This window comes from Dermacentor albipictus, chromosome 1 (assembly GCF_038994185.2).
Source record: "Dermacentor albipictus isolate Rhodes 1998 colony chromosome 1, USDA_Dalb.pri_finalv2, whole genome shotgun sequence".
Taxonomy (NCBI): Eukaryota; Metazoa; Arthropoda; class Arachnida; order Ixodida; family Ixodidae; genus Dermacentor; species Dermacentor albipictus.
The window spans coordinates 105,189,956-105,334,134 of NC_091821.1; the positions used below are offsets into that span (position 1 = coordinate 105,189,956).

The 144,179-nt window shown below is 43.8% G+C and overlaps 2 protein-coding genes across 6 annotated transcripts; one reads left to right on the top strand and one right to left on the bottom strand.

The window, feature by feature from the left end:
- Positions 1–35,839: 35,839 nt before the first annotated feature.
- Positions 35,840–118,645, bottom strand: Pcl (polycomb protein Pcl). Of its 3 annotated transcripts, none has more exons than XM_065446935.1 (17): positions 118,391–118,645; positions 108,426–108,572; positions 102,713–102,757; positions 98,064–98,102; positions 96,750–96,879; positions 96,439–96,582; positions 95,907–96,007; positions 95,708–95,732; positions 87,993–88,033; positions 75,000–75,076; positions 74,443–74,495; positions 71,518–71,629; positions 70,850–70,976; positions 70,688–70,755; positions 70,088–70,243; positions 45,784–45,892; positions 35,840–37,847 (listed from the first exon to the last, which is right to left on the bottom strand). In XM_065446935.1, the coding sequence occupies exons 1-17, from the start codon at positions 118,397–118,399 to the stop codon at positions 37,200–37,202; spliced, it is 2,031 nt and encodes a 676-aa protein (XP_065303007.1). In that variant the 5' UTR covers positions 118,400–118,645; the 3' UTR covers positions 35,840–37,199. The 3 variants fall into 3 exon arrangements, with proteins under 3 accessions (XP_065303007.1, XP_065303008.1, XP_065303009.1); XM_065446936.1 differs by lacking the exon at positions 118,391–118,645 and adding an exon at positions 118,109–118,316; XM_065446937.1 differs by lacking the exon at positions 108,426–108,572.
- A 2,521-nt stretch (positions 118,646–121,166) lies between these two features.
- Positions 121,167–138,409, top strand: Urm1 (Ubiquitin-related modifier 1). Of its 3 annotated transcripts, none has more exons than XM_070524253.1 (7): positions 121,167–121,386; positions 121,474–121,544; positions 121,874–121,955; positions 133,328–133,351; positions 135,767–135,815; positions 137,873–137,978; positions 138,306–138,409. In XM_070524253.1, the coding sequence occupies exons 1-6, from the start codon at positions 121,190–121,192 to the stop codon at positions 137,939–137,941; spliced, it is 492 nt and encodes a 163-aa protein (XP_070380354.1). In that variant the 5' UTR covers positions 121,167–121,189; the 3' UTR covers positions 137,942–137,978; positions 138,306–138,409. The 3 variants fall into 3 exon arrangements, with proteins under 3 accessions (XP_070380354.1, XP_070380350.1, XP_065303005.1); XM_070524249.1 differs by having other exon boundaries at positions 121,169–121,386; positions 137,873–137,974; XM_065446933.2 differs by lacking the exons at positions 133,328–133,351; positions 138,306–138,409 and having other exon boundaries at positions 121,176–121,386; positions 137,873–138,276.
- The last annotated feature ends 5,770 nt before the right edge of the window (positions 138,410–144,179 follow it).

Here is a 144,179-nt window from a genome sequence, read left to right on the forward strand (position 1 = left end):
GCTCAAGTATGTCTCGTGGTCAGAAGGGGTTTTCGTCAGAGTGGTCGGCCGCTCAGTTGACAAAAGCACAAGCTGCGCCGTCCGCTCTCTCATTGCACTCGAGTCCTGCGTGACTCGGGCACCAGATGATCATGTGTTTCTGCGTTAGGTTGGATCCTAATAGGTGAGTGGTGCTGTGTGGTAGCCTCCCGGTGAGGAAGAGTCTACATGCGACTTGGGAATCTGTAAGAGTTGTCGACGATTGTCCCAGAGCGTCCTTAGTTTTAATAGCTAGCGCGATGGCCGAAGCTTCTGCGGTATTCGCAGATGCAACTCTAGCCGTGGCGCAAGTCGCAAGCCCTTGATCTGCGGCCGCTCATACTACTGCGAGGGCGTACTTGTAAGCACCACATCGAGCGACATCTATGTAGACTGTATCCTGGTTTCCACCAAATTGCTGCATTAACTTTCGAGCTCGAGCACTTCTACGACCCCGGTGGTCTTTCGGACTCATGTTCTTAGGGATTGGGGCTACTATGATCTTTTCACGAAGGGCTTTGGGCAGAGATTCGAGTTCTCGCGCATACTGTGGATGAGTAAAGTAACCTACGCAGCAAAGTAATTTTCTGCCAGATGAGGTTAAGCTAAGCCTCCCCCGTTGAGATATGAGCGTCGCTGCCTGTAGCTCCTCGTAGTTATTGTGAATCCCGAGGGCCAGCAGGCGTTCATTAGATGTTCCCTGTGGTAGGCCGAGAGCCGCTTTGCACGACGTTCTCATCAACGCATCTAGGGCCTTTAGTTCTGTTTTCGTGGGGTCCTGGAAAGTGAGGCTATATGTGAGACGACTTAGCACAAAAGCCTGAACGAGCCGGATCGTCTTTGTTCCCTTGAAACCTTTTCGGTGATAAGTTACTCTACGAATCATACGGGAGATCTGTTTCACCGTAGTCCTAAGGGTTTTAATGGTGTGGTCTACTCGTTTGTTGCTTTGCAGCCATAGTTCGAGGACTCGCATTTTCTGGACCTCCCTTATCTGGCTGTCTCCTAGAAAGAGGTTGACCGGCTCGTGAGTTTGAAGGCCTCGACCTCGGATCCCGATAAATTCTGATTTATCGGGAGCGCAGCTCATTCCGCTGCTGCGAGCGAAGGTTTCAACAACGGTCGCTGCTTCTTGCAGGATTTGTTCTTTTTGTCCAAACAAGCCGCTGGTTGCCCATAGGGTAATATCGTCTGCATATAACGCGTACCCCAGCGCGGGTATGACGTCGAGTGTTTTGGCTAAGCGTCTCATGCCGATATTGAAAAGAAGGGGGAAGAGTATCGCCCCTTGCGATGTACCTCTATTGGGCATGGGAAAAGGGTCTGAGCGTGTAGTGCCGATGCCTATTGTCGCGATGCGAGAGGTCAGGGAAGAGCGGGCGTAGTCATAGATTCTTTGTCCACAACCGATGTCATTTAGCTCAGATAAGATAAGTTCATGTGAAGTAGTGTCGAATGCGCTTTACAAATCAAGAGCTAGGACGAGATGTTCTCCACCAACCGTGGTGTTGCAAAGAACTTCTTCGCGATGTAACAGGAAAACATGTTGTGTCGACAAATAATAATAATAATAATAATAATAATAATAATAATAATAATGCCTTTATTTGTGTCACATGTAGGGTCCACGACACTGGAGGCTAGCAGTAAAAGCTGACAGCTTGCCGAAGCCGCAGGCCCCCATGCACATGACAGCGGTATAGCGGCATTGCTTACATCAGAAAAAAAAACAGAAAAAACACAATACACAGTACAGTGCACAATACGCGCTGATAAATTAATTCCATTATCCGGAAATAGAAAAGAAATGATCGTGATAGAAGGCACAAAGTAATGACAGAACAAATGTCTTGAAGCAATTAAAAAAGACAAATATTCATACGAATTTGTAGCTTACTAAGGTAAATGTTGGCGAAAGCCGAATATGTAAGTGGTAAATAGGTTGCGGTCTTCAATGTAAGACGTGAGACACGTGTGGATCACCTTCTCAAATAATTTTCCAAGACAGGAGGTTTGTGATATCGGTCTGAGATGTTGTAGATCATGAGGTTTTCCTGCTTTCGGAATAAGCACGACTTTGGCCTCCTTCCACTGTTGTGGAACCACGCCCCTCTCCCATATCTGTTCATTAAAATACCAAGTACGCTGTTCTAGGTGCTCGTCACTCAGGATCCGGATCACAGCATTTGTGAGCCGATCTGGTCCTGGAGCAATATTTCTCTTCGCAGTTTGCGCTGCCGCGAAGAGTTCTGCCTTAGTTATCGGGGCTTCTAGCACCGCGTTTTCTTGCCCTTGGTATGGAAAGGTGCATGGGGGAGTGATTACTGCTCCTACGTACTTCTCTTTAAGTTTAGTGAGGAGTGCCTGATCTGCTCCTGAAAATTCTCCGGCAAGTTTTTGAAGGATGCGGTTATTGGCCGTTTTGGTTTTTCTTGGTTCCATTATGCTGCGCCCATGTCTTGGAGGTGTGTAAAGTTTCGCGATGTGAGTAGCAATAACTCGCCCAACTCGCTGCCTCTAACTGCTGTGCGTGAGCGTTTGCCTGCTCGGATATTTCAGCGATTCTGTGGCGCAGTTTGCGATTAAGTCGCTGTTTTTTCCATCGTTTAGTTAGCCCCCTTCTGGCTTCCCAGATACGTAGCAGATGGTTGTCAACTACCGGCGTTTCTGCTGTGAGAGCTAGCCGCTTAGATGTTGCTTTATGAGCGTCTCGTCCCGTATGTGCGTTGCCCACTCTTCAGCGTTCTCAATTGATATCTCCGGCATGGGAATTTTGCGATAATTTACCGAGTTCGTGATTACAACCTGGCCACAGGGCCGCCGAATTTTCGGGGAACATACCGACACGATGATGAAATGGTCACTGCCTAGCTTATCTCCTAGATTGGTCCAGAATACCTCGTCGACATTATTTGTGAATGTGAGATCTGGAAAGGTGTCTGCACTGACGCCGTTACCTAATCTCGTCGGGTTTTGAGGGAGAATGATGAGTTAGAGACAGTGGCGTGGCAAGGTCGTCTGGCACCCGGGGCCCATAGGTCTTCCGTCACGCCGCTCCCCTCCCCCCCCCCCCCCCCCCGCTGTAGCCGGCGGAAAGAGGGGTGCCTTCAGACGTATATCAGACGGGAGGATGCCGGGGGGCCCACGGCCCCCTGGCATCCTCCCCTCCCCCCTCTTCCCCGTTGCTATGCCACTGGTTGGAGATCATATGCTTCGGCCGCTCGCTCGAGCTCCCGGCCTTTGGGGGTGTCTGTTCGGTAACCCCAGCTGGTGTGAGGGGCATTGAAGTCCCCAAGAAGCAGTAGTCTATCTTCGGTGTCCGAGTGACACATGACGTACCGAATGAGGGCCTTCCGCGGTAGTATTGTTACGATTTGGTGGTTTATGCTGCTAGTCGCCAGATAATCTATACTGGTTGCTATGTCCTTGAGCACCATCGTCGTGACCTTAGGGTAGTCTGGGTGGGATATCGTGTAGTAGCCAGTCAATCTGACCGGCTTGTTACCGATCTCTTGCAAACAAATGACATCAGGTTTGACTGGCACCGTGTTAATGTATTGCTGTGGAGCTGCCGCCCGTTTGTGGAAGGTGCGGCAGTTCCATCGCCAAATTTTGAAATATTCATGATGTGCTCGCGTTCTACTTGCCGTGAATAGTGCTTTCGCTGTCCGAGGTCGGTATGGGTCGCGGACGGCGGTTAGATTGAGCACTGGTAGGGTGTCTAGCCACCCTAGCACTGGGGCTAATGCTGGCTCGCTTACGACTTACGAACCGCGCTCTTTACACTGGCCACGGATTCGTCGACGTAAGCTTTTAGGCTTTGAAATTCTGCGTACATCTGCTGCTGAAAATTTTGGATAGTTTGTAATTGATGCACAACTTGTTGGAGTGTGACCTCCATGGAATTCGGCGTCGTTATAACCTCGAGAGGCGTGCCTGCTGCTTTAGTATGTGCTGTTTTGTTCGGTTCGGTACAGCGACTAGCTTTGCGGGAGGCCAACTCTCGCGTAATTTCTGCCAAGCTTTCGCGGAGAAGCTTGCTTTCGTTAATGATTTTTTGATATTCGGGATTTTCTGTTACAGGAGCAGCAACAGAAACGACTCGTGCCCAGCTTACCATGTTATCTTGTGGCGCTTGCTTGGTCACAGTACCGAGAGCCCCCCGATTTAGGCGACTTTGGTGATTGGGAATCACGTGGGTTTTTTGGCATTGGAGATCTTTCGGGTGCGCGATCTTGACCTAGATCGACGGCGAGTCCTAGATACCTCCGGCGAGGGATCCGATGCGGATTCTCCATCATCGAAACTGAACCAACGTAGGCGTTGAGGTGGCTTCACTGAGCTGTCCTTCCGGATAGTCCGTTGAACGCCAGTCCTCGGCGTTCTTTTGCTTTGGGGTTTGAGACGTTTCTTACAACTTAGGTCTCCTGTCATGTGACCCTCCCCACAGACTGCATACTTGGGAGCGCACTCGTGTCCGGCTGCAGGGTCCCGTTGTCCACATGTACGACATACTGGAGTGTCCGGCTGGGGACAGACGTCCGATCGGTGACCCATTTGGTGACACACTTTGCACACCAGGGTGGTAATTTTGTAGGGATAGCAAGCAAGTTCTCCGCCGTTGTAGTAGACGTGTACCGCGACGTAATACCTCTAAAAAAGGTGATAGCGGCCGTTTTAGTGTTACGGAACAGGCGTCGTGTGCGGGTCCAAGCCGTGAATGACACACTTGGTTGTCCCGTCACTTGTCGGTATAAGTAAGTGTTGACCGAGTGAGGCCGGCCGTTGATGTTTAGCATTGTAGTACGTCTAACGCAGTCCGCCACTGTCTGGTGCGGCGTGGACACGATAAAGATGTTGGAGCCCGGCTTGATTCTGAGCAGAAATTGCTCACCTGATATTTGCCCGTTGCATGCAGCAATCACGGCATGCGCCAGTAGTGAACTATTCAGGTTCTTAACCGGTAACCCTTGATGCGGTCGAACTACTATCTTGAAATCGTCCATCGGCAGGGGGGGGGGGGGGGGAGGGTAACCGCCTGTATGCTGGTTTGTGTTTATATTTTCCGGTTTCTTTCCCAGCGGAAACTTGTTGATTCTCCAAGGTCCCCGAATATGTCAGTGCTCTGGTCTTCTTCTCTTTCGCATTTTTTTTTTCTGCCGAAGCGTGAGGACCGTCTGCCAATCCCCATCTGTTTGACTTTGGCTCTCTGTCCCGGCGTTCTGGTCGCTGGGTCTTTTTGATGTCGTGAGGTTGTGAGCAGCGGAGTCTTGAAAATCCATGTTGTCAGGGTCCTGGCGGCGCGTGTCCGTCAACCGCGAGGGTCCGGTACGCGCAGTTGTGTCGGGGAGTTGATTTCTACGCTGACGGCCGCAAACGCGCAAATCCTGGCGCCGATCGGATAGCGGGAGTCCGACGCGCTGCAGCCAGTCCGCTCGTCTGCTGTCCTGCAGAGAGACACGATGTCGCAGCGTGACATATTGCCAGTCGCTACGTTTGCAGTCCACAACGCGTCAAAGTCGAATCATAGTGCTCGCGAAAAGACTGCAGAGACCGACTCTGACAGCGGAGCTCTCGTCAAAATGGAGCACGTTTAACATAAGCAGACGAATCTTGCTGTGTGCCGGGAGTGCCTAAGCGTAGTGAGAAATTGTTCTTGTGCATTCTCTTTCTGTTGCTTTCTTTTTATAGAAATAAATTAACTAACATTACAACTATTACGAACATCATTTGTTCACCATAAATGTGGGAAAATTATCATTGACGCACCCTGGGCAGCCAATCGGATAGCTCGCGCTACTGACATCAATTGGATGATTTACGTCATATGGGTATGGGCGGATGAAAATTCTGTTGAGCAGTGTGCTGCGATCGGCAGCGATGTACATTTTAAAACCATATAATAAATTACGCGCCTTACGCGGAGTACTTAGATGCGTCAATTAATGATCAGAAGAACTTACGCTAACGACTAAGTACGTTTGTACAAAATCGTCGAAATTTTTTCTGGGTCCCTTTAATTCAGACTTGAAAACACGTACACATGGCACTACTCCATGTTTAGAAACTAGCTACCAGTCAACGTCCAATTTCTCGGACTCCCTAAGGGCCACGGAAAGGAGGAGGAGGAGGAATGAACGTTTATTGTAAGAAACAGCGAGAAAGTGTCCTTTCTTCGCCCTAGGTGGGCGGCTCTCTCAGTCCAGAAAGCCGTTGGCTAATGCTGCAGCCCGGGCCCGGTCCACCAGACTTCGCTGATCTTCCAGGCTCTGTGCCTTTAACATTGCCTCCCACGTTTCTTCGATCGCTTGTAGCGGTTCTGAGGCATCATCTTCACTGTTTTTCTCGCGGTGCGGGCACACCAACACCATGTGTGGGAGCTTGTCTGGAACGTCACAATACCGGCATAGGTATGAGAATTTGGTGGGGTGCATTCGGTGCATGATAATTCCATGTACATACGTATTTGTTTGTAGTCTGCGGAGGGCGGTGGCTTCTTCCTTGCTTAATTTTGGATGAGGTGGAGGATATTGTCTTTTTTCCAGTCGGTAATGTTGCAATAGTACGGCGTAGTTGATGGGAATGTCCTTCACCCTCATCGCTTTCCGGAGACCGTGCGGCAGGAAATCCCGGCTGGTATGCTCTCGGGCAACAGCATGTGCTGCTTCGTTTCCTGCCAGGTGTTCGTGGCCTGGGGTCCATGCGACGTAGGTGTCGGGTAGTTCATGGCGTCTTGTTATTTCTTTTAGAATCTTCACTGCTGCGGCAGAAATTCGGCCTTTTCGTAGGTTTCTACATGCCGTTTGCGAGTCGCTCAAGATGATTGCTGTGTCTTTGCATGTGGCGATGCCGAGGACGATGCCCACTTCCTCCGCCGTTTCTGGATTTCTGGCCGGTATGGTGGCAGCGATTAGCTCCTTCCCTTGATTGTTGGTCACGGTAATTGCGTATGCTCTTCTACCTGGGTATTTTGCCGCATCTGTATATCTCGTGTTCGGGTTCTTTGAGTATTTCGTGCTCAGCGCTCTCACTCTTGCTTGTCTTCTGTCTTTGTGGTATGTTGCATGCATGTTGCGAGGTATTGGAGCGACTGAGATAGAGTCACGAAGAAGTGGCGGCAATCGGGCTTTCGCGTCTGAGTCTGCTATGAAGTTTTCGCTGTATGCGAGCTTGCGAAGTACTGCTCTGCCTGTTTGAGTCAGCTTAAGGCGTTCCAGCTGGCTGGCTCTGTGCGCTTCGCTCATTTCTTCCCAGGTGTTATGGAGGCCATGTTTGAGGAGTGTCGTGGTTGAGGTCGTACTGGGGAGTCCTAGTGCGCTCTTGATTGCTTTTCTGATAATGATGTTGAGTTTTTCAATTTCAGCTTTCTTGAGGAGTAGATACGGGGTGCCATATGTGATCCGGCTTATAAGGAGTGCTTGGATTAATTGGACGGTTTCTTGCTCTTTAAGTCCTCTTCTTTGGGTGGTTATACGCCGAATGAGATGGGTTACTTCTGTTAGGGTCTTTTGAAGCTTCGGAAGTGTAGCTGCCCCAGAACCGTCTTTATGTATTGTGAGGCCAAGGACGCGGAGGGAGCCAACTTGAGGGATATCGATTCCATTGAGTCTGACGTTGGGATCTGGAGCGACGTAGCCTGGTGGTCTTCCCCGGGTCCTTGCCTTGAGTATAAGTAGCTCCGATTTTTCGGGGGCGCACTGGAGACCGCATTTTGAGAGGTATTGTTCTATCTGATCGATTGCCTCTTGGAGGGTAGTTTGCTGTTGGCCGGTTGTGGACGCTTTTGTCCATAACGTTATATCGTCGGCATATATTGCATGGCTTAAATCTTCGATGCCATCGAGTTGTTGTGGGAGCTTAATCAGTGCGAGATTGAACAGCAAAGGTGAAATGACTGACCCTTGTGGAGTTTCTTTGTTGGGCATTTCGAACTTGTCGCTTCGGATGTTGCCTATACCCACCGTAGCCGTGCGATCTTTGAGAAAGTCGTGTACGCATTGGTAGGTCCGGATTCCGCAGTTTGTGTCTTGGAGATTTTGGAGGATTGCTTCATGCTTCACATTATCGAAGGCTCCTTTTACGTCTATTGTCAAAATAGAGAACTTTTTGCGGCGTTCTAGGTGGTCCAAGAGGTCTTCCTTGAGCTGTAGTAGTATATCTTGTGCTGAGAGGAGCTGTCGGAAGCCAAACATTGTGTCGGGCATGAGTCCTGAGTCTTCGAGGTATGTGGTGAGGCGATCGTGAACCATGTGTTCGAGCAGCTTTCCAGCGCAGGAAGTAAGGGAGATGGGCCTTAGGTTGCTGATTTGTAGTGGCTTGTTGTGTTTTGGGATCATAATTACTTTTGCGTGCTTCCATTCTGCTGGGAGCACACCTTTTTCCCAGCAGTTATTCATGTAGTCGAGGAGTCCATTTAGGGCCTTGTCTGGGAGGTTTCGTAGGATCTTGTTGGTCACCTTGTCATTTCCTGGTGATGTGTTACGGGTCAATTTGGCAAGGGCGGCATGGAGTTCAGGAAGCGTGAAAGGGCTGTCGAGGGTGAGATTTGGTTCGCCTTTGTACGGTCGGGGATTGGTAACCTTGGGGGCATTGTCTCCGACAAGTTTACGCTTGATTTCTTCCAGGATTTGTTTGTCTGTTCCTGGATGGGAGTTAATGATTTTCTTGAGGTCATGTCTTTGCTGGGTCTTGGTTCTGGTGGTAGCTAGAAGGGCTCGCAGTATATGCCAGGTCTTCTTCGTGCTTAGTGTGCCTTGAAGTTGGTCGCACAGTTTATGCCAATTCTGCCTGTTGAGTTGATCTCCGTATTCTTCCGCTTGCTTTGTTATGTGAGCGATCCGTCTCTGCAGTTTGCGGTTAAGTTTCATCTTTTTCCACCGCCTCAGTAGTCCTCTTCTGGCATCCCAAAGATGTAGGAGGTGAGAGTCTACGGCCGGCGTGTCCATCGTGAGTTGGATGACTTTAGTGTGCTTCTCCGCCGTATTGACCACTTCGGTGAGCCACTCTTCAATGTTTTCGATGTTTTCTTCTATGTCATGTTCTCGGAAGGCCTTCCAATCCGTCAGCTTTGCCGTTCCTGTTCTACTCGGCTTCTTATGGTGCAGGATTTCAAGCTGAAGGATGTGGTGGTCGCTGCCGAGATTTTCTTCCAGTCGGGTCCATTCCGCCTTGGATATTCCTACTGTAAAGGTGAGGTCGGGATTTGTATCCCTGGACACACTGTTGCCTATTCGAGTGGGTAGTTTAGGATCATTCCAGAGGGTGAGGTGATTTTGTTGCGCCGAATCGCGCACTCGCGCTCCTTTCTTGGTCGTGTGCTGGTAACCCCATGCTGTTTGGGGGGCATTAAAATCCCCCATTATTACGAGTTTATGTCCTTGAGATAGTTTTCTGGCTTGCGTGATGATGTTTACAAAGTCGGATAACGGATCCCTGGGTGGGCTATATAAGCATAGTACGAATAGTCTTTGGTGTGTCTTCTTTTCAGGTAGCACTTCCACTAGGGTGTGTTCCACGGTTGTTCCCTGAATTGTGTGATCCTGCGTGGTGAGATTTTTCTTCGTCAGGATGGCTGTTCTCTGAGATCCGGTGTGTGTATCATATCCCTGTATGCGCACATTGGTGTAATAAGTTTCTTGGATAGCGATGATATCTGGTTCTTCCAGTTTGGTCAGTTCTTGGAGGTTTGTTCTTTTGGTTCGAATAGAGCGACAGTTCCATTGCCACAGCTTCATTGGGAGTTGTGGTAATCTCTTCTTAGTATTACTCGCCATCTTGTTCGATATCGTTCTCTTCGCCCCGGGCCATGGATTCCGGTCTGGCTGCATTGTGGAGGTCTTTACTTGCTTTCTTGGGAGCCGTGTCGGTGTTGTTGAGTAGCTTTTCTACTGTGGCTTTCGTTACGTGGTTCTGCTTGGCATAGGACATGAAGTTGCTGAGGTCTTGGAGGGTAGCATGGATAGGGGCCAGCTGAGCGGTGATGTGTTCCAGGAGCTGTTGTGTTATCTCCTTGGCAAAAGTGGCCATGGCCTCCTGTATCTGCTTCCTTACCTCCATTGTTACGATTTCCTTGATTCTTTCTTCCGTAAGGGGCGGTGGGATGTTTGGCATTCCTTGAGGTTTCGAGGCTTGATTGGCGGTGTTTTGTTCTTTGCACCTTTGTATGAGCTTGTCAATGAGGGCTTGCTGATTTTGGAGTTGTGCTCGCAGGTCTCGTTCGGTGTCCGTGGGTTCTTGTGCTCGTGTGTTTCCTCCTGCAGCGTCTGCATACGTGACTCGCTTTTGTGGGTTGCGTGTACGGGATCCAGATCGTGATCTTGACCGGGGTCCATCGTTTGCTTGACCACTTGTTGATTTGGAGTCACTTCTGGATCTGCGTGCACTCCGTAGTGAGGTACTGCTCGATTCGGATAGTGCCGGAAAGTCTGAATCTGAATTTGAGTTCCATCTGCGTTGCTGCTCTTGGATCTTGTTTTCCCATTGCAGTGTGATCTTGTACGGTGGTGGATTTGGCTTCAGTTTATGTCGGCACCCCTTCCCTGCTGTCTCATGGGGTTGTTGACAGATTTTACAGCTGGGTTGGCAGTCATGTTCTTCCGGTTGATTTTCCATCCCGCACATGTAGCAGAAGTTGATAAGTGGTTTCGGGCAGATATCCTGCCGGTGCCCTAGTTCTCCGCAGGTTCTGCCGTACTGCACAGATTTCCTGTATGGTTTGCAGCGGTAGTCACAGCATTTATATATGATGTTGTATGGGACGTGCGGACCGTCGAAGTAGATGAGTGCTGTTGACGATCTTCCCAGCATGCGTGCTGCGAGAACCGTGTATCTTGCGGATACTCGTAGTCCTTGTAGTAGTTCTTCTTCGCTCGTGCCTGGCGGGATGTTGTAGACTACGCCTTTGCTGATGCCCTCTGGGGTCCTGACGTGCTTTGACTTCGTAAATGGACCCTCCAAGCTGGATGCTGGTGATCTTGAGGAGCATGTCGTACGCTATGTCTTTGTTTGGTGTACTTGCGATTATTATATTCTCGGCATGTTGCACTTGAATCCGGATGTTGTCGTAGAAGTCTTTCTGGGACAACTTGCTAGCTCGGCCGATGGCATGTGTCACTGCCACCAATGTCCATTTGGAGAGTTGTAATCCCGCCTTAGGTCTGTAGATTATCTTCGTGTCGTCCACTGGCAAAGGCGGAAGTCTCGGTTTTCTATAATGTGGCATGTTTCCCGCAATAGGTGTTGTTGCTCCGGCTTGCTGCGTTCGTAGTTGGTCTGCTTCCTCGGCTGTGGGTTTTGTATGCACCTGGGTCTTCTTGCCTCTCCTCTCCCATGTGTGCCATTTTTCCTGGATGTTTATCGCCTTTCCGCTGTTCACGTCATACGTCCACCCTGCTTCCAGTTGTTGCTGCCCTTGTATCGTCTCCACCTGCATTTCAATGCTGTTGTTTTCCTGGCTCAGTTCTCGTGCACTTGCTGCGTCGGATGCGTCAGTCATTGGTACACAGCAGCAGCGCCGAGTCGCTCTCGAAGAGAGCGAGCGGCGACTCACGAGCGCTCACGAGCCACGGGATAAGCTCCGCGGGTCACGCGCGTTCGGCTGGCCGCTTGCCCTTGTAGGGTTAGCTCCGTTAGCGTGGCGTGAAACCTTCAAACGGCAAAAAATGACGAGAATTCCACGTACCGCTCATAAACTTGATATCCTCCGGTACCGCTTCCCGTGCCGCTTCCGTCGATGCCACAGTGTCGATGAATAAAAGCAGGTGTCCGGAAAATTGCCGAAAAATGCAGGAGCCCATGCGAAGTGCGTCAGCAATGCTTGGCCCCCTAGCGGGCATTCAGGGCCACGGAAACATTAGAAAAAATGAATGCACGCGCTTTACTACCCCGAAAGCTCAAATCGTCACAAGCACGCCTGAAATAGCTCTGAAGGCCTGCCATCGTAGCTCGTACTTCAACAGGAGATGGCGAGTGCCTGCGTGTATAATTAAGGTATACATACCATGTCCCGTGACAGTTGCCCCTTTACACGCATCATGCTTCACTGATATACGTTGTGTATGCTTGACCGCGTAACAAAGCTGATTCCGAAGCTGACTTTCGGAAATCGGCATTATATGCAACGTGGCGAGCTCTCTGCGCTTCGAAGCCATCGGTCAGGATTACAAAGGTGGAGTCGGCGCCATTGCTGACAGCGGCAGATGCTTTCAATGAAAAAAAATTCAATAATATTCAAAGGTCCCTGACTGCTTCTCATCTTTCCCGGCAATTGGAGCGTATGCAACCGTTATGTTTTGGCGGCGAGGAGTTACGGAGTCGCCATCCTCGCCCGCGTGGAAACGCCTCGCTGGCGTAATATGAGGGATCACGCGGCCCGCTCCTCTTAGGTTTTGATGTCAGCGCTCACTGAAAACGCCACGCGGGAACTCTTCCGGACATTTCTCTAAGTACTTTCGAAACGAGAGAAGTTTTTACTGTCTAAATAATAATCTTGGGCAAACTGAAAGCACGGAATCGTTCACAGACGCTATCTCTTTACCGAATACGTACAGTGAACGCCACTGCGCGCGGTCGCCGCGATGGAGTGTCCCGAACCGGCTTCTTGCGTGAAAGGTAGGTAAACGCTGAAACGCTGAACTTAGTATGTGGCATATGTTCTTATAGTGTTTGTATAACTAAAGGGAGCGTAATAGAATGAAGCCTCAATGCAGCATCGCACAGGTTCGCAGCGACCAACTGCGCGTCTGCATGCTTGTCCGCGCACTGTTTTGCTTTCGCCGCGTGCGCGTTTTCGCACCGTGCCATCAGCTTTAGGCCTCAGAAAATGAGAATTTGACAGTATACAAGCAAACATTGTTGCGTGGACGCTATCAGAGGTGTTCAAAAATAATTTCATTGTAGAGACTTCGACGCCTACGGGGATTGTGATGTGCCGTCGCGACGATTCAATGTTTTTTTTTCTCTAAATTCTTGGACGTTCCAATATTATTTCTCGAGTTGCGTCGCACTGTATGTTTTTCGGTGTTCTCAGCGTGCGATTTCCCACTGCTTCTTTTTGGAATCCAGTGCATTAATTCATAACACAAACATGACTATATGCCATGCTTTTTTTTTAATATGCTTCTTACCGCTCCCTTTCCACTCAAGTGAACTTGCCAGTATCTATAGCATCGACACGTTCATAGGCCAAACCGTGAGGACATTACTCGGGCAGCGGACCTCGGGCGAGCGTCTCAGTGCACGTTTTCCGAACAGAACATCGCAGACCCGGCGCCGTAGCAGAAATATCTCGCGTCTGTGCTCGCTGTATGCCCGAGTTGTAGCCGATGACTGTTTGCCGGTTTTATGTTTCGCGCGCCAAGCTTCACGCAGCTTCTTGTCCTGCGGCTACGTGTGAATAAGGCTGACACCGGGCTCCGTTGCGTACATCCGGCACTGCGGCACCGAGCAGTAGCCTACCATGTTGCGCGCCTTCAAAGGCAGCCACTACCTATTGTAGTGCTTTCAGGCGTTGTAAAGGAGACACTCGAAGCGGGAAAATCTCGCCACTAAATGAGGACCGCAGCGTACGAGGGAATTTAAACTCTCGTTTTCAGCTCGCTTCGGCGCTCCCGAAGCAGCCGACGCGGCCGCTATGTCCACGTGATCCCTCATAGCACGTCAGGCCGACGGTGGCGCCCGCTTTTCCAGTGGTGGAGCTCGAGGGCGGCGAGGAGTTACGGAGTCGCCCTCTATCGGAAGCGCCTCGCTGGCGTAGTATGAGGGATCACGTGGCGCGCTCCTCGTAGGTTTTGCTGTCAGCGCTCACTGAAAACACCACGCGCGAGCTCTCCCGGACATTTCTGTAAGTACTTTCGAAACGAGAGAAGTTTCTTACTGTCTAAATAATAATCTTTGGCAAACTGAAAGCACACAATCGTTTACAGCCGCTATCTCTTTACCGAATACGTACAGTGAACGCCACTGCGCGCGGTCGCCTCGATGGAGTCGCCCGAACCGGCTTCTTGCGTGAAAGGTAGGTAAACGTTGAGCGCAAACTATGTGAAATATGTTCTTATAGTGTTTGCATAACTAAATGGAGCGTAATAGAATGAAGCCTCAATGCAGCGATCGCGCAGATTCGCCGCGACCGACTGCGCGTCTGCATGCTTGTCCGCGCACTGTTTCGCTTTCTCCGCGCGCGCGTTTTCGCACCGTGCCATGAGCTTAAGGCCGCAGAATATGAGCATTTGACAGTATACAAGCAACCATTGTTGCGTAGGCGCTATCAAAGCTGTTCAAAAATAATTTCATTGTAGAGACTTGACGCCTACGGGACTGTGATGTGCCGTCGCGACGATTCAATATTTTTTTTCTAAATTCTTTGACCTTACAACACTATTTCTCGAGTTGCGTCGCACTGTATGTTTATCGGCGTTCTCAGCGTGCAATTTCCCGCTGCTCCTTTTTTGTAATCCAGTGCATTAATTCATAACACAAACATGACCATATGCCATGCTTTCTTTAAATGTGCTTCTTACCGCTGCCTTTCCACTCCACTAAACTTGCCAGCATCTATAGTATCACAAGTTCATAGACTAAACCGTCATGACATTAGTCGGGCAGCGGACTCGCGCGAGCGTCTCCGTGCGCGTTTTCCGAACATCGCAGACCGGGCGCCGTAGCAGAAATCTTCCTCGCGTCTGTGCTTGCTGCATACCCGAGTTGTAGCCGATGACTGTTTGCCGGTTTTATGTTTCGCGAGCCAAGCTTCACGCAGCTTCTTGTCCTGCGGCTACGTGCGAATAAGGCTGACACCGGCCTCCGTTACGTGCGTCCGGCCCTGCGGCACCGAGCAGTAGCCTACCATGTCGCGCGCCTTCAAAGGCAGCCACTACCTATTGTAGTGCTTTCAAGCGTTGTAAAGGAGACACTCGAAGCGGGAAAATTTCGCCACTAAATGAAAACCGCAGCGTACGAGGGAATTTAAGCTCGTTTTCAGCTCGCTTCGGCGCGCCCGAAGCAGCCGACGCGGCCGCTATGTCCACGTGATCCCTCCTAGCACGTCACGCCGACGGTGGCGCCAGCTTTTCCAGTGGTGGAGCTCGAGGCCACTACCGTCGAAACCTGCCCGGCCCACTGCGGCGACTCGCTTTGTAAGGAAGACAATGCGCCGCGTCCCCAGCCGAACGGTGCCGGGATGTCTAGACGCAGTCGGCGGACCAAGTATTGTTAGTGGATTCACCGTCACCGTCACGGTTTGTTTGGAGCGGGGGAACTCTTGGAACAAGATGTTTTGCGGCGCCATCTCAATGGACAGATGCGGCGGCCACTGTCTGCGGAGTCAACTCGGGGATCAAGAGTCGCCTGCTCAGGGCAAGACCCGTGTCTGCGAAAACCCTCACTTCTTGGTGTGGTCAGTGAAACATGTGCGGAAGTGAGTGTGTAACCGCCCCCCCCCCTCAAAGGCGGGTCAGCTACAATGGCTTTGGACGCTCCGAATTGGTCGAATGTTGAACGGCCGTTTTTCCTCACCTAGGGATCTAGGGAGGGCAGAGTGTTTATAAGCAGCTGTTGCGCGGCTGCTGAAGGTGCATTCTCTTTCAGTCATGTTACACTCTAAGAAAAGTTTACACCCTTTGGAGTGCCCCTTCTGCCACACAACGATATTCGTCATCTGCCTTGATGCGTTTCCTTTCTTGCAAACGCCGCGCCCGCTACTTTCCTGTCGGGAATGCTATCATGCTGATAACGCGCATGCCGTTCGTTACTGGAATGTACCGTGCTCGCAGCGTTAAAGAAAGGAAATGCATCAAGGTAGATGACGATTATTGTTGTGGCAGAAGGGGCACTCCAAAGGGTGTAAACTTTTCTTAGAGTGTAGACCCATGAGCTTCTCATGTAGATACTGTAAATAAATCCCATATTCCTAGATCTCGGTGAGAACAAGTCTCTCCCTTCAACAACGTCCTCAGCGTGGACGAGTTGGACGACGGCATGGGCCAGCTACCATCTATTTCATGCCCGACCCCAACTCTTCCAAGCTGCACCGTCTCCGGCACGGTTGACTATACACTCTAAGAAAAGTTTACACCCTTTGAGTCTTATCTTGCCACACAACAATAAACGTCATCTGTCTTGCCCGCATTTTCTTTCTTAAACGCTGCGAGCCCGGTACTTCCTAGTAACGAACGGCATGCGCGTTATCAGCATGACCTAGCACTGTCGACAGGAAAGTAGCGGGCACGGCGTTTTCAAGAAAGGAAACGCAAGCAAGGCAGATGACGATTGTTGTTGTGTGGCACATTTGCACCCCAAAGGGTGTAAACTTTTTTTAGAGTGTAGTCCTCGTGCTACGGAGTGTGCAACTATAGCCTTCTAGAACACCATAGTGCAACCTCGTTGAGGTTGGTGAGGTGCGGGTTGATATCGCCGGCGTGTGCTAGGATCCAGACGAGGGTGATTTGATTTTCAGACGAATGCGGGGCGTGTTGTAAGATACGGAGTGATTGTTGAGAAATACGACCCTTGATGTAGTAGTTGATTGCTGTGCGAGAATCGCACAGTATGGTGTGACAGGCTGGGTCAAGAGCGGCCAGGGCGATGGCCACTTCCTCGGCCGTCTCGGCATTTTGGGTAACGATGCTGGCAGCATGTCGATCGGAGCAAACCGCCTGCTGTGGTAACCGCCGCAGAGCGACGTCCATCTTGGTATTCAGCTGCGTCGACGAAGGTGACGCCCGCGGTGTTGGCATAAGCTTGATAAAGAGAGGTAGCTTGTGCCTTCCTGCATTCTTTGTTGTGGTCTGAATGGGTGCATGTTTTAGGGAATAAGGTCGGTGTGTATCCATTCTGAATGTCGCGTGGGATTGGGTGTTTGTCTCCATATTGACGGTGGTAGGTGGTATCAAGCTTGGTTAGAATGCTGCGGCCCGTTTCCGTGAGGGTAAGCCGCTCCAGTTGGGATCAACGTTGCGCTTCGATTAACTCGTCTATAGTGTTGTGGATAACTAATTGTAGTAGAAGTTCCGTGCTGGTGTGGTCGGGTAGTCCTAAGGCCTGCTTATATATGTTCCTCTGATGATGATGTCCAGTTTAGTATTTTCAGCTTTGTGCCAGTTGAGAAATGGCGCAACGTACGTGATGTGACAGATGATAAAAGATTGGAAAAAGCGGATGAGGCTTTCTTCCTTCATACCCCCTCGTCGGTTGGTCACTTGTTTCAGCAGTCTGGATGTATTAGTGGTCTGTCGAATGATATTGGAGATAGCCGTAGAGTTGGCTCCATTTGCTTCTATGGTCATACCAAGAACGCGGATGCTATAGGGGCCACGGGTATGGGTCTACCATCCCTCAGGTGGAGTTTGATTTCCTCGTGGCGTTTATTCGTGGAGCCCCGTTGGGGACGTCCACAGAGTGCGGGGCGGTATAGGAGAAGCTCCGACTTTTCAGGGAAACAGCGTGGGCGCCCTGGCACAGGGCCTTGAAGATAATTTTCTACTACGTCAATGGCGTCACGTATGGCTGTTTGGATTGGACCGTCACTGCCCTTTGCAGCCCAAATTGTAATGTCGTCGGCGTATGTGGTGTGTTCAGTGCCGTCGAGTTTTTGTAGTTCTTGTGCTAATCCGAACATAACCAGATTAAACAGTACTGGGGAAATGACAGAGCCTTGCGGTGCGCCCGTGCTGCCGAGGGAGAGTTCCTCCGATCGAATGTCTCTGACCGACAGGAAGGCCTTCCGATTGGATAGAAAGTCTCTTACGTTGTTGTAAGTGCGTTCTCCAAGGTTGAGCAAGGAGATGCGTTCGAGGATGGTGGAGTGCCTTATGTTATCGAAGGCGCGCTCGAGGCCCAAGATCGCCTTCGTGTGACGGGATTTGCCATCTAGGATTTGACGCTGAAGTTGGAGCATAGCGTCTTGGGTTGAAAGATGCTGTCTAAAGCCAATTATCGAGTGGGGGTAAGCAGATGTGTCTTCGAGGCGAGTGTTTACCCGGGTTAGGGGTGCGTGCCCCAAGACCTTGACTACACATGAAGTTAGCGATATGGGCCGGAGATTGGCGAGGCTAGATGGCTTACCGGGTTTGGGGATGAGAATTACTTTGCCCGTTTTCCATGTCGGAGGAACGGATCCTTGGCGCCAGCAGTTGTTGATGCATTCAGTAGTGAGTTCTTGCACCGAGGGGCCATCTAGATTTCTTAGTGTTTTATTCGTAACACCATCTGGGCCTGGCGCCGAACGGCTGTTCAGCTTGTGCAGGGCAGAATGAATCTCTGCCACGCTGAAATCTTCATCAAGGGCAGGGTTGGAGGCAGTGGCGTAGCTAGGTCGTCTGGCACCCGGGGCCCTTAGCTCATCTGTCACCCCCCCCCCCCCCCCCGGGTGTAGTCGAGGAAGGCGGGGATATCGACAATTTTCGGGTGTCTTCAGACGTATATGACACCCCCCCCCCCTACTGGCCCCGTGCACCCGGGGCCCACGGCCCCCCGCCCCCCCCCCTTCCCCCCTGTTGCTACGCCACTGGTTGGAGGTCCCTGTGTATGGCCCTTGAGGTTGAGTGGGTCCAGATGGAATGTACTTTTGACATAGGCTATTCTTAACGTGGTCCTGGCCATGCGTCTTGCTTTCTGTGAATAAAAGCTTGGCGAGGCGATCTTGTTGATATGAGCAGCTGGTGGTACTATCAATCAAATGTTTGAGGATTTTCCACGAGCGGGGGTGGTGGAGTTGCCCGTCTAGAGAGTTACAGAGCTCTGTCCATTGCTGTTCACTTAGAATGCGGCAGTGTGCTTCCATTTCCTTGTTGAGAAGTGCGACCTTGCGCCTGAGTCTTCTATTGAGCCGTTGTCCCTTCCACCTAGAAAGGATGGATATTTTGGCTTCGATAAGGTGGGCGAGTTTGCTGTCCATGCGCTCAGTCGGGGCATCTGTTGTAATAGTGCGGGTGGCCGATTTAGTATCAGACTGTAGATCGCATGACCATGATTCTATGTCGGTAATGGGAGCGTCCGTTGTTGCTGTTACAAGACGTTTACGGAACGCATCTCAGTCCGTCCAAGTAAAGTCCCTTGTTCTCATGGTAACGGCTGTTAGGTGTGGGAGAGTAATTACGATGACAGAGCGATAAGGCTGCCGTCCACACATCCGATGAGGCCGGGAATGGCACCGCGCCATTGTGTGCGACGCCACGTGTCGCACACACTTGCTGACCGTAGGCTGGGTCACGCCGATCGTCTCCTCGCTCCCTACCGAAGCTTGAAAGCTGCCCGTAGCGAAGAATCGCAACGCGCACAACACTTGTCGCTCCACCGATAGCGCGTTTGTTTTCGCGCCTCCGAGTTCCTCCGCCACATCGCCGCACAGCCACCGCACAGTTTCTTTCTTCAGGCGATCGAAAGTGCCGCCTAAACAGGTCGTCTGGCATGTCAAACGCATTCTCAAGCTCCCTCCTCCCGCGCCCGGGCTGACGAGCCGTCGCCGCCAACGCTATCAAAAAGGCAGCCATTTTCGATTCCAAACGGAACGGGACAGTCGCCAGTTATTCCACTATTTTGCCAGGTTTGTTCGGCATAACTAAGCATAATTAGTGCGTAAACGTCACTTTGATGTGTCGGTTTTTGTGCATTCCTGATGACGTCGCTTGACAGGCAGGCAAAATGGGCATGGCCTGAAAAATTTGGGTCAATGAGCGAAGGGACATGGTGGATTTGGAATAAAAACAGATTGGAATAGTTTTATATTATACCGGCCCAGGCTGCAGCTCTAGAAATGTGTAGAAAGGCGCGCTCGTAAGGTTCACCTGTTGAATTACACCCCTCTCATACGTGCTTTTTGGTTTGTCGAAGTTTGTCTCAATTTGGTGTAACGGGTAGCTTCATCGCTTTTTAACCTGTTCAGTCAAAAGTACTGAATTACGACCGCCCGATAATTGTTTAGTTGTTTTCATGTGACTGTGCTGGCCGACGGGATCCGATGATAGGATCAGCACTCTACACCTAAAGCTTTCGTCGGCCTCCAAAGAAAGTATGTTCTGTGCAGGGGTGCGATTTCGACAACTGTACGGCTGGCCTTTCCCTGCATCGCTTTCCGCGCTGAAAGCTCGAAATGCCCATCAAGTTGAACGGTGAGGCATTTGAATATATAGCTCTAAAGGCAGGCCTACAAAACAAATTTCGCGCCTGGGAAAACAAAATGACGTTACTTCTGTTTTTAACGGATATGGCGTCATATTATTTTTTCTTCCGCCAGAAGTGTTCCCTCCACATACAGATGGCGCTCAGCCCCATGAACCGTCGATGAACCGCCATGTTTTGGATATATGGGCTCCTATAGAAGTTTTGATACCAGGTATATTTACCTTGCCGAAGCCGTTCTGGCGCAGCATGGCGCAATTTCGGTCAACTTTCTGTGTTTGGCGCAGTGGTGCAGGAATCAGCGTTTGTATCAATATGACGCAATTGGCGCAGCATTCCCACCCCTGCAGGTACTCTCCGAGACTGAATGCATAGCAGACAAGCACAAGCCACAGAATCATGTTCACGTTTGTGCAGTGCTCACAGTTGGACAAAACACAAAGTACACAAGATATGCACTAACTCCCAACTCAGTTAAGAGTCGACGCTTGTTCAGTGTACTTTCTTTGTCCTCGTGCTGCACATATTTCAACATGAATGCCTACCAACTCGCTCAGTTTTCCATCTTAACAAATCTATACTTTAGGTTGTGCACGAAACACTCAGACAAAAGGACTACACGACACGAGCACAATTTCTGAACTGGTAATATTGCTACGGCACAATATGTGCGATCACGAAAGGCCAGCAGTGTGAAGACGACGACGACGATTTAGGAGCTAGCGCGGGCTGTTGCCTCTTGGCCAAGCGCAGCGTATTTTCCTTGTAAATATATTTGTACATAGCTTGTCGTCTGCGTCTTCCTACTTAACATATTTGGTGGAGGTGGACGTTCCCTGTACCTCGTCACGGAGCTTCGCAGTGGACGGTACGTCGAGCCTACCTTCATGGCTCCCGGCGACGCCAACCCGACTCCACCGGCTCCGACACCTGCTGGCACTTCGACGACCTCCATCACCCTCTCCGCTCCCCGTGATCCTGGCGTATTCTCGGCAAAAGATGGGGAAGACGTCGAGGACTGGATCAGCCTTTACGAACACGTCAGCCGCAATAACCGGTGGGACCCAACTATCATGCTCGCCAACGTCGTCTTTTACCTCGGTGGCACACCTCGAGTTTGGTATCGGACGCACGAAGATGAGCTGACCAGTTGGGATTCGCTTAAGCAAAAGCTTCGAGACTTGTTCGGCAACCCCTACGGACACCAACTTGCCGCGCAGAAGGCGCTTTCCGGTCGTGTGCAGACGTCAACGGAGCCCTACGTCACGTACATTCAGGACGTCTTGGCTCTGTGCCGCAAAATTGACACCCACATGACTGAGTCAGACAAGGTTTCCCACATCCTCAAAGGCATTGCCGATGACGCCTTCAACTTGCTCGTTTGCAACAACGTAGCCACGGTGGATGCTGTTATAAAAGAGTGCCGCCGCCTGGAACTCGCCAAAAGCCGACGTATTGACCAGCAGTTTGCCCGTCTGCCCAACACCCCAGCGACATCTTCCTGTGCCGACGCTCCTCGTCCCAACAACACTGCCGATGTTACCAGGATCGCCCGGCGTGAGATCGAGGCCGCCTATCCGGCTGCCTTCGACTCCAGTCCCACCACCACATCTGCAGTCACGGTCTCACTGATCCAGGCAGTTGTCCGCCAGGAGTTTGAAAACATGGGTCTTCACACCATCTGCTCGGCCCATCGCCCTGATACCCGCCCGGCTTCTTCGATTTCGCCCCGTCCCGCATCTTCTTACCCACCACGTTTCCGCAACCCATCTGAATGGCGCACTGCTGACGACAAGCCTATTTGTTTCCACTGCCATCGCATCGGGCACATTTCTCGGCACTGTCGTAGTCGCTGGAGTTCCCCGATCCGGTCTACTTATACTGCCTACTCTCGCCCCTCAGGTGGCCCTTCTCGCCCCTATGCCGCACGCTCCGATAATGCCGCCACTGATTCTCCTGCAACGAACCGCCCCTATTCTCGTTCGCCTTCGCCCCAACGACGACAATCTCGCTCTCCCCAGCCCCGTCGCTCCTATTCGCCGACTCCTTTCGGACGCCGCTCCCAGCCGGAAAACTAGACGATGCAGCGCCTCGAGGTGACGCTGCATTGCCCCCTACGCCGCCAAATCCTCTACTGACTTTGCCCACTCATCTGAACCTTCTTGCCGTGCAAGTCGACGGTGTTTCTGTGTCTGCTCTCATAGACACTGGGGCGCATTTGTCCGTAATGAGCGCTGACCTTCGTAACCGGCTCAGGAAAATTATCACGCCCGCCACGACGCCTGTTGTCCGTGTCGCCGATGGCGGAACAGCCCCCGTCATTGGTATGTGTACCGCCCGCGTCTCCTTCGCCGATCGCTCAACAATCGTGCTATTCACAGTCATCGCCCACTGTCCCCACGACATCATCCTCGGCTTAGACTTCCTCTCCGCACATTCTGCTCTCATCGATTGTTCCGCCAGTACTCTCCGCCTTGACCTGCCTGTTCTGGATCCTGCTGAACCACACCCCAGTCGCCTCAGTTCCGCCGACTTCGTTCGCTTGCCACCTTCGGCACTGACCTACGTTGACCTAGTGTCATCCCCACCAGTCCCCGACGGTCACTACATCGCGGCTCCTATGCCAGACGTCCTCCTTACACACGGGATCACAGTACCCCATACAGTTTTATCTATTACGGCGAATTGCGTCTGCCTGCCAGTGGTCAACTTTGGCTTGACGACACAAGTGCTGCCACGTGGAATGTCTTTGGCCCAGCTTTGTTCATTCGAGGATCACTCAGTAGCATCCATTGCAGTAGACGACACTTCATCCGATACTCCTCTCCCATCGCAGTTGACAAATTGTATCCATCGCTGACTTACGGAAAATGATTGCCCCCGACTTGCCCTCCGAGCACGCTCGTGAACTCTACCGCGTTCTGTTTTCCTACCACGATATTTTTGACTTTAACGATCGTCCTTTAGCCCAAACTACAGCTGTCAAACATCGCATTAATACCGGCGATGCCCCTCCTATTCATCGCCGCCCGTATCGAGTGTCACCAGCTGAGCGTCAAGTTATTCACGCAGAAGTTCGCAAAATGCTTGCCAAGAACATTATTGAACCGTCATGTAGTCCTTGGGCGTCACCGGTTGTGCTGGTAAAAAAGAAGGATGGCTCATGGCGCTTTTGCGTGGATTATCGGCACCTTAACAGGGTTACCAAAAAGGACGTGTATCCCCTACCTCGGATTGATGACGCCCTTGACTGCCTCCACGGTGCTCGCTATTTCTCCTCTATTGACCTTCGCTCCGGCTATTGGCAGATTGCCGTGGACGATCTCGACCGCGAGAAGACTGCCTTTGTAACACCCGACGGTCTTTATCAATTCAAGGTGATGCCGTTCGGCCTATGTAACGCTCCTGCCACTTTTGAACGCATGATGGACTCCCTTCTTCACGGTTTCAAATGGTCCACGTGCTTGTGCTACTTGGACGACGTTATCGTATTCTCCCCAACGTTCGCTACGCACCTCGAGCGCCTCTCAGCAGTCCTGGGGTTTTTTTCGGCGAGCCGGTCTGCAACTCAACGCATCGAAGTGCCAATTCGGCCGTCGCCAGATTACCGTCCTTGGACATCTCGTTGACGCGAACGGAGTGCAACCGGACCCAGGCAAGATCCATGCTGTTACGCACTTCCCTGTTCCGAAGTGTGTCAAGGATGTGCGCAGCTTCATCGGCCTTTGTTCGTACTTCCGCCGTTTCGTGAAGAATTTCGCCGCCATAGCACGGCCAATAACCGACCTTTTGAAAAAAGACGCTCCTTTCCAGTGGGGCGATAACGAGGCCTCTGCATTCTTTCATCTAATCGACATTCTCACAACGCCTCCCGTTCTGGCCCATTTCGATCCTTCTGCGCCTACCGAAGTCCGTACTGATGCCAGCGGTCACGGAATTGGAGCAGTACTGGCACAACGCCAGCGTGGCTACGACCGTGTTATCGCTTACGCTAGCAGGCTCCTCTCACCCGCGGAGCGCAACTATTCCATCACTGAGCGTGAGTGTCTGGCCCTAGTTTGGGCGGTTGCGAAATTCCGCCCATACTTATATGGCCGATCCTTTTCCGTTGTCACAGACCACCACGCGCTTTGTTGGTTATGCTCATTGAAAGACCCTTCAGGAAGACTTGGTCGCTGGGCCTTACGCCTCCAAGAATATTCGTTCTCTGTCACCTACAAATCTGGCCGACTACACAAGGACGCTGACTGCCTGTCTCGCTACCCGGTAGACGAGCCTGACGACGCCGACAGTAGTACCGCCGACGGCATTTTCTCTGTGTCTGCCTTCGCTAACATCGCCGATGAGCAGTACCGAGACCTATCGCTGCGAGTACTCATCGAGCGTCTGCGCTCTACACCTACCGACGCATCCGTTCGCCGATATGTCCTCCAGGGCGGCATTCTGTACCGAAGGAGCTTCCTCCCTGATGGCCCTGATCTTCTTCTTGTCGTGCCAAAACATCTACGACAGACTGTGCTCTTTGAGATGCATGACGCACCCACTGCAGGACATCTTGGGGTAACCCGCACGTACGACCGCGTCCGCCGCCGCTTCTATTGGCCTGGTCTCGCTCGCTCCGTTCGACGCTATGTTGCTGCCTGTGATCCTTGCCAGCGTCGGAAGACACCTCAGGTGCTACCTGCCGGTCATCTCCAGGCGATCACCGTCCCTGTGGAACCGTTCTTTCGTGTTGGATTAGACCTGCTCGGTCCCTTTCCCACGTCATCCTCTGGGAACAAATGGGTAGCCGTCGCGACTGATTACGCCTCCCGATACGCTATCACTCGGGCTCTCCCTACCAGCTGCGCCACTGACGTCGCGGACTTTCTCTTGCGTGACATTATCTTGCTTCATGGCGCCCCGCGACAGCTGCTTACTGACCGTGGTCGAAACTTCCTCACGAAAGTTATCGCTGACATTGTGCATTCCTGCTCCATTCAACACAAACTGACTACTTCATACCATCCTCAAACCAATGGCCTGACAGAGCGGTTAAACCGTACTCTTACCGATATGCTGGCCAAGTACGTTTCCAAGGACCACCACGACTGGGACATTGCCCTTCCTTACGTAACATTTGCCTACAAATTCTTCCCGGCACGACACCGCCGGATTTTCTCCCTTCTATCTACTGTACGGTCGCGAACCTACCTTGCCCCTAGACACGGCACTTCTTCCTGCTGCGGTCTCAACAAGCGAGTATGCGCGCGACGCCATCGCCCTCGCCGACCATGCACGCCAGCTTGCCCGTGCTCGACTTACGGCCTCACAGACCACTCAGCAGTGTCAGTACAACGCCCGCCATCGTGACGTACAGTTTTCACCTGGTGCGCTCGTGCTCCTGTGGTCGCCCTCTCGTCACGTCGGACTTTCCGAGAAGCTTCTTTCGCGATACACAGGGCCCTACCGCGTGCTGCGCCAGGTGACGCCTGTGACTTACGAAATTGCTCCTGTGGGCTCAAGCTCGTCCTCTCCTGTGGCATCTAGTGATGTCGTACACGTCAGTAGGCTCAAGGCCTACTACACTGCTTCCGAGTCCGATCTTTAGTCGCTCCGGGACGGCGCTTTTGCAGCCGGGGGTAGTGCTACGGCACAATATGTGCGATCACGAAAGGCCAGCAGTGTGAAGACGACGACGACGATTTAGGAGCTAGCGCGGGCTGTTGCCTCTTGGCCAAGCGCAGCGTATTTTCCTTGTAAATATATTTGTACATAGCTTGTCGTCTGCGTCTTCCTACGTAACAATATTATCGAACAAACATTTCACGTGATGTTCATTGAAATGCCCTTTGAAATGGGGCAGAAAAAATATACACCTAGCCTGACTGATTTAATCAGGTTTCACTACATCTATCGCTATTTAGCCTTTTGTCTATTAGATAGACAAAGGCACACCAAAAAATCAGTGCTGGTAAGGTTCATTAATAAAATTACCAGTCGAGAGATTGTGCTGATGTCTAGTCCTTTCCTTCACACATGTGTTTCTTGCACAACAAAAAGCATCAATATGAATAGGTACCAACTCGCCCAGGAAGAAGGCACCGACTAGTGCGGACGTGGAAAGATCGGCTCCCGCTTTCGTAAATATTTTCGGTCTGCTTTTTGTGTCACTTACCGCGGAAATGCACGCCATTTGACACGGTTTCTTCTGAGGACTTCCTTCGGTGAGTGGCCTTTGCGCGGAAATTGTGAAACTTTTTGTGTCGACCACGCCGCGGCGACGCTAGGCGCGGGTAGGCTTAGGCCTAACCCGACAAAGAGGGGCATTATGCCCGAAGTATAAATCGTGGTAGGAGAGGAAATCTCCTCCGAAGAAGCCAACAGCCCAGGCTGGACGACAGCGTTGGGCAAGAACAAAAAAGCCCCGCAAAAAACAACAGTTTCAACGAGCAAGAAAGCCCGGCAAGAAACACCAGTTTCAACGAGCAAGAAAACCCACGTGGGCTCGAAGGGTGGCTGCCGCACGGCTGCCCCACAAGGCGTGTTGCAACGTCTCGCAGCCTCGTCGAGACTCCCCGGACTACCTAGGGAGCACATACGAATTATTGTCCGCCCAAGGGGCGGGCTGGACGTCAAGAAGATAAGCCAAATCAAGCTGGCTCAAGCGTTGGCCATGGCGGCTGCACTAGCCCCCACAGAAACTGAGGGCGACGTAATCTGCCCTAATTTCACTCAGAACGTTCTCGTCGTCTCCACCCCGGAGAAGAAGAACGCCGCCGCTTATGCAAGAATCCAGCAAATCCGCATAAGCGAAGGACTGTACAAAAATGGCCGCATACATTGCGGCCCCAGACAACACCTGCAAAGGGGTCATACGAGGGGTCGACGCAGACATCAGTGAGGCCCAACTCCAGCGCATGATCGTCAACCATCGTAACCCGAAGGCTCTGGAAGTCAAACGAATTAAGAACACCACCACAGTGGTCGTCCTCTTCGACGGCATGAAAGTGCCTATGTCATGTGCGGCGTCAACCTTCTGCGCTGCACGCTCTACAAACGCCAAACCGAGGTGTGCTACGCGTGTGGCGGCTTTGGACGTCGCGCGGACGTCTGCCCCAACCTCACCAATGAGGATTGCCGGGGCTGCGGACTAACCTCACCATCCGATGACCACCAGTGTTCGCCGAAGTGCGCCCTTTGCGGAGGCCCGCATCTTACGGCGGACAAAACGTGTAAGCAGCGCTTTCAAGTCCCATACGTCGTACGCAGACGCCGACGGCGCTGTAAGTGCGCCAAGAACAAGCACCAGCAGCAACAGCTGGCCAAGGAGAACGGGCCACGTGGCTCCAGCGCGGCGGGAGCCCAGGAGGGAGTAAAGCCCCTTGATAGGAGGGAGCGCTCCGTCAGGCCCTCTGGTCGACAACGCAGCCTCTCCAGAGGGCGCTCTCGTTCTCGAGGGCGCTCTACCTCCCGGGTTCGGATACAGGAAACGCCAACCTGGGCCGATCGTGTGAAGTCGAAGCAGACGACGCCGGCTTCAAAGGTAACGCAGGTAACATTGCCGGAGCATAAAGTTGATCCCAGAGTCGCTCAACTCATGCAAGAGAACGCTCGACTCAAAGCTGAAATGCAGCAGATGAGGGCCGACTTTGAGTCTTTCCGTAAGTCATACCCCTCGCGCAAGTCGAGAAGCAAGAGGTGCCCACCTCAGGGGAGCCACAGGCGCGCTCGGGTAAACGCAGGGCCGCGCCCCCAGAGGGGGACGTTGACTTTATGAAGACCGAGTCCAATGACAAAGACTTAGAAAGCATGCAGCGGGCAATTCAGCAGCTCGCTGAAAGCATGACTGCCCTCCTTAAAAGGATGGCGTCCCTGGAAAGTGCACAGGCCGCGTTAGCTACGGCTAGACAGCCTTCAAGGGAGCCCCGTCGGGCACCTTTACCCACAAGCGCCGCCCCCGTCAACAAGACGGTGGAATGGCCAATCCAAGGAAATCACCATGGCAGTCAATCCCAATAAGTTGGCTGTGTGGCAGTGGAACTGTGCCAATTTCCAACGGCGCAAAGCTCCGCTGCAGCAATTCGTTTCGGCACAGGCGGTCAAACCGCACGCAATTCTTTTACAAGAAACTCTCGATGACGCGCCCACCTTCCCGGGATGCCGGGCTGTATCGATACGGGAGGAAGGAAAGCGGGGTTTAGCAACCTTGGTCGCACGGAAGTGCTCCTTTCAAGTAGACAAATTACCAATTGGCAAAACTAGGGCGGAAATCATGGTCGAAATTATCCCTAACAATTGGCTTAAGAGCAGTGTCTTCCTTTTAAACATATACAGCTCGCCGTCGGATCAACGGCAGGCATTCACCACGATCATGACAAAGGCGGTGGCCCTGAGCAAGGGGGCCCCCATAGTGATAGCGGGTGACTTCAATGCCCCCCACAATGCCTGGGGATACCCCCTCCAATCCACCAAGGGCAATCTCCTTGTCCAGGCAGTTGCTGACTGTTCACTGGAATTGATTACAGATGCTCAATACCCGACGCGAACCGGCACGTCGGTAGTCCGAGACACCACCCGGACCTAGCGTTCGTCAAGAACGCCCCCGGAGCAGGATGGCAAAATTTGCAAGAGAACCTGGGCACCGACCACTTCATTGTGGAGATTACCCTAACAATTAGCACAGCCCCTACCAGGGAACTTAAAGTGACGGATTGGGATGCCTTCCGGAAAATACGGAAGGCGGACCAGACCGACTACGATAATCTCGATAGTCTGTTCACAAGACTACAGAAGGACATACAAGCTGCGACCAAGGTGGTTAAGACCGACCTAAAGGTAGATTGTATGGACGCGCGTCTTGCGCACCTCCTAGAAGCCAAAAACTCCATCCTGTGCCGCTGGAGAATGCACAGACTCCACCGCCGACTTCATAAGAAAATTGCGGAGCTCAATCGTACAACAGAAACTAATTCTATCGAACTGTCCAAACAACAATGGAATGAAGTGTGCTCCTCAGCTGATGGGCAGATGAGAACGGGGGGCAAATGGAACCTGCTCAAACACTTACTCGACGATTCGCAAAGCAAAAGCAATCAGAGACTAGCCATCGATCGCATAGTTCATAATCAAAAGGCGGCGGGCGTATTTGAACACGTCCTCCTGCTAGAGTTGGCCGAAAAGTATCTTCCGCTGGGCCACTCCGGTGACGGGGATTATCCTCGTTATCAGGGGGGAGCGGTGGGGGAGCTAGACGCCCCCTTCACAGAATCAGAAATCTGGGAGGTGCTCCAAACCCTCTGCACCGGGCCCGGATGGCATCTCCAAGAAGCGCCTCCGCAACTTGGACGAACAATCAGTTGCGCTGCTCACTGGGGAGGTCAATAAAATTTGGGAAATGGGCCTCGTTCCCGACTCCTTGAAGACAGCCTCAGTGGTGCTCATCCCGAAACCAGGCAAACCTCTTGCGCCGGAGAACATGCGGCCCATCTCGCTCATGTCCTGCGTGGGTAAGGTGGCCAAACATGTCATTCACAACCGTATATCTAGGCATATCGGAAATAATGAGTTATTCCCTCACAACATGGTCGGCTTTTGGCCAGCACTCTCCACACAGGACATCATGTTACTTATAAAGAGGCAAATCATTGATGTCGACACTAAAGACACTCGGGGCATCATTGCTCTAGACTTGTCCAAGGCTTTTGATAACATCTCGCACCGGTTCGTGCTAGACGCCACCTCGGATCTGGGCATGGGGCCATGATTCCATGCGTACGTTAGCTCCTTCCTCAGGGATCGCAAGGCCACTGTCAAAATAGGGCAAATCAAATCGAAGAAATTTAGATTGGGAGCGAGAGGCACCCCGCAAGGGGCGGTCATCTCTCCCCTACTGTTTAACATCGCCATGAAGGGCCTCTCGGACAGACTGGCCACAGTAAAAGGAACGGGTCACGCCCTCTACGTGGATGATATTACCGTGTGGTGCATGGGAGGGTCTGACGCTGCAGTTGAGAGTGCGCTCCAAGAGGCACTCGACATCACAGAACACTTCCTACTAGACACAGGCCTGAGTCTGTCACCAACCAAGTCCGAACTTCTATTGTATAGGCCCACCCAACGGGAGGTTACGTGCTCCACAACCTTAGATCAAGTTCCCATAGCCCTCTATACGAGGGACGGACAACAAATCCACAGAGTAGATACCATCAGGGTCCTCGGACTCTTGCTGGAATCTCGTGGGGGCAACTCACAGACTATAGCCCGCATTACTTCCAAAACGGAGAATATGCTTCGGCTTATCCTCAGGGTCTCGAACCGCAGAGGGGGTTTAAGCAAGAGCAATCTACTCAGACTCTACCACACGTTTCTGATGAGCCACGTTAACTATGTAGCCTCCACGTTGCGCTGGTCTAAACGGGATGAGGCCAACATCGATGCCCTCATGCGCAAAAGCATCAAGCGCGTGCTGGGTTTACCACTCACTACCAGCACCGCGCGTCTCATGCAACTAGGCATGCACAACACCCTATCAGAGGTGATCAAGGCCCAACGAGTGGCCCAAATAATACAACTCTCATCATCGCGAGCGGGTAGACGCATCCTCGAATCTGTTGGATGCGGTCACCAGGAAATCACAGAGCGCAACATGACCCTATCACCCATGGTCCGAGATACGTTCAAGGTAGATCCCATGCCACGTAATGTCCACCCTCAATACAATGTAGGGCGCCGGGTAGCCAGGGCTCGTTCCCTGTTAAAAGCGGCTGCGGCCACTCCGAATCTGGCATGTTTCGTTGACGCTGCCCAGCACGAGCGCTCTGATCACTATGCCGTAGTTTCGGTTGACTCCAATGGCACTCTCATTAACTCAGCATCCATGCGGAAGGTTTCTGCAACAGTAGCCAAGCAGGTTGCTATAGCTATAGCACTGAAGGACCCTCTACGTCCCAATATCTTTACAGACTCCACATCTGCAGCCCGAGCTTTCGCCTCCGGCTCGATCTCAAAGGAGGCGGCAGCCATCCTCGGCAGCGAGGGGGGCTGCTCTGAGGTTGTTAACGCCAATAAGTTGGCTGAGGTTGTTAACGCCAATGAGTTGGCCCATGACTGTGCGTGAGGTCTTGCACACCGCGGCGGTTCAGGTGGACTCACGGGTGGTGACTTAGGACTGTACAGGGATTCGCTTCTCACCTTCCATGAAATCTTGGCACATTATCAACTTGCTCGGCGGGCCTTTCCGCTACCACACCCTAAACTTAATAGACCACAATCGTCGGCGTTTCGCATGCTTCAAACGGGGTCATTTCCCTCCAGGGGCCGATTCAGTCACTTCGCGCCTAATGTAGAACCCCACTGTCCAGACTGTGGGGAGGCGTACTGCACCTTATCCCATATGCTCTGGCAATGCCCTGCGTTACACAGCTCATCGCTAACCACTCTAACCGACTGGGAGGCAGCCCTTAAGAGCGGCGACCTCTCAGAGCAACTACGGGCTGTCCAGAGGGCCTGCGACAGGGCGGAGGACCACGATCTTCCGACCACGATGTGGGTGCGGCCCGGGACGGCTACGGGGACTCCCTGAAAAGGGAGGTACCCTAACGCCAGTTCCTCAGGACCATTAATAAAGTTCTTTGCCTGTCTGTTTGTCAACTCGCCCAGCTTTCAGTGCTTCTGTTCCATCTTAACCACACAATCACCACAGTAGTGATTACCGCCACAAATATATACTCATGAGGTCTGCCCTTCACACTGGCCACAGAAGCATACCTTGCAGCATTAGAGGAAATTATATTAAGCCACTTTAACAAATTTGAAGCGAAACACAAGATAATAACTAACTCTCAGTATAGCTTTCAGCGAGGGCTAAGTCCAAAATTTGCCCTTGTAACACTAAAGGAACATATTTTAACGCATTTTGAGCAAGGTAATTTCGTACTTGCATTATTTCTCGACTTTTCCAAGGCGTCCGACCTCGTGAGTCTCGAAATATTATTTCAACAATTTGAGCGGTATTGTTATCGTGGCAAAGCACCAAGTTTAATACAGTTTTACTTGGAACATCAGAAACAAATTTTTAAAATAGCCGACTCCATCTTCGAACTACGGGTTTCTAGCAGCGTACCTCAGGGCAGTATTTTAGGCCCATTTCTGTTCAATATGTATATAAACATTACAAACATTTCTCCTATAGCACAATTTATTATATATGCTGATGACACGAGCAGTTTCCCAACAGGAAAAGATATTGAAGAATTATTTAACTCCGCAGAATCCACACTGCTTGCTTTAGAAGAATGGACTGGAAAAAACTACCAGACGATCAATGTGTCCAAGACGAAATGCATATTGTTCAGGGCAAAAGGAAGAAATAAAACCGTAAATAGAAATATAACCTCACTCTATTCCGATCGAAATTTTTTCTACGTTTAAAACATTAGGAGTAATGTTTCATCAAACTTTATCCTGGGATCATCATATCAACCATCTAGCAACAAAACTCTCAAGTTTTAGGCCTCACATATCGCAACTGTAGTATTCTGTCACGGGAGGTTATGCTGGTCATCTAAACACCCTGTTTTCCTCAAGGTTAAACTACCGTCAATTAGTGCGGGCATCTACAACGAAGGGAAATATACAAAAGCTCCATATACTTCAAAAAAGATTTCTTTGTACAGTAGAAAATGTGCACAGTCGTTTTCACACATGAAATATTTTCAAAATACATTATGCCTAGTATGACGATATACAATTACCGACTAAGTAAACTTTACAAACAGGAAATAAAAAATCATGGTACATTCTTAAAACAGTTAGCGAACCTACATGGTGACGCCCCTAGCCATGTCACCCTTTACAACGAATACTGGAATGTAAAAACATACCGCACAACATGTGGCCTTCAAACACTGGAAATTCATTTGCTGAGATTATTAAATAAACTGAATAGAGAAAATATACCGCTGGAAATATATAGATTTAAAGAACTGTGAAAATATTACATGTCCGAATGATCATGTCTTTGACTATCACTGACAATCTGCAATTACGCTACTCTTTTTTTTTTTTAATCCTTATTCCGCTATTCTTGTTCTCAACCTACCTCTGTTTTAATTAAGTCCTTCCTCCTTATTCCAAGTGACCATGTTTCTATTACCCATTTTTATTGTAGATGTACGGATGTTATTTCCACGTGATGAGTGAATTGCATTTGTGACTTGTACATTCGAATTATATTGTAATTTGAATTGTACTGAATTGTCTTTTTTCTTACCTTAGTAGACTAACTTCGTATGAATTTTTTTTCTAGTTGGTTCAAAGTATTTGTTCTGTCATCGCTTTCTGCTTATATCACGATAATGTTGTTTCTATCCATTTCCGGAAAATGGAATTCATTTATCTGGGTGTATTGTGTACTGTACTGTGTACGTTTCTTTTTTCTGATGTAAGCAATACCGCTATACTGCTGTCAAGTGCATGGTGGCCTGCGGCTTTGTCAAGCTGTCATTTATGACAGCTTTTACTGCTGGCCTCCAGTCTCATGTACACTACACGTGACCCAAACAAAGGCATTATTATTATTGGAGATCACAGGGAGAGGTCTTCCTCCTGCAGTGGACATAAAATAGGCTGATGATGATGATTAAGAGCAAGTCCTTTCTTTCATACAAAATGCCACCCAAGGTGGCAAGAACCATTGCTGTGCAATGCAACTTGGCATTGAAACCAAACACTTATGGTCAAGCGCGCTATGTTATTGCAAGCATTTGGGGTTACAGAATTGCTCTTTAATGTAAGAGCTATTTACTGCATCACACTTAGCAAAATAAGATTTATGTGCACCAGATGTGCCGTCTCCTTGCAGTACAATCGCATGCCCAGCCTTTCAAAAGCGTCGTATTTGATGTTCAATATCCTCTGCCCCAGCTATATTATGCAATGTGTTTATGGTGATTGTGAAGTCGGGCACTGCCCAACATGTGGGCGGTCTTAGGCTTTTTCGATAATTGGCTTCGAAAGTTCCCAACATTCAAGATTTTCTTGAAATTTGGATGCTTGTAGCTTATTACTTGCATAAAATGTACGATTAAAACTTGCATCAACCAATGGAGCCCTAATTTTTAATATATAGGGCAAGTTTCAAAATTCTACCTTCTTGTCATAAAATAAAAATATGCCAAGTTCGCAAAAGTTCTGCTTTGACAAAGTTTAGAATCTAAAAAAAATAAAAATAAAAGCATTTAAAACAACAGTTGTTGCAATGTGCTATGTGCATAGATTTTCTAAGAAAGTTTTCAAGGGTGCCAACAAAATATTACCAAGGTATGGGCTATCAATGTTGGCTGCAATGTGCACAAGCACTCCACTCTCTTTCTCTCATATTCACAATTCAAATTCATTTTGTTTTTCTTAGAATTTGTGTGAGCTTATCAATCCCCCATCATTAAGCAACAATTAATGAGCAAGCTTAAAAGGTCAACCAGCCACACTTTGATCTTATGTGAAATCACCCTGCTTGTGTGCCACTATATTCTCTACCATGCATAATATTGGCTTATTGGCTTCAGAAAATAAATGATGCCAAAATGATGAAAGCATGCAAATGTCTGCCAGCAAACACAGTGAGGCAGCATTTTGTTTTAGCAACGTAAACACAATGGTGTCAGCACTGGGTGGTTACTTTCTGGCTATTTTAACAAAGGCATGAGGAACCAATAACTACAAACACATTGGATTTTGTAACATCAAGTGGCAAAGCTGCGGTAAGCCGAGTATCCTAAACACAAACAAAAGGGCAAGCACTGTTCCTAGGAATATTTCCAATGGATGGCCACTGCGCCAGCTAAATTATGGTATGGTTGTGTGCTACACATAACGTTAGTGGAAATTGGAATGTGAGCAGGAAAAAAACTGATCAGAACGCCTGTTGAACATAGAGTGCGACATGCACACACTCAGCAGCTAGTTTGTAGGCATGGTGTAGTCCCAGATGTACGTTTTGGAGCCTAAATTATGCAACTAACAAATGCAGGCGAACCTGATAACCCAAGGAAACATTCTAGTTGTTTTCAACTTGTTTGCCTTTGAATTTATACTGATAGTACAGTGCTCACGGAATGAAATGCAACAAGGAAACTTTAAGAACGCTCTATATGTGCAATTACTCAAGAGTACCATGTCATGTTGCTACAAATCTGGTCACTAAACCTGATAGACTCTGATCTAAGTGAACAGCCAACAGATGAAATAGATGTATGCACATTAGCTAGCCCCAAATTGATGTGTTTCATTCCGTGAGCACTATAAATATATGTATGCTGGTACAATTGTTTGTGTTACGGCATGCACTGAATGAAACTTATTCAAAAACTAGAGAGTGAAACTTGCCAGCACAATGAAACCTGAAGACTATGTGGATACCCATGATACCAAGTCACTTGACAGCAGGTTACATGCTGAATGCCATCTACCTGCCGGAAAGATCTGCTTCCGGCAAATAGAGTCAATGTGTGCGCAAACGAAGTATTTTTAAGCTGGTAAGAAACGTCTGCACTGACAAAATTAATTATGTTCCACAATAATGTTTTGTTTATGTGGGCTTTAATGGTTCTTTCAATATAATCAAGCTGACCACACACCATAATGATCAGAGTGACAAGCCAGACAACAAGACCCTCACTAGCACAGTGAAAACAATCAAGACACCTCATGAGAATATTAGAGGCCGAGCAACTCGTAAATATAACTTTATTTCACTATAACAGCACTTTGATGCAAACACCCAGTAACATCTGATGGAGTCCATTACTCTTTGGTTCATACTTAATGTGCAGTGCTAGCAAGGCCCACTACCGAATGAAAAGCACTTAAGTACATTGTACCACAGCCAAAAACAAAAGTGCACTGTAAAATACTGAAATGCAGAGAAGGCATTTTAGGCTAAGTGCTCAAGTCTGAAGGAGGTTTTAAATCCACACTGTGAAATTCACTGAACCTTTAACTGCTACACTGTCAACAGTGTCAAATTCATCCAATTGGCATTACCCGATATGAAACTATCATAAGCAAGCATGTGCATGTGAACAAAAACATATGCAATAAAAAAAATCAATAATCACTGCAAGATAAAAATAATAAAAAGTAAGTGTTGGGAGAGCAAGTTGAAAAGAAAAAAAAAAGAAAGCTAGCCAACGACTCGTTCCCCTTCCCCTCCCCCAGAAAAGCAAATAAGACTAGGAGAAATGTATAAACCCTAGAAAGCAAAATGGCAGTGTTTCAGCAGATGTAAAACACATATGGTGCCTCAAGAGCATTAACTGATTGACATTAACGTTGCGGTTGGCTCGCGTACCAGAAAGCGTGGCAGGTCCTGTATCACACTGAGGAGAAATAAGTCTTCCCAGGTAATACGTATTAAGTTGTGCAGACATTAGAAAATTGGTAGATTCATTTGTATTTATTACAAACCTGTAATTTATCTAGGAACTAGCTGTAGAAAATGGTGTACAAAAAGTTGTTCACGTAACTATACCATAGCTGGCAGACCTTGCTTGGCGTGTCTGTTGCTAGCACTTGCAGAAACAATGCAACCTCTATTTACGTTGGCAGTTGTAGAGAGAGCCAAATTCAGTTCACATTACATTGCTGTCACCAAAGACATACTAAACACAGACAACTCTGGAATCAATATGAAGTCTTTCAAAAGGCAACATGAGTGATAAAACATGCTCAAACTCCACTTCGAATTGTTGCCATATGTTCCGAGAAATAGCAGAGGGCACCTCCTCACCAATGAGTTCTGCATATTTCAATTTTTTAAAGGTTTGTTTTCACATATATGTGCAGATCTAACAACTCATTAAAAAATGCAACATTCAAAAAGACAGAGAAGAAAAAGAAAACAAACTCAAGCAGTCCATAGCAGCTGCCTGTACAACGGTGCTTCAACAAACCAGCTCCTTGGAATTCCTGGCCAGTTTCACAATGCACCACCACGTGAAAGTATCACACACGCACACACACACACACACCAGCAAACACACAGTCAAGAAAAAGAAAGTCCTGAAGAGTGTCATGTGATCGTCCTTCCATCATGTTCTGCTCCCACAACTGTCCCAGTCTATGAGGTACTGCACTTTTCCGTCCATGGAAATGCGTCTGGCCAGTACACTGAAACGGCTCTTTTCATCACTGGCAGCCTCACTACTGCGAAGCGACTCCTTCCACCGCAGTGATCCCCGGCCTGAGATGTTGCAGTCTACATCTGAGCTGCCAGTGCTGGTTGTGGTGCTAGTGCTGCTAGTAGCAACAGAGCTGGATGAAGTGCTAGAGCTGGTTGCACTACCAGTACTGGTTGTACAGGTGCTGCTCATACTGCTACAGTCTTCCGAGTCTGTGTCAGCAGCACCAAAAATCAATCTCCGTTGGGAACCACGCAACTTGAGCTTGGTTGGCTTGAGTGGCACTGGAAGTGTGCGCTTTTTTGGGGGCCTCCCAGGCCTTGGCCTCGGCAGAGGAGGCGGTGGGAAGAGCACCTCATCACGGAATGGATGGTTGCCACCATGAAAATCTCGTAGAGGTGGTATGAAGGCGTCCAAAAAAGTGCTGCCCTCTCCAGTACTTGAACTCACAGCTTCCTCATCGCTGGCAAATGGATCATGTGGGATCTTACAATTGTGAATGTGAGCCTTGCTTCTGCCTAGGCCATTGGACAACTTGCCGGAATGGCTGGCATTGTTCTAAAAAAAAGGGCAAATAAGAACATCAGCAACAGCTGCAACGTAAAGCTTCACATGCATGAAAAACTTATCTAGAACAGTTACAACTGTGCAATGTTTTTTTGTTTGAATGCTTTATTTAGACAATACATTGTCTGGGATGTAGGGGCTAACGGCAGATGCAACTGCCTGACAAAGGCCCCCCTACCCGTACATTGCTCAGGGGGTGGAACATCATGAAACTACAGTGCAACAATGTAGAAACGAGAAAAAGGACAAAATGTATGCAGCAAGCAATCAAGCATACAAAGAGGTAAGATTGTTACACTGGAAGCACATTGTATGTGGTAATACAACGTGCTCGTAACTTAACCAAGTAAAAAATTTCAACAAAAAGTGGCAATTTATCCCTATACAGTTAAACCTCGATATAACGAAATCGGTAAAATCGACAAGGTGCTTCGTTACACTAAAATTTTGTTGAAATACAATCTTTTATGCAAATAAATACAGTCGCCTATGAATTTTTCATACATGGAAGGGGCAGTAAAATTTTCCCAATTATCAGGAAATTGGAAAGAAGATGTTATAATGAGAAAAAAAAGTCATTTTCTCGACTTTGAGAATCGACAATGAAAGACACGGTTTCTTGCTGTGTTAAAGATGTCGTCACATCTGCAGTACAAAGCAAGCCTAGCAAAGGTGTCGTGTCCACTTCGCCTGGCCAGCTGATAGTGTTGCCCACAGTGGGACGACGCTATCATGAAAATCGCCTGCGGCAGGGAGACAATTCTTCATGTGCCTCTTGCTTCAACGCATCTCCAGTTAAACGCACCTGAGGACAGCACACATTATGACACACCATCTCAGTATGCCCACTCGTTGCACACAGGTCAGATCTCTAAAATAGGGCACGCGGGCTGCACGTGCACTCAGCTGTACTGACAACAATGCACAGCTACAGCAGCGCTTGAAAAGGAGAAGCACGCTAACCTGCCCACCCCTTTCCCCCCACCTCCCCTCGCGCTTCATCACATTACCGCCAGCTTGGTCCCTTCCCCCCCTTTCCTCTTGCTTGTGCGGGAAGACCCCACTTATCAAGCCATCATCCTTCTTGGCTCACCCTCACAAGCTTTCACTATCACCCAATAGGATCTTATCACATTTGGCCTTTGTATGAAACATGACGCTGCTCCGCTTCAGCCGTCCTCTTGGTCATGCGTGTGATTGGAGAGGTGCATTCACAAGCAGCCGCTCATAATTCAATAGCTTGAGTATCTGTGTCCTGGGTAGTTTCCATTTATTGTCTCGATAACCCTTCAGGACGGAAGTGAAATTTTGTTATACTGAAATCGTGTATAAATACACTTCGCTGTACGGTCAAATGCCTCTACAATGCATAAGCTGCATAACGAAAGTTATGTCCCGCCTGAATCCCTCTCTCTCATGTATATTGTGAACGCCTTTACGACGAAGACCACAACAACAAATTTGCCTGCACAATGAAGGAACTTAGGTGTCTCCAATGGCTGACTTCTTTATTCACAATGAACACTACATAGTAGTGCCACCAATGCCCTCGGCATGCACATGCCGCTGGGCTGTGCTTTGCACTGAAGCTAATGGTAGAACTAGTGGCACACTTGAGGTGCATGCTGATGTCAGCAAGTGTTACGTTTCTGCTGCATTTTTCCATGAATCACTCAAGTCATACGCTGCTTGCAACTCCACAGTGGGTGCGACGGCTGATGACTAAGTTCCATTTGACCCCAATATGATGATGCAATTGTAACTAGCAACTGACAATGTCTTCAAAGCCATCTGGGGCAAAAAGGACATCACTGTCAATGAAAGCAATAGTGATCAAGAGCCAATAAATGAACCAAGAATTTTGACAGCAAGGGAGGTCGGAGCAGGATTTGATACTATGCAGCTTTACCTTGCGTCATGACCACATTTAACCGCAGAGCATGCCGTAAATGTTCAGGCAATATGTTTGGCTTCAGTTGCACATTCCGCCAGACCAAGTGTCACAAAAAATTAATGACTTATTTCACTTAGTCGCCCTTGAATTCATGTTAAATAAAGCCTTCTGTTGTTAAATATGCTTCACCAGCTCTATTGTGTATCTCAAAAAAATTTAGTTGTGTAAATACAGCTTTTGCAGAACCCTCGTACACAATGTAACAAATTCACGTAATACATAAACTGACATGTAGAATTTGTCCGCTTTGAGTAATCTAATGGATGTCGTTTACAGAACCACAATATCTGTTCTTGACAGAGAGCTATTAATTTGTAAACTTCGTGTTTAATTTTTTTCGAACTTTCAAATTTCTGAAAATTCTTTCAACAAAATTCAGGCCCTAAATCGAAATTCCACTTCCAGCAGTCACTAGAATTTAACTTTCTCTCTCAAATGCAACAAACTTCATTAAATCGGTCCAGAGGTTATTTCAGAAAAGCATCTTTGTGTTTTACATGTATTTGAATAGGCTGCGTCGAAGTTGAGCCCGAGCTAAAGCTTCGTCTTAAAGGCGTTTGACTGTATTGAGGTTCTAAATACATGGTGTTCTATGGAAAAGGAGCTGAAGAAAGTTAAAATAGTTTGTTATATCTCCGTTTAACTGTAGTATGTACTAAAGTAATTTTCTGACCAAATTAAGTAGGGGCTACTCGTCTGCAAGACTAGACAGGAGCCTAGCCCACTGATACAAAACTGTAATACAGCCCATAGGAAACATGCTACTATCTACAGTTACAAAATACACACAACAGAAAATGCTTAAAACATCGAAGCCCTACAGACGCTACAGTGCAGTCCCACTTGCTGTTTGTTACAGCAACATAGTACAGACATGAAACTACAAATAATTTGAATGACTTTATCAAATTCTTAATGAACTTATTTTCTTTAATTTCTTTTTTAAAATAGAAACCAGTGGCAAAGTGTCATTAAAGGCTCAATTGAAAATGAGAAGAATTCAGTTGAAGGTGGATTTGTGAATTTAGCCCCCTATAAGAAATGTCATGCACTTGCACAGTATAGAATACCGAAAATAGAGAGTTATGACAGACCAAGAATCCCATTCCAATGTACTGCATAGCCATGACACTACAATGCATTTGCACACAGCTGGTTTTAACTCAGTGATACCAAACCTATACAAGGCACTGTGCTAGGACTAGACTCATGGTCCGATATAAATATCTCATATTTAAGATCTAACAAAATGACCAGTATCAGACATGAAAAATAGAAAGAAAAACAATAGGAGTTTTGTCTTAATTTTAGTGACCCCCATCCTAATCAGTCTGCATGCAATCTTTTTGGTAGCCAGCAAAGAGATAAGTAAGAAAAGTAAAACACTCTAGCAAATAATTCTAAGTTGTTCACTGAAAACAGCAGTCTGAAACTCATAATAACTATGCATGTAGAAGCCATAGTCATTTGTCACAACTGAAGATATGTAAAGTCCCAAGGCTACATGAAAATACTGCTATCATTTATCCTCTTATACTCAGGATGGCCACATTGAGTCCATTCTTTATCTCAACAGTTGTTTTCCCGACACCCTGCAACAGTGCCATCTTCTACCTGGAATTATTAAAGAGGGTGCGTTCACTCCCAGGCTGGTCCTTGCAAGAAAAGACGTACCATGCCCAAGTCCTCCTTTAGCAAATGTGCATCATTCTGCACATATGGGCACTGCTACATGGGCACTGCTATGTGGGCACTGCTACGTGGACAGCTTCAATGGCTGCCAATTCAATCAGTTGATGGAGCTGAGCAGAATGTTAATTCAAGGAGCCTTTGAGCAACGAGGAAAGGCTCCACTGGTTTGTCATAAACAACAGCTTTGAAGAAAACTAATAGCACAAAACTAGTTATCTTGCAAAAATTATTTTTCCATCCACAGCCCCCCAAGCACAAGTCCAAAGCTAAGCTTCATGCATACAGATCACTCATTAGGCCGAAAATGGAATACACGGCCACCGTCTGGGGTCCACATAACAAACACAATATTAATGCACGGGTAATGATTCAGCGGAAAGCAGTTAGGTTTATTTTTTTCCAAGTACCGCATAATTGACTCACCAACAACTATCAAGATCATCGTATACAGACATTACAATTACAGCAGAAAATTCTAAGAATGGAATTTCTTTTTCTGCTCAAAAATAAACTCTCAATCCATCCTGCTCCATATGCCGGACCATTACCACAAGACGACCCAGACATCATCACTCTGTATCCTTAACTCCTTAACAGGAACTAATGCCTTCAAATTTCCCTTTTCCCCCCATACAAGTGAAGAATGGAATGCACTACCATTATCATTGTTAAACAGCACTGACTGAATTGATCTGATTAATTTTTTATCTGTTAATTTTGCAACAGAGTTGTGAGTGTTTTGTTTTTCTTCTGAATGCATGTATGATTATCTTTTGTAATTTTACCACTCCTGCTTGGGCCCACATGGACCTGCAATATTTTGTAAATAAATAAATAAATGACAAAAACACAGGAAACAACAGTTCCAATGCGCCAGAGTGCTCAAATAGATCCAAGCAATCAAAAGTCATAGAACATCCCCACAGCACCGCTGGGACAATTGAAAGGTGGCGATGATAAAGGAAGCCACAAAAAAGCATAAGTGATCGTCACTGTGACATTTTGAATTTCCTGTTACATGCAAATTAGTAATATTTCGTTCAGGTGTTCCTCACAGCATTCTGTTGTACGTGGTATGGTATGACTTATTCACCAAAGGTCTGTACGATTCAAGCATGATTCATGATACGAATGCTAGAAAAATTGAGTCAGTGCCAACAGTGCCAGCACAGCTCATTGCATGCACTTTTTAATCAAATGCCAACATACAGGCTGCATCACCTGCTTAACCTAATGGTGCAGGTGGCAATGTTTCCAACAATACGGTTATCACCCTTCAAGCAAAGTCTTCATTTGAGTGCTCTGTAGTGTCACAGGGCCCTTCTTGATACAGATGTAGATCTTCTTGAAGTTTTTTTTTTTCCAATGTCAAGAAAATAATGGCTTTGAGAATGTACCACAAAACATCAATCTTGGACAATACTTTCCTTTCACAACTAAATGTAGCAATCGAACTGGAATAGATGTTGTCTAAATGGCTCAGACATTCCTGCAATTAATGACAACAAAATGCTGTTACATCTGTGATCCACACGAGTCTTCTGTTATTCTTGTTGCGAACAATAGTATTCTGCCGCAACCAATACAGATATTAATGTGAATGTAAAAACACAATCCAGAATAAATATTTCAGATGCCACATAAGGACAAAGCAGTGCCACTGGTTCTAAATTTTCATTTACAAATATTTCTCAAAATTAAATTATTAATTTCAATATATTTTTGCAGCTGTGTGTAACTCAAAAAATCAATGCCCCCCTATTGAATAGACTGAATTTGTTCCCATGGAAAGATAATTTAATCAGCACATTTTGATATTTTGTGCTGTATTGTTCCCTTTCATGGCAAAAGAGCTTGCACAGTAATGTAGGTGAACTAAATTTGGTGTAAGGTCAAACATTGGGTAAAATTAAATGCCACATGGGGTCACAAAGGTTTTTCTTGGAAAAAAAAAAGGAAAATGGTTTGCAACACTGCTGTGCAGCCAATTTTTCTATTAAAAACTTTTTAGTTTGTGTATAAACGCGTGTGAACATGTGCGTGCATGTCTGTGTGTGTATGCTATGACTGCTCCCAAATGATACACACTTTATGTCTCCATACTGTCATAACACCAGCTGCAAAGCATCCTGATGGGATGTTCCAGACTATTCCAGTTACAATATAGAAACACTGTGCAAGAAAGCAGGGAGCTTTTACATATCCTCGGGGAACTTCCAATATGTACCAGCAAACATCACCCTAGCAAGTGTCATCTGCAAGATGATGTGCACCTTGGCAGCACCACCTTGTCCCACCAGTAGGCACTGATGTTCCCTGCGCCGTACCATCTAGCCTACACTACGCTGCAATGGAGGATCATTGTGTGGGGTGCACTTTAGCATCACAGAATCTTTAGCTGAGGTGTGGTGAACCACACACGAATGTAGAGACCCCATGTTAAAGGAGTTTTCCAGAATCCCTTTAAACAAGCACCAATTTCTCATGGTAACAAACAGATGTGTCAGCATCAGGTATATTAATACATACAGGGTATTTTTTTTTTAGCTGGACCAAATTTTTAAAAATTGCTTGTGGCTGATAGCACATTTCTAACCCTTGATCTATATTACTCAATGAGGGGGCCATTACTTCGAGAAATCAAAATGCTTAATTAAATAATTAGCAAAACTCTGTTGATTAACTTTTTATTAATTAATTTATAGCATGTATTCCAATCAACAAATTATAGCCGTTAAGTTTGCAAGGCACATCAACTTGAAATTAATTCTGAGGACTACACCAGTTTGAAGATTTTAATCTTTAATATGTCTGACAAAAAGCATTGGTATTCCGGTTACTTTTGTGCTGCAATGCATAAAACAGTGTTTTCATTAAAAAGTAAGTAGAACAACAGTGCATTTTTATTGCAAGTTTCACAGCACATATCTCAAAACTGGTGCCATCCTCAGAATTCGTTCTAAGTCTATATGACTTGCATACTTACTAGCTACGCAATTTGCAGGTTGAAATATGTGCCATACAGTAATTGGTTAAAAATTTAGATAGCTTAATATGTTAATTATTCAATTAAGCATTTTCATTTTTTGTAGAAGTTATGCCTCATTGAATAATTTAGATCAAGGGTTAGAATTGTGCTATCTGCCGCAGGCAATTTTTAAAAATTTGGTGCAGCTAAAAAAAAAAGAACACGCTATATAATTATAGCAGCTACAACGATGCAGATACCCAGTGGCAGCATCTTGGAAAAGGCGGACTGAAGTGCGATGCACCACAGTGCAACTCAAACTGATGCAACATGGAAGCAAGTTAGCAAACATAGTGTGCACGTTGCTTGCAGTGAATGCTGGACACTGTATTGATAACTGCATAAGCAGTTACTGGACAAGCATAAAATCACAGTTTTGCAGTGATTTACGTGCATGCTATAGCACTAATAACATGCTAATGATAAATACCTTGTGATGTAAATCAACAAGACCATCCTTGTATTCAGCACACTTATTCCAATGTAGATTATATTATTTGCATACCTAGTGCAGCTGCTGCATGGGATAATAGCTGTAACCATGACTTTTATCCTTTTTACTACAGTATCAATTGGTCAGAAATTTAGGTTTCCACTCACATTCTCAACAGTACTGCCTTATAACAGTTTTGATTTCTTGTAGAGATGAATAACCAATCAATGAAAGAATTGTTCATTCTTTTTAGCAATATTTCTGTATTTTACATATTTAAGCACCACAAGAATTTCAAAATGACAATCTAGTTACCTATATCAAATAATGACATGACGATCCCACTGTCTTGCACAGGTTAACATTTACAATGCGACTACATAGCTGTAAAGCCATAACCACAAAGATTAGTAGAATGTATTTGACATATACAGCTGCTAGAAGACAAAATCTCCAAGTTATTCAGTTGGTGAGATAGTAGCTAAACTGGGGTGATGTTGTGGTACTGTAAACTTATACAAAAACAAATCTGTCAACATTTTCATGACAATTGAAGCATGGAATACAACAAAAGAAAGTATGGTACAACACTGCCAGCATATCCACAATACTTGGAAGGTGCAACAACCAAACATTCCCTTAAAATTCAAATACTCAATAGTAAGTTTCTATACATGATGCTGCATACTGTGTTTCACTGCGGCTTCTAGCAATCTAGGACAGTATAAATTGCTGCATAAGTGGTATATAAGTACAAAGCACCACTTATCTCGGCAGTGCACCTGCTGTGCTTGGCCACTGGACACAAAAAGCAACTTACCTTCATGCGACTGCTCTGAAGCCTTTTCCTCCTTGCTTTCTTCTGGTCATTTTCTCGACCTCGCATTCCAACCATGTTCTTTACAACACCACGCCTGAATACACGGACACTGCAAAAAATTTTAAAATAGAAAGCATATCTAGCACACAAGGACCAAAACTGGCAAAGCAAAGAAATAAAAGAAATGTCACAAAGTTTAGCCTCTTAAAGGTTACCCTCAGTTGTGAAAGTTGAGCAAAATCTTGTTACTTGGTCCTCTATATTAAAGAGATACATCTGGTCCTGGCAAAAATGAATTATTCAGTAGCATCAAATGCTCGTAAATTTGCATGGACAGTCCACACCCACTACAACTGATCTGCATAAATATATTTTTGGATATAATAGACCATTCCTCTCACTTAGTTTGGTCTACTTGTATTATACATACTATGTCCACTTTTAATGGGCACTGCTATAACTGACCATCAGCTACAACAAACAAAATTTTGGGCATATAGACCCACTTCAAATTTACCAACAAAGTGGTGCTGGCATATGTCTGGGGAGAGCTGGGGTGTTCGTGCCGCCATCACCTGCTACTCTTCAGTTCAGCAATCAGGTCTTGTTTGGTATTTTCCCATTACCCATAATACAGAAAGCATACCAGGCTAGCACCAAATGTAGACACTTCCAAACATACCTATTTTTCATTACCTACATGCTTTTTTACAGCAAACATTTTGGTGAAAAAGAAAAGGTACAGTAACATATGAGAAGCCATTTTCGAGGGCGTCAGCTAAAACTAAGAAAAAAAAGAAAGCATTTGGAGCCCCCTTCTGGCGATAAGAAAGACTGTTTATATTCTTTACTAAAATCACACAGGGATGCAACATATGAAAAGTAGTTTCCTTCAAATGCCGTTGGGCAGCATTCATCGAAATAGCTGGTGGAAGCATTGGAGCGACGGCTGCATTTCGCTACCCCTCTCCGCTCACGACGGCAGCAAGGAACAACACAACGAGTACATGATATGCTTTGCTCTCGGCCCTTTCTAATTTTAGACCACTTCCAAGGAGCACGGGGAAGAAACGGGACACCTTTGCACCGACAAACTTTTTTTGTTGCCACAGTAACCATGCGAGAGTGAAAGTGAAAGTCAGTGGTTCACTCTCACAATGCCTTGTGACTGACTACAGCCAATGATGAGAGACGCCACGCCACCTTGGTTGAAACGCTTGAAGTGCTTGGAGCCAGTGGCGTAGCCAGAAATTTCGTTCGTGGGGGGCTCACTTTGCAGCTCGGCCTCCCCTTATAATTTAGTCGAGGGATAAAAAAGATATATATATATATATCTGTCATTCAACAACCTTGTTTACATTTTCGTACATATGCAACGACCAGGGGAAAATCTCAATGACGCTTTCCTTTGTTAGAATGTATTGAGCAGGAGCAGCTGTCACCAGTTGTGTATTGCGAGTAATTGCTCGGAAATTATAGTCGCAACAGAGAGCACATATAAAAAGCAGGAGTTCTGCAAAATATACGAGGGCGAGTCAGATTAAAGTGAGCCAATGCGAATATATGACAAACGGGGTACTTTATTACTTTAAAAGTAGTGTGTGTGTGTGTGAAAACGTTTATTGTACTGAGGTCCGGAGGCTCGACTTCTCAAGCCAAGGCGGGCCGCTCCCACGTTGGCACTGTCAGGCCAAGCCTTTCAGCGACATCATGGGCCCTCTGGACTGCTCTTAGTTGGTCCTGAAACAATGGGCTTTGAATCCTTTTCTCCCACTGTGTCCATTCTTCAACGAGGTTGGGGAGAGTCGCGGGACACCCCGCCAGCATATGTCTGATTCCAATGATGCCATTACAATCATTGCATTCCATCTTAATCTCCCTCTCTGGATATATTTTATTAATGGTGTACGGTGTGGGATATGTACCCGTTTGCAATAAGCGCAGTGAGACTGCCTGAGCCCTGTTCAGTTTTGAATGTGGCAATGGGAATTGTCTGCGTCCTAAATAGTAATGTTTGGTAACATCATTGTATGTTAACAAATGATCTCTGGATTCCCTCGCTTGATGGTGAACGGCTCAGTTGTGACTGTCACGGTTAGCAAGTCCTCGTGCCAAGTCATGAGCAACCTCATTGAGGTTTACCCGAGTCTCGTCCACTTTCCCCATATGCGCAGGAAACCATCGGATTTCAGTTGTCATAATCACAATGTTTTCAAAAAGTTTAGCTGCAACTCCAGCTACGTAGCCTTTATCAAAACACTTTACAGCGGTTTTCGAATCACTGTAAATGAAGGCCCACTTATTACTCCTGATGGCTAGAGCAATTGCCGCTTGTTCCGCCACCGTGGGGTCCTTGGTAAAAATTGTGAGAGCGTCTTGCACCTTCCCTTGATAATTTGATACAATGGCCGTATAGGCTTCTTTACCGTTCACCCAGGCGGCATCAACTATAGCTGCCAGTTGGTTCTGCTGCTCTATTTCCTTCAAGAGTGCTTTAGCTCTTGCCATTCTCCTTTCGACATTATATTCTGGATGCATGTTTCTGGGGAGAGGGTTGGTTCTGATCTTGCTCCTAACTTCAGTCATTAATTCTACTTCAGCCTCTATTGGACTCCTCGATGTATTCAGTTCTGCACCTATTGCCTGTAATATGTTCCTGCCAGCTCGTGACTTTGTCAATCTTTCGTGTTGCGCTAGCTGTTGGGCCTCCGCAATTTCTTGCATTGTATTGTGCACCCCTAGACTCATGAGTTTGTCGGTTGCAGCGTTACTGGGTATACCTAGGGCTACTTTAACGAGCTTCCTGAGCATCATATTAAGTTTGTTAAGTTCTGCCTGCTTCCATTTGAATAATCCAGCCACATAAGTGAAGTGACAGAGAGCAAAGGCATGTATTATCCTCAAAGCGCTGTCTTCTCCCAGGCCTCTGTGTCTATTGGTAATTCTCCTTAGTAACCTAATGATCTCATCTGTTTTATTCGAGATATGTTGTATTGTTCTGTAGTTAGTATTGTTTCCATCTATGTGATACCCAAGAACCTTGATTTTTTCAACTAGCCTGATTGCGGATCCTTCATGAGTATATAAGCACACTCTTGGCTCATCTTCCGGAATGTAACCTCTTGGTTTACGACCTTTTCTGCAATGTTTAATGACTAAGAGTTCTGATTTGGCTGCCGAGCATTTCAACCCCATGGCTTTCAGTGCATTCTCTACAACGTATAAACTTTCCTGTAATCTGCTCTCTGTCTGTCCTATATTGCCCTTGGCACTCCATATGGTTATGTCGTCGGCATATATCACATAACGTATACCCTCAATTTTCTCCAGATTTCTTGCAACCTTGGACATTGCTAAATTGAATAGCATGGGTGAGAGCACAGCCCCTTGTGGAGTGCCCCTATTTTCCAAATTCTTAGCTTCTGATTTAAGCTCACCCAGCATGAGTTGTGCAGTTCTATTTCTAGGAAAGTCCTTAATCATGTTAAAAAGTCTCTTACCCAAACCCATCTCCGAGAGAACGTCAAGTATTGCCTTATGCTTTATACGATCAAAAGCTTTTTCCACATCCAATCCCAAAAGAGCTTTCGTATGCGCTGGGCTAGCCTGTATAAGTTGATGTAGTCACCATGAGTATTTAGACACTTGTCCTACTAACTAGTCGCGTGATTCCCGTCTCATAAAACTCCTTGAGTTGCTGCCTCAAAAATCTGTAAATGACTACACGTCATCTTCCGACACGAGTGTGGTTCCCTTGAGCAGTTTTTTCAAATTTTACCAAATGTGGAAGATGCAAGGCAACAGGTCTGGGCTGCATGAGGGATGTTGCAGCGTTTCCCACTTGAACTTTGCCAGTTTTGTATTAACCACATCAGCGACGTGGGAACGGGCAATGTCGTGAAGCAAGATGTTCCCAATGCTCAATTTTCCACGTCGTTTGTTCTTGATGGCGACACGCAGCCGATACGACCTTTCAGAATATCTGAAACGATTCAGAGTTTCTCCAGGTTTAGAAAATTCGATCAATAATGGCCCCTAACGATCTAAAAAGAAGTCAACACTTTTCCGGCAGAAATGACGTCCTTTGTTTTCCTTGGGAATGGCGAATTCAAGTGTTTCCACTGTAAGCTTTGCCGTAGTGTTTCAGGCTAGTAGTAGCGGCACCACGAGTCCTCCCCGGTCACAATCGCAGACAAAAAGTCGTCACCCTCATCTGGGGTTCTTTGACGTGCACCTAAATCTAAGTACACCGGTGCTTTCGCATTTGGCCTCCATCGAAATGCAGCTGCCGTGACCGGGATTCGATCCCGCGAACTCGTGCTCAGCAGCCCAACACAATAGCCACTGAGCAACCACGGCGTTTTCAATTGTGTTGGGGGTGATTGCACGGTGGCTTTGGTCCGGCCATGGATCTTCTTTGTTAACTGTCATGTCCTTCTTTGAACAGTTGGCTACAACGCTTCGCAGTGGCCAATGAAACGCAATGTTCAACGTATACGGCAGCCATACGGCGAATAATTTCTTTTTGGGAAACATCTTCATTTGTCAAAAACCTCACGACACCAAGCTGTTCAACTTTTGGAGTGTCCATTATGCCACGCAACCATGTTCAACCCAGTGTATGAGAGCATTAAAGAATATTTAACCTCACCTCTGCATGTCACTTGTAAATGAGATGCGTATGTACTACGCGCATGCCTCGAAAATAATGAACCGAACCATTATTGCGCGGGTCGAAGATACAGCTTGATACAGGGCAAAAAATTGTCGCTGGAAACAAAGTTCACTGCGCATATACACAAAACCTCGCAACAAGATATTTAAATATACGTATAAGTCTCCAATAAATCTACGCACCTAAGAAAAAGTCACTATATATAATTCGTCAAACAAGGCAAATAAACAGGTTGCGCAACCACAGATTCACAGATCACACCTCCCCCCTCCCTCCACTCCCAAAATGTATCGCATTCGACGGAAGGCGGAGCGCTCCCTCCCCGCTTTTCTCCCTTGCGCACACAAGACTCATCGTCGGCCAGAGAAAAAGGAATGCGCATCAAAGTGCGTAGCGCGGTTGTCGATGCAGCACGAGAAAAACGCATGCGCTCTGGCTGGATCGGCAGCCCGCCGGTTACGAGAACAAAAGAAAAAAAGAGGACGAAGGGGCTCAATGTATCCTCGCGAATAAAAGTCTAGGTAGAAAAATAAATAAGAACTTAGTTACAATGGTGGATTTAGTGTCTTGACATGGATGCTTTGGCGCAGGTGGAAAAAAAATGTTCGTATTCTTTTCTGTGACCTGACGGCACAAATGAACCACCAAAACGCTTTGTCTCATCGGACCTCGCTGCGTGCTTTGTCAACTTGTCTGATAGTATGTTGATTTGGCTTGTCTCGTTGTATGGCCCGATGTACGACTTTAGAAAAGTCGATGCACCTTTGGCGTCAAATGTTTACAACAGCATTAAACCCACCAAGTTGCGTAATTGAAAATCTAAAGCACGACTTCAGAAATGTCAATGCACATTTCGCATCAAAATGTTTTGAGAACTTTATACCCACAAAGTTTCAGAATTTAAATCCAAGCGCTCCGTAGAGTCCGCGGCCTCCGCGAGATGCCGAGACGAGCACGCTCTCCATCAAAACGCCCTTGAAATTGTGTGATCGGTGGGGCTCCTTGCGTTACGATATGTGACTCCCGATGCATGGGCGTTGCCGCGAAATACAGCCTGATTTCGCAATGTTCGCGCTTAAATGTCTTTTCGAGCGTGAATTAAGGAGATTCTAGACAAAATTGAGCATGATTTCCGGCACCGGGAGTTGTTTTGGTCGGCGGCACATGACAGCACGAAAAAATTTCGGGGGGGGGCTGAAGCCCCATAAGCCCCCCCTCTGGCTACGCCCCTGCTTGGAGCAGTACGAAGAAATCAAACAAACTCCCAGAAACGTCTGCATGGAGAAAAAGAGTTTTCCTACTGACAACGTGAACGAATGATCGCGCAAATGCGACGAAGCTATGACAGCAAGAGGGGGAAAACAAGGCAAGCAGTTGTCACTTGTGACCAGCTTTTGCTAATGCTTAATTGCTCGACTAACCGACGAAGACGTGAAATGACCCCAGAGTGCACTGAGCTTCTGTGAAACCACCATCCTCGTCCGGCAGCAACCCAGCATCTTTATACCGTATTTATTAGAATCTAGGATGATAGCTTTTCTTTAACACTCGTATACCAAACTCTAGGGTTGGCTTACATTCAAGGATTTTTTTAAAATGTGCGAGTTTTTAACAGAAAATGATGAATGTGGTACACAGCTAGCACCATCTAGAAAAATCAGTATCACAGTCGCTACTAGCAGCACCAATATCCAACTGAAGTACACGTACGATGCCGTCATTTTGACCTGTGCCGTACCGCCGTGCGGCGTCACATTATCTTAATGGCACAAAACAGGCGATGCCACTATAATGCCACTTTCAAATAAAAAGTTGTGCTAGCCGCTGAGGCATCGTCAAACGTTCAAGCCGGGCAGGACTTCAGCATCGATGAGAAAAATGTTCGTTGTTGGGGGCAATGGGAGATGCTTTTTGCGTGTGTCGCAACAAGGGAACGACAGCAGTAAGGAAGATACAGCGTGTTTATAGACCCTTTCAGTGTTTACAAACATAGGCCCTGGACGGCTTCCGGTTTTGCTCACTGACGTAGCCCACTAAATCTAGCGAGCAAGATAAGCACTGACCGCTCTATTGAGTAGCAGCAGTGCGTTAAAATCTAGGCCCGTAGATTTTCAACACTTTTCCTCTGTACATAACGACAAGTTTACAAGTCAAGATTACAGCAAGTTATACGAGAAATTTTGTGTATTAATCTTAAGGGGTAATGCGCATGTCTTTTATCTCAGAACTTAAAAACAGGCTTTCCACACAGCGGAATAACTACTAAACGAAATACTCAACGAAGTCGACGCCAAAGTACGACCGTTCTGCAAAATTTGAGCAAGAACAGTGTAGTAGTGAGCGCAAAACCTTCTTCTTTTTTTCTTTTGAACATGCGCAGCCAAATATTCAGCACCCTGTACATACTGTCGTTTCTTCCTTTCCCGCTCTGCGTTGTTTCTTTATTTATGGGCATGCAAATATTCGAATACGAATTCAATAGTTGTTGCTATGCGATTCATGTTCAATTTGAGATTTTTATATTTGAAGCTGCTGAATATTCGTTCAGTTTGAACACTATTAGGGCAACAACAGTTGCAGCAGGCTACAGGCAGAGAAATCTACACAAGTAGACATGCTTTCAAATGATGCTGCTGCAGGAGAACCACGGTTGTTGCGCAAACAAACTGATTCTTTAGCAAACCCCTGGAGATGACTTCTGCACATCAGTTTCCAGTCATTAAATAAACATGCCTCGCTTTAAAGCTGCCTCTGAATTTGCTGTCTTGATAGTGGCGAAGAAATTGTTTGGTCAATCTCCCCAAATTTCAATTCCTTCTAAACAATGCATGTTGCTGTAGCATTACCCTTATCTCTTTGAACAGGCACTGCACTTTGCAATGTGCCATTCCTTTGTTTTATTACTGCCATTGTCATGGCGCACCAGATACGATCACTTTTCCTTTATTTCTGATTTACAAGTTTCTCAGTTGAAATGACTTGGTGGTATCAAAAAATGTAAATGAGCCTTTTGTTGCAAAAGAAGTCCACGCAATTGTTTTATTTTCCTTTGTTTAGAAACTTCAAATATTCTATATTCAAAGCCACTCTTTTTCAAATATTTTTACTCGATTAAAAAATTTCACTATTCACACGCCCCTACTTTTCTTTCACATTGTGTATTTTTCTCATTGGTGAGTCAAACATGCTCAGTGTCAAGTGCATTGAACTTCCCTTGCTAGTTTTCTCCATGACTTAGCCAACATTCCCGTTGCTGTGTCTTGGCTGGTGTTCATTATTTATTTATTTATTTATTTATTTATTATCATACCCTCAGGGCCCAATGGGCATTACAGAGGGGGTGGGTACATGGTTTACAAACAAAAAGCATTCAAGCGTATAACACAAGGACAAGATAAACAGACAGTAAGAGCAGCAAAATGAAAGGAAAAAAAAAACAGCAAAATTCCAGTCATTTTAAAAGATGATCTGTCACGGCGGTCTTGAATGATGACGCATCGGCTAAGGTGGCGATAGAAAAGGGAACGCGGTTCCATTCAGAACAGGTTTTCAGCATAAAAGAATGCAGGAACATGTCAGTGCGACAAAGAGGAACAGCTACATTACTGCTATGGCTGATACGGGAGGATAAGTACACTGGCTGCGAAATGAGTTGCTGATTCAATAAATGGTGATGGAACACTTTGTGGAATAAACAAAGGTGCGAGATGTTGCGCCGAGTTTGAAGGTCAGGAAGGGTGACGATTTCATCTGCGAGACACTAGCGGTACGTGAATAGTTCGACATAATAAAATGAGCTGATTGATTTTGAAGGGATTCTATGGATTGAATGAGAGTGCGGTGTGCCGGATCCCAAACTGCACACGCGTATTCGAGTTTCGGACTTTACTTTACTTTGTCAATGCCTTGGTGTGGATTTGCGTGTTCATCCTCTGCAAAAATACCTATGTATGTATCAGCAAAGTAGGAGCTTGACATCGCTTTCAATAATATGATGCTTTCTTTAAAAAAATAAAAACAAGATTCAATAAAATTGCTTTCACAATACCCAATGTCTGCATGTAGTGCCATGCTCTGCAAATAATAAAATACCGGAAATTTGAGGTGGTTGTCCAGGTTTTGTGCAACTTGATGCTGCTAAGAGCATGCTAAGCTCCACTGCTCCCAGCAGATCATTACGATTCTATGCCACTGCCTATTGATATTTTCCCAAATCAGCTATGTTAATGGTGATATTAATTAAACGAAATGCCTTTGAAGTGCTTGTCACCTTGCACCTTAAAGGGGTGGTTGCACTAGGGGTGTTGTTTTTGTCGCAAGGAAGGTATTTTAAAGGGACCCTGAAACGATTTTGACGATTTTGTACAAACGTGCTGAGTTGTTAGAGTAGGTCCTTCTGATCATTAATTGACGCATCTAAGTGCTCCGTGTAAAGTGTGCAATTTATTATAAGCTTTTAAAAATGTACTTCGCTGCCGATCGCAGCACACTGCTCGGCAGAATTTTCAGCCGCCCCTACCCATATGACGTAAATCACCCAATTGACGTCAGTAGGGCGAGCTATCCGATTGGCTGCCCAGGGTGCGTCATCGATAATTTTTTCCACTTTAATGGCGAACAAGTGTTCATAATAGTTGCTTGTGTTACAACGTGCTTCATTTTGACGAGAGCTCCGCGATCAGAGTCAGTCTGTCTTTTCACGAGCACTATGATTCGACTTTGTTGCTTTGTGGACTGCAAACGTAGCGACTGGCAATATGTCAAGCTGTGACATCGTGTCCCTCTGTAAGGCAACAGACAAGTGGACTGGCTGCAGCGCATCGGACTGCCGCTATCCGATCAGCACCAGTATTTGCATGTTTGTGGCCGCCACTTTACATCGGAAGATTACCGTATTTACACGATTGTAAGTCGACCCATTTTTAAATTTGAAAATGTGAAGTGGGGGGGGGGGTCGACTTACAATCGAAACCAAAATATGGCACCGCCAAAAAACCGAGACCAACAGGAGCTACAACGTAGTTACAATTTTATGCTTGCTCTATGGCCCTACTCGTAGCTTTTTGCTCTCCCGCGTGTTTGCTGGGTTTTCAAAAGGGTTTTTCAACATTTTTAAGAGTTTTACAGTGCACACAACACCCACGGGGGAGTGTCAATAGTCGATGGAAGCACCGCTCTTCCATTCGTGGCAGCACCCTCAGAACGGCGGCGCTTGTGGGGAGTATCGGTAGTTCACTGAAGAGCAGATGCCACTCACGGGTTTTTCTATAGTTTGACCAAAGGCATTGGTTTGACGCGTTCGACTTGACTGCTGGCTACGTGCTAGTACTTCCATGCTTCCTCAATCGTCATGAGTGCTCCAGGCCCACTAATCATTCAGCACTAGTTCACAGCAGCATTCAGGAGGGCTGCCATTCTTTACGCCGAAGAAACAAATCACTGCGCAGCAGGCCGCAAGTTCGATCTTTCTGAACGGGTGGTGCAAGAGTGGCGACTGCAGCGCGATAAAATTTTCACCTGTGACGGCAACTGAGGAATTTCCCACGTGCCGAAGTCTGGATGCAATGCGTGATCGGTACCTGCCAGTGAAGTGTGACATGGTCATGAAACAAGCCCGGATCTTCGCCTTTTAATGACCTGCTCCGCCGTGAGTACGAGTTGCTGGCGGCTGAAGACCGTGAACTTACACCAACCAGACCTGTCAAAAGAGCCTCCCTGACGGCTGCGTGTGGTTGGGTGCATTCAGCATGGGCTGCTGTTCCACAAGATGTCGTGGTGCGGTCGTTTGCCAAATGTGGAATTTCGCTGGACGACGACGCGCTGTGGGACCTTAGCTGTGGGACCTGTGGGCAGCACTAGTGAATATGAGTAGTCCAGTGACCATGTCAGCTACTAATAAATTTTCGTTATCGAATGCGCCCTCGGGTATGCTCTTTTTATGCGAAGCATATTAACATAGGTTTCGGGCCTTCGCGCGACGCCCGGCGGTGGCCACCATTGACCCTGAAGTGGGGTCACGTGACATGACGTCACGTGATGACGTCACACAGGCTGCAGATGGGGCCTCATATCGCGCCGTCACCTCGCGGCACAGAGCTCAATCACACACAGTAGCAGTAACGAAATGTTCTTCTTTTGCTGGCGTAAATTTTTCGCATGAGTGTAATCGTTAACACGTTGTTTTTGTAAATGTTTAAAATGTTTTACACTTGGTTAGAACAATATTAGCGCTTTGTCTGGCTGGTTAAGCTCTGTGCCAACAAGTGGCTGGACCGTGCAGACCGATCTGGCTGCTCACGTATGTCTACGCTAAAGTTCCTTCATCAGCTTGAGTTTATGCCATCGAAACACCCAGCTCGCCTGTGGTTACCGGAATACCAGACATGTTCGGCGCCGTGACAGAATGCTCGCAATGCACGCTGCTTTGATAGATCTCACTTGGGGTCGACTGCCAAGCAGCTGGCGGAGAGTTTGGAGAGGCTTCGTGCGCTCACTCCTAGAGAACCAGAAGTCGACGACACGAAGTGCCATCATGACACAGAGCAGTGAAAGCGGAGCTTAGCCCCGATCCCTCGGCGAACGAGTTTAGGAGAAAATGCATGACTATGGAGGAGGGTAACTTATAGACGTCCGTAGCTCTCTTAATATCAGACATTTCACACAAATTGTGGTGCGAATGATTAACTTTAGCTGTACCCTACGCGTCTACAAAATCTGTCCGAAGCGCTTCAGGGGCCCTTTAAAGATATATACCTAGCTTGAAATGGCTGTTGCTCGGTTTTGCGAGCTCTTCCAAGGTGTAAGAGACATTTTGTAATGAAATGCGCACTTCATAACTGCACTATGTAATGAGAAATTAAATTGGAAAGTTCTTGATCCCGTTTGTTTCAATGGGCCAGGAAAAAGCAAGTAATTCCAATTGGCGATCGCTACTGTAAACAGCGCCACCACATATTGATAACATATACTGTGCTGCGCCTATGTGTGTGTGGCAGTGCACTGCATGCAACATTTTCCAGCCACCCACGGAAATGTATTCTCTAAAGAGTGAACACACCAGCTGGAAGCTTTGCAGAACAGTGACCCATTGGACATCCTTGGCTAGCACTATTTTTGAAGTCACCACGTAAGCGACTCTCCACCGCCTACTAATGTCGGCTCGATGCCACGAAGCATAGCGTGGCTTATCCAGTTTTAATATGAATCTGTGACATTGCTTCAAAAACAAGGACTAACTAATCGTAAAATGCAAGGTTTAGGGGAACACTTACTTTCTCTGTGTCATCTCACACAACAGAGCAGGCTACTAGTTGCGGCATCTATGATGCGAAGTGCATAATACGGATCAGCCATCTCAATGCAGAAGCAGTTGTAGGCACCAAGTTGAGCTTGCTTATTATCGCAGCTCCCTATCATGCTAGAGGTATAACATTTGGAGTAGCTGTCAGTTGGGCACGTTAGCAAACGTTCATGATGGAAAAGCGCTGCGAAAACGGCGACTTAGGAAGAAGGAAACTTAGGAAGTCCTTTGTCCCTGTATTCTTCCCAAGTCTCCGTTTTTGCAGCACTTTTCCATCATGAAGGTATAACAGTGGTTAAAGCTATCACAAAAGATAATAAATATTGCTACATGCACATTGCACATTGCTTTTGGACGATGCGCGCAGGCACCCCGATAAAGAAGACGAACTGCTCCGGGGTCTCGAACTGTCGATTGAATTGGCCAGCGCTGCTGTTGTTTTTGTAAATAGTATACATTGTAAATAGTCTCCAATGTTTCACCCCTCATCCACATAACAATGTTAAAATATCATTTTATTCTATCGGCTATTACCGTATTTACTCGCAAATGACCGCACTCGCATAACGATCGCACCCCTGAATTTTGTCGTCAAAATTTGCTTTCTTTTATTTACCGTGTAATGACCGCACCCCGAACTTGCCGCAGCGATATGTCACGTGCAAAGTCTAGCTAATAATGATCGCGCTTACCATCTGTCGAATGCTACGTGAACGACTCTTCAAGGCAAACCAAGTGTCCTGCACGCACCAAACATTCTTAAGCAGATGCCCCATTTCATTCCTTTCATCACTTACCGCACTTCCATGACAAAAAAAGCTACAACCAAACTTGCCTTTATCATGTGTAGACTTTATAATGGTTGTGGTCAACAACAACAAAAAAAGGCGCCTTTCAATTCTTCTCGTCTGCACTTGTGGGCACGCAACCAATCGCGAGCGGCAATGATAGCAGCCACGTTTACACTGATACGGTAGAAGTGTACCCTATTCATATGCCGACGCTTGTAACACAGCTAAGCTATTGGCCACCCTTAGCAGAAACATGCCGCATTACGACAGTAGTGAAGACAAATGCTGCAGTTTCCGCAGCCTGCTCGCGCCATGTGTTTCTATGTCACTGGCAGCTAAGTGCACCCATCTGTTTACGACATGGCTATGTTATTGCTGCAAACTTGTTGATACTAACTATATTATTCATTATTGATACGGAGGAAACTGCTTTAATGCATGTACTGTACTCATGAGAAGAAAAAAAATGCGTTCGGTGCGTTCGGCTTGCTCCGCCAGCCGCCATTTTTGTTTTGGTGTCCCACACTACATACAGCGGCAGCCGCCTATTTGTTGACCTGTTGTCATTCCGCAGCAAATGCGGGATGAAAAAAAATTTATTCTTTTTGCGGGAAATTTGACCCGCGTAGTGATCGCACCCCTGAATTTCCGTCAATTTTTTTTTTACAGAAAAGTACGATCATTATGTGAGTAAGTCGGTATTTTGTGCTAAAGACAAATTGTAGACTGTGTATCTGTGGGCGGTGGCACAGCAGAAATATCGCTTTCACCCACTACAGAGATCCAGCGTAATGTTAGTCTTACCATTACCGGCCGCCACAAATGCACATGCATGGAGTTTATTGTATACTACATTAATACTACTGTAGTACTACTAATGTATACTATATGATGAAATTGACTCACCCCAAGATCAAATCAGGCTAAATAGTGACTTTGACAAAACAGTTGCATGGGGCCATCAATGGCAAATGGCTATAACTATGAAAAAAGAAACGTCTTTATGAGGATAACACTAAGGAAAAAGCCCCTTCTCTTCCACTATTTTGCCCACAACACTTATATCTCCGAAGTATCTCACTATAAATATCTCGGTATCACATATCCCACAATCTTTCCTGGTCAAAACATACTGACACTGTAATAGCTAATTGTCTTCGCAAATTGTTCACCCTCAGACAGTCGCTAAACTACTCCACACCAGCTGTCCGCCTCCTGGCATATAATACAATAGTTCGTCCTACTTTAGAACATGCAATAATCATTTGGGACCTCTACACAAAAACAAATTTTGAAAAATTAGAAAGAATTCAAAAGAAAGCTGTCCAATTCATCTACAATTCTTACGGTTGAACTTCTATAACAGATCTCCTTAAATGTAGTGGCTTCTCTTCAATTAAAGAACAATACGAGTTTCCTGATTAAAATTATTTTTTCAGCTAATGAATGGCCACTACCATATTGATACCTCACACATCTTAACACCTGTAACTGGTTATGCTACTCGTCATAAACACTCCCTAGCAGTAACCCTTTAACACTGCACAACAACTGCTTCAAATACTCATATTTTACAAGAACAATAGTTGATTGGCATAAACTTCTTGATGAAGTCGTTACACAAAATTCTTTATCCCGTTTTCAGGCGCACCTGCATTCATGACTCGACCGCACATAGTTTATTTGCTCCTTTCTTCATGCATTTTGTCCTTTTGCCATGTTGAATTCAAGCATCAGCATGATTGCTTGAACTGTGTGTTTGTATGAATGTACTTGTATGTTTCCACCCTGGTAAGATCTTGTAAAAGATTGCAGTATCTATAAATAAATAAATAAATAAATTGGGCTCCGGTAACCTTAGCTTAGGTTACCTTAGGTTTTGCCAACGCATGTGAATCCAGCCTAACTGGCTCCTGCAGGTTAAGCTGGATTCACACATGATGGCAAAACCTGACCAGCTCTATGGGTTAAGCAGTGATCACTTGATGCAGGTGCCACAGGGCAAGATTTTCACACGGCCGGAGTACATTCTCTGAATTCGCATGCTTTCACTCAACTCCCACACTTTTGTGCAATGCCAAAGCACAGAATGTGAGAGCATTGTTCTCTGCGCCTCGTTCCAATTAACAGACTTTGACACCAACAAACCAACAAAGTAAGAATTCTCTTTTGCATCGCAAACATGATTCCACACTAGATAGCTAGCCTAGCGAGCCAGACCAATCCAGCCCACGTTAACAGACTTGAAGCTCAGTGGACTACACAGAGAACAGACGAACGCCAAATGGATGGACAGAAATATCGGCCAGCATTTTTAATCCAGCATGCAAGTGGAGAAGACAAGACTAGCTGAGGGCAGCACCTCCTGACGGTGCATGCATCACATGATATACTCTCTGTTGCGGAAATCCTTGTTTCTCTCCATCGTGTGAATCGTGCTTTACCGCAATTGTGTAAAAAAAACAAAAAAAGGCTGGCTCTCTCCTAATGGAGAGGAGATGTAAGCATGGAATGGCTACTGGCAAAGCAGACTCGTTGGAGACGATACTAGCCACAATCTTAAAATGGGCGTAGTGCATGTTCACAATGGCACACCTCCCCACATTACACCACACCACGCCATACTGTGCACTGGTCCGTATGGACGCAATAGTTTCCTGTCACAGACAGAACCTCATTGCAAGTCTCGTCTCGGTCAAGCAGCTATCCGCGGTGCGCCGAATGCCACAGGCGCTGCCGGCGCACCGGATGCGCTGTGGAACTTACAAACCAGTGGCATTAAAAAGGGCACAGGCAACTCTGTCTCAGCGCCAAAAGATGTCAATCAAGTGTATAGTGCCCTGTATCGCCTTTTTGAACGTTGCTATTGGAAATGACAAATTAAATTACAGTGTACTAAAAGTTACAGCTTGAGTAATATTGTGAACAAACAATTGGAAGAACTAAGAGGAAATATTTTTTTGCAGCTTGTTGGGAAGTAATTAGCGTATGTAATGCAGTCTTGACTGGTTGCCCGGATGATCTCGTTTTCTTCTCACAACTAGCCCAGATGTTCATGTTTGAGTGGCTGGATAACGGCTCTGGCTTTTGGCTCAAAGTCACTTGAAGGCTGCCAACAATGGAAGCTAAAAGCATTTCATGCTTAACATGGAAGTGGCCAAGCTATCTGCAGCAACGCTGCCAAAGCTAAACAAGAAGCGAGTCATAAGCCTCACTGTGTGCAATTGACAGTGTAGTTGTATTTGATCGGCAATGTTTTACGCAGAATAATTACTTCATACATTACAACTACAGCCTGTGGACTCAAGGGCATGTCAAATCACATATTATTTGGGCATCTTTATGCTTCCAATATGCGACATACTACATTTTGTTTGTAAGCGAAAGTGGTGCACTGCAGCCGCTGGTCGAAGAATTGTCTCACTCGGCTCTTTTATGCTTGCCAACAAATAGGTTCAGCCTCCAACCAGAATGGCAAAATGAGTCCGCCAATCCATTCACACTGCATTCCAGAGAAAGGAGATCCCTGTACTTCCACCCCTTTTAACTCCTCGGAATGGAGACAGTTGGACCATTCCTACTCTTAGAATGGTCAAGGCGGTCCATTCTATTCCTCTAATTCCATTAAATTAAATGCTTTCTCTATAATTATTTACTACTTTTACTTGTGTGCTAATGACAAAAATAAATAAAAACAGGTATTTTTGAAGTCTTAACAAAATACTACATACTCTTTTCTTGCACAGCTTTGCAGCCTCTTATTTCTTCATGGCATTCTCACCTGTAATCTTTTAAATTAGTATTGTAAAGCAAAGTACAAAATAATCTTGCACTTTGTCCTCGTTTTGGGTGATTTCAATTATTTCAGGGAAGATCAGGCAAGCAATATTAATACATGTCATGGAAGAATTAACACAGCAAGCTGGGCGATTCGATGACTGAACATATTCATGCCCACCCTAGGAATATGTTCACAGAAGAAACATGTTAAAATCGTGTTTTACTCTTTTAGGTAACCTGGAAAATGATATATAAACATTAATAACTTATCCTGCTAGAAGTGGAAGACTTGTTGACTAAACTGGTGGCGCTCTTAAACACATAGACTGTTCGCTGATTTGTATGAATAGGTTATTACATTGAATTGAAATACTTAGGCTGTGCTTTTCTTTTTATTAGCTTTGCTTGTAGACACTGTTATTGCTCCGGTAATGAGGTTTCTAAGTATGTTATGTGGTGCGCTTTGCGTTTTCTGTAGACTACTGTTCGCTCGCTTTCGGCACGCCTTACTCGCTCCCACATGCAAGATAGAGCTGCGTTCGCCAGCTCACCCTCACACGCTTTCACTCGCACATACAGCATGCCACGAGCGGCAATGATTTTATTACCCTTGGACTTCATACGGAACCTCACAGCGACAGCAGAAATGCACCTGGAGTGTCCATATAATTGCTATCGCAAATAAAAAGTGCTTGTGTAGTCATTTTCAGTGTATTGTTACAGCTTTGTAGCATTGCCTATAATGTATGAGACAGAGTATACAGTCGAACCCACTTACAACAAAATTCAAGTGCCGCGAAAATTCCATTATTATAACCGATAATTGTTATAACCGGGTTGCATGAAAAAATCAAAATAGGGGGATGGCAGAGGTCATATGAGAAAACTATACAGGCAGGGAGGCCAGTACTCCTCCCCGCCACCTTCCTCCGCCTGGCAGCTGATTGCGTTCACTCGTTTAACTGCTTCCTGGGTGATCCGATCACGTTATCAAGCCGCGGCTGTCGGCGTGATTGAATGGCACTGTTATAACAACTGCAAAGAGGTGCCACGGGTGGCAAGCGATATGCGAGCACCGCTAAGGCATCACTTTGGTAGTCCCAAAAGGGGCCTTTTAAAATTTGCGAGAAGGCTGCTGCGGCAGCTTGTCAGCTTGATAAATCCAGAAGAAACGCTGAGGAGAGATCGCCGGAAACATTTCAGCACATACTTCTCACTGGCTTGCACGAGAAAAGCCTATGTCCATCGGCCATGCATGCTTTATGCAAAGCTTGCCGATAGCCTTCTCCAAGGCATCCAAGAGCTCCACGTAGTGCAGTGGAAGGTTCCTCGCGAAAACGAAGCTCTGGAGGGACTGAATCACGCTGGCCCTCCTGTGAGGACAACGTTGAGACAAACCTGCCCTACTGCATCATTGCTGCTGTTGTCGCCGTCGCTATCTGATGGAAGCATGTTCGCGACAATCCTCTCATCGGTTAAAAGCACTTAGTTTCCAAATCTATAGCCGTGCGCTTTCTTTTCACCGGCAATGGCATGCATTGCCGATGATCAGCGGGCAGATCAGCCATCTTCCATTTCACCGGCGAGTCAAGCGAAGTTGAGAAACCACGTGGTCGGGAACGACTTCGACACAACCAACAACTACGAATGCGAGCGATTAAGCTGTTCGCACAACTGCACTGAATGAGGAGCCAGCGAGCAGCATGATGATGATGACAGTGATCTAAACAAAGGAAAGATGCTTGATTCTGCAACCCGTAAGGGAGAACAACATGCGAGAGAAGTGGTTCTTGCCGAGGGGTGGGGGTGAGGAGGAAAACTGCAATCTCTGCAATCCTCGTGGGAGCACCCAGCGGGAGCATGCATAGGGAGCACGGCTTAGCGCAATCTGCTTGCAGTGTAGTTCACGCGGTCCATTTGCATTTCGTAGAGTAGAGCGGCATAGAGCTATGGGCGCAGCCCATTCGTGTTCAGAGGGGTGGAAAAGCCACGGGAGAGAGCCGCGTGGAGATGGCTGTAAAATGAGCGCGTGATGGCTGTTGGAGCAACAGCCCATCATGCAGTGGCTCGAATTTCTCTTTCCTTTTTTTTCAAGGATTTCGCATTTCACTACCTTGCGGCTCAGACACCCAGCAGCCAGACTTCATTGTTATAACCGATAATGCGGTGTCCAGGCATTGTAGTAAGCGGGTCATTTCACCATGGAAAACATACAAAAGTCGACGGTTCAGCAGCTTCTCATTGTTATGAACAATATATTGTTAAAACCGGCATCGTTATAAGTGGGTTCGACTGTATATTTCACCCCTGTTACTTGCTCTCCATCATGACAGTAAGGAATAAATGGTAAAATCAGCCATCGCTTAGTCTGATGGAATGTTGGTTCTTTATGGCAGCAAACGCCACCACAGATCCCGAGGAACAGGCAAGGAGACAGACGATCACGGGGTGCTTTCGCCACTGAACGTTTAAAGCTTTATTCTGGGTTTTCGCAAATTCAATTAGCTTTTGTCTAGCATTTCGAGTTTCTAAAGAAAAATCTTCGCGAATGGAATATGATGTTCCCTTCAGTTTGTGTGCCGAAAAGAGAATGCGATCTTTGTCCTTAAAGACGGTCAGCTTGGCTATGATGGGTCTCCGCTTGTCTTCGCTATGTCTTCCCAACCGATGCACCCGCTCAAATTGTTGTTCATTTATTTTGATGCCAAGCTTATTAAAAATTCAGATGATCATCTCATTCTTCAGCAAGACCTTCAACAAATTATTAGCTGGTGCAATAAATGGCTAATGACTTTAAATACCTCAAAATGCAAAGTAATGTCATTTATCCAGAAGTCTACAACCTCCCCATATCCTTACCATATTAATAATTACACTGTTGCAACGGCTACACAATATAAGTATCTAGGAGTTCTATTCACATCGAATCTTTCTTGGACAAAGCATATCACGTCCATTTCAGCTAACGCCTCTCAATCGTTGGGGTACTTGCGACGCAACTTAAGAAATGTTCCTTCAAATGTTCGCAAGCTAGCTTACCTAACTCTCGTTCGTCCCAAGCTCGAGTATGCATCTCCAATTTGGTCCCCTCACCAGAAATACCTCATTGAAACGCTAGAACGGATCCAAAACAGAGCAAGCCGCTTCATCATAAACAATTACAGCTACCAGTCTAGTGTAACAGAAATAAAAGTTAAGCTTTCATTACAATCTTTGAGCACTCACCGAGACATTGCCCTTTTATCACTCTTCTACAAATTCCTTCACTCCACTCGAACACCCGCATGCTTGAGACGACCCTACTCCACGTCACATAGGCTTCATAATCATTTCAGCTATGCCCGCCTTTACGGCTCTACAAATGCATTCCATTACTCTGCTCTTCCTCGTGCTATCAGATTATGGAATTCGTTCACGGACAGCGTTGCATGCCGGCCAACGATTCATTCCGTGATGCTTTGACTGAATACATGACTAAAGAAGTGTGAATTTTACGGTTGTCGCACAATGCTTTTTTGTACTTGCACTATCTTTTACAGCTTATTGTCGCATTATTACTGTTATGTCGTATGTTTACCATTCTGTTGGAATGCCGCGTTAGTAACTTTCCTGTCTTTTTCTTTAATCATTAACACTGTTTAACACTCTGGTCTTGTTAATTACACGACTTCACTGAAAACAATTTGTGTGATTTATTCCTTGCTATTATATTGTTTTCTTTTTTTTCCCCAGTGACTCTTGAGCTAGGTAATTCTTTTTCATTTCGGTTGCACTTGCAGTTGTAGTTTGTAAACTAATACGGTCTTACAGGTGTCATATATTCTATGTATTTTCTATGTACTGCCCCCCTTACTCAATGCCTCACTTTGAGGCCTATGAGGTATTTTTAAATAAATAAATAAATAAACATCTATAGGCACCCTGCAGATGTACCTAGCTCCAGCCCTAACTAGGGCGCTATAGTGGCAGCGTGAGCGTATGTCAAGATTAGTAGCTGCAGCAGCCTCCCCCCCCCATTATAGAGTTCGGCTGTACTCTACACTTTGTTTTGTTCTAAACCATTTACATTTCAACTGAAAACTGAGATTTTCGAGGTTAAGTGCGATCAGTTCACGTACAAACCGCAATACCTACTATGCAGTGGGGTGCAAGTGTTTAGAACAATGCTCCAGGTACGAAGCTTTTTGCCAGTATAGATATCGGAGAACCAACGGCACGATCTCTGGAGCCAGCTGGTTCATTAAAGAAAGTCAGCTACATGCTTGGTATTTTCGTTAAATTGGTTCTGATGACTAAAGATAGCATCATGCTGTTATCTGCAGTAGGTTTTTTTTTTCCATTCGATTGCGCTTGTGTTCAAGAGGCAGAGTGCAAAGTGCATGAAGCTGATGAAAGTAAACTCAAATGGTAACGGCTGCCGAATGGCACTTAGACAAAGCCATGATTTAGGCGAGCAGACATGCCTCCGCTACATTTCCAGCACTGCCATAACAAGGCGTTAGCCGTTTTGCAGCATTTTGGAACAAGCAAACACACGCCTACAGCGTGCTGCTGACAATATGGCGACGTCTTGTATGATGCTGCCCCATTGTACACATACCTCTTTAAGGATTGTTTACACATTAAAAATAATTCATATTCCAAAATATGTGCCCTTGATCACTCTGCAAAAAAAAAAGGGGGGGTTTAACGTGCCAAAACCACTTTCTGATTATGAGGCACGCCGTAGTGGAGGACTCCGGAAATTTCGACCACCTGGGGTTCTTTAACGTGCACCTAAATCTAAGTACACGGGTGTTTTCGCATTTCGCCCCTATCGAAATGCGGCCGTCGCGGCTGGGATTCAATCCCGCGACCTCGTGCTCAGCAGCCCAACACCATAGCCACTGAGCAACCAAGGCGGGTTAATCTATCACTCTGCAGATCATTCTGAGGTACGCGCGCCACGCCTGGCATTGTGCCGCAGTTAACGAGAAGCAGCTCGGCTGTGTGCCGCACTTTCACATGTGCTGAATCTTACTGGGACAAGTTTGTGACGCATTCTCTGACCCCCAAAATTACTGTAATTAATTTTGTTACTTTTTGGGATACTTTTGAGGCATGCTCGCCGCACCTGGGGTTGTGAAGCAGTTAACAAAAAAGCAAGCCGGCCGTGGTGACAGTTAGTTTGGCGTGTGCTGAATTTTAGTGGGACAAGTTTGCGACGCTTTTTTATGGCCCTGCAACCAACATATAGGTACCTTCTTTCAGTACTCACGCTTGTCGAAAACGCGACGAGCGATTGCCAAGAGTGATAACACGGGAGTGTGTTGCTTGCGCCAGCAGGACGAGTAAAAGATAACGCTGAGGAGCTCAAAAACCAAGAACTTGACAATTCTGTCTTCTGAGCGACTGAAAACAGGCTTTGCACCTACAAATTTGCCTTCAGTGCTACTAGAAGGCATTCTGTGAGCGTGTAACATGGTCTGGATGATAGCCTGTGTTGTAGCTACCTCTGTGTACTTGGCGTACCGTAGCATGGCTGAAGCCAAGTTGTTTTGGAAATGCACAGTCACCTGTGTATTAGTGCTCTTAAAGTGCAGGAAATAATGCCCGAGGAGGAAGGGATGCTTGAAAATCAGATGTTTTCTTCCTATTTTATGGCATTGTTTGGGAGGCGTCTATTTACCACGAAATGTATGGAAGAGTGAATTTATCTGTAATGCTGCCCATTCACCACTTAAATGCATTTCACCTCTACACACAGTATTCCTGTTAGGTCAATATGCCAAAATAATACATGCTTGTAATTTATTTTTTTTCAGCTGATGGTGTCCGGTTGAGCTTCATACGGCAACGAGTGCTGCTTACCTGGTGTCACAACTTTGGATCAAAGCACAAAAAGCCCAGAACGAGCATTCATATAGAGCAAAATAAACATGTCATCATTTCAGAAGACGCCTTGCATTTACTTTATGAAATTGCACGTGGCACAGATTTGGTGGACGCTTGTAAAGATTGTTCGTAGTAATTTTTACTACATAATAAAGCGATTCCGCACCGAAGCTGTGCGTGGTTCAGCAGTATAAGCGGAGAAAAAAAAAATGCCACGCCAATCAGCGGAACCGGCATGGCGTGTGCCAGCTGGCTTTCAAAACGAGTGCGCTCAAAACCAAAACCGGAAGGTGTTAATCCCACCTGATTCGTGCGCTACAGTCAATTCGGCCACTGGGCTCTATGGGAGTGTCTGCTCTTGTTGAACTTCTTTCTCTATGACGTCATCCCGTACAGAAAATCAACCCAATCATACAAACTGCTTCGCTGTGAATGAGAATCTCCGCATCATTGTTGATCCTGCTTCTTGGGCAATAAAATTTGGAACTGTGTTTCGTCTTCTTCCCATTCAAAAAGCAACACTTTCCTATCGTTGACAAGATCGGGTAATGTGAGATACGTAGTTTGAAAGGTTAGTTGTTTCTGCAAGAAGCACATTGTGTAATGGGCATTCAGTATCCCCCAAATCTAAAGCACCTGACACCGCAATGAACACTAGTTACTAGTGTGGCTTGCCACTAAGCCATTCCAGCTGCTGTGTGAAATTCTGGTTTGGTTCACAAGTTTTACAAAGCCTAATATAATGTTCGTGATGAAAGAACACTTCAGGCATGTCGCTAACTTGTGCACAAGCTCTACATTATCTTATGAACATGCAGAGCAACAGCCGTGGTGTGCTTACACTTTTCTGCAGGAATCACTTGATTTCCTCAGTTGTTAAATCTAAAACAGGAACCCGATGTGCATATTGCTGCAGGTAAGTTCAATAATAAATTTCTGCCTTGTCACTGCTTTGATTGTAGCTTGAGGAACACATGTTCCAGTGATTTCGAAACCACCTGCCACCACCTTCTTGACTGTAAACATGAGCTTTCCCTTGAGGTTAGTTAGCACTGCAAAAGAATGGGTCCAAGTCTGGCAGTTCGAAAACCCTGTCGTTATTATCACGGGCACGCTGTTTGCTGCCATAACGAGCGCTGCACCAGCCTCGCTCAATGATTTGCAACTTGCTGGCTGAGTCGCCCAGCCAGCAAGTGGGCCACAGTTGGTAGCCAACTGTGGCCCACGCACACAGTAACATACTCGGACAATGCGCACTTTGCGACAGGCCTCTGACTGCAGCGCCACTCCTGTTGTCATGACATGGACAAGCTGTGAACTACGCTGGTCGGCACACATACCCATCTAGCCACCGTAAATGCGTTAGCTAGATTTCGTTGCTTAATCAGGGCTGTGTGTGTGTGTGTGTGTGTGTGTGTGTGTGTGTGTGTGTGTGTGTGTGTGTGTGTGCGCGCGCGCGTGCGTGCGTGTGTGTGTGTGTGTGTATGTATGTATCTATCTATCTATCTCTCTGCCTGCCTGTCTGTCTCTGTGTGTGTGTGTGCATGCACTATCCAGATTTGCTATCCAGAATGCAATAAAAAAAATCATTTTCTGAATAGATTTTTTTTATTTTTGCCGGTACTTAAAAGGACTAAATAATAACACTTCAAGATTTTAAAATGAAAAGATGGTAATGGCTTTGCTACAAACCTTCATCATGTATCTTACTTCATACAGACTGAATGGGTAAAAAGGAATACAGAATTTTCTGCGTGGATAAAAATTATGCTTCTAGCTAGAATGTACCCCTTTACAATAATTAATTAGCTAGCGCATAATGGCAGTTTCCATAAACCACTGTTCACACACAACAGAGAGAGCAAAAGATAGCTTCTTGCTCACCCTGGAGCAGCCTTGGAAAGTGGTGCTCGTGGAGGCAAGGCAGGCGCAACACTTCGATGTTCCCTTGGTGCTTCTTCCCCAGGAATGGGAGGAGCAGTTCTGTTTCGAAGTCCCCATAATGACGTTCTCTTCTTAACTTCCTTGCCGGATTTAAACCTTTAGAAATAGAAAGAGCCCAAGTTGAAAAAAAAAAATGCTTCCGTTATTGTCAAGCACCTATGTCCAAAAGAAAAAAAAAATAGGGCGAGGAAAGCAAATAAGATGGAACAAACAAAGGGTGCAGCCAAAGGAGAGAGGGTCACAAGGCTTTATAAGCTGCACCGAAGATATACAGTGGGCACTGCATATAATGCAATCACCTGATTTTCGCTATCACCAGCTATCACAGCATTCTGTTCAATAAAAGTTTTCATTCTTTCATACCAACAATGATGCCACCAGTACAAGCCATGAGTGTCAAGCAATGTGTTGCTTGGCACTGATGAAGTTTTCTTTATTTCTTCTCACATGCATGCACCATATTCACCATTTATAATAATTCTGGCTTCCCATCACTTAAAAATATTCCCATAAACTATCAAGATGTAGGAACAACATTACCTGGCCCTATCACTGCACAGGCACCCATAAATGTTTGTTCGCCTTTCCCGGACAGAACACCGAAAAATCTAGATAAAAGAAGGCATACAAACTTGGGTTATAGAAAACACAGCACTACTACTCGCGATGCAAACTACACAAACACATCAAAAAGGTACATACTTCAGATGGCAACTGCAAGGCCAGCCATATAGAGTTGAGGTATGGAAGGATTACATCATCTAAGTCGTAATACTTCTTTCGACGTTCCATGACCAAGTTGTACAATGTCAAATGAGTAATGTCCATCCTGAAAAAAATAATTCCAGGTTTCCAAGATCAAGTTTCCAAGATCAAACAAAACACACTCGAGAACAGTCACTGCCTTGCACAGGAGTGGGCTGTACATGCCCTTAAACAGACATGCAAAATGACCTTGCTTCAATGCATGCAGCACACTGCCATTCTTTCAATGCTCCTGCGGCATAGTGTACAATTATGTAAATGCTAATATTTCAGAAGCATACCAGACATTTTAAACGCTACACATGCAAGCAACCCCTTCTGGTTTGAATTTGGCACCCAAAGTACTGCCATTTAGAGTTACTGTGAAAGAAAATACCCTGTTTAAAGCAATGTATAATTTATTGCACAGTGCACAGTGTACGTTAACTATCGAAAGAACTATAAATAAAACTTTCTTGCCCTCTACCAAAATTTTAGACCTAAAAGCATAATTCCTCTGCCCAACGATTACTTTTAATACCACAGTACCACCCATAGGCAAAGTTCCTCATTGCATGGTCAACATGATCTCCTGTTCAATAACAAAAGCCAATAAGTGGACAAACCAAGTCAGGGGCATCCGCTTGACAACTTCTGGCCCATTATTGCACACAGAGCATGTAAAGTAGTAAAAGCTGTCACCATATAGCAGTGGGGTTTCAAGGCCTTGGATGCAAGCTGAAAAATGAATGCATTAGCTTGAAATTACTGTTCAATGCATTGTTTCCTAGCATGCTTTAAAAACAAGGCTTTGGACTAATCTATGAAGGGCATCAAAACCAAAAACAGTGCTTGATGACATCCATACAAGACTGAAGTGACCCAATGCCCATGTTGCACTAAACATAGACCAATAGACAGCTACGATGAACTCCTAGAATGTCCACAGTGTTATTACTTAAGGAATTATTGAAGGGAGGAAAAGTTCACAAAATTGGTCCACATGTTCATAAACAAAAGTATTAAAGGACAAAAATGAAAGCATCAAGCATGCAACTGCTATAAAGTTCTGTTTGATCATGCATTAGCCCTTTAAGCGCTTTATTATTCTGACCAAAGGTAACATTATTTTGCTTTTTTATGGCACATCTTCAAACTACCCTTTCTTGAAAACACTTCTAAAAAGCTTTCAACCAATACACTTCACGCTATATGCATGCAGACCTCATTTTACCTCTTTACTGAGCAATATGCATATATTGCTTATTGCTGCAAATGGTACAATTCAAATCAGGGAAATGCGTCAATTAACCCATTGAGGGTCGATGCCGTAAATATACGGCACCGCGAACAGGCCGGTAAATGGTCGACGCCGTATATTTACGGCGCCGTCTGTACGTTTAAAACGCGTGTTATTTTCCTAACTTTTTCTTCCCTGACATGTGCTGCCACTATGTGGGAATACATAGAATTTTTTTCTCGCGTCTCTCTTTTTCAGTTTTCATTGTATAGTTTTTTTTTGCTCCGGCGTGTCTGCTACCGCTCGCACATTGGCGCGCTCGGGGGCGCGCGGCGGTTAGTTTCGGTTTTGTTCCGCACGCGGTTTCGGCTTCTTTGGCTCGCAAAACCGATGGCTATCTCGTTCTTGTCACTCAAAGGGTGACCGCCTGTTACTCGCTCGTTTGTTGCTCACAGGGGTCTGCATACAAAGGATGCCGCCGTGCATGCGTTTCCTTTTTTGGCGCTTTATTCAGAAGTTGCCTCCCACGGCTGCTCAGGGAAGCAGTACCCAGAGGAGGTGCCACGCCTGCGCCAACACCACTAGGCAGCAAAAACGTCGCAAGGACACTAGGTACCTGTGCGCTGAGTGCAACAAACCGCTCTGCGTGGAGCCATGCTTCAAGAACTACCACACGCTGGAGAAGTATTAGTGCAAAGTAACATTTGAGACTTGCAAAAAAATTTCGCATGCGCATTCTTCTTGTGTATTTTTCTCGTGTGGACATTGTGTATAACAATGCGCCAATTTTTTTTTTTAATTCTTATAACTTTATTTGCTATTTTTTATTGTTTTTCATGAATAAACAGTCCATATATGCCAACGCCAAACATTTTTTTCTCACTTTACGGTCACCCTAGAAAAATTACAGTAAATTTTTTCGAAATAGCTCCCTCTGAAGAATTTAAATGTGCAATAAAATAAATCGACCCTGGGCTGTCACATATGGCGAAAAAAATCGACCCTCAAAGGGTTAACAATGCTTCAAAATTAACTATATTGCGTAGCAAACTTCGCCACCAAAAAAAGCTTTTGCTTTAGACGAGCTGAGCTCGTCCAAAGTAAAGTTTACCAGTATCGTGCTGACGAGTTAAGGTCGTCCAAAATGCCCAAGAGATTAAGAAACTAAATCCTCTGCCAGTTACAAATCATTTCCCATTCACACAGTAAAAAACCAGTCCCAAGCTGATGCCTTGTGGAACTTATTAAGCGCAAAGTCACTCATGTTTTCTTTCCAATGACTTTACTGTGTGTCACCCAGGGACTCTTTCAACATGCTTTCCAAGTTTTTAATTTGTTGTAAATCAAAATGAAGTGCTATTTATACACATACAGGCAAGTCCCTTAACAACAGTGCATTGTGCCCTGCTGCGAGTAAATGTGCATGTTTTATTAAAATAATTTGTATGAATTCAGCAGAAGCAAGCCTTACATCAGTGAAAACATTTACAGTCTTCCACTAGACACGACTCCCAGGCATGCTTATTCAACTCAAGCAATGACAAAGTGCTTACGTGGGTTTACGTAAATTATGGGTTTTACGTGTCAAAACCGCGATCTGATTATGAGGCACGCCGTAGTGGGGAGGGACTCCGGAGTAACTTGGACCACATGGGGTTCTTTAATGTGCACCTAAATCTAAATACACAGGTGTTTTCGCAATTTGCCCCCATCGAAATGCGGCTGCCGTGGCTGGGATTTGAACCCACGACTTCGTGCTTAGCAGCCTAGCAATGACTGTTTTGAGAATAAAGGTGGGACCGTGGCTACAAAGACATGATAGCTCTGCGTACACACACAGTCCACACAGCCCACAGCACTCAACCTGTGTTGGCTCTCCTAGTCGTCCTCAACAATTTGCATTCTGCTTACAATGGATCACTTCGAGCTTGCTCACTTTGACATTCTTTTGCTGTTCATTGCTAGCTCTTCAGGCTCTTTCTTGTGTGCTAACCTTCAGTGTTCATCCCGCATTCTTTCCTACTCATCCTCGTCCATTTGCGTGCTGCCTTACAATGAGCGACAACAATACTCAGGAGAGATGTTTATTATTCAAGAGCAAGCTTTTCATGACATACAAGTGAAAAGAAGTAATATTTTGCTCCTTTCCATGGGTAAACCTCTACCTGCAAAGCATAAAAAGCAACTCTGGCAGGCCTCTTAGTTGGCTACATATAAGGAGAGCTCTTCATTTAAATTAAACATTCCTGAAGGTTAGCAGGTAAAGGTTCAGCTGAATAATAAAACTAAATAGGTTTGTGTAATCCTATACCTTCATGAAACCATTGCCGGCACGACCGACACTGAAGCATCTTCATATTCCACCTGAAAAAGCAAACGGAGTTTAGCAATACATAAGAACCTCATAAAAAGCACACATGCAAGAAGATCCTAAATATAAAACACAATAAACAAGATGGCAGAACTTAGATGCATTATAAGTTGTGGCAGTACTTTAAGGGTAGGCAGAGCATGCAGATAAGTGACAACCAACGCTGTGGGAATGTAATCCGACACTGTTTCGCTAGTAGCGTCAGGCTCTAACTATTATATTAAAATAATTTTTAAACATCACTTATTATTCTTATTTTGTATGCCATAAACCCTCCAATTAGGTGTGGGCACTCAGAAGCAAAGATTCTAAAACTCAATGATGGCAAAAAACAATGTAACACATTCTTTCACGAAATAGTGCACTCCTAAAGCAAACTATTCCTTCATGCTGAGGGTGCCAAGGGAAACATGATCAGCTCTGCCAATTAGTGATGCAAACTGCAGGACAAAATTTCATGACACGAACCAGCTTTATCATAAGACAAGCACACTCACTCGCCCGGTCCCCCACAGTAGCAATAGCAGTTTTTGGTGTTCACTTTGTGCTGATCGTCCCACTGCAGTGTCTTCATCTGCACATCAAACAAAATTCCGTCAATCACTGGACCCACTATAGAGAGGGAAACCTGTTCCATCTGAGGGAATTGGCACCCCCAACTTAACTGTAGGAAAGGTCTACTATGGTAATAAACAAAGCAATTTCTAGGAAACCAAAGTTCCAAGGAATGCAAAGTGGTGAAAAAGGCACTTCTGCATGTTATACTTATAATTATGTATCTTACACTTTACACAATCAACTTGTTCTCTCAGTATGCCCCGTTCTGCACACTATGAGCAATAATGATGATTCAAGTAAAGTACTCCAATTTGTCTTGGATCATCAAAAATGTATTGTCATAAACGTGTGCACAAAATATATTTTTGGAATATGAAAACTGTTAAAATCTCAGAAGTTCAAATACCTCACAGCTTAAATATTCAGCGTGGTGCTCTAAAGTGCACTGTGTAGGACCAACGCTCAGGTGCAAAAATGCATAATTGGAGGCTGCATGTCTGGCCGTGAAATAATTTAGCATTTTAGCAAGTTGCACATTCTAAAAGCTTTTGTACATAGGCACAAATTATGGTTTTCCCAAAATATGTTCAGTATCTTATTAATCAAGTGTGAACAAAGAAAAGAAACTCAGCCTGGAGCCATGTGTTGAAAAGGTTGCGGCCTTTGCCCTAACGAATACAGATACCCTTTTCAACAAAACTTTGGCCTAAGGATTCCTTTGGACATCCACTCTTGATCAATTTCTTTTTGCGAGCTGTTTGTCTTTCTTTGCTTAGAGTCTTAGGACCTCACTTCATGCCTTTAGCATGACATGCACATTCTCTAACTCATGAGACAGATAAAATACTACTAGAAATATATATGGACTAAGATACACAATATTTTTATTGACATTCTTTGAACTGCACAGTATAACAAAAAAACCTGGTGGTCTTGCCTGCACTTGTCAATGACTGTCCATTCTTAATGTGAGACAAGCTTTTGATCCACTGGTTTAGCCATAGGCTAGCTGACCAACCATGACAATTTTCTGGCAGCCTTCTATTCCTGCTGAGCGAGCTACAATAGCTCGCTAAGCAACCACAACATTCTGCTGCTGAGCACAAGGCTGCGGGTTCACTTCCCAGTAATAGTGGTCACATTTCATTGCAGTTGGAATGCAGAAATGTTTGTGAACTTAGAACCTAGTCGATGTTAAAAGAAGCTCAGCTGGTCAAAATTATTACAGTGCTTTAGAACTGCAAAACTGTGCATTCATCAAAAACAGTTCATCATGACTACCCCTTATTTCCAATGTAGCTACAACCTTTCTGGGTTCAGTGCACAAGCAAAGACACACAAAGCAAATGCAAAAACATTTATAAACAGCTATTATAATACTCATAATGAATCATCTGGGCTGGAAATCAGGGGCTAAATTTTTGAATGACCTATTTCATTTCCCTTTCTTTTCCCCCTTGTCACTGGTTCATATCTGGCATAGATGCTGACGCACAGCCATGACTTCTGGGATCGGCCACTCAGAGAAATACATGATAATAGTAATTTAAAATTAAATAGGAGATTGCAAAATATGGGCCCAAGTGAATGGGAGATGTACTCAAGACAAGGTCGTGGTGCATCACGTATAAATAAGCGTCGCATGATACCATGCTAAAAGATATTTTAATAAGGTTGAGTAATGCTTTGAAGTCATGGATATTCCCGGCCACGGCAGCCACATTTCGATGGGGGCGAAATGCGAAAACACCTGTGTACTTAGATTTAGGTGCACGCTTTAAAGAACCCCAGGTGGTCCAAATTTCCTTAGTCCGCCACTACGGCGTGCCTCATAATCAGAAAGTGGTTTTGGCACGTAAAACCCCATAACTTATTTTTTTGATGCTTTGAAAAATGTCTACCAAGCGCCCAAGTCTCTGAAGTCCACTACCACCTGCTTTTTCCAACACACAATAGCAGGAAAAAAATGTTGTGCAAGGACATCCCTGGCAGTCTTTCCTTATGTTGCTGATCCAATTTGCACCTCCACTAATTTCATCCCATTCCTGTGGCTCCCCTGTATCATCACATAACTCTGCATTAGCTGCATCACAAAGCATTTCTTTGGTACCAGCTCATCTTCAGCTTTCAACTGCTCAAATATTTCTAGTATATAATCCTAGTGTTTATAGTCATCACACAGTTTCCTACAGCGAATACACTGGATGCTATTGAGAATCAAAAGAACGCTCAGGCAATTTCAAGAGGACTGTTTACCAAATCTACGAAAACTGTGCCATAGTGGCAGAAGCAGATCAAAGCTTCTCTTCTGCAGAGAAAAAAAATTGTAGTGAAGTAAAAAAAAAACGCTCTTCAAAAAACTTCTGCGGTTTGTCCTACTTAGGCCATCAGAAAAGTAAGACAAAGATCACTATATTCATTTAATTATAACCCACTGTCTGAAAAAACTGGCTAAAACTTTTGCGTCAGAACAGAGTACAGTAAAACCTCGTTAAACCGTACCTGCTTAAACAGTAGTTTCGGTTTAAAAGTAGTAAAGTCAATTCCCCGACTCAGCGGCCATTGAACATAATGTATTTTGTATCCGCATTAACCGTACCAGCTTATTGCGTACGCATCGGTTAAAACGTAGCGTTTCCACTTTTCGTCGCGCAAACATGGCGGTGCATCGTCTCCATCGGGCGGCCCGGCAGAACAACAAGCCTCAGAGATCGGTACAACGGCCTCCAAGCGCCCTGTGCGTTTGCATGTGAAGCCGCATCAACATCAACATCATTTCGACGCCGCATGGACGCCACGCCAGAGAGCGTTGTGGCGTCGTGCAAGCGAGGACTCGCGTCATGTCAAAGCTAGGATAAAAAAGACGCCGGGTGCTCAGCATAGAAGAAAAATTAGACATCGTCCGTGCTACCGAACGTGACACGAAGAAGTCGGCGCTGGCCTGCGACATGGATCTGCTGTTGACTACAGTGTGTGGCATTTGGAATGCGAAGTTGCTCGGCAGCGCTGCTGCGACCGCGAAGAGATGTCGGCTACGAGGTTCGACTTTTCACCATCGTTGCCGCTGTTGTTGCCGAAGTGTCAACTAGCGACAGTGATGAGGAAGACCCGGAAAGCGACAGCACGGGCTGTTCAGGCCCGACAGTGGCAGAAGCTGCGCGTTACGTCAGCCTCGTGAATGCGATCGTCGCAAGAACAGGGGCGCGATAACGTAACTATTCCAAACGAAAAGGTTTCCGAACTCCGGCACCCGGCAATGAAAAAGGCGCCACGGGACTTTTGCAGCACTACTGCGCGCGTGCACGGAGAATACGTAACACCAACGAGGAATCTGTCGTGCCGTGCGAGTGTTTGCCGAGAAGAGGGGGGCTGGCTGAGAAGCTGGCACGCAGCTTCAGTAAGTTTGAGGCCGCTGTCGTCGTGCTAGGCCGCCGCGACATCAAACGAAAATAACACTTACGTCCCGCGAAGTGAATAAATACTGCACGTTTTTTCCCCTTTCATCGCACTCTCTCTGAGTTCCGTTATCGACAGGTAAGTGGGCGATCTCATGCTATTTCGCTTAAACAGTACTACCGTTTAGTACGTACTTTTTCCGAGCTCCGGCCGACTACGGTTTAACGAGGTTTCACTGTACAAAGAGAAGGTCTTCCTGTCAACATCAGCTTCAAGTATGCCCCACAAGTAGCATTTTTTACATGCAAAGATGCTCCCCCAAAGATGCAAAGATGCGCCATTCTGCATGCTATTGTTGCCAACTGCAGAACATGGGCATGGAGCAATTTAGTAAGGAAAGCCAAGGCATTTAGCACAGCTACTGCTACCGCCACGCATTTGCCACAAATGGCATGTTGCTGAAGAATGAGTACTTAATCAGTGTATCATTTCTATTCTGCACAAACAATATTGCAGGTTAGCACTTGGGCAGCACTTGAGAAAAATCAATTACGTGCTGCTCCCTAGGCCTGTCACGGTAGCCCAGTCATGATGGACCCCACACTAGACTGAATTTAAATTACCTACATACAGCTTAGGAAGTCAATCAGCTGGTGACTTGCAAAGTGTGAATGCCCAAGCTAATATGAAATACTTCTAACCACTGATAGTGTAAGCAATTCACTGGCAATAACCTAAGCCCAGAGCCACACAAACAACAAATGCACTTTCCAATAGAGGGAGTTTCAATTTTCTCTTTTCCAACCATGAGCGTGTTACAATTGAGCATGCCTTAAGGCTAGCACAAAACAGAGATAAATTGGAAGGAACCCACTGTGTATCTAACAGCAACATAATTACTGAATAACAGTAATTAGAACTTAGATGCAGCGCAGCTATCTAATACCCATGTCACACGGGCCCACTAGGAAGGCCTTCCAGTTTATGGCCTTCGAAACGCCACAACTCTATCAACTCAAAGGAGTTGTGGCGCTGCTCCAAAAAACTTTTGAAAAGCTGTTGAGTGGTTCAGGTGTTGCTTACAAAAATTGCGTGGTGCTGCAAATCCTTATTTTCATTTTCATGTCACAAAAAGTTAAATAATACTGAATCTACTTAAAAGCACAAAAATTTCAAGTGGCAAAGATACTTAAATAAATAATAACATCCATATATACTATATTTTAGAGCATTTTGGTTTGATTTTTTTCATTCTAATTGTGAATATGAGCACAATGAACGAGAGCGCATGTTCATGCTGTTTCCGCTTCCGTTGCTCAAAGGCCATCGGGGTTTCGATAAAGTTGCAGGGTGCTCCATTGACTCAATATACTATTGACTTGGCGGCCTTCAAAAACACCTGTGTAACAGCTCGAACTTGACCTTTGAGTCAACGGACCATCAGTTGGAAGGCCTTCCAAACGCCCGTGCGACACGTGTATAAAACATTGAACATATAGTATCAGACAAAAGGAGCAACAGAAACCAATCTAACCCATTCAAAATACATTAGTGCCAGTAAAAAGCATGACTACACTTTTTTTTTTGCCTTTTCTTCCACATATACGGCTAAACTACAATATAACAAAAATAAAGGGGGAGCCAAAAATGCTTTGTTATGAACTATGACTGCCCTCTTAGCCAATACTGCCTAGTGGCATTGGGGTGAGCGTAGTTACCAATGGATAAGCTGACGGCAACGCAACAGCACATGATGCACCAAAAAGTAAATTAAGAGTGAGCATGTGTCACTTTATTCTTCCGTCATGAATCAATCACTTAGCTTATCAGTGTTTGGCGAGAATGCTGGCAGAGCACTGCAATCCTCAGATTTCGTTCAACAGTCACTGCAGTATGCGAGAAGATGCTTATTAACAGTAAAATCAATTTCCTTACACAGGCATTAAGCTTCAATAATTGCGCAAAGTCAGAGGGTTGCAGCCCTTAGGCAGGATGCTGAATCTCCAAGAACTGCACAGCACACATTTTGTGCTATGTGCTTCACTCTTCACATTTCATTGCGGCCTGACAGCAGACAACGCTCAACCAAAGCACAGTGTGCAGAAGTAGAACCGCTGCTGCATGAACTCCAAGATGTGCAGTGTGCGACGTACCACCCAATACTGGAGGTTATGGCTACTGCCTCAGTAGTGTAGCCTGCTTGGCACGATGCCAGGTGGCCCCACGGGAATTTTGAACTACCGCATCAAATTAGCTACTACAGGTTTTCCCGCTCAATTTAATCCAAGCGCCAGTCAATTTAATCCGAGTGCCAGTCAATTTAATCTAAGTGCCAGTCAATTTAATCCAAGTGCCAGTGATTTTAATCCGAGCGCCACTCAATTTAATCCAAACGCCACTCAATTTAATCCGAACGCCAGCCGAAATAATCCAAACGCCAATGAATTTAATCCAGACACAACGGAATTCAGGAACCTTTGGATTTCAAGATTTCTGAAAATTTGTGAACATATTATGAGTTAACACCTTGAAAATGAAAGAGTGAGGTGGTATCCTGCCACGGGACTAACGGCAACTTTTGGAGGTTTTGAAGCGAAAAGCTTCAGCCGTCGTATGTCTGAATTGGCTCCGTAAGCATGTTCGGAGTCGAATTGGCTCCGTAAGCATGTTCGGAGTAGAATTGGCTCCGTAAGCGTGTTCGGAAGCGGCGCAGGTGGCCACTGCCGCGCGCTTGGCGTCATCGTTTGACGTTCGCCGCAAGCGCGTGTTTATCGCAGAGGCCGACTTATAACCGCTTGCCGGAGAATAGACGTGCGCATTCAACATGGAAGGAAAAGAGAGTGATACTACCGGCACAGAAAGCTGTGTTTATGGCTGTACAGAAATCGCAAGACAATGTGCCCAACAATGATGAATAAAGAAGTTTAATAATCCTGCATACCTTATGGTTTATATCATTGATAAGCAATTTGCATAAGTACACAAGGCACACGTATAGCATAAACATAAGCTAACCAAAACATATCCATAAGTGAAATCGTCAGCATAACCATGGGCTAAATCATAAAGCATAACCATAAGCTAAACCATAAGCATCAGCGAACCTTTTCCCTTCGAAATATCCAGGCTTAACCTTAGCTAAGCCCCAGCCAATTTTTTGTGTATTTTCTACTTAGTTATGAGAGCGACACAGCAGATGACAATTGTCGAAATTAATTGAGAGGAAACATCAGCATAAGTACGTCGAGTTAATGGTACACATGCGATTTGGTCATGGCTATCAAACGAAACAATAAAGGTTGATTCGATGATATTCACTAGGCTCTCGCCAGGAGGTTTCGGTCGCTAGCGAATACAATTCACTATTCTACTGCCATATCCGCAGCCTCCAATCAAAGAGCTTGTCATCAGTACCACTAAAACAGTCATGAATACCATTTAATTGCATAACTGATATCGTCGAGTCACTAGTGATCACAAGTGAAATACAATGCGCAGTTCGGGGTTCTTGGTGTTTCGCGCAACATAACGTCATATACATGCAATGAAATACCATGAAACGAGTGACTCACTATGCCTATATAAACTCGTATTCTTAAGTCACTGGTGAATATTATTCGCCTATTTTACTATCCCTGAGACAGCTTTCCCTCGCGAGTGCCGTCAGTAGCATCAATGAAGCTGCCGAAGGACGAGCATTTTTGCGTTACCACTGCCAACTGATACCGCCGAGTTTTTATCATTACTAGTGATGCGCTCATTGTGATGTTCTCGAATTTTCATGCCGAATATCATCATAGATATCAAATGAAATGTCATTCAGACGGCTATTCACTAATTATAATTTATTAACTATAGGAGATACTAAGATTGATTCATATATGCACGCCACCAATAGTATAAATTAAAGTGTCAATAAATGATAGTTTTAATTAGTCAACATTGCTAACTGACATTGCAGAGCCATTAATGATCACTAGCGATAAGCTCTGTTCGGTGTTTTGCACTTTTATGAGGCATAGCGTCATGCATGTCAAATGAAACTTTTAAACAATAATCCAATTATGATAATTTATGCTCAGTGAGCATTTGGTCTGCTACCATTGCTACCTGATAGTGAAGTGTGCTTTGTGATCACTAGTGACACAATGTTGCGCCACTAGTGATCACTAGCGACTAGTGACGTTATGTTGCGCGAAACACCAAGAACCCCGAACTGCGCATTGTATTTCACTTGTGATCACTAGTGACTCGACGATATCAGTTATGCAATTAAATGGTATTCATGACTGTTTTAGTGGTACTGATGACAAGCTCTTTGATTGGAGGCTGCGGATATGGCAGTAGAATAGTGAATCGTATTCGCTAGCGACCGAAACCTCCTGGCGAGAGCCTAGTGAATATCATCGAATCAACCTTTATTGTTTCGTTTGATAGCCATGACCAAATCGCATGTGTACCATTAACTCGACGTACTCATGCTGACGTTTCCTCTCAATTAATTTCGACAATTGTCATCTGCTGTGTCGCTCTCATAACTAAGTAGAAAATACGCAAAAAATTGGCTGGGGCTTAGCTAAGGTTAAGCCTGGATATTTCGAAGGGAAAAGGTTCGCTGATGCTTATGGTTTAGCTTATGGTTAGGCTTTATGATTTAGCCCATGGTTATGCTGACGATTTCACTTATGGATATGCTTTGGTTAGCTTATGTTTATGCTATACGTGTGCCTTGTGTACTTATGCAAATTGCTTATCAATGATATAAACCATAAGGTATGCAGGATTATTAAACTTCTTTATTCATCATTGTTGGGCACATTATCTTGCGATTTCTGTACAGCCATAAACACAGCTTTCTGTGTCGGTAGTATCACTCTCTTTTCCTTCCATGTTGAATGCGCACGTCTATTCTCCGGCAAGCGGTTATAAGTCGACCTCTGCGATAAACACGCGCTTGCGGCGAACGTCAAACGATGACGCCAAGCGCGCGGCAGTGGCCACCTGCGCCGCTTCCGAACACGCTTACGGAGCCAATTCTACTCCGAACATGCTTACGGAGCCAATTCGACTCCGAACATGCTTACGGAGCCAATTCAGACATACGCCGGCTGAAGCTTTTCGCTTCAAAACCTCCAAAAGTTGCCGTTAGTCCCGTGGCAGGATACCACCTCGCTCTTTCATTTTCAAGGTGTTAACTCATAATATGTTCACAAATTTTCAGAAATCTTGAAATCCAAAGGTTCCTGAATTCCGTTGTGTCTGCATTAAATTCACTGGCGTTTGGATTATTTCGGCTGGCGTTCGGATTAAATTGAGTGGCGTTGGGATTAAATTGAGTGGCGCTCGGATTAAAATCACTGGCACTTGGATTAAATTGACTGGCACTTAGATTAAATTGACTGGCGCTCGGATTAAATTGACTGGCGCTTAGATTAAATTGAGCGGGAAAACCTGTAGAAGAGTCACACATGGACAGATTTTGGCCTAATCGACGCAGAATAAGTAAATCTTCATAATGAACTAAAGAAGGGTTTGTTACATTCATTTATAGGATATTCTTTTGTTATACTGGGATTTTAAATACATGTGTTTATTTGAAAACTTTAAGGGCAGTTCCAATTAGTACTTTATTATATCGATTAGTTAGAAGAGTTATGAGCAGCGTCACATGCTTCATAATCTTCATAATGAACTAAAAAACGGTTAATTATATCCAGTTATTTGAGAATTTCAAGGGCACTTTCAATTAGCACTTTATTATATTCAGTAGTTTGTTATGACCAGTTCTACTATAACAAGGTTCAGCTGTATACTGTACAACCTAGCAGTCTTGCTAGTTCAACCAAGTCATCAAGAAATGGCGTGCCAGTGGAAAATTTACAGACTAAAACCAATTTCCCATGGTGTGGACACGTAGTGCATCTAAAGTTGTAATGCTGCTCAGGTGGCAAGGGCTTTTGCCCCTTAAAATTTCCCCCCTGCCCAATGTTCACTTTGAAACCAATCACATAGCGAGGACTGCAAATCAATGAAAACATGCTGTACCAACAAACCAAGACTACCCTGTACTCATGCGAAGTTCAACTTCATTTTGATACAAAGGGGACCAGTAATGAGCTGCTCTCTTTTTTTGCACACAAAATAGGGATTAGATGTGGGATTATCACTGCCTATTTACCCCCACAAATTCCCATGAGGGCAAATAGGCAGAAATGCCCTTTCCTGAAATTTCCTGTGCACATTCAAAAGTAGCTGAAGCTCACCATTTTGCTTAGTTGAATAAAAAATCCACGAAGTTTCAGTAGAACTTGCTCAGCATAAAGAAACTTACAGCTCCATAAACTTTCTCGCAACATGGAAGTACCTGTACAAGGTTACCTGGCCCTATTCATGAAAATGGCCAGTAGTAAAACTGCCCAGCGACACCACCTCTAACACTGCCACACTTTCCTTCAAGAACTGTAGCCAGGCAGATGAGCAAGAAAACATTTTGTAGACAGCCAAAGTGGGAAAAACTAAACCTTCTTTCTTTTTGCAATTGTGTATGTCACTGAAATATGCCTGCAACTATGACATTGTAACGAACTATTTTAACGCCCTGAAACTAAAAAAAGGGAGAGAGAGATTTATTCCTGGGGTTTTACGTGCCAAAACTTCGATCTGATTATGAGATGTGTCGTAGTGTGGGACACTGGATTAATTTTGACCACCTGGAGCTCTTTAATGTGCACCCAATGCCTAGTACACAAACATTTTTGCATTTTTGAGCCCATAAGAATGCAGCTATCCAAGGCTGGAAAACAAAATTGTCAATAAATGCTTCAAGTTATGTTCTACACGTGCTCTAAGTCTTGATAATTGGCTGTTATATGGATAATTCAGTTACGGCAAGATTCGGTTAGACTTTCCTCTGGTTCCCGTATAGTTTTACCGTATGTGCAAGACAACCCAACCCCCTTTTTTTGCCATATTCTTACAAAAGGTTTTTTTGATCTACAAGACAGAAATTTAAATTCAACATTACAATAGGAGGAACTGAAACACCGTGTACACCGTGCAGGCCCCGCTGTGATCGTTAGCATAAGAAACTAGTTTCCATTCGTGGTCCATCTTCGCCACATTGGCTTCAGAAAACCATGAATGGAGAAGACAAACGATGCTGAACAACTTGTCAAACTTTGCAATGTGTTTGACTGAATGGCATGTATGCAATAGAAGCTATACACATCAGCAGGTCACCATTTCTTGCTTTCTTTACAATTTATAATGAGTTACTTTATTCTGCTTACTCATTAGTGCAAGGGAAGCTGATACACAAGCGCTGCCTTAGCACCTATGCACCCTGTTCCTCAATTTGGTTTATGCGGCAGGTCTCCAGTTGGTGTACAGTCTTTAGAATGATCTGCACAAATGCAGGTTTCTTAGCTACATCAAAAGCTGTTATCACGGCAACTGCAACTAACAGTAGAAAGTACCAGCTACATACCTACCAATGTGAACTTCAAAGAATCCCAGACACATCATGAGAAGGGGCAAGGGGAGAAATGGCACGCATATTTAACAAGTTCATCTTGAGCACACACCTCTTGTGAGATACATACTTTGTTAATGATGGTTTACGTTCACACAGCACACAAGCAGCAGCTAACTTGGAACTGCACAAACTGACAAGTAACACACTGTTTTTTTTCAGTAACTTTGGTGTTGCTGACTTTGCTTGCTTGAGAAACTTGTCTGAATAAACTTGCTCGAACCAGGTAATGCTCTAATGTCCTCACTCAATCAGAAGACTTCCAAGGGTATGACAGGAGACAGACGAATGAAGCTTTTCTGCAAATCAAATTTATTTATTTTTTAAATTTGAAATGTTTATAAAATCATATAACCAGCCTCAAATTGTAAAATTTACAGAAAATTCAGGAAAGTTGGTAGGCATGTAAATAAAACCCATTATAGTAATATAGATCTTTCAAGGAATGACAATATGGCAGGCTATCTGAACTAAGCAACATGACTCCATATGAAAGGCAACTAGTTATGAAAGTCGATTTCCAACCTTATTAAGAATGCCAACAACTGCAGAGTGCTTCCTTATAAACAAAGTTTTAAACAGCAATAAAGCCACAGATGCAATGCGACATAAATTCAAGTGTAATATCAGATTATCAAGTGTAATACTTGATATTTTGAATGTAATGCTGGGTGACAACTGTTTTTATAACTATTATTATTACAAGGGCAAATGAGAAAGTCTTTGCTCTTACATTTTATTAGCCAAAATAAGGTACGCACAGGTAATTACAAATATATACAAATACACATACTATTCTACGTACCTTACACTATTTTTCCACAGAGTCCCCACACCGGTTCAGACCATTTGTCCCATCGCAGCACTAAATTTGAGATGCCCCTGTGGTAGAATTCGTCCAGCTGAATGTGGAACCACCGTCGGTCTTCACGGCCTTTGCGAGCTCTCAACACCACCACCTCACACTTCTCAAAGCAAGACACCTTTCCGAATATGTGAGCTGCATTTCCCTGTGGATTTCAATGGCCATTTGTCCCTTGCTCTATATAAAATGAATCGCACTTTGTTGCTCGTACGCCGTGGACATGTGAAGCACAACTGCCATCTTCATCAACTGACAGTAGCACCATGCCACGGAGCTACTGGGAGATAAGGCCAAGCCGGTTTAAGAAAGGGCCACCACTAGGAATGGATATGTTGACTTTGCATTTACAGCCATTACAGCCATAATTTAGCTAAAAAAAAAACATAGGGACGAAGACTTTCTGACTCGCCCTCATATTTTACGGTGGATTATTGTTTTGAATTGTCATGGGTAACATGTCCTAGAACAGCGCAGGCACGCATGCTGCCATAGAAACTATGCGTACGTACATATGCACCCACTGGAACATACTACATTCCTCAGCCTAGTGTTCGAAACTGGGTGCCTTGTAAGGCGTAGCATGTCCGGTTCACCTCCCCCCAGGCGTTGACAAACCCTGTACACTACAGGGTGCTGGGTAGGGGGACGCCTGTACCCTTTTCATTAGCGTTCGGTGTCTGGCAGCAGATTTCGAACCAACAACCTTCCGTAGCCGTGAAGGACACCCTATGCACTAGGCCACGGCTGCACCCTTTTCATTAGCGTTGGGTGCCTGGCGGCAGATTTCGAACCAACCACCTTCCTTAGCCGTGACAGACGCCTTATGCACTAGGCCACAGCTGCAGTGTGGATTATTGTACTCTCGTTCACGCGCAATATTGGGTGTGTACCTAATTTCACGTAAGAAATAAAAATGACCTTTAGGAAAAGGCTTGATGCAGAATACTCATGCTTTGTTGAAATCTGATAAAGTGTAACAAAGCTAGATTCTTAGTGGTTTTGCACAACTAGAACAGCAGTTGTAGCACAATATTTGATCATAATGAAATGCTATTTCACTGCGACATATTCCATCAGCCTTGACTTAAAAGAGCACCAAAAGGAACATACAATTATTAACACAGTCTGGATGAAACTTACATTATATGGAAAGCCAAGCTTGAACATCTGTACCGGGGCGCCTGAATAAAGAAGCAACATTTCTTTCACCTTGTCAATGCCACAAAAAGCAAAAAATCAAAACCCCAATTAAGGGAACCAAGCATAAAAAGACTATTCCAGCTAAACCCCCAGCTTGATTGCACTCAAGATGGCATACTACGGTTAGGTGCTCTGTGTGTTGCATCCAGAATAAATGCACCACGTTTCATCATAGCCGTGACTGGGGTGTTACCATTCTTTAGCTAGGAAAATCTACACATCTAGCATCGTTACAAACATTGTGCAGTTACCATTTATTGTGAGCAAAGCAGGTAAATACTGCATTCAAACACAATATTAAACAATGTGCACTATGAAATGTCACTACTGTGCACAATTAAAATGCAATCAAGTCAGTGGTTTGGCTGAAGCAGCTGGTTCTATGTGCCTCCCTTATTTACACAGCACAATGTATATCGTAAAATGTCTTAATTACATTTTTGCCAGCTCATAACAGTGTTTAAATTACACTGTATTATGATAAATCATACTGTAATGGTGTACCCACATGATGGATGGCTCAGGGCTCACTGAACAACTGTTTCGCAGATGATTCTACAGCCCATAATACAGCTGCAGACAGCATCCAAACGACCAACGAGGCGAGCAAATGACAGCGCCAGAAAAATATTATACATGACAGCGTCGCCGAAGTGGGTGATCTATCAAGTCATCATTTTGTACTGTTTGGCCCATTTGTTCCCAACTGGTGCTTGTATTTGTTTTAGGTTTGTGTCATGAAGCTTCAACAGCAGGGCATTCATGCCACTTCAACACCATTCCCGTTTTGTACATAGCAGGCAACATGTGGAAGCTAGGCAAATAGTGCACTCATAGAATTCTCAATCCATGCCTGTCACAGGTTAACCGTTTTTGATCTATTATGTTTCCTACGGAAGCTCTACATATATATTACAACTACAACTTGTGGATGCAAGTTAACATCAAATCACATATTACTTATGCATATTTGTGCTTGCAGTATAGACAACATACAAAATCTTAATCGCGAGTGCAGCTGATTTGCTGTGGACACTGGTCACAGAAACATGTCATTCTGCTCATCTGGTGTTAAATACTTTTGGATCTCCAATATTTTTCATGTAATAAATATGTTACACTTCATGACACAAAAATATGAGGCTAAATTTTAATTGCTTAGATGGCGCCTACCTATGTAGCTATCTTTCCCATGTGGCTGGCACACTAGTTTTTGGTCACAAATGCGAGCAGTGAGAAAAGACTTTCTAGCCTTTGTATAGTTGCCTGCTGTGTATGAAATGGTGCGTAGCTGTACATGGCCCCCGAGATTTGGCAGCATGCGTGGCAAGCGAATGAGTACTGCCAGACCTTGCAGGCTATAGATAACAAATGTTAGCTTGTTCTTATTATGGGATCCCAATTGATGGTGTCACAACCTACCCAATTTACTCACATAATGAACACACTTGTTCAAGAAAAAACAAAACAGAAAAAAGAAAAACAGAACGAAAGTTTGGAGGTACATTTAATATGTGGGGTTAATTTAGAGCAAACTTTTTTAGAAAGAGCAAAAATTAGGGGTGTGCGTATATTTGGAACTGTGAATACAAATCGAACAATTTTTGTTATTCGCTTCATATTTGAGAATTCATCATTCGGAATTGTCAAATATTCATTTCTGTTCAAATATAAGGGAAAACAACACTTTACCCTTCCAGTACCAAGGATGAGCCAAGCTTGTTGCTGAAATTTGCACCGATCCTACTGAGAACAAGTACGGGAGCCCCGACTCCCTGCGTTAACATTTTTGTTTTGCATACAGTTATTTCACTATATCTGGGCCCATCCGAACTAAATCCTTGAAACAAAGTTGAGCGTTTCCAGGTTTTAGTGCAGATAAGCCCAGCAGGTACAAATTCCAACGACAAGCCTGACTCGTCCGCAGTTAAAGGGTTAATGGAGCCCCATGCAATTCATCACTGTTCCCAATAATTTTGCTACAAGGGAGCCACGGCTGCCACGGCGTTCTGCCCTGTTGTTCCTCACTCTGCCCTCATCTCTGTACGCTGTTAACCATCTGTGTGTGCTGCTTTTAGGTAGCTATATACCAATTTGTTTTTGCAATTAGGGCAAAGCAATTTATTTTTTGGCCTGTCTAACCATGTTTGCATTACTTTAAAACAATGTGTGGTTCTGTAGTATTAGGCTTCTCTCCTTCAACGAAGACAACATCCACATACAATTGCTGACATGCTGTTCTCTTGGTTCATTACTATAATTGCCATGGTGCACTGGATAAGTGAGAGCAGCTGTTTGTCATTTATAGTCACTTCAGTCAAGCGGGTGTCCAGTTGCAAACGGCATTACATGCATGTATCAAGCATGTACCAAATATTCTAAACATCTTTCTCTTTTTTCTTTTTACCCAATGCAATCGACGCAACCCCCCTTTTTTTTAACTTTACTTAGAACAGAGAAGATATTCTATATTTGGAGATCATTCTTCTGAAATATTTGTTTTCGAATAAATTAGGAAATTTCACTATTTGAACAACCTTAGCACAAATTCTAAAATAAGGAGTTAATGCCGGAAAAAAAAAAGTTTTATATACCTCATATTCCATGTACAAATAGTAAATGTCCACTATTTCCAAACAGTGACAGCTTTACAGTCCATAACCCCTAAAAGGTGCGATGCGCCCAATTCGTGGAGAGCAGCTTGTCATGCTGCTTGCACCAGTAGCGCATACGGATTTCGTCAGCATCGAAAAGCCTTCCAGCAGCACAATTTCCCTGCTACAACACACAGGTATTCCACAGCCTTCGACTTAAAACCAGCTGTATAACTAAATTAAGGCTCATCCCCACAGCAAAACGCAACACAGGCAGAAAAGAATGGTCGCCTTCTAAGTAGAAAAACATCATGCAGATCTCCTGCACTGTGGGAATCGTAAGCGAAGCATTGATGAGCTGGCAAGACAAAACGGCTCATCCCAATGATAAATGTGCAGTAGATTTCAGCAATGCCTGCATCCATGACGACTACCACCACCAACATGACAGTGATGACATGGTAGGCAAATAAAGCGTCAATTTAAAGGTAACACTAACATATGACTCACCAGTTCACTCGCTTGTAGCTGTCCCACTGTCTATGCGTCGTTTTGATTGGCTGTCACAATTACATGGCAGCGGAAAGCATTAATTTTTCCACCAAGAAATCGCTCTTGGTGGTATGTGCTATAATCATCAGCCGGAGCGAGTGAACTGGGAAACTAAAGCATGGCTATTCATTCGCAGACTACACAGGACCAAAGGGCAGGGTGTGCTTATTCTGCAAGTGCATTAATTGTGCAAGTAAATATGATAAATTTTGCATACATGAAACTCACAGTTGACAGCAATAGATATTGTTTTTCAAAGTGAATGATGACAGGTATTTTTTTTTCCCCAGAGAACGGTCTTGTTGTTAAAAGTACAGCGCTTGTTGTCCAGACACAGGAAGAATTATAGGCCAGAATCAAGATGGGAGAAATAGCTCAGCATTTTCTGTCCATGTGCGTTGTGCATAAGATACTGCTAACAGCAATTCATGACGTCTAATCGCATGATGCACCATCCAGCATGGAACTGATTTTTTTCTGCTGTGTGGATACACTATTAACCTCAAAAGCAGCTATCTTTTTCCAATACGCAAATTTCCATGTAACATATTATGTCTGTCACTAACATATGGCAGCACATCAGCATGCCAGTATTACTGCATGCAAACATAGGAAGGTACTCTTTATGGTTTTTTAGAACCATGCTACTTTGAAATACATTGCACTAATCTTATCATAAGAAGCCAACAAACACTGACACCAAGGTCAACATAGGGGAAATTACTTGTGCTCAATAAATGAAATAAAGAAACGATAAATTAATGGAAATGAAAGTGAATGAAAAAACAACTTGCCGCAGGTGGAGAACGATCCCACAACCTTCGCATTTCGCGTGCAATGCTCTACCAATTGAGCTACCGCGGCGCCGTTTTCCCATCCACTTTCTTGGGTATCTATGTGCCCTAGTAGAACCCTGGGAGTGTTAGCCAGCGCCCCCACTCGCAGACCTTGGCGGCGGATGTGGCACATCCTTTCTGCCGCAGGCATCACGAGAATGATCTTTTTGGGTGAAGGCAACCGATCAATAAACGCACACATGTTACCTGAAGGCATCAATGTTGCCGGATTCAAGACCCTCGTTATGAAATAAGCGAGAAGAAAGGGGTGAACCGAGGGGCCCAATCTTTATTAGTCATATCATAAGAAGCCAACAAACACTGACACCAAGGACAACATAGGGGAAATTACTTGTGCTGAATAAATGAAATAAAGAAACAATAAATTAATGGCAATTAAAGCAAATGAAAAAACTTGCCGCAGGTGGGGAACGATCCCACAACCTTCGCATTTGCAATTCACAAGTAATTCCCAGCACAAGTAATTTCCCCTATGTTGTCCTTGGTGTCAGTGTTTGTTGGCTTTTTATGATATTACTAATAAAGATAGCGCCCCTCGGTTAACCCCCTCCTCGTTTATTGCACTAATCTGTGTGACAAAAGAAAATTCTGGGTTTTTGAAGTCTGATCAGTGTGACAACCGGATACACAGTCTTAAAGAATATCCTACAATAAAGAGATGGACATATTGTATTAAAATAAAGTTCTGGGATGCAAACAAGGGAAAGGCCATAACGAATTTGAACAGGTCATTACCATGAAAGCTGCACCCCAAGTTACATAAATATGAATTTTCAACCAATCACAGTAGTCACTTTAAAGGGGCCCTGAAACACTTTTCTTACTAATCATATAATGGCCTCACTATTAATGTTTTAAAGTATGTTGTCCCACGAATCTCATGCCACAAAAATATTTAGAATCCAACTATAAGTCAAGTTATCATATCGATACCCGGCTTTCTCTCTCCTTTCATCACCGCTGACGCACTTGAAGCTACACAGCAGAGAAGTCAAGAGGGCAAAACTCCGGTAAAAAGTTTAGTGTCGCGGCACCCTGTGGCAGCCGCAGTAGGCTATGCTACGAAGCATGCTGCTGCCATCTCAGAGGACACAGCTACGCGCAGTGCAAAGATTCAATAATTTTTCAGCATTTTTGACGTCACAGACATATATATTTTTCATTTATTTAATTCAAAGTTAGCCATTACATATTATTGAGTTTGTTCTCGCGATCATAAAATCAGCCAATAGTGTTGACGGCCAAGTACTGTCTATGACCACAATGCAGATGCAAGAGCAAGCGTTTGTCCACTGCTTTTGACACAATTGAAAATTCCCTGCTGCATGCAGTGCAACAATATTTGGCTCACATGTTCACAAGAACTTCATTAAAAATCATCAACATTTTTGTTCTATGTTCATAAAGTGTTTCAGGGCCCCTTTAAACAAGCACCTGTCCATGTATGTCACACGTCATGATTGATAGATGGTGCAGGACTCGGAAAGCACTTCAGGTTATAAGTGTATGCGATACAAAAAACTACTTAGCTACTATATATTTGGCACACAATTCTGAAGCCAACAGGTCATGCTTGCACTACAGTTCAAGCACAGCGACAATTTGGAAAAATTAGCTTGAGCTTACTATTGCCTTGTTACTGCTCTGAAATGCTCACACTTTTTGCGACTTATAAGATGTAACACACTTGGCACTACTAGTTGCTTCATCCACCCAAATGAAGTTAAAAACTTGTCTTCTCAGAATTCATCACAAATGCGCGCGCACACACACACAAAAAAAATTAAGCTTAGTTAGCCAAGCAAAATGCCACAGCCATACATCTGTGGAGCTCTTTGCCAATTACACTTAGACAACTTTTTTGCCATTAAAAATCTCCACAGACAGATAGCAACACCAGCACTCAGATAAAATATTACCAATACCATAGGTGGTGCTACAGCAAACTGCCGCAAGGTGCAGTTTAGTATGAAGATGTAAGAGTTGAAGCTGTAAAGTGAGTTTTACTGACAAGGAATCAAAGTTGAAGGCCAAACATACCATTTTGGACAGCATAATAAAAACCTGTTTAAAGATATTTAAGTATAAAGGAGCCTGTTCTTTTGCAGTTGAAATACAAGTGGAAGCGCCATGAAAAGCTAGCACAAACAGGCGTTTTTTATACACTCGCTGGAAATGATGCAGAGCCTGGAATGTTGAGGACCAGCACAGCATTTGGGCATGAGCTCCATGATCGGGCAGTGCTCGTAGCATGCCGAGGATTGTGGAGGCTGTTCCTGGGATGTGTCGCAGTCACTAACCACTATGTGCCCACATCATCTGCTAACGTGGTGTTTGAAGGCAGTTAACAAAAAAACTAGACAGCCCTTTGGCATTGCCAAGATCCCTTTACTAGCAGATACTAATTTACAACCACTCTAGTGAATGGGATACTGTTAAACTTTAATATGACGAAATTCTCGCTATAACAAGGTACTTAACTTTTTATAACTTCTTATCTGTAGAACACCATGTATTTCAAACTTTAGTAGAACGAAGTGTGTTTATACATGATTTTAACATAATAAGATCTCCCTGCCGCCACAACAGAACACGAAGACAATAAATGGAAGCTGTCGCTGTGGTTGTACTAGTGGTTGTACTATTACACACGGCTGCTTGAGAATGCGAGCGTGCAATAACGTGATCAAGCGTACATCTTCTCTTTTAACTCAGCAGTAGCTACACATGGCCGTCAGCCCGGTTGACTGCATAAGCGGCACGTGCAACCTACCTTGGAGTCAATCGGCGGCGGGTCCAAAGCCAAGATGGCCATGGCTTCCCGAGTGCTTTCTTCCCACATGTTTAGTGCTAGACATCGCCTAACCTCTAGTTTCGGAGACACGTTGCAGCAAGAGGCATGCAAAGCATTTGCTCCCCTCTGCCTGCTTTCTTCATGATAGCATCACCCCACTGCAGGCAAAACTATTAGCCACGGTGGCAGAGTGGATACAAAAGCTTCGCATGCTTCGCCTTGTACTGCTCATGTAAAGATATAATCGACACGCCATGAAACTGATTCTGCGGTTGCACTCTCAAATTCAACAAAATGATGTTTCTCTCATTGAAATTTGTCTTAACGATTGCCCGATAATTTGGAAAATTCTACAGCCCCTTCCGTGTAAGAAAAATCCATCAGCGACTGTACTTATTTGTACAGAAGTCGAATTTCAACACAACGAAATTTTAATACATAGTGAAGCAGTGACCATTTTACCAATTTAGTTATATAGAAAATTAAATGTACTTCATTGCAGTTGGCCTTTAGGATGCCTAAGCTGTTCAATTATTTTGCATGCATGGATGCCTGTGAAGTAGAAATGACAAACAAAGTTATAATAAGTTAATTACATATTTGGCATAATTTTTGTGGTCACAAAGGGATCTGGCTTTAAACTGAAGAACTTCGGGAAATAGATATCAATATTCCACGAAATGAGATCAACCCTGTAAGTGAGCTTTTGTGACATTCAGAGTGTATATTGCTAATGGCACACATAGACATTGGGATGAAGGCCAATAGCTACTCACTGCTGGGAAAACAAGGCTAGAACTTTGTGTCAGTATTTCTTTTAAAAGTTTGAATATTGAAGGCGCAAATGTAACAACTTACCATTTTTGTAGTTTTTTGCACTCTTCTGTAAAAAAAAAAAAAAATTATGCTCACGCCACTACCTGTCAAACAATATATTCGGAGTATACTTCAGCATATCTGAAAGCTCTTACCCTTGCCACAAAACTCCAGACTTCAACATGAATGATAGATAAAACATGTGGAAATAAAAATAGAGATAAAAGCTGAGCGCTCTTACCCGCACAGATCCCACGGGAACGCAATTTCGGCAGTGCCATGGTATATTTGGCAGGAGGACCTGGTCACTTATCTTGGGTGTATGGCATGTTTGATGAAAACCTTTAAATGGGAAAAAAAAGCAAGAAACAAAATAAAGTCTTAAAAACAACATTGCGCTCTCATGATACTACCTATCTACAAAGTGTGACAAAATGTATTTGCAATTCCACATATTATGCAAATTAGACAAATTAACTTTTCAACCAAAAGAGTCATGTGATTGATCCGAATGGAAGACTTGAGATGCACCATCCAAGGTGCTCATAACTGTTTCCAAACATACAAAAAGCAGATGCTGCTAATATTAGAGTAATGAATTTCAGCCAATTTCATTTTAAAAAGAAGTGAAACTGAAGTGCTGAAAAATGCAACTGTGCACCCTTGGTAGATGCCCACGAGTGACACGACTGTTCTTATCAAGCCATCATCTCGCAAGCTATCTGATAATGCATGGCTTGCATAAGTAAGTACAAAGTGGTATTAAGGCCTACCTTTGTTGCAAGTGTCACAGATGACAATCTCATTAGGAGGTTCAGACTCGCCCATGGTGCAGACACTACAGACAAGGTCATTGTCTTGATCATAGACAGACTCTCCATCAGTAGATATGTCAACAGCACACGTGGCACCAGGATCTATGAAAAGAATGGACCACCTTCAAAAATCAACAAAAAACATCAGCAACTTTTGATCTGAACGCAGGAAAACCCTAAGAGAAAATCTGCACAAAGGAACACTGCCTTAGAACACATGAAATAGTGTAGGTGTATTAAAACAGAACACCAACCCTGATTGGACCTACCTGAACGTGGAGCATAGCACTTTCCATTGACAATCTTTTCTGGTGGGCCACTATGAAAGACATTGCCATTGAGACGCACCTTGCCTGAAGCACCATGCTCACCAGAGCTTCCAAGAGCATTACCAGAAAACTGCATATCAAAATACTTCTGTCATACACAGAGGTCCATTTCTTTAATGCAGTAGATTATCACTTCAATGTGTCTTTTGTAATAATTAAACATGCATGTTTCTCATGTCATTCACATCCAAATTAGAGTTATTATGTGCAAGAAAATTACTAGCGAGACAGCAACATATTAAGAAATCAGCCCTAAAGTAGCCCCTACATAAGTAGTTTTGTTTTGAACTGTACCCAAGCAAAAAATTGTAAATTCACTGGTGTTATTATGGCAATCCTAAACAAACCATAAAAATAAAGTATTTTATGATAAAATTGTAAAGCTTGACAGGTATGCAATCAGGCGTGGCTCCATATTAAGAATTGCAAAGAACATAGTCATCAAGTTAGCTGTCCCTGCTTTCACGAGGCTCGAAGATCAGATAATGCAGGGTAATGCAAAAGTTCTCATAAAACTTATGGCTGATGAAATTATTGTGTGGTTTGCACTTTTGTCTGGGCACAGATGCAAATTGCATTCTTGCAAGGCACATCCGACCTACAACTGGCATACAAAGATGTACAGCTATATACTTATGCGGATTCTACCAGTGAAGACATGCCATGGCTCAAATGCCGGGCGTTTCAATACCATAAATTGATGACATGATGACAGCAGTAACAACACAAGAACATCATACACAGCTCAATAGTATCTGTGTTAAATGTATCATGTAATCCAAAAGCAGTAATTTTAATCAACTGACCTGCCCTTTGATCACAAATAAATGACCGTGCTCGTGCAATCCCTTTTTTACTGGCTTGTGACAATGACTGCCAGCTCTTAACAGACACTCAATGAGGTTGCCAAATAGCAGAGCTTAACCATTGGGTTTGTCTTCAAATATGCAATTATGCTTACACTGCAAGGGTTTTCCTTGTCTGTCACAAATTTGTGTCGCAAGTTATTTAGGATGTGGCTATGTATTAATGGACACAATGCCAAAATTTTAATTACAGGGCCCCTGGCATGACACCCGTTACCACCTAGCTACTTATTAAATCAATGAAGAGTTTTCGTAATGTCTGTAAATGGGACAGGTGTTCACCACAGCCTGATGTTCAATTTAATGTTCAATTCATATTCAACACCTCAATTTTTGCAAACAGTACATTACCATCGCAATACAAGAAAAACCATAATAAATTGCTCACCTCATGATTGTTATGACGATGCTTTACATCCCTTTGCACCTTGAAAAAATTAATGCATGCACTGCTGTTAGCAATCACCACCTTCACAAGTAGGCAATAGAGAAGTTTCAGCCAAGCCATTCATAAATGTTTTCTTAGAGTGGCCTTTATGTAACATCTTCAAAGTATCTGCTTCACAAGTTAGAAGAATAAAGCCATATATTATAGCTACTGCTTTAGCTCAACTCATTCTCAGTCGCATTCGTACATACAGTAGGTAGGGCCGTAGGAGAATGTTATTGGATGCAGGAAGATATAAGTAGGGCCGCCATAAGTAGCCACATTCTCTATGCGAAAATGTGATCACTTGGTTCAGCTGTGAAACCAAGAAAGTTCAAGGACCTGAATGATTTGTCATTTCACATCTCTAAAACCTCAATGAATACAATGACTATGCTCCGAGACAAAATTTTCTGTTAGCTTTTCTATGTTCCGTACCAAAGGATGGCCCTCCCCTTACTTTCACCTGGTTGGCTCCTCCTAATTTTGGGTGCAATAAATCTTGGCATTTTATGGTACACCTCTACAAATACTAAAGCTTAGCATTAACCCTTTCAGGGTCAATGACGTAAATATACGGCGCCGGCCGCGAACAAGTTCAAGATGGTCGATGCTGCATATTTACGCCACCATCTGTATGTTTAAAAAGCGCACCAATTTCCTAATTTTTTTCTTTCCTGGCATGTGCTGCCACTATTAGGAATACAGGGAATCTTTTTCTCACACCTCCTTCTCTCAGTTTTCGTTGCATGGTTTGTTTTAGAGCTAGTTTGCTCCAGCGCGTCTATATATTACCACTCGCACATCGCGCAGGCGGTTTTGGCTTCTTGCGCTTGCAAAACTGATAGCTATCTTGTTACTAATAGCTCAAAAGAAGGCCGCCTGTTTTTCTCTCGTTTAGTGCTCACAGAGATGAGCATAGGAAGGATGCTGCCGTGCATGCATTTTCTTTTCTTTTTTTGGGAGACTCACAATATCTAATTGCCTCTGGTTGGCGATAAGATGAAGATTAGCGGAAGTTCATCACACGTTGTGCTTTTTTTGACGGGCACACAACCACACAGTTTTCTTGGGTGCGCTCACGTATGCAGTTCGATTAGGCTATGGACGTAAATATTAATGTAAAAGCAGGAACATTTGAGACTTGCAAAATATTCTTGTGTGCTCATATTCTAAGCCTTGAACTTTAACAATGCATCAAATTTTTAATTCTTATAAGTTTATTTCCTTTTTATTGTTGTTATTCATGAATAAAGAGTACATATACACCAATGCAAAATATTTTTTCCTCACTTTACGGTCACCCTAGTAAAATTAAGTTAAATTTTTTTCAAAACAGGTCCCTCAGAAGAATTGGAATCTACATTAAAAAAACATCTACCTTGGGCGGATGCATATGGCAAAAAAAATCGAGCCTGAAAGGGTTAGGATAAGTACAGACAGTGAACACACGCGATATCGAACACTCATTTTTCAAATTCCTATTTTTTCCTCGCCACTAGCTCATTATCTAGTGGCAAGGTCAATCGAGCACAGGCTGGATTAACTAAACGAGTTCTGCAGAATTCGTGAGAAGTAGGCATCTACTTGAACGTAGTGGCAAGCTACAACAGAAACACTCATGGGTTGCTCAGAAAGCTTTATAGTACAAGTGAGTGGTTGTTTTCATTATCATCAGCCTATTTTATGTCTACTGCAGTATGAAGGCCTCTCTCAGCATTAAGAGAGGACACCACACGACGCTGTATGGTGTCCCCTCCCTTTTCTTAGTCCTCGTCTTCAGTTGCTCTGTTGCAGTCACGATCTCCCTCTCCTAGTGACCTCCAATCTAATCCTCTACTATCTTTGACTGCCTTTCCTTTCTCTCGGCATCTCATTCTGTGATTCTAGCAAACCTCTGGCTATATTACTGATAGAAAAAAGGAACAGGAAGAAGAAATACATTGCTGGCAGTATAGTAACTACTGAACCTTAAGATTGACATGAGCTAAAATTGTTGTGGCATTACTTTGAGTTGTTAATTCCCCATCACACCCCTATCTGCTGGCCTTCTGGTTACGTCAGTTGACGCAAGTTGGCACATAAAAAAGTGGTACTGGTACTAAGTTTGATCCTTGGACCAGGAGAAATGTTTCACCTACAGAGCTTTCTTCCCAAGAAAACCATGTAGTTTGTTTGGCAGCTCCGTAGTACGTGTAGGTGAACACCACTTGACAATGAAGAAGTGCAATTAGATTAGTATATGGGTAACAGAAAGCAGTCTCTTGCAAGACATGGGGGCAAGTGAGGCCCGGACAGTAGGAAATGCATAGCTCATCTTACCTTCTCACTTAATCAAGCAAACACATATATCAATACAATCTCTTCCTGCCAGCAGGCAATATGAAGAAGAAAGGTACACCCATGAGCAAAAGTATATGGATCACAGGCTCATCGAAAAAATAAAATTTATTCGTAATTCAGATGCTTAAACAAACTGACGAGAGCATTGGAAAGTTCTCAGTGCCAAGTTTGGACTGCAGTCTTAATTTTCAAGTTGCATTTCGAGGTAAAGAATAAAAGTGGCCTTTTTGTGGAATCCCTGGTACCTATACTTTTTGCTCAGGGAAGCACCAAGTTTGTTGTCTTTCTGGACAATGCACAAGTTAGAAACAAGAACACAAGTCAAAACAACATGAACTGTTCTACGTGCTAATGCAGAAAGCGACATCGACACAGGAATCCACTCTAGCAAGGGAAATTTTCTCGTAACAAGAGAACCTAACACAACCACCACCATTAGAAATAAAGCACAACTGCAAGGCAAAAATGCATGGGATTTGGATTATGCACATTATGAGCAATGGCTTGAGCAGAGCATATTTGCTACCCCCCTTTCCCCCCCCCCCTGCCAGGGCATACCGAAGCTGATATGGCCATGGCCCCATATATGCATATTCGAATGCGTCATTGCCGACTCATCCTGTGCTTCCAAGCTTTACAGGGCCTTTGCATTTGTGCATTGCTAATAGGCAAGATGGACGGACGGAAAAAACTTTAATGGAAAAAGGACCTGCGAGGTTGCCAGCCCGGGCTCAGGCCACCCGGGCATTCTGTGCGGTGAGGCATAGCCTTTCCACCGCTGCCCGGGCCCGCTGGATAGCCCATAATTGGTCGTGTAGTTCTGAGCTAGTCAGAGCGCTTAGCCATCGCTCCTCGAGAAGGTCCGGTTCTATCTTGTCCTCTACGTATACTGAACCGATCTGTGTGCACTTCCACAAGATGTGTGCCATGTCTGCGTGTTCGTGTTTGCAGAGCTTGCAGCTTGCGTCTGGATATTGATTTGAATTTATTCTGTTTAAGTGTACTGGGTTTCGGAACGTTCTGGTTTGCAATCTTCTCCAATCTGTTTCTTGAGACCTGTCGAGTTGTTTGTGGGGTTGTGGGTATGCTTCTCTTTGTTTCGTGTAGTGTGTCAGTATGTCGTGGTACGTGACCAGTCTGTCCCTGTCGTCTTTTATCGCTTCTTCGTCGTCATCGCCTCCTCCGTCTTCTCCATCGCCTCCGCCGCAGTCCTTTCCTCTTCCCCAAGGGTTGCGGGTTGTTGGGCCGTCACTGTCCGTGCCGCGGTGGGTTAGTGTTCGCGCGACTCGGTGGGCCTTCTCGTTGAGGTTGGGAGGGGCATTCATGGTAACTTCTCCCATAGGCAAGATCACATGGTGGAAATGGTGTTTGCAACGTATCAAATGGCTGTACTTTGCGAAAGCAGGTGAAATTTCAAACGCCCTGCATGCCCTTCCTCCCACAGTTAAAAGAGAGAAGAAGAAAAAAAGAAAAGGTGGGGCTGAGGTAAACATGAGGTAGTCCCTCAGCTTCAGTATGGGAAAAGGCTGGGAAGCAATGTCACTTGTAAATGTTAGTTGTGGCAGAAGGACAGTGTCTTCATTGTCAGTGAAGCTTATCTCCTCGCAACATGGCAATGTAAACTTTGTGTTTCTCCGATCTCCCCTAATAATGAACCAAATAGAAAAATTAGTGTGGCAAAACACTCCCTAGACGGCACTCTACAACTTCCAGTGTATAACTAAAATTCGAATGGGTCCTGGTGAGGGGCCTTTTAACTAAACAATGCTGATGAAATGCTATAGAAAGAGAAAAAGAATCTGCAGAATAACCAAGCCTTTTGTAAACTGTAACCTTACGTACTGGTGCAGTTTACAAAATTCAGCATTGTGCTGCCGAACTCAAGGTCACATGTTCAATCCCTGCAACGGTAGCCACATTTTAATGGAGGCAAAATATAAAACGCTCACATACTTAGATTGAAGCGCATGCTAAAGAACCTTAGGTGGTCAAAATTATATCAGATCATAAGAAACTCTCGTAATAAACTAATAATAAAACTAATAAAACGTTTTAAGTTTTTTATTATTATTATGCATTACCAACTAGCCCACCTATCCATCCTTAGATCATGGTTTTGACGCACAAAACCAAAGAATTAAATTTTTTTTAATGCGTTCAAAACAAAGCTTGTCACACACATCTAATAACTGAAAAATCACGAGCTTCATATCCTGTTTTTTTCAGTGATAATGGGGAATGGCATCTACATAGAACAGTAAACTTACCTGTTCTTCCATATCATGGCTGTTGTGTCGTTTATCTTTTCCCACCTACAGAAAGCAATAAGACCTTGTGAGACAAGTTCGCAGCATTTTCTTGAAAGAACAATATCACTATGCTTAAAGGGACACTAAAGTGAATTTGAATGTGTCTTTTGGACTGTCACACAGATCACTAGTATTATAGGCGAAAATTCGGCTGGGGTCCGGAGCTCGTATTAACCTTTTTACCATGCAAAAAAATTGTCTTTTCTGAAGGCTTTAATAACAACCTTTTACTGAATACACTGCAAAATGTTACATGCTGCATATAGATCAAAAGCTAAATAAATGTACTTTCAGATAAATTTCAAAAACACATGTTAGAGCGTAATATGCAATTTATTTCTGAAAAATGAACTTGACTGAAAAGTACAAGAAATGATTACTATGCTGATAATGTAAAAGTAATAAAAGAAAATATTCTGAAATATAAAGAATGTTTCCCTTTTGTTTTCGGCAGTCCATAAAAGTTTCAGCAATTTAGCTCATCAACACAAGCAAATTTTTTTTTTTTTTTCCCTAGTGGAAACTGCCTCTTTCCAGTAGGTGCCACATTGGTTAAAACATCACACTGCTGGTCTAGGGCCAGGAAATATCCTCCATACACTGCAAAGAGACTGCTGCAAATTAGAGATATTGCAATACTGCCAATATCTATACCACATCTCAATCAGCACAAGAAGTCGGCCATCAAAAGGCCGAAAATAGCCCTCACTGCTGTAGAACTCCCAACTGCCTGGATTGGTATTGAGTCTCCATTGTTTCAATTAAAATTCTATGATTTGACAACATCCTTTAACTCATTGCTGCAAGTTGCATCCAAACAATCATTTAAGGACACAACTGAATCAGCAGATCAACGTCATTCACATGACTGCCCAGCCATCTTCATGATCATAAGTCGCGCACCACTGCGTGCTTGTTAAAAATTGCCACCACATGAAAAGGAAATAAAGTACTGAGAAAATGCAAGTTTACTCCTTATGTTATGTTCCAGATATCATGGCAATTCCTTAAGAACACCAGGAGCCTTAGAATCGGGCAGTGCTCGTGGGTCACCTGTCACCCATCTTCAATGGCCATGGTAAGGAAAGAGTTAATAAAATGCAGAGAAGTCAACAGCTGGCACCTCCAGAGGCACTGGCACAAAATGCTTGTAGCCACGAGTCAGTAACATATATGTAGTAAAATGACAATTTCATTATTTTGTTGACTACACTGAAATACAATGCATTATTATTTCATTTTACTTTCATGGAAACTTCACCTTACTTTATGCCATATTTGTACCTGTGAGGATTTAAAAAATGCAAGAATAATGTCACAGCACCGGTTATATTATGCAGCGAGTCAGTCATTGGTGTCATACAAAACTTGGCCTTAGCCGCTTTCAGCATGGTCACCTTTGGTGTCCAATCTCCACTCAAGACATCACACCGACTCAGAGCCAGAAAGTGAACTTAAAACAATGTTAAGGAACCCTGGTTTGAAAGAACATACATGGGAGCCTGCATTCAAACACGTTATCATGAAATAGTCTGTAAGCTAATGTCTTCCTTGGCATGCAACAACAACACTCCATCTCTTACACTGGCTTCCTGTGTGCAGCCAAGAGGGACTGCTCAAGGAAAGAGCCATGTGGCCAGTCTTTTGCATTCAGGTGTGTACTCATTCACCTTAGTTTCTGGTGATCTACCTTAGACAATGTAATAGCATCACATCAAGCCGAAGGCAATTAGCGTAGCTTGGTGTACGAATATTTAAGATATTTAATATTAATCGTATCACTACTCCCTGAATTTGACACTGTCAGAAGTATTCATTATCTAATAGTAATTCCACTTTAACAAAAGTATTTAATAGGAGCTCACTCTCATAAAAACAACATTGCTGAAGAATCCCAGTAAAGCAGGTAATAAAACACGAAAGTAAGGCCTTTTGCGTTAGGTTATAAAAACTATCCTACCAGTGCAGCCTGGCTGGACCTGCACAATCATAGTCAACTGCTAAAGCCCAAGCTTGTCAGGCAAACATTCGTTTTAAAAAATAAAACACTGACCTTACAATAGTTGACCTTACATTGACCGCAGTAAAGACGGCAAAATATACAACATAAAATGAAGCTAACTTCAGTTCCTAGAGTAAACCCAAGTTGCTGAGAAAATGGTAGTCAACACTGCTGAGAGTACAAGGGAAGTAGCAATGAAAGGGGCTAACCAGTGAAAGTTAAGAAGATTATTTTTTGTAAAGAAATTGTAAGTCCACAGACAAAAAGACTAATCACACCGCAACATCAAAGGTGTCGCCAAAATATTGCTGCAAGATTACTCCATCTGCAATTTCTATCGATTGCACATAAGAGCATGCCAGAAACACCAACAAATTAGAGCAAGTGTGACTGTGGGGGCACCAGAAATAAAGATTAGTAAGTCCTCCTGCTCCACAAGCATTAGTCCAGAGATTTGCAATACCATGCAGAACACTGCATCAAGCCCCCCAAACCTTGCAAGACCTTGCAACAGTACGAATGACAACACTGCACATCACATATTTTTTACATACATATTAAGTAAGCATAAATGCAAATATGCACTAAGCAGCTGGCAATAAAATAAAATTTATTCTTGAGACAGAAACCAGGTGAATATTCTGGGGGCTCAACATCCCATAGTGACACTGTGCACTATGAGGTCTATTATAGAGGGAAGTTCAAGATCATTGTCAATACCTGCACTTCTATGTCTACCCAGGTCTCATTAACAACCACATGAGCGTTCTTGCAGTGTGCCATATTGGAATCAGTTATCCAAGGCTGAGATTTGATCCGACCTTCCACTCAGAAGCAAGGTACTGCAGTCACAAAGCTGGTGCAATGTATAAGCCTGATGCATTTAACTATAACCAAAGTGTCTACAACGTCCTGTATTCTTTAATGTGGGTCACCTAAAGCATCACTTGCTCTAGCTTTGCACAGCTTGTCAGTCAAAGACATTTCTTGGTGTAGCCATAATTCTGATGGTTAAACCAAGAAACCCCAAACATATAACATGCACAAGCAGAAGTTCAACATTTTTTTACAGTGGCAGAAGTCTAAACAGAATGACAGGTGTTACAGGTATCAAGGCAATCAATAAATAGAAGCTGCACAAAATAAAGCAAACAATTCAACAGTCAACAGGCATTACAGGGGTCACTAATTAAGAGAATATGCAGCAGCATCTTCAGCGACAGCTTCTAATACCACTTTAGGTCCTGCAACCCCTATATTGAAGTACTTTTCGATTATGAAATGCCGATACTTCTTAGTCTGGCGATGTGGAAAAAGCATCACCACAAATAAATGTCTTATTCTTCTTAGTCAAACTATTTTCCTCACAATTTCGAATAAAAATCTAAAGCACAAACACGATGCTCAGTATACAAAACACTTGTTCGTTCTATTAAAATCTACAGCACCAACATGTTATGTGAACCTAGGCTTTAATAAACATGGCTCAGGAAAGAAACAAAGCTACACTCAACAGCACCCAAATTTACTTATTTTAAATCATGAGCCATTTCACTTTCCACTCTGTGAAGGTGGATGACCAGGAAAGTTGTTTAGCATACGAAACAGCGGTGACAGAATTTTAAACAAAGGTACGAACAAAACTATCGTCCTGATCGGTGGACATTGTGATAAGTATGCACACACATTCTCGTGTGACCTTTGTTATTAAATGCATCCGTCACATAATGCAATGAATGGCTCCTACCCGTAAATTTCAAAAATTTTAACGTGGCCTTCCCATTATACGAAAGAATAGAAATGAAATTCTACGAGCAGTTGCGCCGAGGAGCGCCAACGAGCTAGTTCGTGGATGATGAAAATACCACTATAAAAGCATACCCTCTCTCAATGAAATAGATGAATGTGTGTTGTTTAGTGGGGCAAGGGCCAGTTATGGCCAAAGAGCGCCATGCCAGTGTTAGTGACTTCGCAGTGGAGTGATGAGTACTACAAAGTGATGATGTAAAGTGGCCTTAAAAATAGTAGCTGTAAAGTGCATAAAATTCACGTGTAATAAGATTATGGCGATGTCTAATGATGTGTACTATGAGCATTAAAATGCACTGTGAAAAAATGATACAATATACAAAATAAGTCCGATGCAAAAATTGGTTAGAGCACTATTGCCTCACCAGAGTCCTTGACAAACACAAGGGCCTGGAGGCATGTGCTATACAAACTACTGTCGCAGCGGCATTCTCTAAAGAAGGGATGCACTATGAATATATGGGGCTAACAACATGCAAGACATCTTTCAGGAAACCTAGGACTGCATTAGTATATAAAAATATGGTTCTGTACCAAGAAACATTACAGCATGACATACCCTCCCTCAACGGCATCCAACTACTGACAATCGCTCAGACAACTGAGCTGGCTGGGCTTTTCACAGTTCAGCTAGCTCAGCAGTTGGTTTCCTTGTTCCAAATACAAGCACTTGACACAAGGCAGTGGCTAAGAGACATATGTATGTCATATCAAGCAACAGCTCACTGCTCCTTAGAGCAGCAGGAACCCTAACAGCCACAAGTTTGGCCCTGAAAATATCAACAAACCAGTCAAGCTTTTCACCTGGTTTCACCAGCAAATTTCATACATTTGTGCAGACTGCAGCTGACTATTCATAGGAACTTTGGCAGCCCACAAACATGGATAACATAAACCTGGAATGTGGTCAACATAAGACCAACAAATGTGCACATTTTAATATTTGTTCTTTCCCCCGCTTTGCATGCGCTGGCTGTGCCCGTCTTATCCACTATAAAACCACTTCTGCCACGGGGTATGCACAACTGGGCATGCGGCACTGAGTATGCGCATGAATAGACGAGCAGAATAAAAATTTAACTAAATTAAATTCTAAGAAAATTGAATTAAATTCTGGGGTGTTACATGCCAGAACCATCATATGAATATGAGACATGTCATAGCGGGGGGACTCTGGATTGGTTTTGACCATCTGGGCATTTCTTAATTTGCACCCAATTCATGGTACAAGGGCGTTTTTTGCATTTCGGCCCCATCGAAATGTGGCTCCTGTGGCCGGGATTTGATCCTGCGCTCGACATAGCAAACCGAAAATTGAAGCTGCAGAGCAGTCAAGAAATGGGCACAAAAAATAGCCAAGTGTGGAGAAAGAAGTGAAGAGAGCAAAGCAGGACCAGAGGGTGCATTAAGCAAGGAACATTGAGGGAAGTAAGGGAAGAAGCGAAGTGAAGACATTTCAGTAAACATCAAAGGAAGCTTCACTTATAACCAGTTCCCAAATATACATGGGATCTGCTGATTTTTTTCAAGTCAACACTGTTTTCAGAGAGAGCTTTTATGTTTCTCTAAACCCTAAAACATTCCCACATGAAGGCAAACATAACACTGGCAGATCAACAGCATGCATGAAGGAGTGAGACAGAACATTGTTAGCATGCACTGAATGCTGTCCTTTATATCCTTTTCAATGACAATATATTAAAGCACACTTGATGGTGCTTTCCTTTCAAAGGATAGAAATGCCACTTATGCGGCACTTTGTTGCTGTGGTGAAGAGTCATCACAGTAGCCACTCGAGTCCTCACTAGGAAGTATGAATAAAACCAGCCAAAAAGGAAACGCCACGAAAATACTCCTAACCTCATCCACTGGATCAACTCCATTAGCGATGGCCTGGTCCTTTCCGACCAGGTTGTACCAACTGCGCAGTAGACGCTTTGGCTTCTTGTGTCGCACCCGCAGCCTCAATTCCCGGCCACCCTGCAGTGCTCCACGGGACATGGCGTACTACATGCACAAGTAAGAGGAGCACATCTTCATACAAACAGAAGCATTTCAATTTCTTTCCTAGAACAATTGCTGATCGTAATATTTTGCCTGTAGGTGCAGGTGAAGGTTGCAATATTTTCCTGGTTATAACATAGCTGAAACCCTCTATCCCAGTAAGGTTAATATGTTTGGGCCATATTTAAATATGTTCTCTCAGCTACTACATTCTATGTGTACAGTTTCCTGAAGGAAGCCCTTTGCAAGGTCTCCACTGTATTTTCAGGTCTGACAAGTTGTAAAGCAGCTTACCCCTTATTTTGATTAGTTACTGTAAGCCACATACATTTCACTTTTTTAAACTCTCTGTCGCATGCACTGTTTTCATATACTGCTACATTCATGCTACTGTATTACCATGCCACTCCATTTTGAGTGAAATTATTTAAAATAAAGTGTTTAGCACACAACAAAGAGAGCCCTTCATTGTATGTCACTCTGATGTTGTTGGGCTCATCATCAAAATAATGAAAGCAGGCGAAACCCAAAATACAAAGGCCTTTTTCAGTCACTCCACCTAAAACCAGGCTTTCCCCCTTGTTCAGTGAATTCATTTTTCTTTATTGCAATGTCATTTTGATACTATGAACTCCAACAGTCAAAAAATTTGGAGAATGCAAGAACTGCTGGACATCTTTGTCTGCACAAAATTCAATTGCATGAAACAATGGAAAATGAAAGAATTAATAAAAAGAAAAGCATATGGATGCTTGCAAGGTGTCAACAGATATTCCTTTACAGCAAATTGGAGAGCTTTGGGGGCTCATTAAAATGTAATCAGAATGAGAAAAAAGAAAAGTGGAATAAGGATATCTCAAGCCCTGTATGAATAGTTCACAATGAGCAAATACAACCTTCGATTTGAAAACAAGCTAAACAATTGTTAATCACAGAATGACCGTAAATGCTACTCCACCATCATGACAGTACTTCCTTGCAGCATGAACACAGTCAAGCATTAATACAAATTTTGATTTTCAGTATGAACAAAATGATTCCAACCTGACTCAGCACAAAATGTTGGAACAGATACAAACCCAAAACAGACAAGCATAAGCACTTACAATTACAATGAGGAGCATTCAAATAGCTTGTAGCTGGACTGAATATGAATACTAAAAAGCTGCCTTTAAATAGAATAAAAACTTTTTGCCCCCTTTTTCATTTTAAAAGCGTAATAATAAGATCAGGTAGTGGCCACATTGTAACCACCCCCCTTTTATTGCATAACTTTCAGCATAAATAATGCCATTTACAGCTGAAAGCACTGTCAAATAGCCTGCAAAAGAAAAGCAATCGATAACTGATTACAGCCGCCGCGACAGTGACAAAACAAAACGGAAAAAGATAAAGAACTATGCACCCCTGGATGCACAAGTGCACTTAACAAAATTTTAATTACGGGGTTTAACATCCTGAAACTGTGCAGTGGGTTATGATAGATGCTGCAGTGGAGGCCTCTGGATTAATTTTGACCACCTGATGTTTTTTAAAAGGCACTCAAAGCCTGATAAGCATGCTTGTATTGCATCCCCATCGGAAGGCAGCCACAATGGCTAGGAACTAAACCCTCGAGCTCGTGCTCAGCAGCAGAACTATGCCACCTCAGTGAGTCACGAGTATGCTTAGCTTGCTAGTAATGCAAGACTGGATATTATTTAAGCATGAAATGCTTTTAGCTCCCACTGTCGGCAACCTTCAATTGATCTAGATGTCAAAAGCCAGAGTCGTTATCTGGGCACTCGGAGAACATCCACGCAAGTTACGAGAACAAAACTAGATCATCTGGACAACCAGCCATAACTTGAGAAAATGCAGTCTCTTGCCCCCATCCCTTTGCACAGGACCGCATTACATACGATAGTTACAGCCCAAACAAGTAAAAAAAAATATTGCTTCTGAGTTCTTCCTAATGTTTGTTCACAATATTACTCAAGCTGCAACTTCTAGTACGCTGAAGTTTATTTGTCATTTCCAATAGCCATGTTCAAAACACTATTACAGGGCACAATACATTTACAGGGCACCATACACTTCATTGTCATTTTTTGGCTATGAGACAGGGTTGCCTGCCTGTGCTCTTTCGAACACCAGCAAGTCCGTGAGTTTCGCAACGTGGGTTTTGTGTCGCCTCGAGAGCTCATGTTACACCAGGGCTGGGCAAAGATACTTTGCAGTTGTATCATGATATGATACAAGATACTCGGGCAACAAGCATTTGAGATACAGATACAAGATACTACCGCAATTATTGTATCTGATACGATACTTTTCATTTGTATCGTAAGGTACTTAGATATATTCACAAATTTCTATTTATAGATCTATATGATGTAGCAGCAAACGCATATGCACAAAAATATTTGCTTGGAAAACTCTGACCAACCTCGTTTTACTTTAATTAAATGTCTGTTAGTATTTCAAAATTCATGGGAGTAGCTGCTCCACTTGCCGACCAGCTAGCGGGCCACCATCGAACTACAACAACAAGAAGCCTCTGCATGATGGTGCTAATACCACTATGGAGTTTTACCTTGTCCGTAAACTATTGGCATTTATACAATACCGGATCACGGAACAGGTGTGGAGCAGCAACAACGCTGGTAGCGATATTTTTACAGTGAAACTGTATACCGCTACCACCAATGCATCTGTTGTGTCTGTCGGCAAAGATCTGGGCCGATCCTAGAGATAGTAAAACACCGGGCCTACCCGTGGCAGAGGTGAAGCAGGCTTGAAGTACTCTGCCAATAATAATAATAATAATAATAATAATAATAATAATAATAATAATAATAATAATAATAATAATAATAATAATAATAATTGAAATTGACTAATCAAGATTTCCATGTATTTTTGTGTTTGCATCAACAATAAAAAAGCGTAGCGTGGGCCGATCCCGGAGATAGTACAATACAGGGCAGACCCGCGGCAGGGGTGAAGCAGGCTTCAAGCACTGTGCCCCTAATAATAATAACAGTAAATAATAACTGGAATAAACCAACCAAGATGCATTATTTCAAGTCAAAGGGCATACTGGAATTGTTTGTGATTACTACATGGACTGACGAGCAAGAGGCATTGCCATATACACAACTTAAAAGGGTGATAATTGGGGCTAGTTGGTCCCTTGTCCCACTTTGCGCTGCACCGCACAGCATATACACAAAGGACAAAATATGCGTACAACCATACACCCTTGACTCACTGTGTGAAACCCACTGTGTATGTATCTTTAGACATACCCAAGTGTGATATCAACAAGTTCATGACCACGCATTTTGCATGAGTTAGCCATAATGACACTACCCCTGTGATCATCGTTGGAGACTTCAATGTGGACATTTCAAAACCAGACAAGAAATGGTATTCTCAGTTTGTGCTGGAAGAGTCCAGTTTGAAGTGCCACATCAATCCAAGTTACTCAAGTACTCAACAACGGTCATGTATAGATTTAACTTTGGCCAACACCCTAAGTTGTAACCAAACCAATCTGTGTATGTGACAGTAATCACAATGGTATCGTCACTACCATTACCAAATGATGAAAGTACATACATGTGCCCTTGCCTAACCCTGTGTTATGTGCTACAACCATATGTGACATCGTGTATACAGAGAGCACATAAAGCTTCAATGACCTTTCATATTCTAGTTACCTGCTGACGTAAAGCGTTCATTAGCGACACATTAACGCGCAATCCTTTTACGATTTTTCTTCTACGAGAAAACTGGAGATACTTGGCTATCACTAATACTGCTCTACCTTTCCGGCGAAACTATAGCCTCCCTCTCTCTGTCTCTTTTTTCTGTGAGTACGAGTATAGGCGCTAGTGCATATGACTTCTGTTAATTCTGATTTCGAGTGAATCCAGCTTGGCCTCACTTCGGTTACTGAACGAATTATACAGGGTGCCCGAACTATCATGCACCAAGACAAAAAAAGAGCAGTTGCAGTACTCTAAGAAAACCTAGTGCACATTGTTTCCAGTATAGTGGAGTAGCCGCCTGCAATTCTTTCCGTTATTGAGATTTAATTCAGTAGTCGCAATTACGTATCTAACTCGAGAAGTACTGCCCTAATTTTCAAAGTGTCAATGAGGCATTTGTAGGCACCCCAAAATAACATCTAACTGCATTGCTTTCAGCGCCGTACTAATTGCGTACAAATTTTTCCAACTGTCAAAAAAACCTCACGAGTATGAGAAAGACCAGGTGAGTGCGCTCCCACCCGCATCATAAAGCAGCGCCCTCAAATAAGCTGGTTCAAAGCAACTGCATTGCCTGTCACAAACCCAGAGACAGCGCATCACGTTGATAATGGTACGGAAGGAGCACCAACACCTGGTTTCGCGGCTTTGCAGCTATTCCTTCCTCTCATTTTTACGTCACACTTATCCATCTCTCAAGGCCGACTGATCACATTAATAACAAAAGCCCCTTGATGACGTAGCCGAAGTGCCGCTCTGTCCACGCATGAAATGTGAAAAGCAATGTAATAGGCAGAGAATGTTTCAAAATCCCAGATTTGCTCGCACCCCATGGAAAGAGTGAGCACGAAGGTATATTTCACGCCAGAAACTTGTTTCGGACCAAAGTCAAATTAAAGGGAGTGTTTTATTTTTCATGAAAGTATATACGTGCTGCAAAAACAGGTTCCTGTCAAAAAATAAAACGCGAAATAAACAGAACAAGAAGCGCCCAACGTGTAGAGAAAAGGCAAACCCAATGTGTTCAAGAAAGTAAATATACCACTTCTAAATGAGCCAAATTGGCATTCAAGATGTCTGCACAAAAAAATTTTTAAAAAAACACACACATCAGACCTCAGTGTGCCCTCATTACCTATGAATTCGTAAGCCCCGTTAAACACCAGCTGCTTCCTGGAGGACGTGTTTGAATAAGTCTCCTTTTGCAGCTATGCAGTACAGTGTCTGTTTTATCAAATCTTCAGTGGCTTTCTTGATGACCAACGCCGGAATTCTATGGCCAACATCTGTTATCCTTGCCTTGAACTAACCTGACGTCCGTCGCACTAATGTAAGCACGATCATCCACATAACCCCAAAGAAAGAAATCGAGTGGAGAGAGGTCAGGGGACCTAGCCGGCCAATTTATAGGCCTGCGCCTCCCAATCTACTGCACATGAAAAGTCGCATCCAGCCAGTTTCGTACTCGGCTGCTGCTATGTGCAGGTGCCTCATCTTGCTGATACCACAGAAGAGAAATACGTGACAGCAGGGCTTCGGTGAGAAATTCATCCACCACCTATTCAAGGATTTCGTTCACGTAACGCTGCCCAGTCAGTGCGTGATCGAAGATGGGACCTATTATAGCACTAGCATAAGTTCCGTACTCCGAATTGAACGACCACTGGTACTGGTGTCGATTGCGCTTTACCCAGTGTAGATTGGAGTCACTCCGATAGTTTGTATTATGCAAATTTACTAAGGCATTTCTGCAAAAATTGCCTTCATCTGTACACATGATGCTGTTCAAGAAGTCCAGTGACTCATCGGCTTTTGTGAAGACCCAATTCGAGAAATCTAGAGGATACTATAGTTCCCTATCTTCTAAGCATTGGTGCTGGTTAAGGTGGTAAGGATGAAAGGCCATCATTTAGAATCCTCCAAACTGATGACTTGGAAACTGGTATCTGGGCGCCCTTGTCCCGCACGCTAGCACGAGGGCTTCAGGCCATAAATGCTAGAACATCCGTGCGTACGCAAGGACTCAAAGATGGAGTCCTCTGCCACTGTTTCTTGAACCTGCCAGTTTGTCTCAGGCTTTCATAATTTCTGATGGCAGCCGATGCGTTTGGTCTGCCCCCACACTTTCGTGACTGATATATATATTTGCGGCCGTCCTCGTGTTGCCATTTGCAGGTCCCAAGGCGAGGATCATGTTTACCTTCTGCTCATTAGAGAGTAACATGACGACTGGGACGAACCAAAATGTACCTTTAAAAAACCTTTGCACGGACGATGTCAATTAGCTTTTGCGGCCAAAAAAAGAAAAAAAAAACATCCCTGCACTTTACCTACGCTAAGACCGCAGCTATCACAGCTTGTTTCTAACTAACACTAAACGCAACGGTCTACTTCGACGAGAGAGCGGCAAATAAGGCACTAGCTCGATCACAATGTTTTTCTTTATTTTATTTTGTTCTGGCTAACTCGGAGGGAGCCTGTTCGAGGGTGCTGCTTTATGATCCGGGTGGGAGCGCAGTTACGTGGTATTCTCCATGTTTCGTGGTTTTTGTTTTAACTGTCGGAAAAAAATTTGCACGCAATTAGTACGTCACTGAAAATACCACAAGTTAGATGTCCCTTGACTGTGCCTTCAAATGCCTCACTGACACTTTGGTAATTAGGATATTGTCTTCAGTTAAATAATTAATTACAACTACCTAATTAAATCTCAGTAACAAAAACTACTGGCAGCTACTCCACTGCACTGTAAACAATATGCATTAGGTTTTCTTTGAGTAACGCACTGCTCTTTTTTGAAATCTTGGTGTGTGATAGTTAATTGGAACACTGTGCAAAATGCAAAATTTGCAATTATGCGAAAAGGTAAGGCATGCAGACAGGACACAAGAGAAAAGAAGTGGACAACACGAACGGCGACCATGAACTGAAGGGGGCACTTAGGCGAAAAGAAGAAAGAAGACCAAACTCATCTGCGCAAGCTCTGGAATGGTATCACCACGTGTCAGTCGGGTACATGTGCCAGTCTACGTGAGAGATCGCTGTTAAGGCACTTAATCTCTTCCTTATGTAAAGTAATCGAAGGCTGACTCATGCACGCACTTCCACCATTACAGATATGCCATGCCTCTGCCATAAGACGCACATCTTCATTCTTGTGCGTGTACAATATCGCGCATTCATCTAACTCTGGCATGCAGTTACAATCTTGGCAATGTAGGAAAAGATTAGAAGGCGATCCACCGGTTCACCAAGGAACTAAATATGAAATCTGCTATCACAAATTGGGTTCAAGAAGAATAACATAATAAGGGAGAGGGCCAAAGTTTAGGCAAATCTATGCATCTCTATAAGCAATGCAAAAGGGAACATTTCAATTGTTTTCAAGAGGCTATAGTGGCCAAACATATCTGTCCCATCAACGTCACTTATTGTTTCACAGAAAAGCTACATGTCACATATTAATATGTCAGATCCAAATTCACACACGAGTAATCATGGGTTTAAAGCATAATCGGTGCTCCCTTTTCATAACACTCACTACTCATCATTCACTTGCTGGCTTGAAGCAACGTAGTGGCGGTGCAAGTTCACTAGCACCGCATTTCCCCTTAGCATTCTTAGCATGAAACTCTCTGGTGGGGAAGACAAATATTGCTAGGATGCAGGAAGAGCCTAATGATAATGAGCCCATAACATGTCACCTAATCTTGTGCTCATACAGATGTTGAGTATATTACAACCACCATTATGTCCAGTCACAGCATGAATCAACTGAGGAGACAAGGTAAAAGCAAAAACATGTCACCTGATTCATGCTGTCTCTGGGCAATACTGTACTGATAGTCCAAACAACCACTGTTGTTAATGACACTATCTACACTCTCTTCTGGCAAGGACAAAACTATTTTGCAAAACACCTAGTAGTGACATCATCTATCAATGATCATCTTGCTCTATATTTACCACCCAAAATAATGACCATAAACATGTCAACAAGATCCGGAGTTGTTTTGACAAGAACCTGCACACTGATGCGCATAACAGTACAATTTCAAATGTTTTATACATTAATGCATCAGGATTATTTGAAAAAGTAAACAAAAAATTTGATCAGCCTTGCTACATAGCATACTTAATGGTATTTCAATATAAAAATGACTTGGTTTACTGAAAATGTGGCCCTCCAAAGTATATGCTAACTATAATACAACCACGCACAGTTACTGCAGACTAATCTGGTCCAAGTGCAATGGGCAATACAACAAAGTATCTATTTTACAAAGTACACATGGCAGCATCTGAGGGATCATCTTTTTATACAGTGTTATAAGGTTCAGTTAGACTAGTTCAGCCGGATACAGAACGTGGGAAAAAGGAAAACTTATAAATATTACTTCTGGCAAAATAAGGGGTTAGAAAGTGTGTTTGGTAATTTCGTGTAGGTCTTGTAGTCAATGGGAAAAAATTTGTGGGATCAATCACTATTTTTTCAATAGAATAAGCGCCAAAAATGGCACACAAGAAGAAATACAGACAGGAAGTGCCTTGTCCTGTATGTATTTCTTCTTGTGTGCCGTCATTTTTGGCGCTTACTCTATTGAAAGCTATGCACCAACTAGCCCCACAACGTGTTTTACTGCAGTATCAATCACTACTTTATCATTAAGGAGTAAGCCCAAAAAGTTTAAACATGTTTTTCTTCTTGATTCAAGTAGTTCAATCTTGTCATATTCATGAGTTCAGAAGGAGAATCAGTGTACCTAAATTTAGAATAAATAAACCTGACAGCCTTTTGCTGAATCCATTCTTGGGTTTGTAAGGTTAAGTTTAGTATAAGGATCACAAACAAGTGAGCAATATTCAAGCTTAGGTTGTATGAATGTGAAACTAAGTTTGATGTTAGGAGGAGAATTTCGAAGTTTACATTTTAAGTAACAAAGTTTGCAGAAAGCCAACGAGCAAATTCCAAGAGAGGTCATTAGTGACTGTCACTCATAGGTAATTCAAACTGTTTCATAGGAAAACCTGTCTGGTTAAAGGCATATTTGAGTGGAGTTTTCTTAAGGATTGCACAACTTGATTGAACTGCTCTTCAAATAATGCGAAAGGACATTATATAAATTCCACTTAATTGCTGGAAATAACCACTTTTGGAAGAAGCACTTTTGCAAACAAACACAACTATAATGAAGTACGAATTACTTTCCCTGCCTCATCCCTCAGAAATATGATCTGCAATTAGGTGGCACAATTTCGCCAGTTTCTTGTCCTGCATGTACAATTTATCGTGAAATCAAGTGGCAGCGGCCTTGAGCGTCTACAATTCTCGCTCTTGGTCTAATATCACTGGATATCATCCGGCCGAGTTCTAGCTCAACAAATGGCAACGTTTCGAAAAAAAAAAAGTGCGCAACAAAGTTCAGCGTTTATTCATATATACATATATATTGTCACGCAGACGATAAGAATAATAAGCAGGCGGACTCTAATGGTTATGGCCCACTGTTCCGACCCTTGTAGTTTTATACAGCGAATGAAATGGCCAAGGAAGTTTGCAAAACAACAAAAATGCTCACCTGTCTGGTTATGAAACTGAAGGTGCATTACACAAGCATTAAAACATTCTGAAAATATATAAATGTGGGCGCATTTTCTTCAGCAACATAATCGCTGTGCCACCATAGCTAACGTTCGAAAGCTTGCCAGTAGGTCAGTAACGAACGGCCAACGCTAAAGAAAAAAAAAGGAAACCGCACAAAAAGGGAAACGAAGAAAACGTACTGAACCAGGCTTGCGGTGTATTGAGAATGGAATAATCTTGTGGCGCTAGTACACGGGGCTTAATAAGTACACGGCTGTGGAACGCGGAATTTCGGATGAAGTGTATCTGTAACAACGAGTGCTGTAACAAAACAAATAACCGAAATTGTCATCGGTGACCCGGCCGGCGCAACCGAATCAAATATATATGCTTGCGCACAGCCGCTCCGCTCAGGCAGATATTTAAAACTGACGCCTTAGTAAGATTTCGCACACAGCGCATGCAGAGGAAACGTTCATTACCAGTAACATCCGGTGAGCAGGAAACAAACTTCAAGTCGAGGGTTCAGTAGCCTCTGAGCTCCATCGTCCTAACGAAGCTAAAAACATCACATTATAAAGATATCAGCACCGTTTCACCAGCAACATGTTGCTGTAATAAACTGTAATCAAGAAATCTAATACTGAGGACAAAAAGCACTAAAAAGCGCCGAATAAACGCCAATCACCGCAAATGCACGGACTACCCGACGCCATATTGGGAGTTTGGCGCCTTTTGAAAGCGTTTGAAAAGCGGGCGCAAGATGGCGCAAAATATCATTGTTGATTTAAATTTCAATATTAATAACTGTGCATTGTTAATAAGTTACCATGTATACTAATGCTTATGTATAAGCAATATATGTGATAATGTAAAGGTTAGTTTGCCTACACAAATATCTCGTTCCCAGAGCAACGTGGCAGCACCAGCGCAATCACGTTTTTTTGTTTTTTTTTGTGCGTGTGTGTTGTGCCATAGAGAAAGAAAAAGACTAAGAGCGGACACTCCGAGAAATCTGGCCTCAGGAACTACGTCACGGCTACGTAACGAACTAATGCTCTCATCAAACGCCAGGGGACGCAGGCGCAAAAAAAGAAAATGTTGTAATGAATTCTGCTCAATCGCTTTACAAAATAATAATTGTACACCCAAATTTGGCGTGTTTCTGATACATAAAAACAGAATTTATCGAAGACACCTTCCGTGCTTTTTGTTCATCATTCGCACTGCCATCAACACCAATCACCATTCGTCCATCGAGAAGAAATCAACGACACCAGCGGCGTGCCAGCGGGAACGTCTCGTGAACGTCGGCTGCGGCGGTGTTCTTGTGTGTGAGAAAGGTGAGTCACATTTTTAAGCGAAGCTTGGAGTAATTGACTTGTGAGCGCGAGGAGCTAGGTTCGCTAAAAAAAGCAGTTTGCGGCTCTATATGAGGCGGCTAGACGCGAACAATGCGAAAAGCATGCCCCCTCAAGAAACGCGTAGCAAGAGGGCTGTACAAGCTGTACTTCCTTGCTATCCCCACCGAGAACGGCATAATCTTTGTTGGTTGCGTTCCGTGAAAATAATCAAACGACGCGAAGCTGTCATCAACTTGCACCGGTTCACGGCTGTGCACTGCACTGCGACTCGCAGCTTGTCAGACGCCATCGAGACGCTGCGTCTCGGTTTGCGAGGGTAAACCGTTCTTGCCCAGCGCTGTTTGCGATAACCGCGGTGTCGGCGTTCCATTGAAATAGTTCGTGTTGGCGGATTAAAAATGATCTGCTGGACAACGCTTAAGGTCAATATCATGAATTGCACATTTCAGGAAAATTCCGGTTTCGAGAAAATTGAATTCCTAAACCGCGTTTGAATGATCGCGTCATGGTTGACGGTCTTTTCGTTGACCCGTTCTAGAGGCTGACGAACGCTGGAAAGAACATAAAAGACTCCACGCTGATTGAGACCGAAAAACGGCGTTCCGGGGACGGGCGCTACCTAAATAAAGAAAGCAGGACGTTAGGCACGCTGTAGCCAAGTTTTGCTTGCTCGTTTCCCCTAGAGAGTAACGGCTCCTGAATATTTTAACCATATTGCTTGCAAACAATGGCATGTGACATAAACAGCGAGCATAGCTTATTGCGTTTGGTACTTTAGCGAGGTGTGTATCTACGGCGCACGGACGGACGCTGGTGTATGCGTCCGCGCGGATTGTTTATACAGAAAAGTAACGGTGGGGAAAAGTCACCAATGACTACTGCATGTACTTATTGCGGCGGCCGTGTTGGGAAGTACTGCGCCTTCTAGTAACTTTCGGTTCCGTACCATTTTTTCTTGGCGGAAATCGTTGCACAACGTATTGTCGCGTAGGCGTGGCGTGGCGCGGCGCGCATTTGAACAAAGGCCTCGTATTTGGACGTTTCGAATGTATCTTCATCACGCTTATCTGAACTGCTATTTTGCCTACCAATATACTCCTTAAACTGAGTACGTACAGGGGTGTCTAAAACTTCACAGGCCGCGATGCCCTCCATGGGATTAAATAGGATGGCGGCCTGGAAACTTTTGAACACCCCTGTACGGGGTATTAACATTTATCCTTATAAGTCCGGGTTATACGGGTCAGAGGTCAGGATGTGTCGGCGGTTTTATATTGGTCATCGGTTCGCTATTCTTTCAAAGCGGTTTCCTGGTACAGTTATGACCTGTACATATGTTTTTGGTAATTAATGAAGCGTGCACTTATTGATATTTTCAGACCGTGCTGATGCCATGCCGTCCGGCGGTCCAAGCTACGGCAGCTACTGCTGTGTGTCGTGGTGCTTTGACAACGGCAGAACCCAGAAGAAGCCTATCTTGACTTGGAATAAAAACATTGCGGAAACTCTGTCTCTTTGATACATATGAGCGCTTGTACCAAAACACAGAAGACAAGCGCGATGGATAAAGCCGTAGTGAATTATGATTACCTCTATCTCCATCTGTTACAACTTAATCGAAATAAAAATGGCGTCACTACCTCAATTCACACCAAATATTGAACTAGACAAAAGAGTGAATCGCTAAATCAAAGCGACAAATAAAAGCGTTGCCGTTTGGGTGACGAAAAGTGGTCTGAAATGACAAGCTTCCGCGACAGCCCAACGTCGGTTACGAGGGGTAATCCAAATTTCGCGCCAGCGGAACCGAAACAGGAAGTGCAGGCCAGTTGCTCTCATCAACCGCCAGGCGCGCTAGGTTCGATTGGGCCGCTGGGGGTGTATGGGAGTGGCCGCTCTTAACTTTTTTCTTTCTCTATGGTTGTGCGGTGTCAGTTGTGTTGTGCTCATGGTCGTGTTTGCTGGTGCGTGTGTGTAAATGACGGCTTGTTGGTGCAGAGACGCCGCGCTTTTGAATTTGCGAGTTTGCAGACATACATATATACTTATATTCTGATGTCGACGCCTTTAACAAGAGCCATGACTGATGAGATTCATTTGCGAGTAGAGTTCGGGTACAGATATATCGTAATGAATACCTGTTGATGTTTGCATTCGTCACTGTTACGTTATCCCGTTCTGACGTCGATTCCTTGTTACAGAGGCGGAGCGGAGCTACTTTTCGGGAATCAAAAAAAGCACGATGTTGCCTTACGCGGTGGACATGAGAAATGTAAGCTTCTAATGTCCGTTCATTGCATGGCATTCTACAAGTAGCTGAGCACCACCAGGAGTGCGCCGTAATGGGTGTTCCTGAATGTTAAATGTGATTTGATAGCTTACGACTAATTACGTGTAGCTGATGGTGAATACTGACAATGGTCATACCAGTCGTGGTAATTGTGGCAAGATTGAATGCACATGTTATAAGGAGCGTGATTTACATTATTGGAAGTAGCCATCAACTAAGCGTTGTCACTTCGTCTGCACTAGTTCATATGTCGCATGTCAAGTAACCATGCAGTTATCACACTGGCACTTCTTTTCTTATTTTTCGCTCAGGCACCTTGTCTGATTTAATCACGTGGTTGAAGGCAAACCTCCTGAAAGGAAAAGAAGAGCTGTTTGTTCAGGGAAACACTGTGTGAGTGCAGCCTTGTTCACCGCATTTGCAAAGTTATCAGCATTTGTTGATATAAAAGGGGGACAGTACACACATCATCATCAGCCTGGCTACGCGCACTGCAGGGCAAAGGCCTCACCCATACTTCTCCAACTACCTCAGGCATGTGCTAATTGTGGCCATGTTGTCCCTGCAAACTTCATAATCTCATCCGTCCGCCTAACTTTCTGCCGCCCCCTGCTATGCTTCCATTCTCTTGGAATCCAGTCCGTAAACCTTAATGACCACCGGTTATCTTCCCTCCTCATTACATGCCCTGCCCATGCCCATTTCTTTTTCTTGATTTCAACTAAGATGTCAATAACTCGCATTTGTTCCCTCACCCAATCTGCTCTCTTCTTATCCCTTAACGTTACACCCATCATTCTTCTTTTCATAGCTCGTTGTGTCGTCCTGAATTTAAGTAGAACCCTTTTTGTAAGCCTCCAGGTTTCTGCCCAGTAGGCGAGTACTGGTAAGACACAGCTGTTACACACACATACACAGGTATAAATGCGCGAATGAATCAAATTGCATAGTACCTACCAAAACAAAATGAAGCAATTGAAATAGTAGTGACTGAACTTGGGACTGTGCATTTGTAACAGTTCTTGTCATTTTCCCACTCTTTTTGCCCTTATTAGCTCGCCCGAAGCCGTGACCCCATTACCGCCGGGATCGGCCATTCGGCGAAACAGACGATAAGAAAATGATATTATTAGAGGAAAATAATCCTTATAGCAGATTCCATAGTTGTGCAAACCTTGTTTCACATGCTGCGATTTATCTTGCGAATTCCCACCTATGTAAATGTGCCATCGGGCTCCTTTGTGCTTGCGATTTTTTTATCTTGGGAGGCGCTGAACTTTTGAGAATTTGCACATCCGACATGAATGGGGACCCAATAATAAATCCCTAAGACATGTCGCTATGGCTTGCCTGCTTATTTTCTGTTTTGATAGAGCAAAAGCCTTTTCATGTGCTATGATATTGCACTGCATTTTCAAGGCTGTTATGTGCACACATATGAGCTTGGCAAATGCTGTTTCACAAGCAACAATTGTAGCCACTGGAATTTTTGTATTTGCAAACACCTAGTAGAAGATTGAACTATTCTAAGCATCGGTCTGCTTTGGTGAAAATAATGTCAAACGGACTAGAATCTGTTTTTGTGAAACATTTTTCGTATTTGAACTTGTTACTCACCAAAACACGAAATAGGCTAGCAAACCGCTGTGATGTGTTTGACAATTCATGCTGTTATTGGTTCGCCGTCTATGCGATGTGTGCAGTTTGCAGAGAACTTCAGTACTCTGAACGCTGTGAAATCACACGCTCAAAGTAGTCAGCGGCTCATTTGCCGCACCTGCAAAATTGCAAGCAAAATCGCACCATGTGAGACAAGCTTAATCTGTTCAAACACAAAAATATTTTTTCACAAAAACAGTTTCTAGTTTGTTTTACTTTGTTTTCCCTGAATGAGCTTACACCAAGAACAATTCAGTCATCCACTGGGTGCTTACAAATGCAAAAATCGCAGCCGCTATGATCGGTGTATGCGAAACAGGCAAGAAGCATACAGTGCATTTCATGCAGTTGTGAGATAAACCTCAAAAGAGTTCTCCATTTAACACTTGGCACGAAGCTAGTTCAGTGTTTAGGTAACGTAACAATTCTATTGCATTTATTTTCCTTTCACGCTTCATTAGTGGTCTGAGCACTCTACAATTGTATGCTTTCCTGGTGTGATAACAAGTAAGCACTAGCCCTGGCTGAGTCTGCACCAGCTCATTTGCCACTTTTCACGAGCGCCCAGGCAAAAGTTGCATTGTTTCTAGATGTAGGGTTGCACAACATTTGGACAGAACACACAGAAGAGAAACACAACGAAGCGCTCCATTGTATGTGTTTCTCTTCTGTGTGTTTCGTCACAATTTTGCACAATCCTGCATCTGGTATGCTATACCAACACGTCCAGTCTTCAACCTTAGCAAGCTTTGTATTGTTTCACTGTATTCAAGGCTGACCTCAAAATGTTTCTCAACCGCAAGATTTGGTGGTACCTCAAAACAAAATTTGCTTCACATACTTTTGCGGAGATAGCCACAAAGGCTTTGAGTTCTACAGGAGATGGGTATTCTTTCAACTCGGGTGTTTATCACATTGAGCAACCAGGGAGGCCAGAGAAGAATAAAAAGAATCTCTGGAACACAGCTGAAGCTAAATCTCATCCAGGGCAATGTAGAAAAGAAAGTCCAGCTGGATGGGGAAGTTCGCAAGCTTTCTGAGGGTACCACCTACATAGTAGAAGAATTTTGAAGTCTTGCATTTCTTCTGGAAAGGCTGGTATGCGTTCTGGCCAAATTTCATGCAAATTGATTGTCTATAATAGTAAATAAGCATGTTTCGAAACTTTTTCATTTTTCTTCTTTTTCAATCTTGCGCTGTTTTTAGTGCTTGTGAAAAAAAAAATTAATGTGACTGAATCTCGACCAAATTGTGCAAGCACAAGGACATGTAAACTGCAATGCTTTATTGTAATTTCCAGCAAACTTGATCATATGCATTTTAGGAAACAAAGTATCGGTGCTCTTGGTAACTGTATGTCAGATTTAAAAAATTGTCTGCGAGAAGAAACTAACTTGTCAGCTTATTTGCAACTATTTATTTATAGGCAGCAATATAGAATATCTTAAAACACTCTTTTAGGCCTCGTATCACCTGGCACAACAGACTCTACTTTTCCCACTTTTAGGAGGCATAGAAGGTTAACCACATAATATATTGGAAGACTAAAATCTTGCTCAAAAATAGAATGAACTCTATGTTGTGCCTAAATTTCAGCTTTGTTATTGACGAAAATGTATCTCTGAGGCAATCTCTCTAGGCGCAGGTAGATTCTGTGTCTGGTTTTCTAAGTTAAGCTGTAAAACTTTTGTGATAAAGCTAGCACCTATGCAAACCATAACAGTTGCCTACACAAATTACTGAGTGAACTCTGGCACTAGTGTCTGGTGTGTTCATGGGCAGCACATGGATTTGCCTAAACTTTGTCTTTATGGCTTCATACAGCTTTGTGAGTTTGCAAATTGATAATATTCAGAAAAATATTGCTTTAAGAACGACACATTTTGCAATGATTATGCAGGTGTGCAGAGGCTAATTGCCTTGCTGTGTTTAGAAGACTGTGATCGCTTAAAAAATTTAGGAAGCAAATGAAGCTTAAGATACAGCACTACAGGAATGTCTTAAGCCACAAGCACGATTAAAATCCATGTGCTAAACATTGTTCCCAGGTTAGCAACGATTGTAGCACTAGGTTTTCCTCTAGTAATTTTTGTAGGGAACGCTACGCTGCAAATTACTCTTGTTTAGCTGTGGTACTTGACCAGGAAGACGAGGTATGACTCACTAAGGCATAGGTCATTGGCTGAAGCGTTTCACCTTTTATTGTGGTCTTTACATATTATGGACATATGTGAAGTTGAAGTTACATAATTGTTATTCTTTGTAGATATTGCTCTTAAAATGTTAACCATTATGTGCTTTGAAATATGTGGCACCTAAATTTGCTGTTGACTCTCTTCATTTTACAAACTCTTGCAACACATGCCTCACTGGAGTCGGGACATCGGCAAGCAGCTAGCAAAGTATGCCGTATCTCAATTCACCAGTGCTAGCAATAGTCTATCCGCCTGCAAGTTCTGTTATAAAGATTCAGCATGCTAGTCTGTTGTGATTCTGGCTGGGCCTTGAATCGAGGTTTGCTATGTTCTGAGTATAAAACCTATTTTCCATGGCCATTAGATATGCCACAGCACTCTCTCAATTCAATATCCCATTCCTTGATGCATTGTGCTTGCTCTCATGTATTTGCAGTGTCATATATGAATGATCAGGAATTCGGCCTCTTCCTACTTAAGTTGCTTTAATACGAGCTTACCATGATACATCATGCAAGCATAATAAATTTTCTAATGCATGACATGTAAGATCAAAAGAAAAAAGGAGACACAACATACAAGCCACATGCCCTGAGCTAATTGTGCTTCATTACAAACTGCTGATGATGCAGCACTTGCATGTGCATCATAGATATTGTGTGTCGCCTTTGATCTCTCTCCTCCCGCTCATTTGTGCTTCCAAATCTTCAGCACTAACCTTAATCAATAGAGTATAAGTATAATGCAGCCCTTCACCTTTCTTTCATGGTACACAAAGGAAAAGGAAATATTTTATTCAGCATGTCGAACCGAAAAAGATACTAGTTTGGGTTCGAGTTTAACGCACTTTGATTTCATTCCAGTTCGCAAGAATTAAGAATTATAACTGTATGCAACACTTAACCACTTCACAAACCAGTTCGATACAGTCCATTTTATCCTTTCCCATGGTGGTATGCTGCATAGTACTATTGACTTGTTCACATGGCGCATGCTCAAGTTTCATCAAGAGGAGGCAGAAATTACCAATGACAGATAGAGACAGATACGGGGGAATTCTCATGTGCATATTAAAGGCAGGGGTAATTAGTGAGAATCCTTGCATCAGCGTAAGGTCTGCATACCTTCCACACTCATTAATTTGACTTTAGCAGATCAGTTTCATTTTATCTTTGTTTTGCTTCAGGTTTTTACTACAACTAATGGTGAGAAAACTGTGGTATGTGATCTATGGTGTTGAAGACGGCACGAATTTGCATTGTATTCCATAAATTACAGTTTCAAACTTCTAATAACTAGGAAAGAAAGAATGCAACATTTAACATTTTGTTCAGTTTGCTGTTTTAGAAGCAGGTGAGGACATAGATGTTTCTGAACTATGAACAAGGACAGTTTGTGCTGAACCATATGCGCATTGTGCCGCAGGAATAATTGCTACAACTCGAAGAGCATTATACTCTGCTTGGCTAGGCACTGCACATGCATTGAACCATGGCACTTAACAAAAGCAGATTCTGCATGCCATTTATAGCCACACTTACCACTCACTGATAAGGTGGCAGCATTCATTAGCAACCACAGTGTTATGGTTACAATAAGTCATGTAGCTTAACTCATTATTATCCCTCCTTGAGGGCATTGTCTTTTCCGCTCTCCGTGCATAGTTAGTTTTAGTAACAAGTTGACCTAACGGCGGAATTGAGAGCTTCACTAGAGATGTTGATTTCGCAGAGCTCCTGAAACAATTTTTCGGTTGCGGAACATAACTGGCATAGCAGACTTCAGAAGTGCAAGCATCTCTGCCGAAGTGGCATTAGTTACCAGCACATGCCCGTCATATGTCCCCATTCTCGCACACAGTGCAACTTGTGAGTTGCACTGTGCGCAATTCACAAGTTCTCACAACTATCTGCTAGTGGGGTGTGCCAATTGAAGTAGTTTTTTTTTAGAGCCGTGCAAACCATTGTTTAGCACCCATTGTCACCTTATTTGCTTGAACTATGTATTTCTTGCCGAACAGGTAACTGTTATCATTTTTTCGGCTCAGGTTCAGTTTGGGTTCAGACTCATTAGAAAATAATTGATTCGGATTTGGGTTCAGTTTCACCCAAAAGTTTTCAGTTCAGATTCGGTTCATCACCCTGATTCTATGATTACAATGTTGCCTGTTTTTGACATGCATTAAAAAAAAGCATAAAGAGAAGTTGCGTCTGGATAAAAGGCTTGTCTCTTGTCGTCTGATACGGACACCTTTTTGTCGACACTATCACTACAAATATTAATACAGTTTCTTTTATAGATATTTAAACATCCTTAAGGAAATCTGCTTTCCAGCAAATTCCAGCATTAAATCAAGCCCAATTCAATCTCAGCGATGATACAGTGTCTGTAGTAGTTATACTGCTTTCCCATGACATAAAGCATCACTGCCCTTTTCCTGACAAGGGTGAGGAAATGGACTTTTTTCACCTTTCATAGCATGAATTTTCATCAGAACATTGATCACCTTTCTTCTACAGCTGTGTTTTTGCCTAACCACCTCATATCCACACATTAGTGTGGTCCAATGCCAACCTCTTTTAGCATGGCCTCATACATCAACCTTCTTTTTAACCCTCTTCTTAAATCTTTATCCCATTGCACCAGCATGTCAGCATGTAGGTTTAGGCTCACCAATTTAGATGATAATTCTACTCCTGTTTCAGGACTGTATGTCCTTAGAACCCTTGCATAAAAGAACTCCCAACTAATGTATGCAAATGTGTCCATTTTGCCTCTTGCAGGACATGTAAACATAGATGCAGAGCTCTTGTAAGTTCATTAATGAAAAAAATTAAATAGTAAGATTACATTCTCAGCTGGTATTGTGAGCCCTCCCCATCTCCCATACCCCACTTTTCAGCTCATAGCTTTGAAAGCAGGGTTATGTGAGGCAAATACAGTAATGGCAAGTACTAAAAATTATTTTTGTGTTCCTTGTAAACATGTTAAAGTTTTTTGAAGCCACTTTTCAATTTATCATTAGTATCTTTTGGCCTTGGGGCAAACCCTTAGTATTGAGAAATTGAGCTCCTGCTTTGATGTGCTTGCCTTTTAGCTCTTGAGTTTGGGGGGTTGTCTTCACTGGGCCACTTCGGTAGTCTCACACTGTGAAGAAAACAGTCTGAATGTAGATGCAAGGTAAAGACAACACAGTGCTTATGTATGTGTTCTTTTTGTCACTGTTTTTGCACTGCTTTTTTCATACAAGACATGGGAGTTAATAGCCTTAGGTAATAGTTTGTTGACATTGTAATTTCTGTCTGGCTAATAACCCAACATGTGCTGCTTTGCCTGGTGCCAGGTTGAAATGTCACACCACACAATAAGAATCCACTTGATCCTGAGGGTAATTTCTGAAACTGGCATGTATTTGCTCTCATCAAAGAGTCTGACAGCTTGATTACACTTTTTCTTAGTACGAGGGTTGATCCAGAAATAAGGTTGCCATCAATTTTAGAAAAGACGTAAAAATTTACATCATTGGAAAGATGAAACTTCGCTCTATTTTTCTACATGATCGCCATATTTTTCTACGCATTTTTTTAGACAGTGCTCCAATTTCTATATTCCAATGACGTAGAACTCCGCCGCCAAACCACTGAGGGAGTGTTTCACCTCTTCTTTTACTTCATCGTCACTACGGAAGCGTTGGCCACTCAAATGTTCCTTTAACTTGGGGAACACGTGATAATCACTAGGCGCAAAGTCTGGACTGTATGGTGGGTGAGACATGGCAGTCCACCCAACGTTTGTCAAAAGTTCTTCGGTTTGACGGGAGACATGAGGTCGGGCGTTGTCGTGAAACAGCGTTACAGCGGCTGCCAGTCGTCCTCGCTGGCAATTCTGGATAGCTCGCCTGAGTTTCTTAGTGTTGCACAATAACTGTCTGAGTTTATTGTTGTCCTACGTTCCATGAAAACGGATCAGCAGTATCCCCTTACGATCTAAAATAACACTGGCCATGACTTTGCAAGCAGAAGGAGTTTGTTTGAACTTCTTTGCGGCTGATGACTCTGGGTGACGACACTGTTTGGATTTTTGTTTTGTTTCGGGAGTGAAATGAAACACCCACGTTTCGTCTCCCATGACAGTGGAGTCCAACAATCCTTCCTTCTTGACACTTTTGAACAAACTGGCAAGCACAGTCAAGGCGTTTCTCCTTGTGGTTGATTTCAATAGCCGCGGTATCCAAAGCACAACACTTGTGACACCCTAATTTTTCAGTTAAAGCTCTTTCCACTGTACCGTAAGAACTCCCAGGGAGGTGAGCAACAAGTTCACGGACAGTGATCCTCCTGTTTTGAAGCACTTCGCGTTGGACCATCTGGATAACCGCCTTCGAAACTGACTGTCATCCACTCCATTCTCCATTGTGGACTTCCTTCTGACCGGCACTAAACCTCCTGCACCACTTTCAGACATGTTGAATGGACATACACTTATCGCCATACACCTCTGTCAATTGATGATGAATATTCACGGGTGGATTCCCTTTGGCATGAAAAAAGCGAATTACGGAACAAATCTCACATTTGGCGGGATCAACAATGGGAACTTCCATATCGGACAGCTGCTGAGCCAAGAATGAGTGGTGCAGTGAAGCGCGGCCGGGGTGAATCGAGAGTTGGGGAACAGCCGTGCGCAGCAGTGTTGCTGGATTTCGCCTTGCACCTTCCCGTGTGGCTGGAGCTCTTTGGGAACCTTATTTCTGGATCAGCCGTCATATATCACAGCAGTGTTGTGCTAATGCACTCACAGTCCAATAAGACAGAAGGTATGGGTGCAGTATTATTGTAGAAGCATGGGGGCATGTGCTAGTTCGAACACATCGCAACCTTGGAAGCACTTTATATTAGCAACTGTTTCCTCATAGCTCAGCTGATTACCACTACAGTTGAGCACCTCTACAACGAAATGACTTGTATAACGAAGGAATAATTCTGTCCCTGTTCTATTGTGAGCTGTGTGGTGTGCGACTTTTACAATGATGTCGCCTGTATAACAAATGATTTTGGAGGCCCCAAGCACCAAGTTATAAAGGCATTCAACTGTATATACAAAAAAAACTGGCAGAAGTACGGAACGAGGGGTAGCGCTCGGCAAGTTACAGACGTAGACAAAAGTTATAGTAGATTCTGCAAAAATTTAAAGTGCAGCAATGTTGCTACAAGGTTGAAGGCTTCGCAAAATAAAAAAAGTCACTGATGCACTTGCTAAAATTCATGAAAATGGCTATGTTCAAAAATCAATTTCTTCTTTCTTCTTAAATTACAGAAAACACAATATGTCTAGACCTATAGCCAGTGGCTAGCTAGGGGTCAAGTACATGAAAGTTGTTTTAGTGCAAGTAAGAAAATATGTTTTACAAGGCAAATCGGCACAATAAAGAAATTCGATTGAATATCATAGATAATATAATAGATATAACAAGTGTCCTAGTAATGTATGAAAGAGAAAAAACAAACACCTGTAAGCAAAACTGACTACACTGAAGATGTATGAGGGTATCTTCACTCGTTGATGTTGCCGATAAGCACTGATACACCTTCTTTGTAACTTTGCGAGTATGCATATTTTATTAGAAAAGTCAATCTGTTGAAATGTTGTTCACAAAATATCTCCTTGTGACAGACGGAAAACGAGAGGCCTCTTTCATATGTTAGTGGTTTAGGAAACAGCGTGCGCCCTGTCTCCTCATCAGTGTAGAAATTTCTGCAGGAACAAGAAGCACTGACAGTGGATACTCCACAAAAGGTAGTTTGATGCTTAAAAAAAATTTTGCATAACGTTCTAAATATACAACAGCCACTTCACATGTCAAATAATATGAAACAAAAAAGGAATAGTTTATTCTCCACCCTTCAGTACGCATGTGCCCAAAATTTGTGCTAATGAAATAGCATAAATCATCATGCAGCAGTTAAATTTACCATGCAGTTGGAGGGAGCTGCAACAACTCAGCAGACCTCTGTGATTCCTACGCCAACATGGGACACAAAAGCAGGGACATGAACATGAAGAAACCAGACTGAACGAGTGATATGAAGAGTGAATGAATGGGTGATCATGTTTGTATCCTTGTCCAAACCGAATTGCACTAACGAGCGCAATTTCGAAGGAAGTGCAGAAATACATAAAGTTCCCGTCCAAGAAATATTTTCAACAGAAGTCCCAGGTCGGCTTATTGTGTCTAATAACAACACACCTACCGAGTCACTATCGAAATTCTTAAATCACCACCTGCCCATCTTTTGTTCAAGACATGCCAGACTTCCTTCTAGTTATTGACAGCATCAACACCAACCAAATCCTTTCTGACCACGCTGTTCTAGTCACTTTGGGTGTTTGTGCCCTTTACACTAACATACCCATGAGTGAAGGAGTTGAAGCAGTTTCGACATCCCTCACAATCAATCCGCAAGTGCACACTCCTGAAGTTTACCTGCTGCTCCTTAGGTTAGTTATCACGCTCAACTATCTCGAATTTGATTCTGTTCACTACCTGCAGACTTTCGGCACTAACATGGGAACAGCATTTGCTCCCACGTATGCGAACATTTTCATGGGACAGCTTGAAGCAGACCTGTTGAAATCCTATCCTTTAAAACGGCCACACCTATCTTCGTTACATTGACGAAATATATATAATATGGGAGGGAACATGGCACAAGCGCGTTAACCGACTTAATTAGTCATTTCAGTCCCTTTCACCCAAGTATTAAATTTACTCCTCACCACACTGCTAGTCAGATCAACTTCCTTGACACGACGGTCTACATAGAAAATGGAAAACTGAGAACGACACTTTACCGGAAGCCTACCAATAGCCAGCAATATTTAGACTACAATAGTCATCACCTGCGACACTACAAGCAAGAAATTTTTGTCGGACAAGCAAAACAAATAAGAAGAATCTGCAGCAAAGACCACAATTATATCCACCACCTAAATGACCTTAAAACAATGCTAGCAGAAAGAAACTATCCACAAGTTGCTCTCTATAGAGCTTACGATGTCACGTCAAGATTGGGGAGACAGTCTGAATTGGCGAAGAAACAGCCTATACCAAAATCTCACAGACTGCCAGCCTTTATAACAAAACATTCTAATGCACTCCCAAACATAAACAACATCCTACGAAAATACCACAGAATATTATCAAGTAACAAGCGTCTGAGAGAAGTGTTCTTGGATGTACCAAAGGTTACCTATCACCACAACAGGAACTTTAAAGACATGTTAGTGCACGCGAAAGTCAGCCAACATCATTCTCCTGTAATAAAAGCATGTTCTCGCCCCAGGTGCAAAACCTGCAGGTACCTTGAAAGTTACATTAAAATTAAAACCGCAAATAGTTATACACACGAAGTCAAAACTAGCTTTACCTGCACAAGTTCGGATGGGATTTATATGCTTCAATGTTCCTTCTGTACAAAACAATATATCGGTGAAACGAGACAATCAATGAATGTCAGATTAAGCGGACATCGTGGGGACACAGCTAAAAAGCTTGACAAAGCCGTCGCCAAGCATTTCATCCAACCAGGTCATAACTTTGATGAACTAAACTCTACATCTTACAGTCAAATTTCTGTTCTGAACGAGAAAGAAAATGCAGAGAATCATACCTTATCCACAAGTTCAGGACATTGCAACCGATAGGCATAAACGTTTCAAAGGGAGCTTTAGAATCTATTCACTATGCTGAATTTCAAGCTGTAGGCAACAACACTTAGTTTGGTTGCTTAGTGTTCTTTTTTTCTTCCTTTCTTTCCTTTTATTTATTTATTTATTCCATATCAGAATTCTTTTTTATTCATTTTTCTCACGAGTGCTGTTTTCTGCCGCTCCTTCTATTATCTCTTTCAGAGATAGCCTACGACCACCAGCGAAGCAAGTAATAGATGGGTGCTGCGCATGCCATTGACACGCCGGCTGACACACGGCCGTGTCACCAGCCTTGTGCACAGCACTCCTTTATTTTCAATTTGACACCCTCACTGTTAACACACCTTCGCTCGTTGCCGCGCCCACCCACCTTACACCCTCTCCCCTTTAGAAGAACGCCGCCTATATATACTGCGCCTAGGAAAGCAAATGTCGCCTTGAAGAAGACAAGTCCCCTTGTCGAAACGTTGGCTCCATCACCACTGGGAAATACCAGCACCTGGTCAATTCATCTGCCACCATCTGGCGGAGTGTTAAGATAAAAGAAATACTCAGCCCCCAGGGTTGCCTGTCTGAACATGCGCATTTGCGAGTCTGCTGCCTGGCACAACCTTGGGCGTTCTACTTCAGGTTTTACCAAATTCAGGTTCTCTAAGCTGCGTCATTTGTTACACCTTGTCTCAACATTAAAGTAACCGGTTACATGTAATTGGTTAATGAAAAAAAGTAATTGAATTACAGTGAACATTACCGAGTAAACAAAGTAATCATTGTGTTATGAAAACACTGTAGTTGACTACAAATAATTAATTACATGTAATTCGTCACATACAAGTCTGACATATACACATGTGCAAGAATAGTCTAAAGTTCACTGCAAGTTAGGTCATCGTTGCCACCAGAGGACGCTCATTGTAATTACGTTTTTTTTTTTTTTTAACCCAGGTAGGACATTAGGCAGTATAATAGCAAGAGCTTGGTGGTGCAACCCACCGCCCCGTTCCAAAGGGGACGCTCATAACATACATCCATCCATCCAGTTACCTCGTCATTGGCAGTTAAGGGGTGCCCCTTATTGAAAATGTTTTATGTAAAGGTTTAAAACTGCGTAATTTTTTTAGACCTGCATGTTTTGCGGCAAATTTGTTTCTAAAGAAAGTTTAGATACTAAGGATGCCTACTGCATTTTTACTGGTCTTGTTGAGAAAAATTAAAATTCATTGTGTATTATTTATTTGTCGAAATTAGAAGAAATTGCACATATACACATGTGCAAAAATAGCAAAAAAGTTAACGATGAGTTAACTCGCCGTTGGCACCAGAGCACAGTCGTTGTGATGATGAGTTACCTCATCGTCGGCAGTTAAGAGGTTAAAGAACCCCACATGGTCAAAATTAATCCAGAGTCCCCCACTCTGAAATGCCTCATAATCAGATTGTGGCTGTGGCACGAAAAATCCCGAACTATAATTTCCATTAACTGAATTCCATAAACCAAGTTTCCATAATTCCATAAGCACCAGAGACAGAACTGTGAACAGAGAGCTGCACTTCCTGCATTATCTAAGAATCGGTGTAAGATACAATCATTCTAGTAGCACAGCGCATCGAAAAGAGAGCACAACACATCTTGTAAATACAGTGGTTTTTCTTTAATGTGCCTTACTGTGAGCACAAATCCCTCTGCTGTCTGAAAATTCAGATGCCTACTTTGGGTGATGGTGCGATTTCAGTGAAAGACATTCACATTATTCAGCATAAGGCTTCAAATGCTACCGCTCTATCACACTGTCATCCGCTCGCTTGAAGTTGAATTTTAGTACACCAAAATAACATCATTCAAGCTTGTTCGAATATATAATGATATACAAAGCAAACACGTCATCTTTCTTATTTTATACCAACCTTGTACTCGTAGCATAAAGTCGTGTTTTTAAACACATACAAGAAGGCAGAAAATTGTGCAGAAACCATTGACTATGATTGTCATTGTAAGCGAATAGCCCGACTGGATGAGCGAATGTTTTCCTTGCTGAACACTCCACTACTGCATCTAAACCTCCAGACAAATCAGAGCTTATACACAGTAGCATGTGCATATCAAAGAGCTATAAAGTTGACTTTTTGTGACTAACGTGCCCTGCAATTCAGTTGCGTGAGAGCACACACCCTTTGTTTGGCACCATACTGCAAGTGTGGCCGCCAACTGCAAAGACAGACGAAATAGGCAAATAAAGCTATTCACTTTACTCCCCCCCCCCTGCCCGCCATGTCTCTTGAAGTATGTCCTTATAGCCTGCTTAGGTTAAGATTAAGACAGCTATTCATTTTTGCCCACATGACTTGAGGCATGGCCTGGTCTATGCTGGCCATTGCAAACTTGGCCTGTGGCTTATATGCATCAGGGGTAAATGGAAGGGGCAGTAAGCAGCACTGGTGGGTCCAGAGAAGGGAAGCTTCATCTCACCCCCCCCCCCCCCCCCCTGGATTGACCAGTTCCCATAACATGAATATGTTATCTAAGAAAAGGATGTAGTGCTAGATACTCACCATGCATCAGCCTTAGTTTTATGTTTGACTTGAAAGTGTCTTTTCAAATAGTTCCTAATCTTGTTGCTATGTTTTTGCAACATTTTGCAGGCGGCCAGGAATTCTCGTCTTGGTGAATGACACAGATTGGGAACTCCTGGCAAGTGATTGTTTCATGCTTTGTCCTTGACTCTAGTGTTTTTACATTACTCTCTCTAGAGGTACTGTAAAAATTGCAGCTGTGATCACTCAGTATGTTAGATATGGGGCACTAAAAGCAGACATTGAATCAGTCTAGACTGTAAGGTCACCCTTTTAGAAACCTCACAATGTTTGTTTTATGCCCATAGATGACTTCTAGTTGCTGGGAAAATCATCGTATAAGGAGCTGCTGAAGTTTTTTGCAATTCGTCTGTGATTATCGGGGCCATTTACGTGAAATCCTGTGCAGTACTCATGCTCTGACACCTATGCTCTGCTGTATGCTATGAACTGCTTTGAATCAAAGGGCCTATGAGGAAAAGGTGCCTTATTCTTTCATACAGTTCCAACAGAGTGCTGTGAAGAAATAGCATCAATTAATTGTTCCGTAGAAAATAATCCAATCATGCATCATCATTAGCCTATTTCAGTCCAATGCAGGATCAAGGACTGTCCAAACGGTATTCAGTTACTCCTGTCCTACACCAGCCAACTTCATCTTACTCCTGCAAATATTCTAATATGATTGTCTACTTTATTATGCCCTCAACTGCATTCCCCTTTCCCTAGCACCCAGTCTGTTTGACTAATGGGCCACTGTTTTGTCTGTTCTGTGCATTACATTAGCTGCCTTACTAGACCTCTTAATCTCTGATAAGACATCAGCTACCCATGTCTACTCTTAAATCCGTACTGCTGTCTTCCTGTCTATTAATGTTACACCTATTATTGTTTATCACTTCATGGACGCTGATTAGATTCAAGTTTCTTTCACGTTGAAATACAACGTAACTAACCTTTCTATTTATGGTTGACTGCTGTTTACTAACTACAAATGAAATGTCACCGCCATTCACATTTCCTGTTTACATCATTTCCTTGCTTATAAAAGCCCTGTTCTTAGTGAAAGTGGTACTTTGAAAATTTTGAATCGCTAATTTATCACTTTAGCTTGACTCAGTGTTTGCCTTTAGTGTTCTTTTAAGGTGAAAACTAAGAGGAATGTCTTTCACATAGATGACCACATAGCATGCAAATATAATGATATGAAGTTTTGTCACAAATTAATGAGAAGTCGCAATTTTAAGCATATCTCCTTCAGACAAAATAATTTAGGCCGATTAAAATTTAATTTTAGAACATTTGAAAAAATTAACACATATTCATCATCTTCAGCATTATTCAAACCAATAAACGAAGGGGTAAAGAATTTTGATTTTGTGTCTGCGCACGTGTGTGTGTGTGTTTCATAGACTCCACAAATGGGAACTCCACACCTGAATGTCAAAGTTATTTACGGTACAGGAACGAAATAAACTTATTTCATGTTCAGTGTGCTTAGCAAGCAACTAGTCACTTCTGAGAGTTGCCTGGCATAAATTGTTGCTTTAAAAGATATAGTGAGAACCCACTACATCACGCCTATGGTGCCACCAGCAACCATGGGGATGTCTCGTTGAAATATTTTTCCTAAGATCTTTTACACATATTGATTTCGCAGCTAGTCCAGAGTGCCTTAAAACAATGGAACCCTTTTTACATATTATGTTGTTGGTGCAGTTGTAGGCATATCAGCCAAAAGGGATATGATAACGTTTATGAACTCAAACATTGTAGAGTTAACATTAATAAAATGGTTGTAAATGTGATTACAAGTGCATCGGGTATAGCTACATGATTCACTTCTTTTGTTCATCCTTTGTTCCTCTCTTTTTATGAGATGACTGTACTGGGATGAGTATGGCTAAATTCAGAGCGCAAGCTACTGGAACACAAGCTGAGTAGCTGAGCACTGAAATTAATAACATAGTAAAGGAACTGCCAGTGTCCTATATATATATATATATATATAATATTCTTTAATGATACACATGTTGCAGAATTGTGTGTTTCTGTACAATGGGTATGTGTTTTCTTTTACTGATGTCATAGAGTGTCTGATTTATTTTCCTCCTTTGTTAGCCCTTATTTGCCGCATTGTTAACTTATTCATTTATTGCTTCTTTTCACTTACAGGGTGGACTTGACTATGAAGTCAAACCAAATGACACTGTGCTTTTTATATCAACACTCCATGGTGGATAAACGTATATGCAGGCCAGCAATACAACAGTATATGTAGGTGACTACATTCCCTTGCAAAAATGAATAATAATAAAATAAATACCAATAATAATGCACAAAAAGCTGAAGCACTTGCTCATAACCATGTCTAGTAAGAACTGTCATGAATTCGAGTTAAATGGGCCGTTCTAAGTATGGAATTATTACAGATTAAGTTATACATATTTTAGCCAAGAACTTACAGTCTTGCATTTCTTGCTGAATCTTGCCATTCTAGCACATTCTTTCTATAAACTGACTGTCACCAGCCAGCTCAATAAAGCAAAGCAAACAAACTTCACAACTCAGTCAAGCTTGTAATCTTGCCCTGGACTTTTCATTCCAGGCACAGCACTGCACCAGCTAAACCACAAGTCCTCTGGCATCAGCTGTAGGCTTTGAAAATGTGCAGCATCTTGAAAATTGTGCAATGAAAGTTGGAAGATGAAACACCTGATCACAAAAAGGGTGTGTGGTGATGCTTGCTTATGGCCAAATGCAGCAGTAGCGAAAAAGGGCAGATGCTGGTGACGATCAAAGAAGGAACAGATTTAATGCATATAGAATAAGTTTTATTTCTATGGGCAGATGACAGTGAAGATCAAATAAACAACAGGATTGAACGCATATAAAAGAAATTTCATTTCTGTTGGGTACCCCAACATTTTGAAACTTATTGCAGCAAAGCTGCTGACTTGTTGGCAGGTTGAACGTCTGACTCTTTTCATTCTCAAGCTAGCTGTACTGCTGGCAGTGGCCCCAGTTTCAGCGGCATTGGTAGCTTCAAAGCCATAAGCCTCTCCTTGCTGCAACACATTACCAGAACCTGGCTTACCCATGAAACGTTAAGCTACATTGCTCATTTCAGTGTAAACATGCTTTTAATACTTTTGCAATGCATGTCACATAACTTTTTTTTTTGCTTACACAGATGTGCATTCACATTGAGCCTTCATAATTCAATATCCTTTTTTTTTTCCAACTGAGCTTACAGCTGAGAGAAGGATTTATTTTTTTAAATGTGTCCTCACTCAACTGTGGATCACTCCGCATCCCTTCATTTGATGTCAACATCTTGGACTCGTTTTACTTTTTCTTTTTTTATTTATTGTAGACTCATAGAGCTACAGTTAGTATCTTTGAACCAAATGCTCACATTTCCTCTTTGTCGATATGTGGTATGTGCCATTAGCACTTCACAAATGAAAACAATTGAAAGCTTCTTGGCTTCTCCTCGGCTGATAAAACACGATGATGCCTCACACCAGGTCAAGAGTTTGTTTTTGCAGGTTCAGGCAGCCGCATCCTGACAGAGGCAAAACACACCAAGGTGCGTACACATCAGTTTTGGAGACCTGTGATAAATCAAGTTGCTAATAGTAAGGTCTGGAGCCCCTGACTACGCTGTCTGTCTTAGCCCGAGTGGCACCTCATAGAAGTCGAGGCTAATCAGATTAGTCAACAACACCACGATTCTCAGTGCCAACGTTGCCATAAACTTATGAGCCTCATAAGACCACATGCTCTAGTGCACGTCAGAGTACTGTACAGCATTGTACCTGAAGCACATAGCAACATTCTAGCAGGTTTCGGATCAAATCCATTCAAGTTAATCTTGCGACACTGACGCACTTTGTTCAGAGCAGTCATTGCAGATATAGTACAATGCCAAGGTGGTAGTAGTGGTATCCAAGCGGCGCCTGACGCCGTTCTGTAAACATGTGAGTGCGGCCTCGCAGTACGAGGCAAACTGCGTCTCAAGAGCAACAGTCCATTAAAATTCCGCACGAATTTCGGATGTAAAATGTCGTCAGTGTACTTTTATGTTCACTGCAGGACGACGGCCTCTCCCCAGCAATCTCTAATTACCCCTGACCTGCGCTAGCTGACTCCAAGTTATGCCTGGAAATTTCCGATTTTATTACCCCACCTAATTTTCCACCTTTCTTGACAGCGCTTTCTTTCCCCTAGCACCCACTCTGTATTTCTAATGGACCACCGATTATCTGCCCTATGAATTACGCAGCCTACCCAGCTTCTATTTTTCCTCTTAATTTCACCTACCACCACCCCCGTTTGCTTTCTGATTAACACTGCTCTCTTACTCATTCTTAGCGTTAGGCCTAACGTTTTTTTCGTTCCATCACTTGTTTGAGCGGTCCTTAATTTATTCTCAAGCTTCATTGTTAACCCCCAGGTTTCTGCCCCATATAATAGTACTTGAAGAATGGAATGCTTGTATACTTTTCAATGACAGAGTGAGCTCCTGCAATCACCCATTTGGGTCTGCAGTCACTTGCAGACCCATTTTCATTCTTCTGTAAGTTTCCGTCTCATGATCAGGGTTCCCTGTGAGAAATTGATCTAGATAATCTTCTGTACATACTCTAGAGGCTGACTGCCGATCATTAATTATTGTTTGCTTGACAAGTTATTCAGCATGACCTTTGTCTTCTGCATATTATTGTTTAGCATATTATTCAACTACTCTTACACTTTCTCAATTAAAGTCTTCAATGAATTATTGCAATATGTCCGCAGCGTTGCTGAACAGGGGAATGCCATCAGCAAACTGAGGTTGCTCAGATATTTGCCGTTGATCATCGCCCTTAATCCTTCCCAGTCTAATAGCTTGAATACTTCTTTTAAGCATGCAAATTAATATAATTGGAGAGATTGTGTCTCCTTGCCTGACCGTTTCCTCGATAAGTATTTTGCCACTTGCGGCTAATTAAAACATGCGAAGCCGGAACTATCACTGAGGCAGAGTTGAATCCTGAGAAGTTGCGGATGCATGCGCTGTGGCTGAACGTAAATATGGAAGTTACACATATATGAAATAATTGAGTTGTCAGCTGTATGCTGCAAGCACCGCAGCCCTGATGTGAAGTTCTTTCAGTCCTTCAGCACAATCCATACGATATGCACTTATACCGCTAATAACACACAAATGTTGTATCTTCGTCCAAACTCACTGAATTAAGGGATTGAACTGTGTGCTGCCAAGAGAGCTCACGAGGCAGCATGATTTGAGCGATGTAAATGCTGATCTTGCTGACATGACACATTTTAGTGACTGGCTTTTTCAGGCTGTCGTTTTAAGCTTACTACTGCATAGCAGGCACAGAGCAAAGGGTTGCCAGGTCCAAAAAGTGAAAAGTAGCCAGTTCATTGCAGTGCTTGAATAGTAGCCCAAAAAATGTCGCCATGCTGCCACAATGGCCAATCACTTAAGAAGCACACATTGTTGTAGCCAATATGAGCTGCTCGTTTTGGAGCTGTTATGTAGAGGCCTTCAACTTATTTAAAATGGTGGCTCCGTATTCGTATTCAGGACCTGTTATCCCTGCATAAGTGATTAAGTAAACGCAAGTAGTTGTCACTAACTCTAGTACCAGCAAACATGTCGTGTGAACAATTTTTGCTCTTTAGTCATTCGTCAAAAGAGAGTTTTAGAATAGGGGCTTCAAAGAGCTGTGCAGTTAGCATTTGGGCACACAGGAGTGAAGAGTTTCAGAATAGGGCTTTGCATTTGCGGGGTAGCATCTTGCACTTGCAGCGCCGCTACGGCATCAAACAAAAGCTATTATAATTAAGTAAAATATACCATTTTATGATATGAATAATAATTTTGACATTCATGTTTTTACATTTAATTACAATTTAGAGGTTATTCTAATAGCAGCAAGCAATTAGTTGCACTTAGTTTTGAATAACCAACTTTACATCTCTTCACCAGCCAAGTTAAGCTGTGTTAGCCCTACAAGCCATGAAATCGACAATCGAATTTTATTTTATTTTATTTTATTTATTTATTTATTTATTTATTTATTTATACATACTGCAGCGCAATTTGCACTATAGCAGGAGTGGGTTAAGAAAAGGTACAGAAAATGCAGTGGAATATACAGTGGTAAACACAAGTGAACACTTTTAAATAGCACTGATGAAAGGAAAATACACAAATAAACACAAGCAAACACTTGTACAAAAGAGCACTGATGAAAGAAAAATACACAAGAAGTTATACAAATGATGCCAGGCATGGGTGAGCACGATTATGCATCTGGGATGGCGGTTGCAAAAATTTGGGATGAGCATGAGCGAATGGATCCAGGTAATGAATTCTAGTCTTCGATTGAGCGGGGAAAAAAGCTGAATTTGAACATGTTAGTACGTGCATAGTAGGGTATCAAGTTTAGGCTATGATGTCTTCTCGTTGATGATCCCTGCGCGACGAGAAGAGAGCGTGTTTAGGATCAAGGAAGAAAGTGTTGAAATAAGAGCAGCATTCCGGGCAAGTTGGTAATCCATTGCTTAAATGATATTGCGCGACATAAAAACGACACGGACGTGAAAGAAGACGACACACCAAGCGCGTCCGTGTCGTTTTTATGTCGCGCAATATCATTTAAGCAAAGTGTTGAAGAGGGCGAAAAGTCGCGATCGTAACGATGACATATAAATCGCACAGCTTTTTTCTGTATAGCTTCTAGTTTATTAATCTCTAACTGCTTATGCGGGCTCCAAACTACAGATGCATAATCAAGAACAGGGCGGATTAGAGTTTTATACATTAGTAACTTTGTGTCTTTAGGAGATCAGGTTAGCGTTCGCCTCAAGTAACCAAATTTTTTTAGTGCTTTACTGCATATGTAATCAATGTGTTTGGACCATGACATGTTATGCGTAAAAATGACACCAGGATACTTATACTCAGAAACTTTATCTACAGCACGGCCATTGAACGAGTAACTAAAAAGGGAGGGGGAAGATTTGTTGCAGAAAGACATCAGAACGGTCTTATTGAAACTAATGTTCATTTACCAAGTGTTACACCAATCGCAAAACCTAGAAAACGACTCTTGAAGGCGATAATGATCATTGGAAGATTTAATCACTTCATATAGAATGCAGTCATCAGCATAGAGACGGATGTTAGAAGAGCAGTGAAGTGGCAAATCGTGTATGTATAATAAAAAAAGAAGCGGCCCAAGGATGGAGCCTTGGGGCACACCTGATGTCACATCAACAGTAGCGGAGTCAGTCGAACTGTAAGAGACGAACTGGGAGCGAAATGAGAGAAAGCTTAAAATCCAGTGAACTAAATGAGGATTATTCAGTACAGCATTAAGTTTAGCAATAAGTTTAGAATGTGAAACGGTGTCAAATGCCTTCGAGAAATCTATAAAAATGGCATCAACCTGGTTGCCTCCATCAAGGTTAAATGAAATGTCATGCGTGAACTCAACTAGCTGCGTTAACGTGCTAAAACCGCGCCTAAACCCATGTTGCATGTTAGACAGTAAATTATTCGATTCCAGAAAGAGCGTGATGTGCTTATGAATGATGTGTTCCAACATTTTGCATGATTGCGACGTCAGTGAAATTGGTCTGTAGTTCGACAAACACTGCTTATCTCCAGATTTATAAAGAGGGAGCACTTTGGCTAGCTTCCATGAAGAAGGTGCAGTAGAGGATGATAAGGACTTTCTGAATATGACTTACAGATATTTTGATGACCACAACGAACAATGAACAAGGAACGCGTTGTGTATCCCGTCCGGACCGGTGCATTTCTTAACATCCAGGATTAATATAAGGTTGAGGATGCCTTCGCAGTTTATCTCAACGTCACTGATTGCTTCAGAAGAAACTATATTGGTAAGTGCCGGGATAAAGTTGTTATCGGAAACAAACATGGATTGGAAATACTTGTTGAAAGCATCGGATATCACTGCGGGTCGTTGATGATGTCATTATCTATTCTGAAAGAAGTGGATGAAGCATCGAGAGGTAAAATAGAAGACCAAAATTTTCGTGGGTTAGTTCTTAACAAATTGTGCAGGCGAACGCGAAAAAAGAAATCCTTGGCATTTTGCAACTTAAGATTGAGTTCTTTCTTTGCCTTAAATCTATTCAACGCCATAGAATCAGTGCCTCTTCTGGAACGCCTTAAACTTCGAACGCGACGGGACAAATGCAAGATATCACGAGTCATCCATGGGATGTTGGAATTTCTTTTCTTAGTTTTAATGGGCACAAAACGTTCGATACATGATTTGACAAGACGCTCAAAGTAATTAGCAAGGCAGTTGACGTCCTGGTTGTCTGCAAGTGCACTAAACGTATCGAAATGATGAGATAAGGCATCAGTAATGGAGTTGTCGTCAGCACAAGTTAAATCAGGGAAACTAGTAAACGTGTAGGGGTATTTAGA

Excerpts from the sequence above, each read along its gene's own strand:
- Pcl (XM_065446935.1), bottom strand. Across the intron at positions 96,008-96,438 it reads CTGTGACACTTGCAACAAAG|GTTTTCATCAAACATGCCAT; the intron begins GTAGGCCTTAAT and ends TCCCATTTAAAG. Across the intron at positions 75,077-87,992 it reads AGCTTGGCTTTCCATATAAT|ATGAAGACACTGCAGTGGGA; the intron begins GTAAGTTTCATC and ends TTTGATGTGCAG.
- Urm1 (XM_070524253.1), top strand. The coding sequence starts at position 121,190 with ATGGTTGTGCGGTGTCAGTTGTGTTGTGCTCATGGTCGTGTTTGCTGG. Across the intron at positions 121,387-121,473 it reads CATTTGCGAGTAGAGTTCGG|AGGCGGAGCGGAGCTACTTT; the intron begins GTACAGATATAT and ends TCCTTGTTACAG. Across the intron at positions 121,956-133,327 it reads TTTGTTCAGGGAAACACTGT|AGATAGCCTACGACCACCAG; the intron begins GTGAGTGCAGCC and ends TATCTCTTTCAG.